Here is a 121,896-nt window from a genome sequence, read left to right on the forward strand (position 1 = left end):
TCGCCTCCATGCCAAGGGCTGTGATCCTAACCAGTAAGCATTTGTGGAAATAGTGGGCCCTCCAGCAGGGTTGTTTTGTTTTGTGTTTTTTGTTGTTGTTGTTGTTGTTTGTCTTGTTTTGTTTTTGTTTTTTAAGAGAGAGAGAGAGAGAGAGAGAGAGAGAGAATTTTTAGTTTTCAGCGGACACAACATCTTTGTTTGTATGTGGTGCTGAGGATCGAACCCGGGCCGAACGCATGCCAGGCGAGCGCGCTACCGCTTGAGCCGCATCCCCAGCCCTCCAGCAGGTTTTGATAGTGTTCAAGGCCCAGGAGAAGAGCTGGTTGGCAGAAGTAGCCCCTGCTTCCCCTCCCTACCCCCTTATCTGCAGGCTCCACCTCCACTCCAAAGCCAACAGCGCACTGGTAGCCAGGCCCTGCCCCCAAATCATGTGGGACTCCTCAGAAATAAATGATCTACTGCACGTCTTAGAACAATCTTACCTTGTTTACATGATAATTTGTCTTCCTCCACCCTGAGCCTGCACCTAGTAGGTGCCCTGTAAGTATTTGTTGGGTGGATGGATGGATGGTGAATGAATGAATCCAAGACACTCATTTCCCTTAGTCGGTCAGGGCACTGCGGGAGGAGCCACCCTCAGAGGGTTGGAGGAGAAAGCCCCCTCCCTCCACTCCGCCCCCGCGGACCCGCTCTGGGCGGGTGAGCCGGAGCCGTCGCCTGCGGGCCGGGGGTCCGGCGGGGCTCGGCCCTCAGGGGCGTGTCCTCCCGTCCCGGGCGCAGCCTCCCGGACTGACGGGCTGCGGTGCTCCCGGGCCGCGGCGGCCGAGGGACATGGAGCGCGAGCTGGAGGCGCTGGAGACGCGGCCCGCGAGCCCGGCCGAGCCGCCCTTCCAGGCGCTGGTGGAGGCGGCTGGGGGCCGCGGGCAGGTGCTGCTGGTGGGCGAGCTGTGGGAGCGCGAGCAGAGCCGCGCGCTGCTGCGGGACTTCGCCACGGCCGTGTTCCCCCCCGAGCCCGCCGCGGGCAAGCCGGGCGGCGCGGCGGCGGAGAGCGCCGGGCCCGGGGCGGCGTGCGGGGCGCAGCGGGCGCTGGGCACGGCGGCGCGCGCCATCCGCTCCCCGCTGGTCTTCGTGCTTTGCCGCGCGTCGTCTCTGGCCGCCAGGGAGCCGCGGCGCCGCCTGCGGGAGATGCTGCGGGACGTGCGCGGCCGGAGGCGGGCCGGCGCGGCGCTGGTCGGGGTGCTGGTGGCCGAGGCGGGGCCGGAGGACGCGGTGGCGCCCGGGCTCCGGCTGCTGGAGGCGCTGCTGCGCACAGTGTTCGGCCGCCAGGCGGGTGGCCCCGTGCAGGCAGCCGCCTACTGTCCCAGCCACCCGGAATCCAGCCTGGCTGTCCAAGCGGCCGCCTGCAGAGCCCTGCAAGCCGCGGGGCCCGGGCGACCAGGTGAGGCTTCGCCGCGGAGCAGGGCAAGGCGCGCGCGGGCGGGCGGGCAGCGGCTGGGAAGCTCCCCGGGTCGGACCCCTTTAGCACCCCCTGTTGTGCAGCTAAGTAAACTGAGGCCGAGTGCGCGGAGGTGTCTAGCAGCCGTCCCCTCTAGCAGCCGTCCCCTCAGCACTTTAGCTTTAGGGGGCGGGCTCTGGACAAGGGGTCAAGTCAGCCCTGGGAGATTTGGAGTGTTTGCCTGATGCAGGGCGCTAGGAAGGCCGAAGGGACGAGGTAGGAAGGTGGTAGGAAGAAGGGTTGGACTGGCCAGGGTTGGTGGGGGGAGGGGGAGGGGGAAAGAGGACGGAAAAGCCTTGGGACACCTGTGTGTGGAAACTGGGACTGTGGGGTGCCTGGAGCTTCCAGGACGCAGTGCAGCCAGGGATGCGTTGAGACCTCTAGGCCATCCTGGAGGCTCCGTGGGGAAGTCCGGCGGGGTAAGAGACCGAAGGTAAGAGGCTTGTGGGCCTGGAGGAACTGAAAATACTGAATTTTCTAGTGCTTCCTGGTTTCGGGCTCAGGTTGCACACCCGCTGCAGAGGGCACCTTTCCATCCTCCTGCTCTAAAGTGTGGAGAGGGGAGTGGGTTCCCCCGGCGCCCCCCCGCCCCCGCCAGCGGAAACAGCTGCTGTCCACAGAGGGAGCAGGCTTCAGCATCTCCCCCATCCTGGTTCACAAGGTTTTACAGGAACTCTCCAGTGTTTGGGGGTTAAAATGGGGACATTTAGTAATGCTGAGTCTGGCAAAACCGGGAGATCTTTGCACTCAGCTCCCCACTCAGCTTGGGCAGCCCTCCAAACCCTGCCGCCTCCACCTCCTGAAGGGTTAATGAAAACTAGAGTGGTTGTGTTGTGTTTCCTGGGGTATCTGGTTGGACAGCTACTGGGAGATGCTGGACATGGGGAGGGGTTGCTTTCTCTGCTGGGAGACCTGCTTCCTTGATGTTAAACAAGTCACAGACTCATCCCAAGTCTAGCTTGCCTGGCAAGGGCTATCCCTCTCAGCTGGGATGCACCCCAGCATCCCCACCCTCACCCACTTTCTGTTGAGGCCTCTAGGCCTCAAATTCAGCCACTAGCAAGGGAAATACCTCCTGTGGAGCCTTGTTCTAATCAATTTTTCAGCCCCTTCTTCCCTGACCTGGCCCTCTGGGGGAAAGAAGGAAATTCACACAAATTTTATGCACCCTAATGAGCTGATGCCTAGAAAATTCTCCCAGGCTTTAATCTCTTGGATTCTCCCATTCCCATGGGAGCTTGCTCTGGCCTCCTAAATTTTTGTACCCAAGGCTGCTGCCTGGGCCTGAAAAGCCTTTTCTCTTCTCCTCCTCTCTACTTGGCCAGTCTCACCTCTCCATTCAAACTGGACTTCCTCCTCCAGGAAGTCCTCCCAGAAAGCTCCGCACTCCAGTTGGCAAGTTCAATGATGAAAACCCAGAATCCTTTGCCTTCCTGCTGTCTAAGCTCTTACCATGTGATTTTGTGCCCGTTCCCTGTGGGTTTAATCATGCTTATAGTGCCCTTCCTAACACCTGCCTGGCATACAGAGTGAGATAAAGGACTCTTCACCTCCTTTTAAATAAATACTTTAAAAAGTTTAATGCTTTGCAAAGGCATCATTTTATGTTAAACTCTCTTCTACTTTTTTTTAAAAAAAAGCAAAACACACACACACACACACACACACACACACACACACACACACTGAACAAAATGAAAGCTTTCATTACTGAATAAAGGGACTGTAGTTATGATTCATTGCCTGCCCATTTCTTTGCAGCTTTTGCAGTGGACAGTGTTATTACCCTCAGGCCAAATGGACTCACGTTGCTAAGGTTTTCCTGTTGGATGCTCTGGTTTTTAAGTTTTCTGATTTCTTTCCTTACTGCCTGCAGATAATTCTTATTTTTTTTTTTAAGTTGCTTGCCTTGTGTCAATTCTGCTTTACACAGTTTCAGTGTCTAATCCGGCTGCCTTTGGGTTGAAAGCCTAAGGATCCCATCTTGTTAAAACTGGATATAAATTAAGAGTAAATAATCTGTGAGTAAAGACTGTAAACAGGTTTTTTTGTTTTGCCTATCTGCTGCCAGAAGTTTTTATTCTTTTTTTTTTTTTTTTTTGCAGTGCCTTAAAAATGATAAGTCAGGCATGGTGGTGCACGCCTGTAATCCCAGTGGCTCAGGAGGCTGAGGCAGGAGGTTCATGAGTTCAAAGCCAGCCTCAGCAACATTGAAGCACTAAGCAACTCAATGAGACCCTGTCTCTAATAAAATACAAAATAGGGCTGGGATGTGGCTCAGTGGTTAGGTACCCCTGAGTTCAATCCCCAGTAACTCTGATCCCCAAAAGAATGATAGTCAAGTGCTCTACCAATGAGCTCCAACTTCCCCCTGCCTTTATTGGGGATTAAACCCAGTGACATTCTACTTCTGAGCTACTTCCCCTGTCCTTTTTATTTTCTTAATTTATATTTTTGTTTATTTATTTGTTTTTCAGTACTGGAGATTGAACTTGGGGAGCTCACAACTGAGATATATCCCCAATCCTTTTTATCTTGAGACAGGTCCTCCCTAAATTGCTGAGGCTGGCTTTGAATTTGCAATCCTCCTGCCTCTGCTTCCTGAGTTGCTGGGATTACAATCTTGTGCCACCACATCTGGATCCAAATCGTTCTTAAAAAAAAAAAAAAAAAAAGAGGAAGAAGGAGGAAAAGAAAACATTCCCTGTTGACTTTACTCCAGATGCTTGGGGATCCCAGGTGATCTCCAAATAACTGGGATGGTACTTTAATTTTGCTAAGAACTAGAATTAATATTGTCTCAAATTATAATTGTTTCATATGTGATTACCAAAAAAATATTAAATCTATTTCTGTTAAGCAAGAGTTTGAACTAAAAATCAGGGAGGCATTTCTGCCCTTGAGTATTCTCTTTGGTGCTTTGTCATTGTAATTAATTTCACGTTTTGTTGCTAGGGTTTTCCCAGCATGGTACCAATGTCATAGAGTAATTTGCGAGGATGAAATGAAATGATCACAGTTGAAACTAGGACCGGTGACAGTTGAGACTCTTGGTTTGCTGGACAGAACGTTTTCCAGTCTTATGAAGCAGGAGTCATCTTTCTGACCTTGACCTGAGGGGCTTTGTGTTCTTCCTAGAAGAAGGAACTTGGGAGAGATCTGGCCTCCCAGGACTGCTGGCCTGTTTTACTTGGGGTCCTTGGAGCCAGAGGAAGGACCAAGATGCCACCTCCTTCAGAAGCCCAGCTCAGGGTGAGTGCTTCAGCTTCCTGGACCTTCCTGAGGGCTGGGTATGGAGACACAGGGGCCTCAAGGACAGAGCAAAAGAACATCCATGGAGCACCTGCTGCATACATGTGGGCATGGGGGGAGCCAGGTGAGCTGCCTCCCCTCCAGGCAGTGGGAAGGCAGGGCTTTTGCCCCAAGAGTGTCACCTAGTGAAGGAGGTGTGAGGAGGTCTGTAACGCAGGTGAGCGGCATGGGGGCCTCTGCAGTCAGGCACCCTGAGGATCCAGGGAGTGTCAGAGTGAGTAACGGGAGCCGGGAATGGAGGTCTTTCTGTAAGTAGAAATGAGAAGGGGGGCGGGGGGGACACAGCCCGAGCAGAAGCTTGACAGCAGATATCAGAAAAGCCCTCGGAAGTGTCCAGGGTTGAGGTACAGAAGGAGAGTAAAGGCCTGAGGTGAAGAGGAGAGTTAGGCCACACCGGGGGCCCTGAATGTCCTTCAGGGGTAGAGGGCCACTGGTGATTTCTGAGCAGAGCTGTCAAGATGAAGGGTGGCTTAGAAAGGGGGCTGGACTGTGGGGCAGGGAGAGCACAGAGGTGGAGCCCAGCTGTCGGGGACTGCAGCAGCCCAGGAGAGACTTCTTGTGGCCTGGACCCAAGGGTCAGCGAGGGACAGGAGAGAGGGAAGGGAAAGACAATGGGCAGTAGTTTAAAATAAACTGACATTGTGTCCTTTATTTTAAAAATAGTTGATATGTCAGCCTTCTGTTGCTGCAAAAGAAATTGTCACAAAAGTTAGTAGCTTCAAACTAGAAACATTAATAGGTCCCCGACTTGCTGTTAGTGGGGCGTTTGTTCTTGCTCCCACCAGGCCCCCCAACAACATCTACTCCCTTGTTTCTAATCTGAGGCCGTGTCACACAGTTGAAGGTAGTTACAGGAGTGACTAGCCATCCCCTCTGTCTTGTGAGGCTCCCTGTTCAACACCCGTCTCTGTATTTCCAGAGCCCACTTGCACCGAAGGAGGGGTTTATACAGGAACAGCTCACTTAAAGGGCCATGATCTTGGGGTTAGCTTCAAATTTTACCTATTGTAGTTGAAAGCTTAAAAAATATTTTAAGAAAAGAGAAATGAATACTAAAAGTTCACTTGTCCTATCATTCAGCAGTAACAACAATCATTATTTGGGGGTAGATCATTCCATTTGTCTGTTGGTCTTTCCTTCTCTCACTCTCTTTGTACTATTTAAATTTTAGTATTTACTTCTAGGTAATATCTAATCTGCAGAATGAAGTAGGTATTCAAAACAGTCAATCAGGGGCTGGGGTTGTGGCTCAGCGGTAGAGCACTCGCCTCGCTCGTGGGGGACCCTGGGTTTGATCCTCAGCACCACATAAAAAATAAATAAATAAGTGAAATAAAGGTATTGTGTCCAACTACAATTCAAAATAAATAAATATTAAGAAAAAAAACAGTCAATCACAAAAATGTTAACTTTTAACTTTGAGGTCATCATTTAGCATCTGTCATGAACCTAGCGGGGAAATAAAGCAAAGGAATCATTAATAGTTGACCATAAATTTTGGATAACTTCCTTCTCTGTAGCATATAACAAATCTCATGTAGAACTCAATTTATTAAAAGGCAAATTTCACTTATGGATTATGTACTTTTATCCCACGGTATCCAAGGGGATGGACTCCAGAACTCCACTTGAAAACCAAAATGTGTGTATGTTCAAGTCCTTTATGTAAAATGGTGTGCAATTTACATATAACCTATGTTCATCCTTTTGTATGCTTTATTCACTAATTTATTTTGTGGTGCTAAGGATGGAACTCAGGGCCTCATACATGCTAAGCATATTCTCTACCATTAATTTACACACCCAGACTGCCTGCTAGATACTTTAAATCATCTCTAGATTACTTATATCCCTATAGTATTGTGAAAGCTATGTAAAATAATTGTTATACTGTGTTATTTAGAAAAATAATGACAAGAAAAAAATCTGTATTTGTTCAATACAGATAAAACTTTTTTTAATTGGTTGAATCTGTGGATGAAAAATACAGGGATATAGAGAGTCAACTGTACATACATTTTTTTTTTAAAGAAAGAGAGAGAGAGAATTTTTTAATATTTATTTTTTTAGTTTTCGGCAGACACAACATCTTTGTTTGTATGTGGTGCTGAGGATCGAACCCGGGCACGCTACCGCTTGAGCCACATCCCCAGCCCCATGTACATACATTTATAATAAGTATGACAAATATAAGATCTTATACCTGGGCTGGGGTTGTGGCTCAGTGGTAGAGCACTTGCCTAGTGTGTGTGAGGTGCTGTGTGAGGCACTGGGTTCGATCCCCAGCACCACATAAACAAATTAAACAAATAAAATAAAGATACTGTGTCCATCTACGACTAAAGAAAAAAATTAAAAGACCTTATACTTATCATGGAATCTGTTTTTTTCATCTATAACATATTATGGCAATAATTATGTCAGTAACATCTTTTATCTTTTTTAAGGTATTTGTAGATTAACATGCAATTATAAGGAGTAAGAGAAAGAGCTCCTGTGTACATTTTACTTAGTGTCCCCCATGATAACATCTGAAGTTCTTCTTTTTTTTTTTTTTAAAGAGAGAGTGAGAAAGAGAGAGAGAGAGAGAGAGAGAGAGAGAGAGAGAGAGAGAGAGTTTGTTTTAATATTTATTTTTTAATTTTTGGCAGACACAACATCTTTGTTTTTTTAGTTTTTGGCAGACACAACATCTGAAGTTTTTGTAACACAATGGAGATACTGTGTTATCTCCACAGATCATATTCTGATTTCCCTAATTTACTGCACTCATTTGTGCTTTTAGTTCTATGGAACTTGGTATATCATTTCTAATGCTGAATCCCACCATATGTGTGAGCCATAGTTTTCTCTCTGAGTCCCTTTGCTGGACACTGAATCAGAATCAGGATGCTTTTAGATGCTAGGTAAGAAGCCTGGGGCTCAAAACAGCATACGATATATAAAGGAATTCATTATCACACCTAAAGGACAGTTCAGAGGTGGAGCTGGCTTCAGAGTTGGTTGATCCAGGAACTCAGTGAACTCCACAAAGACTCAGGATTTTTCCTCCTCTCTTCTGGGCCATCCTCAATGTATGTTTCCTCCTTAGACTGGAAGCAAGATGGCTGCAGCAGTTCCACTAATTATTCCTAATTATTTCCTCAGGATAAAATCCTAGAAGTGGAATTGCTGGGTCAAAGGGTATGTACATTTTTAAGGTTTTTGATCTGTATTTTGTTTGGCTTTTTAAAGTAGATTCGCACCGGGGCAACTTCCTCCCTTTCAGTCCTTGCTGACCGACTTGTAAACTTTTTCTTCTGATTGGTCATTCCTTCTGTGTTCCAGAGAACTTCCAAGACTCACAGGAGGAGCTGGCACTCACCACCATATTTCCCAACGGAGACTGTGAGGACCGTGGAAGTGGACCCAAAGCCTGTGATGGAGTCGTTCACACGCCCCCTGAGCCCCCTGGAGAAGCCAGATGAAGGCTGGACCCTCGGACTGTCCCTGGCTCTGACCCACACCCTGAGGCCTGGTCCTTCTCACTGAGCCCCCAAGTCGACCTTGTCTGGTGGTGACTGTAAAACCCCTCTTTTAGGGGGCTGTCACATTCCCTATGGCCAGTTCGGGAGCAGGACTTGCTAAGACAGGCAGGGCCTAGGAAAACTGTCCCTTGGGACCAGCTCTCCACTTGCCATTTGCTACTGTGATCATAGTAAGGTTATTTTAGCTCTCTGTACCTCAGTTTCTCTAAGCCAAGGAGACGGGTAGCTCTCTGCTTTGAGGCTCTGCAGAACTGTGGCACCCCAGGGTGTGTGCAGCTCTGGACACATGCCGGAGAGTGCAGCTGGAAGAACTCTGGGCCAGATATCATCAGATCTGGGCTGTGACTTGGGATGTGTCATTCCATCTCTGGGACTTCTGTTTTCAAATGCAGGAGGGGCTGCCAAACCACTGGCTTTTCAGCCAGGGGCCGGACTGCCCTTCCAGGCAGCATTGGAAACCTGTGTGTTGGGGTGGGTCACTGACTGTGGGGCACCCCTGGCAGTGAGTGGGAATCCTGCAGTGTACAGGGTAGTCTCCAACAGCACAGAATTGGTTCACTCAATATGGTGACACCTTTGAGACACTGGAAAAACCAGTCCCTTTTTCCTGTCAAATTCTGGGAAGAGTCCCCCAGAGAGTGTCAGGCTTCTTGGGACCTTGGCTCTGAGAACAAGCCAAAATAAAGACCACATTGTTGCCCCGGGGGCCTGTCAGGCCAGAGCCAAGATGGTCCTGTGTGTTGCAGGGCCAGGACAGAAATAGCTCTGCATGCCGGTGAGAAGAAAGGGCTGCTCTCTTTCTCATGTTGATATTGACTTTCTGTGCCAAGTCCTTGGAGGGCAAGAATGCTGGGAGCTGCCCACAGCACCACCCAGAGGAAGGCAGGGGGCAGGGGATGCTCCGGTCAGCTCTAGGTCTCAGTTTCTATCCCAAGGTCAAAGCACACAGCCCTGTACCTCAGTTTCTCTAAGCCAAGGAGACCGGTAGCTCTCTACTTGAGGCTCTGCAGAACTGTGGCACCCCAGGGTGTGTGCAGCCTTTCCTTTAAGTCAGACAGGGCGATGATGTTCCCTGCAGAGCCGCAAGGCCTGTGTTCACCCACAGGCTGCTCAGCATCCCTCTCTTGTCGACTTTGAGCGCTGGAGAAATGCAGTCTTCAGACTCCAGCGGGAGGGCAGCTCCTGGTTTCCCCGTGGGAACCCCCCACCCCTCAGGGAAGTGGCCACGCCCATTCATTCCTGCGATTCTATGCGGTCCCACTCTTTAGCTCCTGACCTTCCAAATGCTCTGGACCTTCCAGTTGTTATTTCAGCTTTCTCTGTGACGTTGCCAAATTGTAGAACGGAAGCCTCTAGCCGAGGGGCTCTGTGATGTTAAGGAAGGGCCCTCTCTACTCTGTGCCTCAATTTCTTTTCCATAACAGGGAGCCAGGTCCTACCCCTCCCTGGCCTCGCAGGGATGGTGTGAGGTCCCACGAGACAACATCTTCCTTGGGCCTGGGTGGCAGTGACATTTTTTAATAATGCAGGGTTGTCTCCCCAGTAGATAGATCCAGCTGGCATCTTTACATAGCAGGAATTCAAGAAATTTTTTTTATTCATTGATTTTACTTTTAACTGGGGAGACTGGTATATCTGAAGCTGCTATATTTTTCTATTTCCTCATTGATCTCTTTATAATAATTTTGGTTGGAATTTTATCTGGTGGTGGGGAGGGGGCTTGTTATACGTTAGGAATGTCTAAGGCAGAAGTTACAGGGTTTAAAAATCTTTTGTATTTGTTGCCAATATTTGAAACTTGGCACATTAAAAAAAAAAAATCTAGTTTTCTGGGTGGATGTGGGGCATGTTTTCATTTCCTTCTCCACTTGGATGCCCTCTCCTACCTTCCCACCCACCCCATCCCCCACTGCACTTCCTTCACAGGACACCTGCCTGGTGCTGGCTCAGGTGAGCATTTGAGTTTGCAGTCTATGGTTTCAGTGGTGTTTTATACATTATTTTTTCATTACTTTCAGGATTTCTTTTGAAGAGTTAAGAAAAAGGTCTTTGATTCCTGAGATTTGGGTGCTTACTCTCAACTGGTAAAACAGAGCTGAGATGGATCTCTGTTTCCTTGAGACATGACTGTGATGTGCACCATCCTTGAAGGGACAGTCTCAGCGCTGTTTCCTAGCAGACAGATTAGTTGGGTGCTACCAGGGACGATCTTGATGGTGGGTCTCTTCCCTGAAGGACTTTAGAAGGCATGAAGTTTAGTGGGCCAGTGGGAAGCCAGAGACCTTGAATTAGATCAGTGGTTCCCAGGAGCCATGGGGGAGGGTCTACTAGCCAGCCCAGCGTCTGGGTTTTCTGGTACTAATCTCTAATGTGGCGATAGTTTGCCGCTTCTGACTTGAATGGATAATTCCTTATATCTAATAAAACCAAACAAGTACCCCACTGGTGTCTAATCAAAACGGAGTGAATCTTCCCCTTTGTTCTCATAGCGTGTTCCTCACAGGCTCTTGGGAGTAGGGAATCTGAGCAAATGGCCAAAGCCTCTCGAATTGTTGGCAGCCTGAAAGTGACCCAGTCCTGGGTGACAGCCCCACAGCCCTAATGGCTGGAATTGGAAAATATGTAACAGGAAAGTAGAAGTAAATATTTAAAAAGAGATTTTTTTTTAAAAGAGATAACAGTTAGTAGACAGTGTTTTTGCAGAGCTAAACCAGCTTCAACTGAGTCTCAGAGGAATCTCTGTAATATTCATGTCACAGTTTCTCTTCTTTCAAAGTGTTTGTCTCCAAGAGGAATCTCTCAATTGTCAAAGCAAAAAAACGTCAAGGTCAAGGGCTGAAGCCCTCAACCTGAGATGTAAATGAGCCACTTACTCTAGGCCAGAACCAAGGACCTAACCTCTTTGGGAAGGTTAATGACAATGTAAACTTGAAAGCTTTAAGGGCAGCACAGTAACTCTGCATGCTTGTCGCCTGTGGTCAGGAGGTCTGGACTTTGTTCTGTTTGCATGGCAAACTCAGCCAGCATAATGAGCAAGTGGAGGAAGCTGGCTGGCTGTTTGTACCAAGGGCTGCATAAGCCCTCTGCCCTGCTTTTTTTGTGTTAGTGGATCAAGAATTGGGACTGAAGCGAAATCTGGCCAGGCAGCCCTGCCACTTGTGTGGCCTTGGAGTTTGGGGGGTGGGGCCCAGTGCAGGGTGCAGGGTGGTCAACCTGGATCCTACACACATGCCTTCAGCCTCCGAGCACTAGTCCTCTGTAAGATTATACTTAGGGCTGCCTAATTGGGAGCAGAGGCACACAGGGCCCACTGGGTCAAGCTGTGGTTCAGAGGGTACCAGGAATCCCACAGCAGTGGTAGGTAAGGAGAACAATGTGGGGTAATCTGGTCCCTAGTGGGGCTGAACCCAAGGGACGATATGGGATCATGACTTTGGAAAGGGTAAGAACCTTGTCTGGGCTTCCTTCCCCAGCTCCCCAACCCCAGCTGTGCCTCCTGCCTCATACTCAGACGTAGGACTTCTAGTGCCTTGACAGATGGAACTCAGGCTCTTAGGAAGGAGCTGGGTTCTGAGTCTTACATGGGGCTTGTGCACCTGCTCTCCAGAGCACAGTCCTTGTGACCAAACCCTCATTTTGAATACAGGTTGCAGAAACTGGCTGTTTTGTAGCCCTGAATTTTTTCCCTTCCAGACTGGTTCATGAGAATTTCTCAGAGCCAGATATTCCTTGATCATGACCCTAATCCCAGGCTAACCTGGCCCTGAAGGCCTACTGTCCTAGTGTGCTCCCTGGCTCCTGGCTCCCAAACTGGCTGTCAGGATGGTCACTTACAGTCTCTTGTTCTTGGAAGAGAATAGGTCTTCCCTTCAGCCTCTGCATGTGATCTGGCCTCCTCCAACACCAGCTGTTCCAGAGATCAGGCAAGACCATGGAACAGGCCAAGGGCCAGGCCTCAATGGGGGCCAGAGGAGTGGGGCTGAGAAAAAGGCTCATATGTAGTTGTCCATTTTCTAATAGCCACATTCAAAAAAAGGAAAAGAAACTAGTAAGAATCATTTAACGTATATTTTGTTTTACTCAAAATATTACTTCAACTGTAAACTATTAATGAGGCATTTTGCATTTTTTGCATGCTGTCTTTGAATCTTGTGAGAATTTGACATGTAGAGCCCAATTCAGATATTAAATTTTCATCAGCTGTACTTGATCAGTATTTAGATCTCATTAAATATGCAGTCGTAAATACATTCACATCCTCAAATTGTTCCAGATATACTTTAAAAAGTTTTTCAGTAACTCAATTGAATATCTGGTCAATTTCCATTAATTAAAATATCATTTAAAATTAAATTTAGAATTCAATTCCTCCATTGCACTAGCATATTTTAAGCGTTCACCAGCACGTGTGGCTTGTGCCATAAGTCCTGGAGAACACTGGCCAACAGAAAACGCTAGAAACCTAAATTGGGGTCACTGCCCCCACCCAGGCTCCCTACTTGCCCCGAGTTTGCTGGCCACCCCAGACCCTGGCAAGGTCACCAGTTGCTTCCAGCAGTCGGCTTGTGCAGGCAGTCTTCCAGGTGCCTGAGATGGGAGTCAGACAACCTAGCTCCTTGGTGGGTTCACAGATGCGTTTCTGTCTGGGTCTCTTTAGCCAGACTAGGGCATTTCCCCTGACCAAGCCCTCACACGTGGGAACCCGTGTCACCGGCTGCGTTTCACATAAATGCGTTTACTCTAAAAATACGAGGTAGGCGTTTTGCACGTGACAGCCTCGAGGCCCAGTCGCCTTGAGATCTGCGAGAGCTCCTGGGTGGCTCGGTCCGCCCGCCAGGCAGGTGGGTCCGCCGGCCTTAGGGGAGAGGCTTGAGTGCCCAGGGCTCGTTCACAGTGTCAGAGGGGCCCAACAGGGACAGGATTCGGGACGCCGGGGCTGCCACGCCCGCCAGTGCCACCCGACCATCACTGCAGCTCTACGGGGACTGAGTGACCCTCTAAGACCCGGGCAGTTGCATGCGTGCAGGCTGAAGCCCCCGCCCCCGAGTTCTCGGCCTTCTGGGAGCACTGTGACCATTGGTGGGCGCTGCAGGGACAAGCTCTGGCCCTTTCTTTCTTCCTGCCTTCTTCCAGACCAGGCCCCCAGCCCAGCTCACACATACCTGGGTGAGGCCACAGATGACCTCGATTAGGCCTCCAGACGTTTTGTGACTCTTCTGAATTTGAAGAGAGTTAGTGTTCAGGAGCAGAACGCACTCTGGAGGGAATTCTTTCTGTAAAGCCCAGTGCAGTGGCACACACCTGTAATCCCAACTACTCCGGAGGCTGAGGCAGGAGGATCCCAAGTTCAAGGACAGCCTGGGCAATTTAGGGACTCCTGTCTCAAAATAAAAAAATAAAAAGGGATGGGGATGAAGTTCAGTGGTAGAGTTCCCCTTGGGTTCAAAGCCCAGTACCAGGGGTGCAGGTGGGATGAGAAAATTTTGTATGTGATTTCACTATGTCCCTAAAAAAGATACGTAGATCTCATTTGAGACTGTTGGGGAGGACAGGGGTTTTACAGCCATAGGTCTGAGTCCAAGCCTTCTGCCAATAACTAACCATCATTCATTCAACAAACATTTACTGAGCACCTTCTATGTGCCTGACACTCTGCTAGCTACTATAGGAGATAGTGATTACAGTTGGGAAGGGGGCAAGATGTGATTACAGTTGTGTGAAGTAAAGTCTCAAAGGGAGCATGTGGAGGGGTAGGTCAAGGTAGGCTTCCTAGAGGAGGTACTGCTTGACTGGGCCTCAAAACTAGTGGCATTCATCAGGCTATAAGGGAGAGGGCCTTGAAGTCAGAGGGAAAAACAGGTACCAGGATCCAAGAGAAGGTATATAACTATATGGCTGTTCTGGGAACTTTAGGGGCTCCAGATGGCTACAGTGGGGCCAGACAGGACAAAAGGGACCTTAAAGATGGTGGAAGTCCTGTGGGTGAGGGTAGTCTTACTTGGTTTTGACTGGCTGTGAAGAATGAACTGGAAACAAGATAGTAATTAGGAAGTCAAATTTCTTGGAGGCTGTTGCAACCAGAAAAGAAGAGGGGGAGACAATTGTTGGGTAATCGAGTGAGGATGGGAAATGGCTGGTGCAGAGATATTAAGGGGACAAAATCTGGTGCTGAATGGCTGAGATGGAAGAGTCAAGGGCACTCCCAGATTTCTGCTTCAGAGGCTTGTTGGGTGCAGAGCAGGCTAAACTGTGTTGTCTGCAGGGCAGGCTGAACAGATGTTGGCTGCAAGATAGCTCACGCACTCAAACCCCGCTCTATCTGGTCCTTTATCACCTGTTTGCCTCAAGTCTGAACATTCAACCCCGCTCAAGGTTGAACACTTAACCCCCCTCCCTTGGGCCAACAAGGCAGCTTGCAGACCCAGAGACCCCATTAGATTTGGGCTATAAAAACTCCCTCCTGCCAGGCCCCCCCCCCCTCTCTCTCTCTTGCTCTTGCTCTCTCCCTCTTCATCTCTCCTCTTTTCTCTCTCTCTCTCTCTCTCTCTCTCTCTCTCTCTCTCTCTCTTTCCTTCTTTCTTTTCTCTTTGTTGCACTGCTGCAGTAAAGATCTTTTGGTTGCTCCGAGTGTTGTGGTCACTTTCCTTTAAAGGCTGATGAATACCCTTTACTCACACAGACCAAGGCAGGAGACACACATGTAGGGAAAGAGTGCATGCAGCTTTGAGGTTGCTGGGTTTCAGGAGTCTGTAAATTTACCAAGCAGAGATATCTAGTAAGTCTGTGTGTCTGGTGCTCAGGAGAGAGAGCACGGCTGTAGGAGTGTATTTTAGGACCTCCACCTTGATCAAAGCAATGGAAGGCATTGCATTCTAAGCAAGAATGGGGAACAAACAGAAGACTGTGGCCAGAAACATAGAAGAGAAGCATAAGAATAGGGTCCAAGATGGGGACTGAGGGTTTTAAGGAACAGAAGGAATTAGAGCTAGTTGTGAAAAAGATTACTCTGCCTAAAGAGTGCAGAATGGAGTGGAGAAAAAGAAACCTCAGGCCTGGAGACAGAGTAGAATCTCAAAGGGCGAGAAGCCTGGTGTTCTTAGCCATCTACTCGTTGCCCATGCATTTTCATGTGACACTCAGGTTAGGTGGTGGCCATGACGAGCACAACATCCACACTGGAGCTACACGATGCTCTTCCCATACAGAACGTTTTTTTCCTTGAGGAGCAGATACTTCAAATTGGCCACCTCTCTGTTGGCCCATCGCCCCCTGCCCGCCCCCCCCCCCCCCGCCCCATTACACACACACTTGGTGCTGAGGATAGAATCCAGGGCTTCGAGCATGTTCGGTGCTCTGCCACTGAGATACGTCCCCAGTCAATAGACTTCTGATTCTTCTTTTTTTTTTTTTTTTAAGAGAGAGAATTTTTAATATTTATTATTTTTTAGTTTTCGGCGGACACAACATCTTCGTTTGTATGTGGTGCTGAGGATCCAACCGGGCCGCATGCATGCCAGGCGAGCGCGCTACCGACACATCCCCAGCCCGACTTCTGATTCTTGAAATATGAAAATCGATGGTATTAACTATTCTAAAAGTAAACCCAAATCTTAGTTATTCAAAGGATAATAGAACAATTACTTGTGGATTCATTATGGTAATACAGCACTTCTCTGAGAATTTCTTTCTTAGACAGACTTTGCTTTATTAAAAATAAAAAACAACAAAACAAAAAAACCCCTCAAAACTCAGTCTCCGCTTGGTGGGGACTGCTGCAATGACACCTCCTAGACTGCAGGTAGCGCTGCACGCAAGCGCACGCCTTCCCTAGCATCCTTTCTCTCGGCAATGGCGGGTGTCGGTGGGGGTCCTATCTTTGCAGGGGTGGCCATTCTTAAGCCTGATGGTAGACGCATACCAATGTCCTCAACGCGCGGGAGTTCTGACCTCCAGGAGAGTTAGCAGAAACAGTGACACTTTCTTTTGTACTCTTTAGTGCAGGACGGAGGGCGGCAGCGGCCCGGAAAACACAGACCGGAAGAAAATTCGCGCAGATGGGAGGCGGGGCGGCGGGCAGCTCCGAGGTGGACAGGGTCCTAGGCAAGAAGCGAGCCGGCGGCCTGAGCAGGCGAGTGACTGAGCAGATCACCCAGGGAGGCAAGAGGCGCGGCGGAGCGAGCGGGCCCAGAGTTGACAGATACACTGAGCTGCAGGGTCGGCGAGCAAACGGAAGGGCGAGTGAGGGACGCAACCATGATCACCTCAGCCGGTGAGTGCGGTCTGGGGCTCACACGCAAAGGGAGGAGCCGCTGCCGTCGCGCCGGCTTTTAGCTGAGTCAGGGCGGGTGACGGGGCACCTCCCGGCGGAGCGCCAGCCTGCGCGGCCCCTCGATGGCCTCGCTGCCCAAGACGCTGCTCCAGTCGAGGGCTGGGGGTCTCGTCCCGCCGCTGCAGGCCCTTTGGGCTGGGAGGAATGGAACCTGGTGGAACGCCTCTGCCTCCCTCCCAGCCACACCCCCCGCCCGGACCGAGGGGCTTCCTGGTCGGTCCCGATCCCCAGTTTCCCTGCTGTCTTCCCGGTTCTGGCCGTTGGACCCCGGTCTTTCTCTGTGGGTGGCTGGGACTGGATGGGACCTCTGTGCAGACCAGCAGTAACTGCTGCCTGAGTGCTTTGGGACCCGCCGAGACACGTCCTCCGTAGAGTAAAATCCGAAATGAAGTCCGAGGTGGGTCATTTCTGGGTCCACTCCAGGGGTGTTTGATTCAGCACCGAGTCAGCTTTATACTGAGAATCAGCTGACCTTTTGAGCCTAGGTGTTCAGAAAGTACTATACATTCAAGAAAGAGCTCGGGAGTCTGGAGGAAGGTCCCCACATTTAAACTTTTATAAGTAAATCCATGTAGTGGCATTTGAAATGGGATAAGCTGTAGAGATCAAGTTTAAGTGGAGATTTGTAGGCTCCCCACTACAGACTGATTTGCATATAGCTGTCCACCGCACTCGACCCCCAACCCCCCACCTTCTCGCTTACATACCCTTTCTTTTTTTTTTTCTCTGTACCTGTTCCACACACATTTTGTTGTAAACAAACTGGTGGGCAGAAAGACAGTATTCCATAGAGTAGGGAACTCCAAATCACATTTAACGAAGGTTAGTTAAGAAAATTGGAGATGCTGGGAGACATAGTAGTATTTTCTAACACTTGAAGAGCTGTCACCTGTACCTGTAATTAGACTTTTGTCCCCAAGGGATCCAAATGATTGGGAGATGAAGTGTAGTTCATATGAAGAAGAGCTTTTCCAGTTACCATGCTCTGAAGACAAACACGAAATTTCTTGCCACTTGTAAATGTAGCCCTTGTTCTAGTTCAGATCCTTCCGTTTTCACTGTCTCTTTTAACTTGGCCCATCTCTTGCCTGCTGCTATTAAAGCCTTAAAACTTTGTGTTTTCATCAGTACCCATTTTAAGTCCATTCTTTGTTATCAGTTTTTTTAAAACTTTAATTATGTAATATATCTTTGCTTGAAATTAATCAATTTCCATTGTTTTTAAAATAAAATTCAGTTGCTCAACCAAATACACAAGTTGTCGCTGACTTCATCTTGTAATACTTTCTTACTCATTATTCACTAGTCACATTGGCTTTCTTTCTGTTCAGTTTGTCCTACCTGTGGACGCTTACACATTCTATTTCCTTTCTAGACTTCTCTTTTCAAGGTTTCTCTTAGCTTCTCAATCTTTAGTGTTAACTCAAATGCTTATCTTAACTTGCCACTCTAATAAAATTCATTTACTCTCTCCTCTCTAGCTGCCACCTTTCTCCATCCCAATTCAGTAATTACCTTGTTTGTTTACCTTTCCTGATTAGTGTCTTTCCCTGATACAGTTTTGGGTAGGAAATTTGTCTTCACATTTCTTTGAACACTGCTGAGCTTATGGCAGAAGTTCAGAAGTATGTCTTGAATGAAGAGATTAATCAATCAAATAATTAAATAGGTCCCTAGAGTTTTTAGAGTTGAGGCTGAAAAGAACACTTGGCAGGAATATAATGGAATTCAGACCTCCTTGTGGTGGGCAGAACTAATGATTTTTGAGATGAAATTCTGTGATGATAATTTAGTATATATTTGTTACTGTCATTTCTTAAATTTTTTGGATTACTTGTCATTTTCTGCTTCAGATCTTTTGTAACTTTGTTTCAGATCTGTTAAAGCTTGTTGCTTTAGGGTCTGTCCCAGGTGCTAAACAAGCCAGTGTCATGGTTCTGGTGTGTCAGTTTATTCATTCATTTACTCATTAGACATTTACTAGTCACTAAAAACAGTAGTGAATAAGAAGTTAGTGTGTACTGCTAATTTTTTTCAAGAGTTTTCATATAAAAGGGAATGGGGGAGAAAGAGCTATTTATTTACTAGAAGGAGATGTGAAATTAAGTGAGTTGGATTTAATATAGTATAGACATATAGGGGGAATAATGCTGGAAATCTTTAAAATGGTAGTCTTCCACCCTTCTTTTCCCTTCCCATCTCCAGACAGCCACTTTCAGCTATTATGCTGTGTCTTCTGGAACATACCCCCATATGAGAAATAATATCCACATAATACTATAAATTAATTAAACATTTTAGACATAATCTGCTGAGTTTGTATTATTGCATAACAGTTTTTGCCATCTTCAAGCCTTTTCTTTTTCTTTTTCTTTTTTTAGAGAGAGAGAGAATTTTAATATTAATTTTTAGTTTTTCGGTGGACACAGCATCTTTGTTTGTATGTGGTGCTGAGGATTGAACCCTGGGCCACACGCGTGCCAGGCGAGCGCGTTACTGCTTGAGCCACATCCCCAGCCCCTTCTTCAAGCCTTTTCCATTCCCATTCTTTTTCTCTAAGATAGGAGCTATTAGTGTGTGGAGTATAGAATATTTGATTTAGTTCTATTAAATGCCCAGAGGCTGATTTTGCAAGCCAGAGCAATCATGTAGCAAATTAGTTACCAGTGAAATGAAAAAGAGAGTGTAAAAATGTATCTCTGTTTAAAAAAACTTTTCATATACAACCTTGATTGATGGTAGCTAATTAATGGCATTTTTAGCATTACCTGTTGTGATTTGTTCTACACCCCACCTACAATCCGGGTTCTAGGGATCAATCTCGGGGCTTCACAAATGCTAGACAAGCTCTCTACCACCAAGCTATGTCCCCAGCTCTGTTATATATTTTTTATTTTGAGACAAGTTCTTACCAGTTGCCTAGGCTGTCCTGAAATTCGTGATCCTTCTGTCCCAGTCTCCCAAGTATCTGGGATTACAGGTGTGTGCTACTGTGCCTGGCCTGTTTTACATTTAGAGCATTCTAGTCTATTCCACATCACTAGATTGTCTTCCCTCCACCCCCACCTAATTGTATTTTTAATTTTCTCCATGCTGTCCATTCAGTCTGGTTTGGATATATCAACACCTAGAATACCAAGTTCTTTTTGCTTTTAAGCTTTTGGAATAGTAGTAGGCTCTAGTTTTGCTTGTTAAACTGTGTATCCTTTCCTTTATGGTGGTTCCCTAAAGACTGGGCCAGCTAAAAGGCAAACCTATACTTACCGTTTAGAAATGGCTACATCTCCTAACTAAAATTGTCTTGATTCTTTTTAATCAAATCACAGTTTGAACTCAGTGTTCCAGAATGATTTTAAGATCTACAAGAAAAAATATTTGAGAGGGTTTGGTTTCCTCTATGGTATAAGGACAAAATCTTCCATATCTTTTTTTTTTTCAATAATTTCTTTGACATGACTATATTTCAAAATCTGTTCTTTTGGAGAGGACAGTTACTCCTTTTGCTCTCCTATGTTAGTGCTAGTACCTCGAGACTAAGATAAGGCATGTGGGGGAACACTTGGGTAATGGGATCAGAATGAGTAAGATGGTTCATTATTTAGTGAAATCATGGTTACATGTGATAGGAAGGAGATGCCTTAATATAGGCACCTTGAAAAATCATCGAAATATATTATTCTTTTGAGTTGATGATCAAATGTGCCCTTTTTTTCCTAAATAATTTTTTAACTGTTGGTTTATTTTGTCTAAATAATTTATTCTGAATTTATGGGGAAAGTTTCTCATTTTGGTCAGTAAATTGGGTCAGTGATTCTCAAACTGTAGTGAACACAATAATGACAGGGAAGCCTTTTTGGACCCAAACCCAAATCAAAAGATTCAGAAGGTCTGAGGCAGAACAAGAAATTTGCATTTCTACCAAATTCTTAGATAAGGCTAATACTGCTGGGCCTGGGACCATATTTTGAAAACCATCAAATGGCAAATGATGTGATATATATGGTGTCATGAAAGTTTGATAACATAGTTATTCCTCAGCTTCAAAATATAAACCATACAGTTTTTTGTTTCATTTTTGGTACTGGGGATTGAATCCAAAGGTGCTTAACCACATTCCTAGCCCCTTTTATTTTTAATTTATGTTTTAATTTTTTGTGTGTGTTGCTGGAGATTAAATCTAGGGCCTTGTGCATACAAGGCATGCACTCTACCAACTGAGCTATATCCCCAGTTTATTTTTTATTTTTGAGACTGACTTACAACTCAAGATCCTCCTGCCTCAGTCTCCTGAGTTGCTGGGATTACAGGGGTATACCACTGCACCTGACTCAACCCTAGTGAAATCACCTCTCAAAAAATGCTTACATTTTCTGTAATATCAGTGACAGAAATGCTTGTTTTTTGACAAAGCATTAATTTTTATCTGAGTGAGCATGTTTCATAATCATAATATTCCTTTTGCCTTATAGCTGGAATAATTTCTCTTCTGGATGAAGAAGAACCACAGCTGAAGGTATGAATTGAATTCTGTGAAGCTTTTTAAATTTTTTAGTGTCTGCATATCTTCTATTATTTGAAGGAGCCATCCTACACAACCTGTAGCAGTCATTGAAATCTAGCCAGAGAAGATAGTATCTTGGCAGTAGCAATTGGTTTTCCTTGAGTTTAACAAAATTAAAGCAAATCTTAAATAACATTTGAGTAACCCTGCAGTTTCTTTTTTGGGGGGGTGGGTGGGTACCAGGGGCACTTGACCACTGAGCCACATCCCTAGCCCAATTTTGTATTTTACTTAGAGACAGGGTCTCACTGAGTTGCTTAGACCTTGCTTTTGCTGAGGCTGGCTTTGAACTCTCAATCCTCCTGCCTCAGCCTCCCAAGCCACTGGGATTACAGGTATGCACCACCAAGCCTGGCTGCCCTGCAGTTTCTTTTTCTTTAGTATTTATTTTTTATTTGTATACAATACATTTATTTTTTAAATTTATTTTTATGTGGTACTGAGGATCAAACCCAGGACCTCGCACATGCTAGGTGGAGCGCTCTACCACTGAGCCACAACCCCAACCCTTGCAGTTTCTAACAGGTCAGTCTTGTGTGACATGGAATGACATGATTAGTCTGATGTTTTAGGATTGAAACAGAAAGGAAATGTGTAAACTCAAGAAAACTTATGAGTAAATTTCTGTCTTTGAGAGATTAAGAGTTTTAGTCAGGCTGGGGTTGTAGCTCAGTGGTGGGAGTGCTCCCCTCACACGAGTGAAGCACTAGGTTCGATCCGCAGCACCACATACCAATGAAATAAAGGCATTATGTTCATCAACAACTAAATTATATTAAAAAAAAAGAGAGAGAGTTTTAGTGACTGTTATTGCAGATTCGCCATTGGTTTGTTTTTAGGAGGGGAGACTTTTAAAGGAAACAAAATGGTAAGTGTATTTTAAAATGGAATATTGGTTTTATCTTTCACAGGAATTTGCACTACACAAGTTGAATGCAGTTGTCAATGACTTCTGGGCAGAAATTTCTGAGTCTGTAGACAAAATGTAAGAAATTGCTCTATTTCTATTAATTTGAATAAGATATTTGAATAATTGTGGATGTGTCTTGTGGCTTATTAATTTATTTAGAAATTTATGTTTAAATTGTGGCTTGAATATTTAGATTTGGGATTTTTAAGGGAACAGGATCTATCCTTTCTAATTTCTTTCAGAGAAGTTTTGTATGAAGATGAAGGTTTCCGGAGTCGGCAGTTTGCAGCCTTAGTGGCATCTAAAGTATTTTATCACCTGGGGGCTTTTGAGGAGTCTCTGAATTATGCTCTTGGAGCAGGTGACCTCTTCAATGTCAATGATAACTCTGAATATGTGGAGACTATTATAGGTAATTATTTTATATCTGGTAAGGCTTTATCTTGTTGGCTTCCTTCTTTTTTTTCCAGAATTTGATATTGCTCAGTTTTTTGTTTTTTGTTTTTTAAGAGAGAGAGAGAATTTTTTTTTTTAGTATTTATTTTTTAGTTTTCGGCGGAACTACATCTTTGTTTGTATGTGGTGCTGAGGATCAAACCCGGGCCGCACACGTGCCAGGCAAGCGCGCTACCACTTGAGCCACATCTCCAGCACCGCTCAGTTTTATTTTAACTATAAATTAATAATCTTTCTATGATAATTTTATGCAGATTGAGTTTTTAGATCTACCTCTTACTGAGCCTGATTATCTCATCAGTTATGGTTATCTCTAGTCCAGTGAGCCTACAGTTTGGTGAGATGATAACTCAGGTTATTATGAGTAACAGATTGATGCAAATTTATGTAGTTGTTTCTAAGAAGACGTTATTGAATATTGTATTGTGGTAGGCCTGATACTAGTCACTCTACATATCATGATTGATTACACTTTTGCCCTGTTGTACAAATGAAAAAAAAACTTGGATTCTGATACGTAAAGACCCACGGCTATTAAATAGAAAGGTCAGAAGTTAAAACCTGGGTTTACTCGGTCCAAAATCCTAGTTTTTACTAGTAACCATTGTTTTCTCATTTGCTCCTTTTTTCCTTCCTTCTGTGATACTATCCAGGGAGCACTTTGCCACTAAGCTATATCCTTAGAACTTTTTATTAATTATTTTGAGACAGGGTCTCACTAATTTGCCCAGGCCAGCCTTGAATTTGTGAACCCTCCTGTCTCAATCTCCTTAGTCACTGGGATTACAGGAGTGTGCCACTATGCCCAGTTTGTTTATTTTTAAAATGAAGGGGTGGTTAGCTTTCTGAACTATAACAAATATATGAGACTATCAATTTGTAGAGAAGAAAGGTAACTAGTTTGGGAAGTTTCATTCCATGATCAATTGGCTCTGTTATTTTTGTGTCTGTGATAAGGCAATAAATCATGGCAGGGACTTGTGGAAGAGCAGAACCACCTATCTCAGGACAGAGAATTAAGAGAGGAAAAGGAAGGGACCAGGGCCCCACTATTCCCTTCAAGGACAGACTCCCAATCACCTGTAAGCATTCCACCATGCCCCACCTCTAATAGGTTCCTCCATCTCCCAATAGCACCACATTAGGAACAAGCCTTTAACACATGGGCCTTTGGGAAACATTTCCAGTGCCAGAAACTCATAGGCAAGGTTTTGGATTCTCTCTTGTGTTTCAACCAGAATTATAAGTTCAAATAACTATGTAAGGTTCAAAGATTTTATAGCTTTAAAAAATACTTGAGTATTTGAGAAATGTCTATCTTATAGTTGAAAAAAGGGGCTGCATGCCCTTTAGATGGGATCATAGTTTCAAAGAGCTCAAGATCATGTTCCCTGTCAGGAATGTACAGTGCAGGTATTTTTCATTGCTCATTAAAGAGGAAATCTGCATTATTTACATAGGCCCTTAGGGGGAAAAATTCATATTCTGCACAGCAGGGTTGAAAGAGGTACCTTCAGATGTCCCTGAAGTTCTAACTAGTTCTCTTCTGTTTTATGAGCCAGAGATCTCCCTGACCTTGAACTAGTTATCTTCCTGTTTCAACCTCCCATAGTTGAGATCACAGGTGTGCACTACTGGGGACAGCTTCTAGCTGGTTTTTTTGTTACTTTTTTTTTTAACTCTTTGAATCCTATAGGAAGAACCGATGGTTTTAAAGGATAGACAGCATGTTTTTGAAAGTAGAGCACTTTCTTCACATTGTTAGAAATGTGGTTAAATATACCTATTTATCTTTTCTATTATTGGATAACGAGTTATAAAGTGCTATGAGAAAAAATAAAATCAATTAAAAAATTTAAAAAATAAAGTACTATGAGATAGGAGATGCCGTCCCTGTTTCTAAATATAATATCATCTTAGTTTTGGAAGGTGGTTGTTAATCAAGAGACCAGTTCTCTTTACTTTGTGGGGAGTAGAGGATTCATGCTTCTAAGTTTTGTAGGATTTTTTTTTTTTTTTTTTTAAATGTCACTGAGATTTGTGAGTGGGCATACAAAGTAGAATTTGGGATTCTCTTCTTGGGATCTTAATGAGTAGCATAAATACTCATTAGTACCTCCAGAAAATTCAAGACTAGTAAGCTTTCTCCTAGTTATGAGACTTCAGCTGAGAATAAGGCTAGACCTTGGGTTTTCGTTATTACATATACCTGGGATGTAGTTATGACAAGTAAACCTGGCAAATGGGAGAACATGACTGTCCCTGAAACTTGGGCAGTAGGTGCATTTATACCAGGGATTGAACCCCAGGGGCGATTTACCCTGAACTACATCCCCAGTCCTTTTTATTTTGAGATAGGGTCTCATTGAGTTTCTTAGGGCCTCGATAAGTTGTTGAGTCTAGCTTTGAACTCTGGCCTCAACCTCCTGAGCTGCTTGGATTACAGGTGTGTGCCCCTACACCAGGCCTAGAAATGTTTTAAACAATGTCAACCTTATGGGAGTGGGTGCATGGTTCTTTATTGTAACTATTGCAAATACAACAGATTTATTTGAAAGCATAAGTTCTAACATTTTTAATTTCCTTATTACTTTATAATTATCTCACAGGTATATGTGATTATAAATGTGAATATTGCCCTTTTTGGTAGTTTAGCTCAATTTACAAGGTAATCAGAGTTATTTTATTTTCTCCATAGCAAAATGCATTGATCACTATACCAAACAATGCGTGGAAAATGCAGATTTGCCTGAAGGAGAAAAAAAACCAATTGACCAGAGGCTGGAAGGCATTGTGAATAAAATGTTCCAGCGATGTCTAGATGATCACAAGTACAAGCAGGCTATTGGCATTGCTCTGGAGACACGAAGACTAGATGTGTTTGAGAAGACCATACTGGAGTCGGTAGGTAGATGATGTCATTTTACAGATTGTTATTGATGGGAAATCAGCAAAACGAAGTATTCAAACTGAAAATCTTTTTTGCCAAGTTTTTTTTTAATATATGAACTTTGTGTTTTGTGTTCATAGAATATCTGCTTTTCTCTTGCCACAATTCTTTTTGAAGTTTCACTTGAGGAAGTTGTATTTATTACCTTGCCTTTTTTAAGAAGAATGTATTGATAAACTATTTGAATTAATTTATTGTGGTTAACACTATTAAGTAGATTCCAGATTTAAGAATGTTTTACAATAATTTAGACAGTTTAAGTCACCAATCAAAGTAGTCACAAAGGTGCAAGACTGAGTTAAGTGGACAATGATTTGCAGGCCCACTTTGCTTTAACACCTCCTTCTCTCCATGAGCTAACTCTCTGTACTCTAGCCATTTTGGTCTTTTCTCTTTTCCTGTTGTACGTTGTCCTGTCCCCAATGCCAAAAATATTCTTTATTAACCTGCATCATTCCTGTTCATGATCACAACTCAGCTGTCTTTTGTTTGCAGAGTTTTCCATCAATCTCCAATATCCTTTCTCTACTCAGCCTCTACTACAAAGATGAGGTTCAATTCTTCTGTTAATCTTAGGGAGCCCTGTATTTTTTTCAAAGTGTTAGTCAGTTTTTAGTTAATTATTTAATAATTGCTTTTCCTACCAGTTTAGTACTTTGTGCCTTTTCCATTACTGTATCATCAAGGTCTAAGCCACTGTTTAGCAGCAGAAGTAGGATAAATAAATGAATGACCATATGATAGGATGGTCTTTGTTTCACTCTCAGTTTAATTTTTGTGCAGGTATAGCCTCTCCTTGTCTTCTTGTGAACAAGATTAAAATATTTGCTGTTATTCATTCAGCAAATGCTTTTTGAATGCCTATTATTCTAGGCATTGGAGATATTGTGGCAACAAAGTTTCTGCCCAAATCAGTCAGTCTGTTGGGGGAATCCAGAGGGAAAATGGGCATTGAATAATAGGTAGGTAGGTAGAAAGAAAAGGGGTAATACATGTTTTTTAAAAATAAAGCAATGATGCATGCCTTCAGTGATGCATGCCTTCAGTCACAGCTGCTGAGGAGGCTGAGAGAGGAGGATTACAGGTTCAAGGCCAGCCTTGGCAACTTAGCAAGACTGTGTCTCAAATTAAAATTTAAAAAGGTCTGGGGATGTATCTCAGTGGTAGGGTGTCCTGAGTTCAATCTTCAGTACTGGTAAATGGATGGATGGGGAGAGTAAAAAATTCATCTTGTTTTGCATTCTAGTACATATTGCACTTAAGCCTGTACTTACAATCTTAAAATGTCAGAATTATATCATAAATAGTATTTAATTTTTTAAAATGCTAGTTATAGCTCATTAAGTTAATTTATTTTTACTTAGTAATAAGCTACAACTTGCTTTATGAAAAACTTCTGTAGTTCTACAGTATGTTTGTTTATGTTGAAGAACTTTTATAGGGCAGTATCTCAAATATTGGGGCTGCTTATAAGAACCCCAAGAGTAAAAAAAAACATTATGTAAGTTAAGGTTTCCTCATAGAACACCAGACAGATGTAATAGCATTAGTGCCTGAGTCACTCAGAGCTTGAGATAGTTCTGACTAATAAGTACAGGCAGTAAATCAGGAAGGAGTCTAGTAGCAAGGTAGGAGGCAGAAAGCCTTCAACAGACACAGTTGCAAAGCATAGTTGCAAAGCACTTAGTGTGTGGACAGTTGAAGCAATCTTTTTATAATAAACAGCATCAATCTGTTATAGTATTCTTTGTTAATATAGTGATGGTCCTGGATGACCACTAAATATTAAATTGCTTTCAGTCCATTTTCATGAAAATAAGGAAATATGTGATTATTTACTAAAAATTTCTCTCTAAAAAAGTTTACAGTATTTAGGTTTTTATTATCTAAGGGTTTTAAGTCATTGTCTTGAATGGCTAAAGAAGGTATGTTAAAATAATTCTGTTTCTAATAAACATAATGCTTCAGTAACCAGATAATGATGTAATTTAAAATTTATCTCTTTCAGAATGATGTCCCAGGAATGCTAGCTTATAGCCTCAAGCTCTGCATGTCTTTAATGCAGAATAAACAGTTTCGGAACAAAGTACTAAGAGTTCTAGTTAAAATCTACATGAACTTGGAGAAACCTGATTTCATCAATGTTTGTCAGGTAATTACCCTGCACTACATTACTCTACATTGTGCAAAGCCACTTTATACTACATGGTGTTATATTGTATTACATTATTATAATGGCTTCATACATGTATCTCAGCTCATCTTTTCAATAGCCTTGTGAAGATTAGCTATATGGTTTATATTTCTTTTTACTGATAAGAAATGGAATCTCATAGCCTTAAAGGCTGTTTTGTTATAATGCATTTTTAATATGCATTCTTTTTTAAATTCTGAAAATTATTAACATAAGGATTAATCTAAGCATTTAAGGAAATTCTGGAAATGAAGGTTAAAAAGGTAAAAGGTAGAAGATAAAAACATTACTGATGCTCTACTATGTCGTGCTAAAAAGAATTCACAGTATAGAAATTATCTGTGGGTTCATTACTGAAACACAACCAAGCATTTGGATATAGTTTCTTTATATCTTTTAATTTATGTATTTGCTTGTACATTAAAAAAAAATTCAACAGAAAATATATAAAATAAAAAGCTAGTATTTCCCTATCCCTTCTTCTGGGTCTTTTCCCAAAGGTAATGCTAGGTGTTTTCCCCAAGGTCCAAGCACATGTAGATCCTTAAAGTCTATTTTGCATTTTGTGGACTGGAAATGTGCATAAGTTCACCTGTCTCTCTCTCTCTCTCTCTCTCTCTCTCTCTCTCTCTCTCTCTCTCTCTCTTTGGTACTAGGAATTGAACCCAGAGGTGCTCTGTTGCTGAGCCACATCTTCATCCTTTTTGATTTTTTAAAATTAGAGATTTTGAGTTTTTTTTGCAGTGCTGGGGCTTGAATCCAGGACTATGCAAGCTCTCTGCCATGGAGTTACTTCCCTAGCCCTAGACTTTTGTATTCTGCATAAGAGCATAGCATTTTATTGCATATATGCTTTCATGTATTTCTATCCTCTATACTTTTTACAAATTTAAATTTAAAAGCTCCTTTTTTGAAAATGTATTTTAAACCAAATTTGAAACAGAAAATTCGGGAAGAAAAAATATTTACATTTAAACCACTCAAAGTCAATTTAACATTATATTTCTTGTTAGCTCTCTTTATAGAGATTTTTAAAAAATATTTTTAGTTGTAGATGGACACAATACCTGTATTTTTTTTTTTTTTTTTTTGGTGCTGAGGATTGAACCCAGTGTCTCACCCATGTGAGGCAAGCACTGTACCACTGGGCCACAACCCCAACCCCTCTTTATATAGATTTTTAAAGTTTTTGTTTGTTTCTAAATAATTTTTAATAGTTTTAAATAGGTTTTTAAAAACTCATATGAATAATAATATTTCACTGTCCTTTGCTTAGAGGCAACTTTATTTTTTTTTAGCTTTTTACTCCTTATCCTTTACAATTCGTATAAGAAAATGTATTGTACATTTAAAAATTTGTTTATACAAATTTACTCGTATAATAATATTCATAGATGACATATTCTAACAATAAATACATTTAATAATACAAGATTAAAACCAAGCATGCTAGGTGAGAATCTACTACTGAGCTCTTGAGTTACACCTCTGGCCCTTGAAGTGTATTTCTTAACAGATGATATAATGATTCACATTAAAGACGCAGCCAATCTTGGTGGCACCTGCCTGTAATCCCAGCTATTTTGGAGGCTGGGGCAGAAGGTTCACAGGTTCAAGGCCAGTCTTGGCACCTTAGACTCTGTTTCAAAAAAAGGTGGGGGTATATCTCAGTGGTAGAGAACACCTGGATTCAATGCCTATTTGTGGGAGAAAAAAAAAATTATAGAAACTAAGATTTATTCACCAACTAATATTGAATGCTGATAATTGCCAGGCACAGTATAATTCATGGAATTTTTTTTTTTTTTTTAATGAAGAACATTCCATTTTTAGGAAAACTTCATGAGTACTGGGTTCAGAAGTAAAAGGGTAGGCTAGATTGTATGCCCTCAATTTCCCTGTGCTTACATTTTAATGTTTTCTATATATTGTCAACTGTTTGCTATGTTTTAAGTACCTTGTATATGAAGTTTTCAGTTATTGTATACTTGTTCTTTATCTCCATTTCAGTGCTTAATTTTCTTAGATGACCCTCAGGCCGTGAGCGATATCTTAGAAAAACTGGTAAAGGAAGACAACCTCCTGATGGCTTATCAGATTTGTTTTGATTTGTATGAAAGTGCTAGCCAGCAGTTTTTATCATCTGTAATCCAGAATCTTCGAACTGTTGGCACCCCTATTGCTTCTGTGCCTGGATCCACCAATACTGGTACTGTTTCAGGATCAGAGAAAGACAGGTATAAGTATCTCTTTCTGCAGCAGAACTAATTGAACGATCTTTATTTCATTTTGGAGTAGGTATAATATTCATAGATGGCATATTCTAATAATAAATTTAACATTAGCTTTCATAGTCTATAAGGTCTTTTTAGGCTATTGCTCTGTTTTGCACTGTGCTAAAGTATAATAATGAAAACCAAATAAATGCATCCTTCTAGGAAGAAAGAGAAGGGATTATCTGGTAGGGAAAGATAGCATGTTTGTTCCTTAATCAAATAAGTTAAAAAATCTACCTATAGGCCTGGGATTGTGGCTCAGTGGTAGAGCATTCGCCTTGCACATGTGATACCTGGGTTCGATCCTCAGCACCACATAAAAAAAAAAAATAAATGAAATAAAGGTTAAAAAAAAAAAATCTACTTGGGAGGCTCAATCAGGAGAACGGCAAGTTCAAGGCAAGCCTTGGCAACTTGGCAAGACCCTGTCTAAAAAAGTAAAAAGAGTCAGGGATCTACTACTTCTCATGGATAGAGTGCTTGCCTAGCATGCCTGAGGCCCTGGTTCAATTCCCAGTACCAAAAAAGAAGTAAAGGGTGGGGGAGTCTTAGATGGGATTGGAGGGCGTGCTTTAAGGTATTTGTCTTGATAGATAGATAGGTAGATAGACAGATATTTGGAAAGAAACATCCTCAGCTTTTTGTGCTTTTTTAAAAACTGAATACATAAACAGGTTAATATAGTATTAGATCTTAGTTTCCTGTATTTCCTTATGCATTTAGAGCACTTATTAAAATGTTTATATATCACCTATACCTTCCCTTCTTAGATTTCTTCCAAAGTTTTCCATGCAGTTGAGTCATTCTTCTGAAACTAAATCAGGTGTCACTCTTCTTTCAATCTTACCATCCCAGTACATTTCAAATAAAATTCTAAGTCCTGAAATTAACCTGCAGTGCTATGCATTGTTCCTTTGTATCCACAAGCTCTGCATCCATGGATTCAACTAACCATGGATTGAAAATACTGAGGGGAAATATCTATACTAAATATATACAGACTTTTTGTTGTTCTTGTCATTCCCTAGACAATACAGTAAATCAACCACTAGCATTAACATTACGTAATTATAAGTAATCTGTAGATGATTTGAAGTATGCTGGAGGATGTGTTCAGGTTACATACAATTATTCAGCCATTATGTATAAGGGACTTGGGTCCACAGATCATATCTGATGGTTCCTGGAACAATTCTTCTGGATACCAAGACAACTGCACATGGTCTGGCCTCTGTACCCCTCACTTCATCTTCTCTTCCTTTACTCACTGCTTTCAAACCTCACTGACCTTCCTGATGGTCTTCAGATACACCAAAATTATTCCTGCCTCTGAAAGGTTTTCTTTTAGTTTTTATTATTTGTGTTTTTCCTTTCCTTTATTTTTTATTTTGGGAGCCTCCTTTTTTATAGGAATGTTGCTCTCATTTGCCTACGGATGTATTTGTCTCTTCCTTATTTTCTTCCATTCTTTTAATTAACAATTTAAATACCAATGAAATGCATACATCTTAAACATACAGTTTGTTGAGTTTTGCTAGTATAACACCTACATAACCAACACCTCTGATACCATCCCAGAAACTTCGTGCCCTTTGCAGTTAACCTCTTGCTCCAAAGGAAACCACTGTTTTGATCTGTATCACCATAGATAGTTCTGCTAGTTTTTTTTCAATTTTTCTTTTGTAGTTGTATATGAACAGAAAGCCTTTATTTTATTTGTTTATTTTTATGTGGTGCTGAGGATCGAATCCTCATGCATGCTAGGCAAGCGCTCTACCACTGAGCTCCAGCCCCAGCTCCAGCCAGTTTTGCTAGTTTTTGAAAGTCATAAAAATGGAATCATATAGCATGCATCTTTTTGTTTTGTTTTTGTTTCTGTTTCATTTTTGTTAATGAATCTTTTTGGCGAGTGAATTAATATCGTATTTCACCAGATAATTGTCAACACCACATTAATGTATATGTTGAATCTGTGCATACTAATCTTGCACCAAAGACAATGTAGTCATAAATGATTTTTAAGTAGTACGCACACGATTTTTTTTAAAGCTTCATATAATGGGTTTGACCCACTTTTTTCAAAAGATTCGTCATAAACTCTGTAATGATTACATAGTAAAATACAGTAATTGATTTCTTTTCATTGCTGAGTTTCATTTCATTGTGAGTATATCAAAGTATATGTATCCATTCATTACTGATAGACCTTTGGATTGTTTGATTCTTTTCTGCTAAGAACAAAAGTATTGGGCTGGAGATGTAGCGCAGTGATAGCATTTTGCCTAGGATGCATGAAGCCCTGGGTTTAATTCCTAATACTTCAAACAAACAAACAAACAAAAACAAGGCTGTGGCCACATATATAATCCCAACTACTTGGAGGCTGAGGGAGAAAGATTGAAAGTTCAAGGCCAGCCTGGACAAGTCAGTAAGACCCCCATCTCAAAATAAAATAAAGACTGGGGGATGCAGCTTGGTGGTAGAGCACTTGCCTAGTAAACACTGAGGCCTTAGAGTTTAATTCCCAGTACTGCAGAAAAGGGGAAAAGAATAATGGTTGTGAACAACCATTTTTGTAGATACTCTTGGCTATATACCTGGGAGCAGAATCATTAAGTAATACAGTAACTTAGTAAGAAACTGCTACTCTTTTCCAGTGTGGCTGTACCATTTCACTCTTTTATAAGCAGTGTAGTTGTTTTACATCTTGACCAACATTTGATGTCAGTCTTTTAAAAATGTTGCTCCTTTCATTGGTAAAGTGGTATTTTATTGTTATTTTAATAGAAGTCATTTGATAAAAATATATGTCATGAATATTCTCCCAGTCTTTGGCGTATGTTTTCATTTCTTAATGGCATCTTTTTATGAACAAATTTTTTTTTATATTTGATCAGTCATATTTTCAATTTTGGGGCTCTATTTAAGAAATTCTTCACTGGCCTCATGGGTTACAAATACAATGTGCTAATATGCTATGTTTTCTTCTAGAAATTATATAATGTTAGGTTTTTGTATTTAGATCTCTAGTAGATCTCAACTTTTTGTATATGGTATGAGTTAGGAGAACAGGTTTTATTTTCTTTTCCACATGAATGCTTATAATGCTTATTTGTTTCATCGCTGTTTGTGTAAAAGATTATCCTTTTTCTATTGCCTTGGAGTCTGACAAGAATCAAGTTAGTATATGTATGTGTTGGTAGATTTTTTTTCCTGTTGTTTTTCATTGATCTGTATTTCTTTTATCAGTAAACTTAATTGCTCAAGTTTATTGGAAGCTTGAAATCTGATAATGTAAGACCTCCTTTTGGGAGGGTGGAGGCTACTGGAGATCCTTGTACATACCAGGCAAGCACTATACCATGGGCTATATCCCCAGCCCCCAGACCTATAATTTTTTTTTTTAAGATTACTATGACTATTATAGATCTTTTGCATTTATGTAAATTTGGGGATTCTGATTGAGATTGTGTTGCTCAGTTTGTCCCACATTGAAATCTTGATAATGTTAAATCTATAATACATGAACATGTGCTTTTCTTCATTTATTTAGGTTTTCTTTAATTTTTCTCAGCAATGTTTTGTAGATATCAGTTCACAGGTTTTGCATATCTTTCCTTAAATTAATTTCCTTATATTCCTGTGTATATTATGTTTTTTTTGATTCTACTATAAGTAGTATTTTTAAATCTCTATTTTCAACTTGTTGCTACTATATGACACACATAGTTTTTTTGTGTGTATTAACATCGAATCCTGTAACCTTGCTTAAATCACTTTTTAGCTTTTGTAAATTAAATAAAAAAAATTTTATAGAATTTTCTACATTGGAATCATCTATAGCTAGAGACCAGTTTACTTCTTTCTTTCTAATCTTTATGCCTTTCCCCCTGTTTTTCTGCACTGGCGGGCTTCCTGATACATTAAAGAATTAAAGTGACAAGAGTAAATATCCTATCTTTGTTCCTGATCTTAGAAGTTCGTTTATTTCTTTTTAATTGAAATTTTTTCTTCTTTCCTGTCTTCTTTTTCTAAGGTATTATATGATTATTTGCTGTCATGTTCCTTCTGAGTTAATCTTTATTTCTATAATGGTTTTTTCTTTTATTTCCAATTTTCCCCCAGTTCTATTATTTTAATTTCTGAAAATTTCAAATTCTGATATTTTTTTTATCTTGTATCACTTTCTTAATGTCTTTTGTTTTGAAATAAATTTTCATTGCTCTCAATAAATTATTCTGTTGTGTTTGTATTTAAACAAAAGATGGCTGATGTTTCCTTTCTCTGCCCAGCATTTTCTCCTCATCATGGTGCTTTGACCTAGAAGAGAATGTTGGCTGTTTAGTTTTAATTATTGTCCTAATGCTTTACTTCATACTGATTGTAGCCTATGGTAGTTTATCTCCATCTGTCCGTTTTGGGAATGGGGAGGGATACATTGCACACAGTATTTGTTATCCATGGATTTTCCTGACCTAGTTTCTTGGTGTTTTCATGAATTTATTTGGGGAAAGTTCAATAACTGGGCTTCTTTCATCTTAGAGATGCCTAGAGTCTTATTTCTTATTGGTAATACTCATGAAGTAAACCTCACTTTCTTGCAAAATATTCCATTTGGACATGGTTTGGATCTGTGGTGTGAACAGATTGCCTGCATGCTCTATTTAGAAACAATATCAGATTATTGATTGTTGATTCCCTTCATTGTAGTGAGTCGATGGAAACAGAAGAAAAAACAGGCAGTGCACTTTCAGGAAAGACACCAGACGCCGTGAGTATGCTTTTTAAACTTGAGGTTTCCATTTAATATGTTGTATTGTAAATTCATTTAAATTTGATACAAAAGTCCCTTTATAAAAAAAAAACATTAATCCAAAAAAGCACTTAAAAGAAATCCTGAGACAGTTACCAAAGAATGATCTTTGTTCAGAAAACCTTCAAATTGACTGTCAGAAGGTAAGATAAACACGAGGCATTTAACAAACGCCATCCTATTTAGAGGGCAGGTTAGTTGTTTCTGCTGTTTTAATGTTCACAGTGTACGAAAGGGTGGGGCAAATAGTAGAGCAGTGATGTAAATGTTTCCTCCATCAGGGTTTTTGGTTTCTGAGGCTTGGTTTTGTAAATTTCACCTGTTCTCTTCCATGAAGAATTGTCTTAATGGCTTAGTAGTTCATGAGATTACATGTATTTGTCAATTAAACAGATTTTCAGTTTTTTTCCATCTTTAGCAGGGAGTTTCTCATCTAAAGTAAATTCTGCATAAAGTAATTTTTCCTTTGTGTCATTGGTAATTATTCTTTCCTAATATTCTTCCATTTTTGATATTAAACTATTTTACATTGGGAGCAATTCATTGGAATGAATTGTATTCTTCATCAAGCTGGTATATTTTATTGGCAACAACAAAGTAAACAAAATTTTCTTCCTTTCAAATAAGGATAAATGCATTTTCTAGATTTTACCATTAAAATGAATTTGTGTATATATGTGTACTAGAGCTGATGAGGTAAAGCTTGATTAATGAATTTTAGTAATATGCATTTTTGTTGTTTTTGAAGAGTCCAGAGCCCAAGGACCAGACTTTGAAAATGATTAAAATTTTAAGTGGTGAAATGGCTATTGAGTTACATCTACAGTTTCTAATACGAAATAACAACACAGACCTCATGATTCTAAAAAACACAAAGGTAGGAAATTTATCCACGGTGAGGGTTTTTTTCTTTTATTTGTTGTTGAATACTCTCTTGTATTTTATTCCTGATCAAGGAAATTACTGTCTTGAGCTTTCATAGAAGTAAGTATGAAGGGTCAGGGGTGTAGTTCAGTGGGAAAGTACATGCTTAGCATTCTTGAGTTAGGCCTTGGGTTCAATCCCAGAACAAAAACTAAACAAAACAAAAAAACAATGAGTGAAACTTTAACTTATTGGAAAAGGGAAGGGAATTAGCAATGATTGGGCAGCCATTTTTATGCTAGTCTCTTGGGAAGTTTAGTGAAAAAAAATTTTTTTCCCTTCTTAAAAACTTTTTATCTTGCTGAGTGTGGTACACATCTGTAATCCTGGCTACTCCAGAGGCTGAGGCAGGAGGATTGTGAGTTCAAGGCCAGCTTAGGCAATTTAGCAAGACCCTATCTCTAAAAAAAAGTGGGCTGGTTTGGGGTGGCTTATGACTAGGGATATAGCTCAGTGCTTGGTCTAGTATGTGTGACATCCTGGGTTCACTCCTTAGTACCAAAAAACCCAAATGCTTTTTATTATAATGTATACATGTAATAGTTAGACAAACACCACAATCAGGATATTAATGTACCTACATAAACTGTATTTCCTACTGAGTCATTTACTACTCCCTGAAAGTAGAGATTCTTAACCTTGTTACAACCTTTGCTCAGTTATTGTTGCTGATAATTATTATTCTTTGAAGATGTATTTTTCGTATTTGATTCAAAAATAGTTTCATATAAAAAAATATATAGCTTCAAAGTTCTTTCTCTTTGTTTCCCTTTTTACTTGATGTCCCTTCCCAAAGACATTTATTCTTTTTTTAATAGCTGTATTCATTCATGGACTGAATAGCTGTTTGATCAAAGCATATGTGAGAGTGCTTTTTGAAACTTTAAAACTAATTTTTCCAAATAGCAAAAAAAGAGTCAAATGATTTGTTTTTGTGATAGTCATTTGAAGCTAGTTTATGTAATATAATCTTACTAAAAATAAAATTATTTTGGTGGTTGCCAGAGGTATAGACTATATAGGTTATTCCTACATTTTGGAGACCTTAGCCAAAATGCTGAAGAGCAATAGAAAGTTAAAATATTAGAAATCAAAGTATAGAAATTCCACTACCTAAATTCCTACCTAAAATCTGGTATCGACCTTAACTTAAGACTGCAAATAAAAACTCTTTGACTTTTTATAAACTAGTTACTTAGTTTTTATAAAGAATGTCCAAAATTTATATTTTGAATCTCAGTTCAGTTTACTTTTGTTTTTGCCACAAAATAGGGCCTCTGAGTATGTGTGAAAGCATGCATGGGTACAAGGCTTTGCTAGTGATCAAAAAAAATCCACATTTGTTTTTGTAGGATGCAGTACGGAATTCTGTGTGTCACACGGCAACTGTTATAGCAAATTCTTTTATGCACTGTGGGACAACCAGCGACCAGTTTCTGAGGTGAATATGATTGGCAATTTCTACTTTAATATAGAGACAGTGTTGACATCATTACATGTATGTGGAGAGCTTTTTCTATTGACCAGTCCTGAATTTTAAATTACAATTTTGTTATATTTTAAAATTTAATTTGCCTTCTCATTTTAAGGTAAAATTAATTCCTTTTATTAGGTGGCTTGATGATATGTTTTGAAGGAAATATCTGAAAATAATAGATTTTGGTTTTGTTCATTATAGAATGAACAAAATTAGGATTATATGTTGTGCATTTTAAAAATCCTTAAAATATTAAAAACAACTTAGAATAGAATCAGTAGTAAGTTGAGATCCACAAAGTAAAATGATGAGATGGTTCAAGGTGAAAAAAAAAAAAAGAAAAATTTTGTGGGTTTTTTTTTTTTTTTTTTTTTTTTTGGTGATACTGGGGACTGAACCTAGAGCTTGGCACATCCTAGGGTGCTAGGCAAGCGCTCTGCCACTGAGTCACATCCCCAGCCCTTGGGGTAAAATTTTAATGCTTTTTACCTGTGTTAAAAAGTTCTGTGAAATTCATTTGTAAACAGGATTACTGAGTTTTCTTTTCTTACAGAGATAATTTGGAATGGTTGGCCAGAGCCACTAATTGGGCAAAATTTACTGCTACAGCCAGTTTGGGTGTGATTCATAAGGTAATATGTATTATTCATTGTGAATAGGCATCAGAAGAGAAGCAGTTTTTCTGAAGTTAAGAAAAAATAAAAGCTTCTTATAGTTAACTAACACACTCATTTTGCTAAGTCAAATCAGTCATCTTACAGAGAAGGGTGAACTAAATAAGATATTAAATTTTTATTTAAAAATTTTTTAAATAAGGTAGAATTAATTAAATAAAGTAGAAATTCTTTTCCTGTGGAAGCTGTCTAAACCATTTTGCAAAGTATGAATTAAAATGTTATTTGGGAAAACATTCTAAAACAAAGAAAAGTTTGAAGGATAGACAATGTCTTTTAACTAACTTTCCTCATTTGAGTGATGAATTTGTATGGGAAAGAGCTCCAGGTAGTGAAGATTCTGGAGGAAAAACAGGAATCAGAAAATATTGTGTCTGTTTTCCTGTCCCTTTATCTTACTGATATCTTTATGGCTCAAATTTACAGGGTCATGAGAAGGAAGCATTACAGTTGATGGCAACATACCTTCCCAAGGACACTTCTCCAGGATCCGCCTATCAGGAAGGTGGTGGTCTCTATGCATTGGGTCTCATTCATGCCAATCATGGTGGTGACATAATTGATTATTTGCTTAATCAGCTAAAGAATGCCAGCAATGATGTAAGTATTAAATAGAAAACTAAATTTCTATTACTTATGAGTTTATGAAAATGTTACATTTGCCAAATCATTTTAGTGAATAAAGATTTGATAGGTTTTGGGAATACCCCAAACAGTACTATTTTCAGAAGTTTTGTGTTTTGTTTTTTTTTTCCCCTTAAGGTAATTTCCTTTTTTAAATTTTCTGTAAGTTAAAATTGTGCTTTCCACTCCTTTGAATCCTGTATATGAAAGCAAAACAAAGTACCATACTAAAGTATGTTGTAAAAAATGTAATTTCTTGACGCTTGTAGACATTTTGGAATAAGTGATCTTAGAATCTTAACATTGTCATTTTTTTAACATTATCATTTTATAGAAACCTACCCCCCCACCAATTACATATGCTCTCAAAGAAATTAGAATTCTTGCTTGTTTTGATTTTAATAATTTTTTTTACTGTAATTCCTTTGGAAAAACTAAATAGCCCTATTGTTATAGAATCCTGAAATAGGATTTTAGATTTTAGACTTTAGCTTTTATGTTCAAGAAAGCTCTTTTTAGAAAGCTATCAGGAAAGTGGCTAAGTAAGCCAGAACACCTTATCCTCACACTTTAGTGAAAAGATGGAGCCAATAGGATGGTCTATCTCAGCTCCTAGGCCCCTTCTCTACAAATCTTGTGTGCATTGATGTGCCTTTACATCACTTCCTCTAGTATCAGATATGTTTATGGTTATCAAAATCCAATAGCAATAGAAAGTTATAGAACCTCTTCTGACTGACTTAAACAGGGGGTTTGTCAGAAGTTGCTTATATAACTAATGGAAAAGCTGATGAACCAGTTCCCACAAAGGTTAAGAGTCAGGCACCTTTGAAGGTCTTTGTAACGGGATCTAACACAGTCATCTCTTCAGGGCCCTACTGTTAGGATGAATGAACTTGAAACATTTTTTGCCTTTGAATTATAAAATTCCAGAAAAGAGACATTCTATTGGGCTAGCTTGGATCAGAGCTCATACTTTTGTTAAGTTTAGGTAGGAGCTTCCTAAATGACAGTCCCCACCAAGACTAAGTAGTCAAGGAATATATTCCCAAGACATGGTTGGCATGTTTTTGGCACCAATAAAAGAATATTGTACATTCAAAATTGACATGATTACTAAAGTCTCCTTTTTAAAATTTTTAAGACCAACTTTTGTCCTCTGGCCCCTTTTTCTCCCACTTTATTCACAACCATGGTTTTAGGTATCTTCTCTAGCTCCTCCTCCTGCCTCCTTCCCCTCAGATCACAAGCATACTTAGGTCTTACTTATTCCTCCAAAAACCTCTCCCTGACACTTACATCTCCTTCTTGGTTATTGTACAGTTTTCTTCTCCTTCTATAAATTTATTGAAAGAGAGTTGTGGTCTCTCTGTTCACTTTTTTTCCTCCCATTCATTTCCCAACTCTTCTATTGCTTCAGCAAGCATCATTCGTTCAAACTGAAATTGCTCAGGTTACCACTGGCCTTCTGATTATCACATTCTTTGATCATTCTCATTGAGCCAACTTCTACATATTTAATGTCCCCAAAATGATTCTGGAGTTAGAATAAAAGCTTGGATTTTAAGTATAAAAGCTTGGATTTTAAGTACAGTGTTAAAAATCAATGAAGCTAACATTTTTTCCCTAGATCGTTAGACATGGAGGCAGTCTGGGTCTTGGCTTGGCTGCCATGGGAACTGCACGCCAGGATGTGTATGATTTACTAAAAACAAACCTTTATCAGGATGATGCTGTGACAGGTAAGCATTTGTTTTCTAAAGACAACAAACTTTGGAATTAATGTAATTGTGGGTTTTTTCCTACCCATTTTGTCATAGCCTCTTAAAAAATCACATAGATACTCTACTTGGAGAGTAGATTTTGCCCCATTTGTCAGATTTATCTTATAAGCTATGTTTTGTGGTACATAGGCTTTCTAAAATGGTATAGCCTGTGTGTCCTTGTAGAACTTTTTCAAATAGGAAGTTATTAGATTGATATCCTTATATCATGAGGATATTCTGTTGTTTGGTGACAGTATAGGAAAAATGCCATAAATTGCCATATATGTCTTCTTTGGAGTTATTGTAGAATTTGATGGTGCATTCTGTCAAGGCTCAAAAGGAAAACGGCTATAAATATTTGAATATATTTTCACATATAGTATTTTTCTTTTTGTCAGATGTTTTGAAAAACAGTGCTTAATGGATGTTTTTGATCCATTGATGCAATTGGTGCAACTTTCTATTGGATGTATTTTATTGACTTTGTAAACATTACTCTTGCTTTTTAATATTTTACTCTTTATTCTCTAGGAGAAGCAGCTGGGCTGGCTCTAGGTTTGGTTATGTTGGGCTCTAAAAATGCCCAGGCTATTGAGGACATGGTTGGATATGCACAAGAAACTCAGCATGAGAAGATTCTACGTGGTCTTGCAGTTGGCATTGCATTAGTGATGTATGGGAGGATGGAAGAGGCTGATGCTCTCATTGAATCTCTGTGTCGTGATAAGGTGAGGTCCTGTTTATCCTCTTCTCACTTGCCCTCTCTCATTACGTCCAGTGGATTTATTTGCCCATAAAACTTGCAGGGTGTATTAGTTCTAATAAAATTTAAGTTGAATGGGAGTAATTTGAGGATCTTAAATTTAACCATGGCTTCAAAACAGTGATAACTCAGATAAGTTAATCTAGAAAAGTTCTTTAGGAATTTACAAATTGATTTCTTTTAGAAAAATATTTTTAGAATGATATCATATATTTTTAATAAGATACTTCAGTATTCTTTCATCAGAAAACAATGACACTCTCTATTTATTGTGGTAAGGTTTTTCCTGTTTTTACAATGTGCTGTATATGATAGGTAGTCACTGATAAATGGTAGCGTTCTCTAAAAATCTGATAAAAACAACCACTGTTTTATAAAATTATTGTTAATTTGTTCATCCACCAGACTCTGTGTTTCTTTGAGCGGGTGCCATATTTCTTTCTTTCTTTTTAATTTTTAATTTTTTTAAGTTGATGGACTTTTATTTATTTGTATGTGGTGCTGAGAATCGAACCCAGTGCCTCACACATGCAAGGGCAAGTGCTCTTTCACTGAGCAACAACCCCAGCCCTTAGTGCCATATTTCTTTGAGTGCTCAGTACCCAGGAATTACATAATGAGGTAAAAGTGAAAGTTAAAATAAGGAATTAGAAGTCAGCTTCTTTTTTGTTTGTTTGATAATTGGGAATTGACTATCCCAAGATTGTGGGTGTTAATATTGACTTAAGTTTATACTTCCTAGAAAGTGTGGGGTGGGATAGACGTGTTGAGCAGATCTTTTATTTCCTCATTCATTTGGAAAATTAATAACCACAATTCTCTTTGTGTTTATTTTTCTTATCTGAAACCAGTTTACTTGGTGGATGCCTCTATGCCTATTAACTGTAGCAATTCCTGTTTTGTTTTGTTCATTTGAGTTTGGTTTGGTTTTGGTTTGGGGGATTGGGTCCCACTATGTTGCCCAGGCTGGCCTTCAACTCTTGCTCAAGGGATCCTCCCACTTTAGCCTCTGAAGTAGCTGGGACTACACAGGTATGCCACCATGCCTAACAGTATTGTGCTAAGTTGATGATTAGTGTTGAATTATTCTTTCTTAGGACCCAATTCTTCGAAGGTCTGGAATGTATACTGTCGCCATGGCTTATTGTGGCTCTGGTAACAACAAAGCTATTCGACGCCTACTGCATGTTGCTGTAAGTATTTGTCCTTTCTTGGAAATGGGCCAGAAGGGAAAGTTTTCAGGTGGATAGTATGTATTTAGATGACAGCAGCACAAATACCACATGACTACCAGTAGTTAAGTTTTCAGTTGGAATTCTTTTTCATTACCCAGTAGACCATAACCCAACATTAGGTTCATGTAGGTTTTCAGAAGGAGATGAGAAAGAATAATACCAGTAGGAATGGAAGTCTTTAAAGCCAATTGAGTGCAATTTCTGAAATCTCACTTTAAGAGGCACCCTCGTTTATAAACAAGACCATGTAAAAATGCAGTCATCCTAAATAGGGAATCCAATGATCAACAAGGAACCATTTCTTTTTGTAGCCCATGAAGTTAGCTTCCAAGTACCCCTTAGGGACATGCTCAGTTACAAAAGATGCATTGTACAGGAAAGCCCATGCTCATTTTTTCCAATAGGCATCATCTGTAGTCTTCTCAATACAGGTGTAGTTTATCAAGAATAAATAGTATTGCCTGGTCACACAGTCTACATTCCATGTGTGTTAACTTACTTGGTTTCCGTCATCATCCTGGTGTAAGAAGGTAAACCCAAGGTCACCTTCCCATGCAGAAAGATGTAGAACTTTTAATTAATCCCTTCTTTCCAAAGAGATTCACATCCTACAATATTAAGGAGTAATTTAAACTTGGGACATACTTCTTTGGAAAAAATATTGAAGGAATGGTATGATGCAGCTGAAATAGTTTTAAGAAGTTGCCTTGAATCCCAAACTTCACCAGGCTTTAAAGGCTTGTAATTCTTGAAATAGAATTTCCAGATGATTTTTTTTTCTACATCAGGGAAAGACTTTTTACATACATGTGTCATCGTTTTAAAATTTTATTTACCATGTATATCTAAAGTATACAACATGATGTTTGATATATACAATAGAGAGAAAGCATTCTAATGAAGGAACATTATACTTAAACAATGTGACCCACTCATCAGTTTCATCTAAGGATAGAATGCATGGTATAATATAATCTTTCAACTCTTCCCCTAGGTAAGCGATGTTAATGACGATGTCAGGAGGGCAGCAGTAGAATCACTTGGGTTCATTCTATTCAGGTAATAATTTCTAATTTCTGATTCTGTATATTTCAATTGTTTTATTATTGTTCATTTAAAAAAGAACAAAGAATGTCATGGGTTTTGAGAAACTAATTGATAAGAAGTAAAGCAATTCATTCTGTTCATTTTTTAATAACATTTTGCTCAACTATTTAATTCCAAACAACAGCTCCAGTATACTTTTGTGTCTATTAGTAATTCAGCTAGGAATGCTACCTGTTACGCAAGTTTATAAAGTTCTTAAAGATATTTAAGGACAGTAGAATATAAAAGGCTTTGCTTAAATTCAAAAACGTGAAAACTTTGCAGTTCATAAATTATTTTGGGCTTGCAGATATGTAGATACCCTTGACAATATAGTATGGTTGTGTTTAAGAAGGCACATTCTAAATCATTCTGCTTGGGTTGAGTCTTGGGCAAGTTACTCAACTTCTTTGAGCCCCAGTTTCTTCATCTGTAAAAGGGGTATAATAATACATAATGGAGAGTAATTTTTTCTGACAGTTAAATTAATATGCTTAATGCTTTTAGAACTGTGTATGGCACTAGTTGGACTACCTAAACATGTTAGTAGTGGTAACTTTAGCAGTAACTGTGGTAGTATTGGTGGTGATACATGTGGTAATACTTCTTCCAGTAGATTTCATTACTTTTTACTTAGCTCCCATCTCAAATAACAATTCTTCTTTTAGTAAAATACGTTAAAATACAGTGAAAGAAGGTTAAAAAAGAAATTGCACAATAAAATTCGTTCCCAAGATACATGTCAGATGAATCAAGTGTCTCATATCCTTTTATTCTCTAGAAGACACTTTCTTCCCCAGGTTCCCTGGGTGTGAAGCTTTGTTGTACAGATGTAGTGTAATTCAACATTTATATACTTGAAAATCTACTGGGATTACAGGATAGTTACAGGATCTTCTCCATAATATCCCAGATAGGTAGTTATCCATTCACTGCAAGCTGTAAAATATTTTCTTTCTGTTGTGGATAAAGATGTCAAGTAAAACAGAGCAAAAACATGACTGGGAATATAGTCCAGTGGTAGAATGCATGTTCAGCATGCTTGAAGCCCAGAAAACTCCCAAAAAAGCAAAACAAAAACACAGAGCAAAATAAAGGTCCAGGGGCTGGGGATGTAGCTCAAGCAGTAGCGTGCCCGTCTGGCATGCATGCGGCCCGGGTTTGATCCTCAGCACCACATACAAACAAAGATGTTGTGTTCGCCAATAACTTAAAAAATTCTCTCTCTCTCTCTCTCTTTAAAAAAAAAAGAAATTAAAAAAAAAGGTTCCTGTAACATGCTAATAGGCTTTATTATTACACCAGTTTTTTTACAGTGAGATTGTTCAACTGACTGCTAGTCTTTTTGCTGTGCTATTTATTATTCTCGGAGACACTAGAGAACATTCACTGAACCCTATCAACGTTAACATTCACCTAGATCTACTAGTTCTGGTACTTCTACAATAGCATATGTGATTAGTTTGGTATGATTTTCATATGTGACACTTTTCATGGAAGTGTCAGATGTTCACTGATGCCTTTTGTAATATCTGACAAAACCTATATATATATATATATATATATATATATATATATATTAAGCTATTCTGCTTTTTTTTTTCTTTTAAAAGATCTACAACAGGGCTGGGGTTGTGGTTCAGAGGTAGAGTGCTCACCTAGCATGCATGAGGTAATGGGTTTGATCCTTAGCACCACATAAAAATAAAATAAAGATATTGTGTCCACCTATAACTAAAAATAATTTTTTAAAAAAAAAAGATCTATAACAGACTCTACACTTTTAATTTCTTGAATTCCTCATTTTCTGTTTTTGAACATTGGAATATTAGCCACTTACAGGTCTTTGGTACATTTGCTAGTAGAATTTCATATTTACATCTACAAATCTATTTTATTTCAGGGAAGTAATTTATTTAACTTTGGATTTAAAATCTAAGGCAGCCAGTCTCTTCATTTGTTTTGCATTTTGATCAGTCTTTTTTATCTTTTAAAATCATTTTCTTAAGAGAAAAGATGTAAGCAAAATAGAAGATAAATAGTTTTATTTCCTTCCTGCGATCTTTGTCACGCCAACCAGCCAGGCTTTGATCGCAACCTTTCCCTATTCTTGTTAGGTCTAGACACAGTTGAAAAATAAAAACAAAAACATGGTTTGTCATTGCCATCAAGAATGGCATTTTTTTTTTAATACCTTTATTTATTTTTATGAGGTGCTGAGGATCGAACCTAGGGCCGCACACGTGGTAGGTGAGCACTCTACCACTGAGCCATAATCCCAGCCCTTTTTTTTTTTTTTTTAAAGAGAGAGAATTTTTTAATATTTATTTATTTTTTTAGTTCTCGGCGGACACAACATCTTTTGTAAGTGGTGCTGAGGATCGAACCCGGGCCGCACGCATGCCTTTTATATTTCACATCAGTATAATTAGTGACCTACTATATGTATTTTGGTACTTGAGAAATTGATTGGCGTAATGAAACACTTTTTCCCTTTTAACTCAACAGTGCTTCTCTCAAATTATCAAAATTTATTTCTGCTCTTTTATTTCCTGTAGCTCACACATGTACTGAATTCCCAGTTTCGACAGCAGATGTCTCCTATGAGCTGTTCTTAGGCTTTGCCACACTTTCTACTAATTACTAGGATAGTGAGATCCAGCTGATGAATTGTTAATTAATGTGCTACTTTGAAAGGGACCTTTCTGAGTTATCTTTTCATAATATGGTTCTTTAAGAAATAGGGGCTAGGAGATGTGAGGACATTCTAGCTATGACATCTGTCACCCCATTGATCACCAGGGTAGATCTGGCTGATCTGGCTGATGACATGGGTGTTCCCTTCCTCCCGCACAGCTCCTTATGCATTCCTCCCAAAGCTGCATGCTGTCAAAGAGAACAGCTTTCCCCATGGAATGGGTCCTCATTCATGAGTCAAGGGTATATGAGTAGCTACATTCCCCTGCTAGATTCCCAAACTCACTCTCAAGAAGTAGGAACTGGAAATGATTTAAAGATGAAGAAAAGTAAATATATTCAACAATTTAAGAACTGGAGCTGAAATCAAGTTCTTTAAATTGTAGTTTAGTACCATTTTCCTAAGAGTAAAGACTTTTAAAGATGGAAGAAACTTAAAAATTAATAAATATTCTGCTTTCTTAAAAGGCATAAGGAAGTTGAATTCCAAAATAGTTTCCATTATCATGGACTAATGATAGAACTGAGATTCTGAATAGTTTCATGGTAGATCTGGGTTTTGTCCACTGTGCCTTTCAGGCAGAGTCCTATCTTCCTCTGATAGAACATTTTTATTCTCAAATTTCTTCATTAACTTCAACATTTGGGAATTGTCTGTCCTATCTTCTAAGGCTATTACATGTTTTTTGATGTGCCATCATTTACTTTCTTTGGTTTTTATATTTTATTTTTTGTCTTTTATTCTTTTATTCCCCGTTATCACTTTTGAAAATGACTTTTCAGACATTTGGCCTTGTACCATGTTTTAATGATTTTACCTTAATATTTTTTGGACTTCTTTCGGATATGTTTATTGGCTAGCAATACTGAAAACTTCTTAGTAAACATTTTATTCATGCTTCATTAAACTATGATGAAATTTTCTTTGTGTAAAATTCTCATGTCTCCTTTATTCATAAGACAGTCCATGGGGTTTGCAGTATTTTCTCTTTCTGTAGTTGTGTATTATTATTCATTCATGATGATTATGATAGAAGTAAAAAACAGACCTGTTCTTGTTAAGTTAAAATGAGTGTAATTTTTATCAAAATAAATGATCTTAAGTGAACACCTAATATGTAAGTGATTGGCCCCATTATTATTAGTCTGGTCAGCACTTTTTTTTATTATAGTAACTCTTTGTACAATATTGTGCTTAGCATTAACTGAACCTCATTTGGAAATGAATGAAGTCTAAATTATTTTAACTGAACATTGGAAAGGAAAATGAAGAAAGAAATCAAAAGTAACACTGGTCTTTATATACTTATTAAGTTGCTATATCGGTGAACAAGTTGATAATCTGAAATGGACATTTCTTAAAATTAATGTTGAAAGTCCCTTGTTATTATTTATTTCTCAATGTATATATTTATATGCTTTGAGATATAAATAGATCTTGCAAGATGAGTAAGAGATTCTTGGTGCAGAAATTTTTTTAGACCACACAGATTCCTTAAATATAAACATTTTGCATCATCTTGTCCCTTATAATTTGAAGCAACTTTAGCAATGAGCCACTTGCACTGAATGCAGGATTCATCTTTACAATATTCCCATTCTCAGTTTTTTTAATTTTCCATGTTAGTGATTGAACCCAAGGCCCCATAGATGCTAGGCATGGGGCCTTGGGTTTAATCATGCTAGGTTCAATCATGCTAGGTTCTACCACTGAGTAACATCCTCAGCCCTTTTATTCACAGTTTTATATAAATTTGATACATATTCACTATGTTCTTTCCTGCTTCAGTATCTTTGTATTTACATTCTGGATGCTTCAACTTTTCTTTCTTTCTTTTTATCTTTTTCCTATACCTTTGTTTTCCCCTCTCCTTTAACTGACAGTAGTTCGGAATAGAATGAGAGCTTTTTTTCAAAATTATTCTAGACAGCTGTAACCTGTTTCCCTTTGAAAGTAAGATTATGAGATATTTGTTACCTTAGGGATGTTTAATTGTTGGATTTGCTTTCAAATTATAGATTTCTTTATAAGGTATCCAGTAAGATGGAAAGACGAGATATGTATCAAAGTGGTAAAAATTTGAAATTATAATGTACTTTTTTCAGAAATAGTTGATATTGGAGTTGTATTTCATTTTGTGGAATATTCTGGCAAGACTAGAATGATTTCATTAACTTAGTTTTGTTTTGTTTTTTAGGAATAAAGTTTTTTGCTTCTTAGGTAACCTACCTTTAATATTGCTGAAAAATCTTAAACAAATAGGGAACAGTGCTGAAAGCTTTGATTTAAGAACTAAATTTGTAAGATGTACTTTTCTTAGCAGATGAAATAGGGCCCATAAGTAAAGGTAACAGATCAAGATCTGTGTATTAGATTCATGTTCTAGGAAAGGATTCTGTCACTGGGACAGTATATGCCTGGTTGACTAATGCTGAGGTTCTCCATGGTCAACACGTTTCTTGAAGTCATTATCCTAAACTGAGTAAGTGATGGAGCTGTGGGCTGAGACATAAGTATGGATCAGCTTTAAATGGAAAAGCTAAGGCAAGGACTGTTTTCACTGTTGATCTACTCAGCCTAAATTTGTTTACCATTTATAGGTAGCATAAAAAAAAGTAAATAGATTGAATTGGCTACCATTTACTGAGTGTCTACTATTTATTCATCTTATCCTCCTGAGTACTGCACAAAATGTAGATGAGAAAACTGAGACTCAAATAAATTAATATCATTTCTAAATTAAATCTGCTATTCAGTAAGTGGACTGGAAAGGATCAATGAAAAGATTTTGGGTCAGAAGTTCAACTGCATCATTGGGCAAACACAGGCAGAGTGATCTCAGTTTTATAAGCTCACTTACTGTTAAGTCTCCAGATTGAGATTCCATGCTTCCAGTTTGTGTGTGTTCATTAATACTTTCAAGAAGCATAACGTGATTCAGATACCCAAGTCCACTTTAATTTGCTTTCTCCTCCTCTTCCAGTTGACCCAGTTCTGATTAGATGCATACTACAGTGATTTAACAGATAGGATCATCATTTTATATACTTATCTTTAGCTCTTGTTCCTGTTGGCTTTTGCTTTAAGACCTTGAAGGCAAGGCTATGTTTGTTTGTTCTGTTTCATTCTTAGCACAACTTTGCTTACTCTTAGGAACCAAATAAAATGTTAAATTGACATTTTTTTTAAAGCCTGAACTTTATTGACTTATTTAATTTTATTTCCTTTGAAAACCACATTTAACCAGAGTGCTGGATTATTTTCATTTGTAGCTATACAAGATCATTTTTTAATGGAATAATTTTGCCCAAATAAGGAAAATTAGATAATCTTAATACTTAATTCTTAGTTCAAATAATTGATTTAATATATGACATAAAATTCTTCGTTATCTAATTCTTGGTGAACTTACATCTTATTCATCACCTTGCTTGTCATTATGTCAGGTGAAAACTCTGTCAGTTCTGCTATACATAACTGACTTGCTCTTCAGTTTTGTCACCTTCATTTTCAGTGAGGAGGAGTGTATCCAGTAGAATGATTGATGAAGACTGAATGGTGGAACTTCGGAGCCTCACTGGGCTCTGGTACATGGCAGGACTAATCCCATTTCGAATTCCATGTTTCATGAAAAATTTAGAGTTCTCTGCCATTGCATTCTGGAAGTAGAGTTTACCAGAGCATTTTCGCAGAGTTTTTACAGACTTTGTAGCCCTGTAATTACAGGTGATGTATCGGCCAAATGCATCCCGAAATGTCTTATTGAAGAGGGTGTAGACAAGAGGATTTACCCCTGAAGAAATGTAGCCAATCCATACAAATATCTCCAGGAGCATTTTAAGAGTAGTTTGGTTACAGGAATCACACAAAGCTAAAGTAATATTTGTAATAAAAAAGGGACACCACATGAGCAAAAAAAGGAAAAACACAATTCCAAGGACCTTCGAAGCTCTTTGTTCATTGGAAATTGTTTGTGCTGACTTTTTTCCAACTGTGGACATTCGTCGCATAAGTGTTTCTTCACTTGAGTTGGGCACAGTCTTGTCTTGACGAGAACCATACAACATTGCCACCTTTTCAGGTGATGAGCAAGGTGTTTCATCCCTTTGGAAAACTGTGGACACAGTCAGCCATGTTAGGCGTTGAGGTGGCTTGTTTTTGACCCAATAAGCTTTCCTCTGTAACGCTTGGATAGTAAGAAAGTAGGTGACAATCATGATCCCAAGAGGTGTGAAGAAGGCAGCCATTGAGCCAAAGAGCATGAAATTGCCAAAACGTTCCTTAGTCAGCTCACAGGTAATATTGTTTGGGTTATGCAAATCAGTGTCTATGCCTTTAATGGGTACTGGAATGGCAATGCCTATGGAAGAGGAAATGAGATAAATTGAGTCATTTTATAAATTGTAACACTTAGATTTAGGTCCCTTCAGGTTTTATCCTAGTAACTTTATGCTGGTTAGTGCATTGTAATTCCTGGACGCACAGTGTAGAATCTGTCAAGGCATTGTATCAGTGGAACTTTTGACAGAACCTAAATAAGCAAGTCTGCCATTTTTAAACAAAGAGGTTGGTTAGTGATATTAGGTTTATAGTGAGAGCTTCCCTAAAGCTATAATATGTCCATGATAAAGTAGGGAATGTCTTTATTTGTTCTGTGTTTTTATAAGCTGTTTTTTAGTTTTGATCTATCTCAGGTTAAGGAAAAGAAATTCAGAAGAGAAACTGCTTTTATTTTAATATTCAGTATAGATAATCTAAAGAGCCTTCAGACAGCTAGCTGTTTAGTGTCTTAATTCTCAGTAGGTATCTATTTTACTTATTATCTTTGAGGTTCATTTAATAGGAAGTTTAATCTTTGTCTTTTAATCCTTTCCTTTTAACTTCTTATGGAAAACTTAACTTTTCTTTTTAAAAAATGGTACTTAATTTGAGAGAATGTGAATTGTGAAATTTACTTCAAGATTTAGAGTTTTTCTAATAGACATGAATGAAAGGTACCTCATGTGAATTTCTTAATATTTTAAATACCAAGAAGTAAGTATTTAAATGTGCTGTTTCTTAGTGAAGTAGCTTATTGGAAAATTAATAGTGCAAGGGTTAGACTAAATACTTTCCCCTTGAAGTGGATATTTTTAAAAATGTCTGAATTAATTCATCTTTTGCCTTGTGTTGTGTGAATTCAAAAGCACTTCATTATCTGCATACCATTTTAATGATAGCTAATGAGCCCTTGACAGGAATATTTTCCTCAAACCCTTTCTAGTGGATACAGCTACAGTCTCTGCTTTTCCTCATGTTCACCACCAGAACAAGATTTCCTTAGAATAGGATAAGTGTACAGAATCTTGGGTCAACCTACTGTGGCTTTAAAAATTGGCTCACATTCTGTTTTTGTAAAAGTTTTATTGGAACACAGCCATACCCATTATTAGCGTATTGTTTATGGCTGCTTTTGTGGTACAACCAGAGAGTAACTGTGAAAGAAACCACATGGTACCTGCATGCCTGAAGGTACAGACTTCTTGACCTTTTAAGAAAAAGTCTGCTGACTCCTATTCTCCTCTGTTGCTTCAGGGTCGTTACTCTAGTATTCCTTCTCCCCTCCAAACTCTTCCCTTTTGAAGTCTATTAAATCAATTTATACCACTCTTTTTTCCATCCTGGTCATTGAGTAGCCTCTCCCGGACATTTGTCCATCTCTCTCAAAGGTTTTAGTGCCTTGCTGTAGTTTTCCTCTCTCTTGCTCACTTGCCATCATCTTGCATGACTTCATTCCATTGATCACTCTTCTAACACTTAATTTTATATCTTGAACTCGACTCTTATTATTTGTACTCCTGCAGGTATCCAGGAGTTCTCTTGAAATAATCCCATATCAAAAATCATGAGCTCCAATCTGTTCCTTCTTATTCTTCTATGCTTCTTGCTGGACAGCTTCTCTTTACATTATCTTAGTGAATAGTCTGCCTAAACTCTCTTTTCACATTCCAGTAGCACCCCCATCAAGGCTTACATTACCTTCCTGTCCAGCTTCTTGATCAATAACTTTTGAGTTTTCACTGGCACTTTGTATACCCTTACCCTCTTTTATACTTACTGTTTCTAGGTGTTACTTAGGTGTTTTAGTTCATTTTATGCTGTTATAACAGAATGCCACAGACTGGATAATTTATAATGAAAAGAAGTTTATTTGGCTCACAGTTCTGGAGATTAAGAAGTCCAAGATCCAGGGACTGCTTCTGATCAGGATCTTCTTGCTGCATCATAACATGGTGGAAGGTATCACATGGGGGAGAGAGAGAACAAGAGAGAGGCCCAAACTCATCCTTTATAAGGATGAACCCATTCCCTTAATGGCTTTAATGGTTCATAAAGGCAGAGCCGTCATGACCTCATCTCTTCAACATTGTTAAGATTAAACTTCCAACAAGTGAACTTTGGGAGACATGTTCAACCCATAGCACTAGGATAACTATAAATTCAAAAGAAGAAAGTGAGCTCTCTTCATCATTTTGTAGAATTTTAAAACTGAACTTACCCTGTCATCCCATTTTCTTTTTTTACAGTTACTAAATTGTGATTGGTTCTATAAGGAAGAGGGTGATGAAGCAAAAGGAGCATTGGTCTTGGCCTTGCTGCTATAAAAATCCTTAAGCCAACTATTTAAAATTTTAGGTTTCTCTTTTTGTATCTATAAAAGGAAGACAGGTTCTAACATCCTTTCCAAGTCCATAAACCTGGAGTCTTCCTTTTTCTTTACTTTATCACTTTGTATTTTGTTTATGTATATGCTTTTCTTGAATGTAGGGATTCCTATTTCTGTGTATTCTTATTACATAGCATATTATAGACACTCAGTTGAAATTTGATCAATTTATAAATTTCATATTATCCTGACTTTATTTAGATACTATTTCTAACCAACAGGTTGTTTATCACACCGGTTTGATCATATTTCAGTGTCAAATATTTTAATTCTTCACTAAGGACCCGCTTCCCTTTTTCCTTTGCTTCTGTTTACTCCCTCCTCCCCTTTATCCCAACACACAAACCTCACTCACATTCTTTCCTCCTCACTCATTGAAGTGAGCTTTTTTTTTTTTTTAAGATCATTTGAAATGAATGACTACACACTTCAAAGTTTGTTATTTAACACCCATTATCTCCCCTTCTCTTTCTCTAGCTTTTTTTTTGGGGGGGGTCTATAGAGTTGCTGTTCTGCTCTGTCCATCAGCCTCTGCCCCTTAAACTGGCCTTTTCTTGATGCTTGCAAATCTCTCTGTTCTGAATAGACTTTTCCTTAACCCTGCTTTCTTCCCATGCCACAGCAGTAGCATGCCTTGATTTTATCTGCAAATTTTTCAAGATGTTTGGCTTTAGTACCATTATTTCAGGAATATGTATGTCAATTTCAGTGTCTTACTTATTGGTTTTTTGCATATGTTCTTACTCTGATTACAGAGAAGTAATTTTTTTTTTTACCTTCCTTTTAGTATTGTGTCTCTTTAAATTTTTCCCTCTTCTAAGATATTTTTCTAGGAAGGGTGAGTCCGCTGGTCAGATCATTGTGTTTGTTGCAAATCTGCTTGTTTTTCTAATTAACTTAAAGAGCTTTGAGTGCTGTACTTCATGCCAAGATAGTCCATTATAGGAGCTATCTTTAAGCATTAAAGATAAGCACAGAATCATAATAGTTTAGAAGAGATGTGACTTCTCTCTACAAGTCATTTCTGAACATTAGGTAAACATTATTTTAATCTAAAAACATTGAAACATTTAAAACACTAATGCAGACATTTAGATGCCTCTAATCTATATATATATATTGAAATGTTGGCTTCTAAGATGAATTTATGCTCTGATACCTGCTTGTAAAATGTTTGAGTTGTTTTTTTTTTCTCTTTTCCTATTCATCTTCTTAGATGTGATGTAAGATAATCACATCAAGATAACAAAAAATGAAATTATGGGATGCCTTTACTAGCTAGGTCTTAATGACATGTTGACAAATATGAAGACTCAGCCTTCTTGCACATCATTAAGAGATGAACACTTTGCTACTTCCTCAGTTTCTGTACGGTTTAGACACTACATGATGAATGGAATGACAGAAGCACCTTGTGTTGGGACATCAGTAGTCTGCCTTGACTTCTCATGCTGAGTTTCTGGGCCTACCAAACCTGGCATTCTCCTAGCTGAAAGGAACCAAAGGCTGTAGATGCCACCCGTACCCTGGTATTCCCCACATACCTATTGAAATTAACCACACCACTGTAATCTTGATAAACGTGGTAGCTCTGGAGTTATATTGATTGGCCTGGATTGGCTTTTTGATGGCTATGTAACGATCCACTGAAATGGCACAGAGATGCATGATGGATGCAGTTGAAAAGAGAACATCAAGAAATAACCAGGCAGGACACAGAACTAGTGGGAGGGGCCACATAGCCTCTGAAAGAAAGAAAAACAGAATTTTTCTATAAGAATGGCAACTTCAATTTATAGTTTCTTTTTTTAAGTAATACATATTTTTTAGCTTTTTTTGTTTATTAACCTGAAATTTTGATGTAACCACTACAAGATAATGTTTAATTCAGATTGTGAAGATAATATTAAATACATTATTTCTATAGATGGACGCTTTTAAATACATTTGCTATCTTATGTAATAATTAAGACTCTCTAAGTCAGTAGCAGTTAGCATTTTATGATTTTGCTCTCTTGTCAGTTCCATTTGTGACCTTTTAAAAATTTACACATTGCAACTGGAACTTAGCCTTACTATACAAATAAAAATTTATTTTTCAGTTGGTATTGTATTAAAAAAAGAAAACAATTTACCATGGAGTAGGCAAAAAGCCTATCCAAATGGGAGTCTCCTTAAGGCCTGGCATTTTCACTCAATTCTGGCAATAACCTGAAGCATAGTCCTAAAACATTTATTGTATAGTTAATATAGTTTTAAGCACTTTAGAAATATTTTTTTATTATTAGTTGTTCAAAACATTACAAAGCTCTTGAACTCCCATTTTTACCCCAAATACATATTGCAGATTCACATTCGTTCCACATAGAAATATTTTTTAAAAAAATTGAAAGTGATATTAAATAGTCTTCATAGTTTTTCAGTAAATTTACTTCCACAAATATCTGTACATGTTCAGATTTAATGCATTATGTATTATACATACACCCACTGTGTACATGTTTACAGTTTCAAAATGACAAAAATTTATTTTAGGATGTCCCTACAATATTTCAGTTAGAATTCATTTTACAAATATACACTTAACATATATACATAGATTTTAGTGTAGAAAACAGATGTCTTGCATATGAGATTATCTATGCCTCTTTTATGGTTTGATTGTTGTATGGCCACTGGCAAAATGTAAACTACTTTTCTTGTCCTGGTTATTCCAAGTGTATCTAACTTTGACAGGAAGTGATAGGGATAATTAAACAAAGACCAAGATACTCATCTCAGGAGTTTCAGGATTACTGGGCACCAGGAGATTTTTCACTTGTGAATTGTCTTTTTGTTTTTTGGTGCAGGGGATTGAACAGGGCCTTGTGCATGCTAGGCAAGTGCTCTACCACTGAGCTACACTCTCCACCCCCCGAACTTTTTAAAATTAAAGAGCTTAGTAATAGAGAAAGATTAGACTCCCAAACCAAAACAACAACAACAAGACGCTGTACTTGAGGGAAAGAGTTTTTAGATAGACTTGAATATGGTATTTTCAAGAGTCAAGTAGAATTTCAGTGAAAAATATTTGGAGACTTGACAAAAAAAGCTCACTTTTGGTGTCTTCTGTTTCCAGAGTTGGTATAGGAATATTAAAATATTTCTTCTAAGGACCAAAATAACAAAATCAGTATGAATTTTATTTAAAAAGAATAAGTGATTGCTTGGTACTTGGTTCCATGTTCAGCAACAACTTAAAAAGAAATTGAAGCATCATTCATGCTATTAAGTAAATTATTAAGTATATTATTATAAATGAGCGTTTCCTACTTCACCTGTTGGATTGTGGGTGGAAAGGCATGGAAGTGGTAAATTGTAGATTCATTGAGCCTGGATGTATCACCGATTTTGCAGATGAGTACATTCAGGTGCAATTAAGCCTTTGAATATGGGTGTGGGGAAGGAAAGACAATTCTTTATCAAAACCCTAAATGTTAATTGAAAGTGCTCTTTATAACCTTACTACTCAGTGTGTGCTCTTCAGATCATCATCTGGGAATTTACTAAAAATGCAAGCTCTTGGGTCTCATCCCAAACATACTGTGTCAGACTCTTCAGTTAAATCAGATCCCCAGATGATTTGTATGCAAAAGTACAGTTTACAAATGACTTTCTAGGAGAGGTTGTGTCTGTCTTAGAAGATGCATCTGGCTTTGCTGGTGTAGGATAGGTACTCAGAAAGCCTCTTAGAAATCTATAGGAAGCCTCTCAAAATAAACAAAGAAATTAAGTATAGCAGAGAAAACTGTTCATAGAGAACCCAGGCACTTTTCTCCTTTCTCAGCCATAGCATTCAGATTTTCTGACAGCAGTGGGAGAAGACCTTGGACAAATGCAGCAGTGCATTCTTTGACCTAACCTTAAAAGCAAACTAACAGTCTAAGTAGAATGCAAAAAATCACCTACAATTGAGTTTTGTAATGAAAACTGAGGTGAGGATATAGATATAGATACATTCTAAGCTGAGCTGATCTGAAGTTCTCGATTTAGGGCTCCAAGGAGGAAATAACAAAAAATCCTCAAGTCCTTTTTTTTTTTTTAATGCAGTGCTGGGAAAGAATCCAGGGCTTCACATATCCCAGGCAGGCACTCTACCCCTGAGCTACACCCCCAGCCTATATACTCAAGAGCTATAATCAGAGATTTTGGTCATAGTTATAATTAAAAAGGCAGAAAATTATTGTGCTGTATCCTTGATCATATGTTCATTCTCTATCATCTCTTAAAATGGTTTCCTAATAATTCCAATTTGGTATTAGCTATTCTAATTATGGACTATATATATATATATTTTTTTTTCTTATACTGGGGATTAAACCCAGAGGCACTTTACCACTGAGCTGCATTCTCAGCCCTTTTTATTTTTTATTTTGATATAAGTTGTTGAGGCTGGCCTCAAACTTATAGTCCTTCTCCCTTAGCCTTCTGAGTCCCTGGAATTACAGGTATGTGCCACTGTGCCCAGCATGGACTATATTTTTGAAGATTAAGGTCTAGAAAATGAAAGAACTCATAAAATGTACATGTCTTTGGAATATAACTGTCTGACCCACATATTCCTAATTGTGGATAAGAAGGAAAGTTTTGGGTGCTGATTTAATTAAGCTTATGAAGCCTTGTTAGCCTCACTCTTGAATAGGATGGACTTATTTAAAAATTCCAAATTTGAAGCATAACTGAAGTATATGCAGATCATTGGAATTTTATTAGTGTTTTCTTATTGTAAGCAGTAAAAAATATTCACATGGGATATTGAATTTTCTTTAAGAAAGAATGAGACTCTGGGTTTTTAAGACTAGAGAGAGATCTTTAAAATTCCAAGTTTAATGAAATACTAATGAAACTAACATAAAACTAATAGTTAACTGCATTATTGATAGAAATTATAGAAATCTTTTATGAAAAGCACAAAAAGGGAACTTGATAAAGTGATAGAGTGCTTGCCTAGGATGAGAAAGGCCCTGGGTTTTATCTCTTTTTTTCTTTTTTTAATTGATTTTTTAAAAATAAATGATAGCAGGGTACATTATAATTCTTATTACACATATACAGCACAGTTTTTCACATCTCTGGTTGTATATAAAGTATGTTCACACCAATTTGTGTCTTCATACATGTACTTTGGATAATGATGTCCATCACATTCCACCATCCTTGCTAACCTCTGCCCCACCTCCATTCCCCTCCCACCCATGGCATTTGCAGGTAGATGTATGGCGTTGGAGAAGATAATGTTAAGTGAAGTTAGCCAATCCCCCCAAAAAACTGCTGAATGTTTTCTCTGATATAAGGAGGCTGATTCATAGTGGGATAGGGAGGGGGAGCATGGGAGGAATAGATGAACCCTAGGTTCTATCTGTAGCACTGCAATAAAAACCAAAAAAGGCTTTTGTAATTGTTTAATAGACTGAGGTAACTAAAAATGAAAAATGAAAGTGTTCTTTATAACCTTACTACTTACTACTCTTATTTTGTAAAGACTTTTACTGGGTCAGAAACTTTTATTCTAAAATTGTTTTTCAGTTAGTAATTAATTTGGAGGACTCAAGGTCAAAGAAAAACTGAATAAAGGGTAAATTGGTATAATGACATAGTTTATTATAAACTTATTTTTCTTAGAAATTTTAATTTGTCTTAAGGATTTATGGTTGTATTTATTTGTTTAATGTATTAAGTCCAACTCATTTCCAAAAAGACTTGAACATTGCTTAAAATTTGAGATAACCAAGTGAAACCATCACAGATTTAAATTAAAAGAAAACGAAAAATGTATCTAAGAGTGAGTCTAAGGGAAATAAGTTACCAGGTACATAGACTAAATATTGCTGTTCTGAGGCTCTAAATTTGACTCGCATAAAAACTAAAAAAGAAGAAAATATTTAAATTATATAGTATTTGGTGTCACATAAAAGGAAGCCTGTGATTTCTCTGAAAAACTCCATGTTCTGTGTCCTTCCCCCTGCCTCTGAATTAAATGAACTCAGAGAAATTAATTTCAGTAAGGTTTAAAAGATAACATTTCTGTGGATGCCTGAAGTAATTATAGGCTAACTATTATAGGAACAGCTATTAAAGAAGCGAAACAAGTCTTAGATGGGTCTTAGATTGTAGACAGCTAATTAATTAATTAATTAATATTAGCACACATATTTTGTCATTTAAATCGAAAACTATATGTTTTGAATACCACCATACGTAGTCACTTAGATACTTAAGTATCTGTTTGTCTCCCAGACAAGGTCCATCAACTTCATAGGCATGGGTCTAGGTCTAATTCTTTCTTCAGAAAAGAAGAGAGGTCTCAAGGATTTCTATAAGTTTTTGTTGAGACATGAATATTCTATACCTAATATGAAATATAACTACCTGAAAAAAAAATACTGAGTTCTGCCTTATCCCTTGACCAAAATTCTTTAGCACTCTTGTTAGATGGAGTTAAGATATAATTGCTAGCTTTGTTTGCTAAATAGTGACAGTTTTGACTAGTAGAATTTCTCATTTGTGTTTGAGAAAGTAGATTAATAGAGGCTGAGTGTGAATTCTAGACTCAGTCCTCCTAGGTTCATGTCATATCTATGCCACTTATTTTGTGATCTTGAACAAATTGATTATCCCTTTGTTCCTATGACCTCTGTAAAATGAGGAAAATAATACCTGCTTAATAGGATTGCTTCAAAGGATTTTTAGGGTTGAGATTCATTGCGATAATACATGTGAAGTATTTAGAACAATGTGGCATAAAGAAAACACTCAATGAATATTAACTGTTATAACTGCTATTTGACAGAAACTAGTGAAATAACCCAACTATGAAAACATCTCCACTCAGAAACAACAAGCTGCATCATTAGTATAAAATATTTGTCTTTCTGCTTGTTGTAGCAAGTACAGTGCATCTAATTGAACTTAAAACTGAGCTGGCTCGGAGTGGGGAACAGGATGAGGATGTGTGTTTTTGTTTTAACTTTAATTTTCTTTTCTTTCTTTTTTTTTTTTTTGAGAGAGAGGAGAGAGAGAGAGAGAGAGAGAGAATTTTTAATATTTATTTTTTAGTTCTCAGGGGACACAACATCTTTATTTGTATGTGGTGCTGAGGATCAAACCCGGGCCGCACGCATGCCAGGCAAGCGCGCTACCGCTTGAGCCACGTCCCCAGCCCTTAACTTTAATTTTCAATTAAATTTGTCATGAAGGTATGCCTTTTACTAAGGTTGAATTCTAACTGCTATTTGTGATCTCACAGAAACATAAATAATCTATATGTATCACAATTGGCCGGGTCTGGATTTTTTGTTTGTTTGAGGGGGGGTATATTCTTGTTGTTTTGCTTTCTTTTAAATCAGAATGAAAAGGGCTGGGACCTTAGCTAAGTGGTAGAGCACTTGCTTCCCACCTGTGAGGCACTGGGTTCAATTCTCAACACCACATAAAAATAAATACATAAAAAGATATTGTGTCCATATACAACTAAAAAAAAATTTTTTTAATTAGAATAGAACCGTGATTGGGGATGGGGTTGTGGCTCAGTGGTAGAGTGCTTGCCTAGCACACTTGAGGCACTGGGCTCAAACCTCAGCACCACATAAAAATGAAACAAAGACATTATGTCCATCTACAACTAAAAAAATAAATAAATAAATATTTTTTAAAAATGATATTTTTAAATCAAAAACTCTGTCATTATGAGATATACTCATTTTATCTGAATTCTGCATAACCTTTGGGCAGATTTTTAGATTGGAAAGCCAGGAAATAATTAAGAAATAATTAGTATCAATCTTTTAATCTGGGGCATAAAACATTTCTCTTTTGAGGATTTAAAAGACTATTTTAAAAGCCATTCCAAAACGTCTGTGTCTAAAGAGTTCACAGAGGTACATGGTTTACTTGAATTTATTAGAGCAGGCATTTCTAAATAACTTTTGTTTTAAAAGGACAGTTTTCAATATGCATGTTTTTTTAAATCTCAGAAAGTCTAATGTTTCTCTGTCTTCTAGAAAGGAGTGCTTATATTATTGTTACAAAGCTTCTGTTTTGTTCCATTGATGCTTTTCTGCTAAGGTATCTGAGTATATGTGACATCTAGGGGTTAGATGTCTAATATGATAATGTGTGAAGTAATTTAATACTTAATGAACATTTTTTCTTAGCTTTATAAAATTTCACTTACAAAAAGAAGTGATTTTAGTTGCTTTGTTCTCCTACTTCAGAATTGGGCAGAGTAGCATTTCATTGTTTAAATTAACAATTGACTCTTTTTTTTCATCATCTCTGGTTAGATTTTCATCTTAATCACATTTAATTGGCATGCTCTGCTAATACCCACCAATTATTAGTGATTGGTAGTAGGCTACATAACAGTCTCTATCTGCAGTGTAAAATTCTGCACACTCATTTTACAGACAAGTTGATGGAACTAATAAGATATTAAATGGTTTGTCTTGGTCAGCACAGGAAAGCTAGGGTATTGCTTTAGAAGCCCATCTTTCAACCATTTTATACACAGCCTTTCAGCTGTTCCATAGATACTGTTGCAACTGATCATGAGGCATGGATTAAAACTTAAGTTTTATTAAGTAACAAGTGGATAAGTGCTGTATTTTTCCCTTCATATTTTAAGTCATTTACTTGATAAGAGAAGGAAAAGTTTTGAGAAGTTCTTAAATGTGAGCATTCTTTTTTCATATCTGCACAGGTTATTCTGTTTGGGGGGTTTTGGGGAGTTTTTTTGTTTTTTTTTGCTGCCCAAGTATTTCTAACATAGGTATTTTTAGGCTTTATGTTATAAGCTACTAAGTTGTGACCACAGTTTTTAGGTATTATGGACAAACAATTAAAAACTAGAGTTATAAAGATAGAAACTAGTGTTCTTGGGAAGAAATTAAAGAAAAATTAATCTAGCATTACCTGTTTGAAAGACAGAGTTGTGCCAAAGTTGTCATAATCTTGGTAAAATAGAAACTCAAAAAGTATGTAACTAAATATTATACAAATTGGTGGTTAAGTAAAATATCCCTCAGTATAAGGACACAAAAACCACATTTTTTTAAAACTTTTTTTTTTTTTTTTAGGCATAATTTTATTAGAATACCATCTGGTTTAAAGTTTCTTCATTAAATTTCCCTCAGATAGCTAAAATTGCTCACAGTGGCAATTAATCTTTCATGCTTATAAAACTAGGGACACTTGTTGGTAGATTGGGAAAGTTCTGGAGAGAAAAATATACTATAAGATCTACTTCTGCCTTTTAAAGTTATCACACATTTTTGTAAATGCATTAGTTTAGAAAGTTTTAGTATTCATCAGTGTATGAAAGGCTATACTCATATCCTATTTGAAAAAAAAAAATTAAAAGATCTTATTTTTTGAAATCAGGTCCCTGTTGGTACGTATAATTTCTAATTTACGAATGCATCCTTGGAAGCTTTTAGAGGACTGCTTGCATTTCCTTATATTTTGTTGGCCGTGCTGGGGATGGAGCACAGAGCCTCACACATACTAGGCCAGCACTCTGCCACTGAGCTACACCAGTCCTCCTCATACGCTTTCTCTTGGTAATAGAGTTGGGTTGAATTAATACAATAATTTTAAAAATAGTTTTTAAGTTTCCTGGAGTTCACTTTTAAAAATATCTACTAGATCCACTCACTGTAAAACTAATTGCTGATAGTAAAAGTGTTTGGAACTTTTGTAGCTAAAAATTAGCAAACACTTTGAAAAAATGAAATACTATTAAAATATATATCTTAATTAGTTGAGACAAATAGAAAGATATTCAACATGTTTTTAAAATGTTTTGAGATATGTTAAAGTGTGTTTGGTTTTTCTGCTAACTTACTGCTAAAAATATGGTGAGCACCAAATTTTTAGATTTAAAACTTAAATTTTTACTATGTTATTATCATATAGAATATATGGATTATCTGTTAACTTTTCTTTGTTAGCTCACTTTCATATTGTGGAACTTTGTTATAAAGTCAAAAGTCACTTCTGCATATCTCATTTATTTAACATATCTATTAACTTTCATGGTAGCCTGAAATAAGCATTTTGACATTTTCTGAGTGTCCAGTAAAGCACCGTTAATATCTTGGTTAATATCTTGAAGCTACTATTATAATTATGGACATGTAAGCTTAAATCCTTTGCCTGTGCAGTCTTTACCAAATACACATATATATGTTTATATAATCCTAAGTACTTTATTTATTTTAAATTTTCCAGAATTAAGATTGCTTTAGGTTCTCCATTAGAGTAGGATTTCTTAATTATTTTTCATGGTTACATAAAGCAGTAGATTATTCCAAAGTTTACAAATTTATAGAAGAGGGGGATATATAGAAAATACTAATGAGGGACTGGGTCATGTAGAGTACTTGCTTGCCTCGCACGTGTGAGGCAACTGGGTTTGGTCCTCAGAACCACATATAAATAAATTTTTTAAAAAAAGGCATTGTGTCCATCCTCAGCTAAAAATATTTTTTTAAAAAAAGAAAGAAAATGCTAATGATATAAGAATCTGATTAAGGCAATAGAACCTTATTCATTGTTGCTTGTCCTGCAACAGAATTTTCTTGATTTACTTTAAAGCCTGGATAAGTGTTAATTTACAATACTAAGTTTAAACCCGTCATTACCTTATAATATTTGGGGCATCAAGTACTTAATTTTAGATATCTTTTTATTAATTCTCATAAAAATAGTTGAAATAGAAGTTTTTCTTTACCATCTAATTTAATAAATTAGTACATTCTAGCTTAAATTTTCCTTCTATAACTTGAAATGTTTTTCTGCACTACGTAAGTAAATATAATTCTTAGAAGCCATATCAGCTATATATAACATTTTTCTTAAGCAGTTTATGAATGGAATATCAGTTTTGCCAGTGTTGACTAAGTTAAATCCTTTTAATGCTGTCTCTGAGGTAGGAGCCTTCATAATTCATCAACAGAATTATTTGTGTTCACCCAGATTTTATGACTAAAGATGATAAGCATAAATCAAAAACTATTATGTCTATTATAATGTAATTATCTTTTTTATTATAGGAAAGATTTCAGTATCAAACTATGTTATTATCGCAATAACTCAGGCTTTGGTCCACTTACTTTATTAACTTAGAAATCTATCAAGAACACAAATGGTCAGATATCATAAAAAATGAAACAGATGGATCATTTCTTGGGACACCCTGAGCCATTTCCTTAAGTAGTCCAAGTCCATCTTTTATTTTAAGGAAAATAAGGATAAAATGACTGTCCATTTTTCTAACAGTATGTCAAAGTGGTTTGATGTGTGGAACAAAGTGAAATACTTACCAAACATTATTGTCAAGAGGGCAATTGGCATCACAAATAGTCCAACCAGCAAGTCAGCCACCGCCAAGGACATTAGAAAGTAATTGGTAGCATACTGTAGCTTCTTCTCCAGTGAAACAGCGAGAATAACAAGGATGTTTCCACCAATTGTGGGGATTATCACCACTAGTATCAGAAGAGCTGCCCAGCGCAGTTTATTTCCTTGTTCTTCAACAATCTGTTTCATTTCCTCTGGTATTGATTCTGTCTGTAATCCAGACTGGTTAGAAGAGATTAAGTGATCCAATAAACTCTGCAGAACATGCTCAGGAATTCTGCTTTGTTCAGACATTCTATAAGAGAGAGCCATTCACCATTTTTCTCTGATTCAATCCATTTGAACACTAGTCAGCATGGTCAGTAGCTAAGCTGGTCAACTACTTTAAGGTGTCGTACCTATGCCAAACGATCCATGCCAAAGTTGACTCCTTCCTTTTAAAAACAAGTTGAAGTTCTGTTAAGATGAAAGTATACACACATCTGTCCATGCTTGTAATTAAGATCTCAAATTTTTAGTGTTTCCTAGAGCTTAGATTTTAGAAGGCTCAGTGAAAGATACCAGTAGCCGAGAGAAAATACAGTATTGGTTTCTTTCATTTTTTGTATTTTTGCTGCAGTTGTAGAGTTATATTTGAACTTGATTTCCAGAGAGATGCCCCTAAATATAAGATATAGATATATAAGTTGAATTATTTATTTCCAAAAAGCAGTAGAAACGCTTGAACATAGCAACTAGGCCCTCCCTTCTCAATAGGCCCATTGTGCTATTGTGACAATGCAATTAGTTCCCATAAAAAATATTAAATTCCTGACTTGCCTCAAAGTTAATGATAGGGGAGAGATACATTATTTTTTCAGTGGCGTATAATAAAAAGCTAGGTGTTTCCTGACCTGTACTTTAAAAAGAATTTTTAAAAAGTCAAAGCACTAAATAGTTTTGAATAGAACTTTAGTCAAAGTTATGTTACACGCTAGCCACCCACCTAGGAAGATTAAGCCTACATAAAGTCAAAATAAATGATTTATCAGCTAGAATCCTTACATGCAATTGAGTTGTCTTATTGGGTTTATCTTAGTGCTGATTTAAATGCCATTTTTTATAAGCATTTTGGAATCCCTTTCGTTAGAAGAGAAAAATATTAATAGGATCCAAAAAATTTTATCTTTCACAGCATGCTGCTTCAGGAGGTATTTTTTAATTTAATCATTAGATTTGCCGAACTTCAACCAGTTCTTTTTGTTGTGTTTTAAGTACTAATTTTTTCCTTAACCTTCCTAGTTCCTTAAGAAGGGAGGCTAAGACCATGATTAAGATATTTGTTCATTATATTTACAAATCCCATATTAAAAATCTCCCCTTTAACATAAGTAAATTTTTCATTTTGGTCCTTAAACCACTGAATATAAATAAAAGATTATGGAAGTAGAGTTCTTAAAGATTAAGTAAAAAAACAACAAAATCCCTTAGATAAATCTATTTATCTGTAAATACGTACCTCTCATTTGCTTGTGACTTTCCCAAGTGTGTTGTCGTTGCATCTGTTCAGCGATTGTTGCTGTGACTGAAATCCTCCTCCCATTGACTTATTTTGAGCCTCTAGCCCTGGAGCTTGCAGGCAGTGAAACAAGCGTGTTGCATAGCTGTAAGCATGCCAGGGAGGTTATTTCCTCTCTGATACATTCATTTTTAGAGCATGGCAACATTCATTGTAATTCATAAAGCTGCCAGTTAAGCGTGTGACCCAGTTCATAACCCTTATTCAAGTAATATTCTGAAGAGCTCTGATAATTTGGGGGACTGTAATAAACTCTGTTATTTTAGCTTAAGATAGTTTTATTTAGGATTAAGCCTGGGCTGTTTCCTCATTGGAGAAAAAAATCTAAAGATTCTAGAGCTTTTATTTTATGCATATTCTATCCTGTTAGCCTTATAGTGTTTTCCACAGTTCTCATTTCTAGCAGTGAAACACGATTCTTATCCAGCTCTTATGCCTTTGCTTGGAACACATTTAATTTGCTCTGGCTGCAGCCTTATATAGAAGAGCACAGAAAGATCTGAATTCCACATGTATACATAGGTTTTAGCAGAAACTTTGTCACTGCTCTTTTTTAAATAGCCTCTGGTTTGGAGAGTTGGTTCATTGGCAGCTTTTCTCTCACAGATTTCACATTGGGGAAAGTATTATATGTAATGATACATTTTTGCTTTATTTCAGAAAATTGTTATGTAGATCTTAATAGTATGCTCTTAAGCTTTTCCAAACTGTATATTAGCATTTTTAAAATCATAGAACACTCAGATTTTTAAATTATTTATTTATTTCTAGATCAGCGATGACATTTGTGCCCTTTTGCTGCTTGAATTTTTTACTCTTGTATTGAAAGCCATTGGAATATATTTAGTTTATTTCAGTTCTGAGAACTTCAGTTTTATTCAGTATTTTTTAAATTCAGTATATTTTAAAATTCATTTTAGAAAAAAATATTTGTTCAGAATACTAGATGAAAACAAATGAAATAATACTCATGAGCAATCAGATGGATTTTAATGTGATAGAACTTCTATTCAGGAATACAAAATATTTTTAAACACTGCTTTACTCTGAATCATAATTTGGTATCTGCTTATGCAGGCAGGTAGTGGTCTGCAAAAGAAAATAACGTCAGATTGGAAATAGCAGCACCATTATATCCAATGAAAAGACCTGTATGAAAGCCTTTGTTGCTTTTTGCATTTTTTTTATACCTTTATTTTATTTATTTTTATGTGGTGCCAAGGATCGAACCCAGTGCCTCACACGTGCGAGGCGAGTGCTCTACCGCTGAGCCACAACCCCAGCCCAAGCCACAATCCCAGCCCAAGCCACAACCCCAGCCCACTTTTTGCATTTTTAAATTGGTTTAATGACTAAGGAACAAAACTAGTTAGAACAGCCACTTATTTGGTAGTCTCAAGTTTATCAGAAACATAGCTGAAAGTCAGAAAGCAAGTAAGTATATATATAGAAGAATAGATGAGTTGGCAAATAACTAAACCTGTGCTCTTTAACAACCCCATGCACTTTAAGTAGAAGATAACCTGTGAGTCCATATTCTTAAGTATTTTTACATACTGTCCATATACATACATTTGTTTCTCCCAAACCCTTTAAGGAATGTAACATTTTGGAAATAAATCTGAATGGTACAAAAGAATGTTCATTGATAAATTTATTGACAATTCTAACAAGTATGTTTCTCTGCATATTCCAGATTAGTGTAACAAATTGAAGGGTGGACATGTGCTTTGATAATAGGCTAGGGGTGTGGCTCAGTGGTAGAGTGCTTCATCACCAACCATTGTTGAAGAATTGCCTGTCTTCTTCTGTTTTTTACCACACACATAGTCTTTAACTCTTAAAATACAGTTTTATCCACAAAACAACTCTTGCAAAGTCACTTACATTAGTTGATGATATGCACTGTTCAGCATTTGTTGACTGATCAGTTTTTAAAACTTCAACTTCAGGGATAGGGATATATATATATATATATCTCATTTGGTAGAGTACTTGCCTCCTATGCACAAGGCCCTGGGTTCAGTCCCCAGCACCACAAAACAAAAAACAAACAAAAAAACTTGATCTTCTTTTTTTCTTCTTCTTTTTCTTTAAGAGAGAGAGAATTTTTTAATATTTATTTTTTAGTTTTCGGTGGACACAACATCTTTATTTTATTTTTATGTGGTGCTGAGGATCGAACCCAGGGCCCCGTGCATTCCAGGAGAGCGCACTACCGGTTGAGCCACATCCCCAGCCCTTTCTTTTTTATATCTTTGTTTTTATGTGGTGCTGAGGATTGAACCCAGTGCCTCACAAATGTGAGACAAGTGCTCTTCTACTGAGCTACAAACCCAACCTAATCTTTATCTTCTTTTGGCTTCAAAGACACACTCTCCTGGTTCTTTTATCTTTCGAATTTTTTTCTGACTCTTTTGTTACATTCCCTTAATATGTAGATTACCTACCACCCCAGGTTCCTGTCCTCAGTTGATTTTCATCTTCCTATTTTCAGTCACTTTTATAGTTTCCATAAACTCGTTGAAGAACACTCCTAGAGCTATTTTCATACCAGTGACTTAAATCTGTAGTCATGAAATGGGACAAGCAGCCTGTCTAAGAGTTAGGAGATTTAGACAAACTTTCTTAATTTCTCTGAGCTTTAATTTTTGCATGTGTAGAAAGATGACATAACCTGCTCTGTGTTTATCATATCCCAGTTGGGCATTTCCTCTTCTGACCTCATGGGCAGTTTCTTCATAGTTGTCTTTGCTCGTTTTGTTTATCTCCTCAACCTCTTAGTGTTGGAGTTCCTTTGGTACTTACTTTTGGATCACTTTTTCTTTCTGTCTGCACTTAGTGATATCTACTTTTACAGCTTCAGGTACCATCTACTGAAACTCCCAAATTTGTAACTGTAGCCCAGACCTACCTTTCACTTAATGTTTAACCCATTTTCTACCATGGTCCCAGATGTGGAACACCTTAAAAACTCAAATACAGTGTATAATATATAATGTAATTACATAATAGTATAACAACAACATAATATCAATTAATATAACATGTAAGCTCTAGATTATGATTTCTAATCTGTTTTAATGCACCTGTGTCAATTTTACTAAACTATTTGCAAAATTGAAAGCCTGGGGCTTAATGGAATACTCAGTATTTCCCTTAGATGTCTAAATAACATCACAGACTCAAAATATCCAAAACTGAACTTCAGCTCTTCCCTTCCAGGTTTGCTCTTCTCACAATATCTTTATGTCGGTTAATGGCAGTTGCATCCTTTGAGTCTCTTTCTCTTACATCCTGTGTTTTATTCATCAGGAAATTCTGTTGATTCTACCTTAAAAATGTATACCAAATTCAAACTCTTTCCCTCACCTCTACTACCACCTTATCCACGTCACCATTGTGTCTTGACTGAGTTTCTAAAGTATCCTCTCAAGTGGTCTTCCTTCTACCTTTACCACCCTCTATTTTTAATATGGAAGCCAAAATGGCCCTTTTTAAACAAGTCAGGTAACAGCATTCTGTTTCTCAGAATCCCCTAATTGACTCTTCTTTTTACTCAAAAAATAAAAGCCAAAAATTCCTGACCTATAAAATCCTACATGCTATAACCCTTCTTTACCAATTGCTCTTTCCCTTCTGCACTACCCTCAAACCTTTGGCCTCCTTGCTGCTCCCTAAACATGCCAAGCATCCACTCTGGGGCTTTTCGTGAGCTATTTCATTCACTCAGCACACTTCTACGGAAAAACCATATAAATTTGTTGACACTTCTAACAAGTTTGTTTCTCTGCATATTCCAGATTAGTGTAACAAATTGAAGGGTGGACATGTACTTTGATAATAGGCTGGGGGTGTGGCTCAGTGGTAGACTCGCTTCCTCGCTGCCTTCTTTTCTTTGTTTATATATCTCCTTCTCAGGCTGGGGTTGTGTCTCAGTGGCAGAGCACTCATGTCACACCTGGGAGGCACTGGGTTCGATCCTCAGTAGCACATAAATAAACAAAATAAAGATATTGTGTCCATGAAAACTGAAAAAATATTTTTTTAAAAAAAATCTCCTTCTCATTGGTGCTCTAACCACTCTAATTATGCTGCGCAACGATTATCTCTTCTCCCTCTGAGACTCTTTATGCTTATTTCTGGTGTACTTGATGGTATCCCTTGAGTCTGTTAGGCTCTGTTCTTTTTTTTTTTTTTTTTCCTTTCTGTTTCTCAGACTGAATAATTTCAACCTATCTGCAAATTTACTGCCTTTTTCTTCTGTTAGTTTTGCTGTTGAACCCACTCTAGTGAATTTGTCAAGTTTATTGGACTTTAAGATTCAGAATTAGTTTCATCTTTTTGGTACTGGGGCTTGAACCCAGGGACACTTAACCACTGAGCCACATTCCCAGCCCTTTTTAATATTTTATTTAGAGACAGGGTCTCACTGAGTTGGTTAGGGGCTCACTAAGTTGCTGAGGCTGGCTTTGAACTTGTGATCCTCTTGCCTCAGCCTCCCCAGACACTGGTATTACAAGTGTGGTCCACAGCACCCGGCTTGATCTTTTTTTTTTTGTAATTTCTCTCTCTTTATTGGAAATTTTGTATTTGGTGTTACATTGTTCTCTCATTTTCTTTAGTTATTTACCCCTGCTTTCTTTCAGCTCTTTGAATATTTTTAGATAGTTGACTTAGATCCAATGCTTGGGCTTCTTCAGGAACAATTTCTGTTGATTCCTTTTTCTGCTATGAATGGGCAGTATTTTCTTATTTCTTCACACACCTCAGAATTTTGTGTTGAAAATTGGACATCGTGAACATTAAAATGTGACAATTCAGGAAAGATTCTCTCTTTTGTTATCGGTACTTATGCACTGCTGTTTAATGACTTTCCTAAAGTATTTTTATAAAACCTGTATTCTTTGTCATGTATGGCCACTGTAGTCCATGTTCTGTTAGCTTAGTGGTGGGCTGGTGTTTTGACAGATTCCTTAGACATCTTGATAACAAGAATCACTCACCCAGTCTTTACATATCAACCCAGAATTGGAGCAAGTCATTTGCCAGTCTGCCTTAGCCTTCCCCTGCTGCTTATGCAGAGCCTAAGGTGAAAGTTAAGCCTTTCCTGAGCATATATCTTGGCCACATATGTGGCATTCTCAATATTGCTGGTATGCCCTTGGCACCCCACACACCTCCTTTCTCAATCTCGTTTCCCAGGCTGCTGTAGCCAGTACCTTTGCCTTTAAATGTTATGGCAAATGCAGCCTCCAAGGCCAGTGTGGTCTTGGGAAAGCTGAGTAAGGTGAAGCAAAGTCAAGCCATTGTGCTGAAGGCCAAACTAACCACATTCTAGAGAATAAGGTTTGTGCTAGTCTCTCTGGCAGTAGTAACCTATCCCTGTAGTGCAGGTTGTCGTCTCCAATGCACTACCAGCCTGCTGTTGTGCAATGGTGATTTCCTTTCATCAAAGGAATTTTTATAGCTGGAATTATAGTTGATGATCATGAAGTACCCAAATGTCTTTAGGTGTAGATTTGCTCAAAACCCTGCACTTCTTTAACAATCAACTTTTGGAAGTGGACTTCTGTCATCAGAACACTTAAATATCAGGAATGAATTGAACTTTTCTGAGTAGCAAAGTATATTTGGGACCATTATTATAAAATCAAGGAAAAAGCAATAAAGTTTTTAGTATAACTGAAAGAAATTGATGACTTCTTGGTTTGATTATTAGAAATGGGGAAAATAGGGGCTGGGAAAGTGGCTCAGGCGGTAGCGCGCTTGGCTGGCATACGTGCGGCCCGGGTTCGATCCTCAGCACCACATACCAACAAAGATGTTGTGTCCGCCAAGAACTAAAAAATAAATATTAAAAAAAAAAAAAGAAATGGGGAAAATATATTAATGATGCAATAATTTTTTTAATATCATAGATTTCTCTATGTCTAGGAATGCATTGTAAGATTTATTAGAACTGGGCTGGGGATATAGCTCAGTTGGTAGAGTGCTTGCCTCGAATGCATAAAGCCCTAGGTTTAATCCCCAGCACTACACAAAAGATTTTTAAGAACCATATTTTTTTATCATGGTGGAAGTAGCAAATCTGCTTTCTTCTCATTTTGAGACCTCTCCTCCCCATTTTCACAGCACCTGAAAATAATTAATCTTTTTGGAAATGTACTGAAAGTTTGCCTAATACTATCCTAATTTTTGGTTTGCTGAAGTCCAGGAAGATGGAAGAATATTAAAAGATAATATGCTACATTTGTAAGATTTATGGCACAGTGTGGTTTGCTTTTCTCTCTCCTTGTGGTATGTTACGTTTGATGTGTAGTCAGTAAATATTACATTCATAAGTAAAACCTTATAAGTAATAATAGCTTAGGATACGAATTCATGTGGGACAAAACATATTTGGTAAAGAAAATTGTTTTATTTTTCAGTTGTTCTTTTGAAAATGATTTTATGCATGTCTTGTAATAAACACACACAAAAAAATGTCACCACCCTTTTACTTGTAATTACATTATTTATCATTATAAACTTTATAAACTAGTCAAAGAATAAAATAGAACAAGAAAAGTTCCTGAAATTCTCAACATGTAGCTCCATTGTTGAAAATACATACATCTAATAAATTTATAATTGGGTAAATATGCTTTTAAATTCAGTGTATCAAATGTATGTGAAATGATTTCTCAAGGACTGATTTCCTTCTTCTCCATCTATCCCTCCTTAAAATAAAATCCACTGTTTTTTCTGTCTTGACCATTTCTAGACATTTATTTTAGTTTTATTTATTTATTTTCAGTGTTGGGGATTGAACTCAGGACCTCATGAATAATAGGCAAGCACTCTTCCACTCTTCTAGGGCTACATCCCTAGCCCTAGACAGTTTTTTTAAAAAATATTTTTAGTTATAGATGGACATGATACCTTTATTTTATTTATTTACTTATTTAATTTGGGTGGTGGATACCAGGGATTGAACTCAAGGGGGCACTCAACCACTGAGCCACGTTCTTAACCCTATTTTGTATTTTATTTAGAACAGGGTCTCACTGAATTGCTTAGCACCTCACTTTTGCTGAGGCTAGCTTTGAACTCTTGATCCTCCTGCCTCAGCCTCCAAAGCTCTGGGATTACAGGCACACATCAGCCTGGCAACTTATTTATTTCATGTGGTGCTGAGACCAAACTCCAGTGCCTCACATGTGCTAAGCAAGTGCTCTACCACTGAGTCACAACCCCAGCCCCTAGGCATTTGTTTTTGTAAATATGTTCATGGAAACATAGAAATGAGCTCTTATTGTTGATCAGAGATTAGTCATTTAAATACTTTGTTAATAAACGCTTATCCAAGGGTATTATAATAAACCAGAGGAATATTTTGTGACATCATGAGAGTCCGGTGTTTATGTAGAAAAGCTGAGATTTAGGGAGTGTCAGAATTATCTAAAATAACTAAAAGAATGCCTAATGGACTATTTCTAAGATTTAGTGTCCTTAATCTCTGATTTTCCTTCTCTTGCTTTACCCTCTTTTCCTTTTCTCTTCCTTTCCTTGTTTCTTCTTTTTCTTTTTTTTTTTTCTCCTTGCATTTTATTTCTTGAAGAAACCAGGCCATTATTCCTGCTTAATTTCCCACAATATAGATTTCAGTGATTGCATTTCTATGTGTAGTTTAACGTATTCTCTTTCCTGTAAACTAATAATTGGATCAGGAAGCTTGATCATATTCAGTTTCCATTTTTCTCTCACCATTTTTTTGTTAGTTTATGTATTAAGGGGCAAGGCTGGCAGTACACATAGGTCTGCTTCTTTTTATTAACTGTTAATTGAAAAGCTTTATACATATATCATATGTCTGTGTGTGTATATAAGCATAAAGATGAATGTGCACAAGTTTTGCTTTCAGTGAATGTTTGCATTCCAGTCATTGCTTAGAAAGATTTCTTTGTCCTTTTAGAGCTGCCTGGTGAAACACTAAAATAAACATATAAGAATATTATGATTTTATTGTATTCTTGAAGAAAGTGAATGTCTAACCTAATCTATTAAATAATATGTCATTTCTTATCTTAAAACTTGTTTTTTCTAAGGAATGTGTCAAAAATTGGAACTGTTATTAGACTGAGAAGCTGACAGTTTCTTTAATATACACCTTTGAGTTTATTGCCTTCAAAACCTGTTTTAATCTTTATTGCATCCAGCTAGGTAAAGCTCTACATTAAGCTCTAGTATTTATGTTTCCAGGCAAAACTTTTCTAAATTTTCATGAAATTGTTGGTGTCTTTTGGAAAATAAAGTCCAAATCCAAGTTCTATTGTCTTTTGGGTAATTTTTCTTCTAAAGAAAAGAACTTGAATTTTTTGGTTGGTTTAAGAATAGTATTAGAATTGATGTGAAACAGCAATCTGTATACGGGGTAAAGTTGGGAGTTCATAACCCACTTGAGTCAAACTGTGAAAGATGATGTATTAAGAACTGTGTAATGTTTTGAACGACCAACAATAAAAAAAAAAAAAAGAATAGTATTAGGATATTTTATATAGTCTCAGTGTAAGTGTGTACGTGTGTGTTACTCCCAGCGCTTTTCTTTAATTTTTATTTTGAGACAGGGTCTCACAGTTGCCCAAGTTAGCTTCAAACTTGGCCTCCAAAATTATGTGCCACCATACCCAGTTTCAATATAATACTTTTCTTAGCAAGTGAAAATTATAAAGGAAATGAAATTCTAAGTAAACTTTTAAGTAAATTCTTTCCTGTGAGTAAATTTGCCCTGGAATAGCTTGTTCCTGCTGCAGCCAAGGGCCAAGTTGGTTTTTGTGTGCCATTACCTCCCTAAAAAGTTGAAATGTGAAAGTTGGATTTTTAAATTTAGCCATCTTTCGATTTTATATTGTTTTGAAAGACTCTTTGGCCATGAATTGCTCTATCTTTTTTGTTTTGTTTTGTTTTAAGGAGCTATAACAAAATTCCTTGTTCTGATCCAAAGCCAAATTCTGGCTGTATATTTGCATTTCATTGATTACAGCATAATGTTTTAGTCTATCACCACCAGCTCTCCTCAGCCTGCATAAAATGGAGCAGATATTCTGATGATTAAACCAGTTACCTCCCTAAAAAGTTGAAATGTGAAAGTTGGATTTCTAAATTTAACCATCTTTCTGTTTAAGGATTAGAGGTTTAGTGCTTGTTACCCTACTAATAAATGATGGTACTAGAATTGGAATATAGATCAATCTATCTTTCTCCCTCCCTCCCTCCCTCCCTCCCTCCCTCCCTCCCTCCCTCCTTCTTTCCTTCCTTCCTTCATTTTTTGTGGTTCTGGGGATTGAACCCAGGGCCTTGGGCCTGCTAGGCAAGTGCTCTCCCACTGAGCTACATCTCCAGCCACTGGAATCTAGATCTTTCTGATTTTAAGCCTGTGTTCTTTCTAAAACAAGAAACTGAAGAAAAACAAAAGGAGACAGATTATTTCAGGAATCGCTGTTTTAATTCCAATGAGAAATGATCAAGGCCTGAAACAAGACAGTGGAAACAGAACTAAGACTTAAAGGTTTCACTTGACTTGCTGGCTGATTAGGTGTGGAGAGGGAAAGAATGGAATGGTCACGGTGTGAAGAGAGGAGGTATAGGGGAAAGATGCCTTTCTTGATTCCTCTTTCTGTGTGGGATTCTGTATGTTGACTGAGGTATCTGGCATGTTTGGTTAAAGACATTCAACAAGCACTTAGAAATTCAGGATTCTGGTTAGATTATTTGGAATCTGTTGTACAAGGGCTTTAACCAGGGGTGGTTCTTAATTCCTTGTATTGTGTTAATCTTCTGACACTGGCATTTACCTAATGAGGATTATAAATTCATAATTCTACCTGAGGTTTATAGCCTCAGAAGTTACCTTTTTGATTCCTGCAAAAAACAATGTTTCTGCTGCTTTTCCTCCACTAGTGAAAACAAATTGGGGTTGCTGGGATGTCTCCTTGGAAATATCTTGATTTATCAGTATGATTTAATGTAGAAATTGCACAAAACATTCAATAAAGAAACAACAGTAAAAAGCAGTAAAAAGTGAAAGAAAGGAACTCATATGTGCAGTTTATGGTCGAATGATATGTCAGTGATTTGTGCATATTGCCTTGCACAATCCCTGCCCTGTGGAAGGTTTAGACAAATAATAACATTGGAAAGATGGCTGTTAGCTGCAAGCCAAGACATTTTTTTTTTTAAAACCAAAAGTTACAACTTTTTTTCATTGAAGCTTAATTATAGGGCTTAGGGTACACTTTAGTGGCAGAGCGCTTGTCTAGTATGTGTGAGGCACTGGGTTTGATCCCCAGTACCATAAGACAAAACAAAACAAAAAACCCACACATACACACGTAAACCCACACATACACACGTACACGCCTGAATTGTATACCAGGGATTGGGTAATGTTTTTACTTATTGAACCTGCAATTTTGTACCTAATGGTGGTAACAATGCTTAAGAGTAATAAGGTTGATTGTGTTTTCATTTTCTTTACAAGATGCTATTTGAACTAGATTTTAAAACCTCAGAGGATACATTACCTCATTTTACAGTTAGAAATTAGGCTTCCAGGGGCTGGGGTTATGGCTCAGTGGTAGAGTGCTTGCCTAGAATGTGTGAGGCACTGGGTTCAATTTTCAGCGCCACATGAAAATAAAGGACCAACAACAACTAAAAAAATATTTTTTAAAAAATTAGACTTCCAAAATTATGTTTATCCATACATTTGGGGAGGGGGCATGACTCTGATCCAAAAAGTAATTTAGAACCACTGTATCAGCTGATTGGCAGATAATCACACCTTTAAATCCTGGGGGAGTTTAAACCAGGACCCAGTACTATATTTTCAGTTATTTGCTCACCCATTTTTGTATTATTACTGCAAAATAGTCAAAAAAATCTGTCTCTAATTACAAAGAAAACCTAAATGACTTGGGTAATGTAACATAAAAATTAGCAAAGCCAAGACTAGAACTAAGTTCCTCTATTTCCTATAACTTTACTTTTTATTTCACCATACTGTTTTTCGATATTGTTGCTGTTAATTCCAGAATCACTCACATAAGGCAGCACGGTCAGACAGAGAACACTTAGAAAAGCGTGATGGACTCAACTGTGGGTGGAAGTATTCCAGCCTTCCCTTATATCATAGCGTTCATTTACTAGACCTAGCTTTTGTAAACTTGGCACTGTTGCATTTGAAATTAGAATTTGCCACACATTTTGAATTTGGGGTTAGAGGACAATGCCAGCTTAGAATTTTAGATGGGAATTGGTTTGTAGAAATAAACTGTTTTTATTCATAGCAGGATCGTCTTTAAGAAAAAGAAAACAACAACTTTTTGTTGACACTTAATACCACAACAACAAAAAATAGCTAAAGGCAAAAAAAAGTCAGAATTTCCTCATCATGAAAGCATACTTACCAATTTGATCTGTAACTAGAATAATACTGTGCTATTTAAATATTTCATGAAGCTGTGGAAACATCTACAAGTCTCTATAAATGACATTTTTGTCTGCTGGAACAAAATGTGGAGTGACCAGGAAACAGGAAAGTGGCTGTAGAGCTGGATGCTGTTTTCCGCATGGCTGTTCCCCCCCCACACCATGAAGGGCACCCAGGAACAACCAGAATGCAGAACTGTGATGGAGGATCCCTGATATGGTCTTTTTTTTTCACACATTCTCTGAACATAGAAAATAAATTTCTACTATTATTAATTAGAAGTCTATGGGAGATTTTTAATTCTGCAATTTATTTGTTAAACATTCGATTGTTTCCTGACTTAAGAAAAAAATGGTTAAAATTCTCTTGTTTGATTTATAATAATCTGTAACACGACTTCATTTTCTCCGTCTCTCTTCAGGACCCCTGAACAGTGCCCGAGTGTTGTTTCTTTGTTGTCAGAGAGTTACAACCCTCACGTACGCTATGGAGCTGCAATGGCCCTGGGGATCTGCTGTGCTGGTACAGGAAACAAGGTAAAGCTCAGAGCCAGTGAGTTCTTTCCTGGCGCCAGACTGTTTTCCCTTGCAGAAGAGTTTATGCAACAGCTGTAAAAACACAAGTATAATGTGATCTCTACGACTGAACTTGCCTCACAAAGCTCTCCGGTACTTCCTCACCTTGCTATACGGGGTTGCCCAAAGCCACTTAAGAACAAACTGTCACACAATGTGGATATATGAAACGATGACACTGAATTTCTATTTTAAATCATTTATTTCCTTTTTTTAAAAAAAAAAAAAAGGAAAGAAAAGAACTGCTTGCGTTGTTTTACATGGTTATTTTCTGTGTTTGTATAATTAGTATTATGAAAATCCACTTTCTCATCTGAAGCCAAGAAAATCAGTTTATTTGATAATGTTTCTATTTTAAGCAAACCGCTTATTTACTATTTTTATTTCTCATCTATAACCCCTACCTCTCACCTCACACCCTTGGTGCTAGAAATTGAAGCCAGGACTTTGCATTTGTTAGGCAGGCATTCTACCACTGAGCTATATCCCCAGCCCTTCTCAACACTAACCTTAGTAGGTAACCTGGTATTTGTTAATCCCTCAAGAGTAACAGAATAAAGAGTTGGGTTAGGCAAGATGTTGAATCATAAAGAAATGCACTGCTTAAATAATAGGGTTATGTTTGTTTCTTTGTTTTGCCTATATAGAATAGATTCCTAGAAGTCAGATTCTTGTTTCATGTCATCAAATTACTTTCTAGAACATTTGAATGGATGTGGATTTTACTAAGTATTTCCCCCTCAGGTCTTTAGTTGACATTTATGTCAGGCCTCATAAGTTAAATGTAAATTAGATTTTTTTCTTTCCAGATTATTCTAAACTTAATATTATATCTAGGAGCAAATGTTCTTTGAAACATGGCATCTGACATGTTAATTCAATAGAAAAATATTATTACTCATCTTAACCAAGTCTGCTTTATTTCTAGATAATGGGTGTGATCTAGGTACCAGTACATATCTGAGATATCTTGATGTTCAATTATATTTATTGATTACAAACCTGAAACATCAATTTGTTGCAAATATGCCTTTGAATTTGTATTACTCACCTCAGAGGCCTAATTATGACTTGACTTGTACATCAGAAATTTAATTATATTTTATCATGAAGAATATCAGCAACAAATGGCTGAAATCATATTCCTCTGCACAATGTAATATTTTTCAGTGAAGTGGAAAGAAAGAATACACATCTCTGGTATATGTATTATATGTTAAGAGTTCTGTTTTTTAAAATATGTAAGTCCACATGTAGAGGAGTCTAAAGTCATTTTCCAAAAAAGGATTAAATTTAGTCTTTTTTTTTTTTTTATCTTAGAATGAAGGATACTTGAAAAGTAACATCCTGAATTAAGAAATAAGTTTAATAATTTTGTAGACCCATTTGTCTGGTCCTTCCAGATTTATTCCTATTTTAGAACCTTATAGGGAACTTTGCATCACAAAGTGGTAGTTCCCACATGGAAGGGTCTTAATAGAAGTTGTATGGGGCAAACAAGTTCATGGTCAAGAACAGTGGACAAATGCTGAGACAAAGTGTGTAGTTTCTTGTGTTAAAGCCTTGTGGTATGCACATGCTTAGAGCCTTTGATACCATGTTACATTTTGAGTCTGCAAGAGGAGGTTATATATGTCATCCCACTTATTTAGCCAAAGAATCCTTTTTTCGTAAAATCAGTATACTGAAGAATATATTATTTGGGAAATACTGGTAACAGTTTGGAAAATCCCGTTACCTTTGATCTTAAGAAGTAGTATCATGAGGGCTGGGATTGTGGCTCAGAGGTAGAGCGCTCACCTTGCATGGGCAGGACCCGGGTTTGATTCTCAGCACCACATAAAAATAAAGGCAATATGTTGTGTCCATCTACACCTAAAAAAATAAATTTTTTTTTTTTTTTTTAAAAAGTAGTGTCATGAAATCCTTTCTGGTCTATTTAATTTGTTTTGCCATTCTAAGTAAAATCTTTCTTGTTTGTGTTGTTTCTTGTGTGGTTTTGTTTGTTTTGATTTAATTTTTAAAATTAGGTCATGTAAAATTATCTGTTACATAAGATTTTAGTATTTGAAGGAGGTTGAATTTATATATATATATATAAAATAAAATAAAATATGCATTTTTGGAGCCACACTGGCCTGGGTTTGATAACCGTGCGACGACTCTGGGCAAGTTTCTTAACATTTTAAACTCTTGGTTTCTTTGTTCTTAAATATTGTTTTGTGTTGGTTGTTGGTTTTTTGTTTTGAGTATTAATTGGATTATATGGTTTGGAATATATAAAATATCTAGTACTATGCCTAAAAAATAATGGGTTCTTAACAAATGTTAATGCCCTCTAAATAATTTTTCTCGTAATTTCTTTACAATTTGTTTACTTAAGACACGAACACCCAGGTTCTAAAGCTTTCTTTTCACTTATGATCAATTATGTTGAAACTTATAGACACTCAGTTCTGACTTATTTTGTTCAGGTAGTCTTAAATTATTACTACCCTGTTAGATGAAAATACTGACTTAGAGTGATTGTAATTAATCTGAAAATCTGGCTATATCAGTTTAAAGTTGTTATTTTTAATGCTTTCAGGAAGCAATTAATTTGCTAGAACCAATGACAAATGACCCTGTGAATTATGTGAGACAAGGGGCTCTCATAGCTTCCGCCCTCATCATGATCCAGCAGACTGAAATCACTTGTCCCAAGGTGAGCAAACAAAGAAATTCTCTGCAAAAGGAAAAGAGCTGATTTGGGCTTTTCTTTAGTGACTTTCCTTCCTCTAAGAACATTTTAACTTCAAATATGGTGAATACTGAAGTCACAGGAAGTAAAGAGGAAAACTTTAAATATATATTATTTTCTCTCTTTTTGGGGAGGAGGGTACCTCTCACTGTTCTTTAATTTTTTTTTTTCATTGGGATGACTCATTACTCTGACACAGAATGCAAATTTAAGTCCATGACTTTTCTGACCCATCCTTCTAGGGTAATAAAAAAATCCTAGCATCACTTTATTTGTTACATATAATCTCAGTTTAAAAATAAGTATGCCCAGGGCTGGGGATATAGCTCAGTTGGTAGAGTGCTTGCCTCGAATGGGTTCAATCCCCAGCACTACAAAACAATAATAACAATAATAAAAAGTATGCCCAACCAAATGTGGTGGTGCACACTTGTAATTCCAGGAGGATTACAAATTTGAGGCCAGCCTCAGCAACTTTACAAGAACCTGTCTCAAAATAAAAAAATAGGAAAGGCTGAGGGTGTCGGTAAGTGGTAAAAGCAACCCTGGGGTCCAATCCTCAGTTCCAAAAAAAATAAATAAAAGTATGTTCATATTCTGTGTGGACTGTCATTGCCCTTCAAGGTGATCTTGGGCAAGGTTTTCAGATGGCTACAAGATGGCTTTCTTTCCCACTTGATGCCTTCTGCTTTATAGAAACACTTGTGTATTTTGCCCTTCTTGGGGGTGGGAATGCATTAAGCTGACAGTACTAGTGCCTCTCACTCTCAGACATCAGTGCATAATGACCCCTGAAGTATTGAGTGCTCTAAGAGATCCCTCTGAAGCCCCTTTTTCTAGACTTGGTGTGGGAGAAAGATTCACCATCCAACTTCCCTAAGAAACTATCTTCAGGTGACTTCCATAACAAATTTTAAGACATCTGTTTAAAAGTTTCCATATGACAGTCTTATAAACTTAATTTTAGTGTTTGATATTTAATGTATCCTATTGCTTCAGCCGAAACTTCCCATCCTGTTTAGAAATACAAAATGCATGTAACTTATTTGCATGTACCAAAATTACCATATTTGATGCTAGCTAGAACTATGTTAACTCAAAAGAGCTTTTAACAACCTTATGTTCTGCTTGTATATGAGGTTAAAAAATTGGTAACAGAAGTAAACAGTTGCCTTTCTGTTTTCTGCCTTTCTGTTTTCAAGCAGATATAGAACAACCTCATTTTCGGCAAATTAAGTTTGGAGAGATGGAAAAGAATATCCAGAATAGATTGGTTATTCATTCTAACTTTATAGAACTTTTTAAAATAAATTTCAGATTCTAAACACTTACTGTGATTTTCACATCATATTAAGCATAGATAGGATCTGACCTCTCATCCTATTTTATAATGTACTGCTTAATATACTGTTATCTTCTAGAGCCATAAACATCTTTCCAAACACAGACCACATTTCTTTTTCTTTTTAAATATAGAGGCTATGAGTAGCTTTTATTTCTGCTTTTGATCTGCTGTTGAAATTTTGGAGGTTGTCCAACTGAGGAATGTCATTAAAGAAGCAAGTTTAAGCCATGGACCGCACCTCCTCAATCACAGAGAGATATCTTTTCACTTTGACTTCATGTGTTGCTTTCAAGTTACTTGTATTGTCAACAAATGTTTTACTATCTTCCCATCCTTGTTGTAGGATTTCCTTGATTTTTTTTGTATGTATAACCCAGATACCAACAATATCAGAATCCTTTGCAGGTAGATTGTTTAGTTTGGAAAAGCATTTCAGTCTTAAATTTCACATTTAGAAAAGTGAAAAGAGGTTTAGGTGTATCTCTCAATGGAAGAGCACTTGCCTAGCATAGATAAAGCCCAAGGTTCCATCCCCAATGCCCACACCTACACCCCAAAAAAAGAATGAAAGAAAAAAGGGAAAAGGTACAGCAATTTAAATAATTAATATTTTTAATCATTCCAAGTTATATTGCTCTCTTTAAGTAGATTGACCTTAGCTGGTGTGAATACATGGGGCACACTCCTATCTTCAGGTTGTATCAAAATCTGGGGTACTGATTAGGAGTGTAGAAATGAACTGATGTAACCATGGCCATTAATATAAACTGGGTAGGCAAATGTAAATGTGTTACACTACTGACTACAAAGACAAAACTATGTATGATAGTGTAAAACTCAACGTTGTTTCAGGAAACACTACCCCCTAGAGTAAAGTTGTCATTCAGCTAAAGTTTAAGCTCTGTTTCATTGTTTTCTGTTATTAAACAAGTGATAAAAAACTTCTTGTACTACCATTATTACCATCTTTGCTTTATCTGATAATTGCCAACAAGACAAAATTGATATTCTTGAGGGTGGTTTGGCATATTTTGTCCAGAAGGAAAAGCTGTTAACCTCTGAAGAGGGCTTAATTCTCAAGTCTCTGGAGTCCTACTTGGAGATTTGCAAAGCAGTTCATGAAATGAAGTAGAAACTGCTGAGAAGCAAAGATCAGGTGTTAACTTCACCAAAAATGATAACATCCCCTGTCTCCTGTGAAAGGAAAACAGAAGAGAAATTTCTTAGATATGTTGTGAGATTCACAATGGGAAAAAATTCCAAAGGAAATGTTTTGTAAAATCATTAGTATATGTCACATACCTAACACTTAGCTCTAACATTGTGGCCTTAGTTTCAGTAACTCCAGTAAATCTTTGCTTTACTTATATAAGTTTTCCATGACTCATACAAATGTAGACCCGGGAACATGTACACAGTCCTGGATTGTTAAAAACTCTATTTAGAAAGCTCTTAGAGGTTCACATTTAACTAGAATAGTATTTTTTTGTAGGTTCTTGGAATTAGATTCTCTCAGGAATCCAACTTTCCTCTTTATGAAGCATCTATCTTGTTTTTCTTGTTAAATGAAACCCATCTTTAGCAATTATTTGAACAGGTACATATTAAATATCATGTATAAAATCAGACTTAAAAATTAATTTAAGCTGGGTGCAGTGTCGCACGTTTGTAATCCCAGCAATTTGGGACACTGAGGCAGGAGGATCATGAGTTCAAAGCCAGCCTCAGCAATGGGGAGGCACTAAGCAACTCAGTGAGACCCTGTCTTTAAATAAAATACAAAATAAGGGCTGGGGATGTGACTCAGTAGTCAAGTGTCCCTGAGTTCAATCCCAAGTACCAAAAAAAAAAAAAAAGACAAGTAAGGCCCCAAAATGTAAATGTACATCATACTACTTCACACTACTGAAATACACACTTTAAAATGGTTAAAATCCCCAGTACCAAAAAAAAAAAAAAAATTAATGTAAGAGAGGGATCTTGTCTGAGATCACCTGGCCTATTTTTGACCTAGGGAAGCTTCTCCTGCCATTGACAAGTACCATTTTTCGAAGTAAGATTATGATTAGCCAAGCTTGGTAAGCTTCTGCAGTTGTAAAATTAATTGTGGTTTGGATAGATTTATACTTTTTAGGGACATCATGATTCATCAGAAATGACCCTGAAGAACTTATTCCTTTCTCCCTGACATCTAAGAGTAGAATTTTTTCCCAGCAGTATTTATCATATAGAGTTTAGAATATGATAAATATTTAAAATGCATGATTTTAGAGAAGGTGGATTCATATACAATCACACACCTAGATCACAGAGTAGCCTAAGATTTTAATTGCCTTTTTGGGTTTATCATATTATAAAATGGAAACTTAATATTATTTTCTCCTACAAATTATCTTTCTTTTGGAGGAGGGCATATACTGTTCTTGATGAAATTTGAGTTAGAAAACCATGATCCTCACCCTGATTGCCACTACTTAATTGTGATGGGCAGCAAGCAAGTTGTTTACCTTACCTAAAACAGAGAGAATAGACAAGGTGTTTTAAATTGTCTTTCAAATTTAAGACACTTACTCAAATAATGATTCTTTACCAAGAACTATAATAATAAAAATAAGGAAATAAAGTGAATTTTTTTTTCTTTTGTACCAGGGATTAAACCCAGAAACACTTAACCCCTGAGCCACATCCTCACTGCCCACCGTTTAAATTTTTATCTTTTAGTTTTAGATGGACACTATATTTTATTTTTTTATGTGGTGCTGAATATTGAACCCAGGGCCTCACCTATGCTAGGCGAGCACTCTACCACTGAGCCACAACCCCAGCCTCCAAACGTAGCTTTTTTAAAGAATTAATATTAACTGAATAAGTCTAGTATATGTTTACATTAACTTAAAAATACATTTTTAAATTATACTGAATGATTTCCTGTTGTGGATACAATTTTATATTCAGATTCTCTTCTGTAATGTACATACAGTGCTTTGTCCAGTGTTTCTTTTTGTAAGTTCATGAAATATTTCATAAACCTTTAGCACATAAAATTTCCATCCTATATAAGGTAATGTAAGTGTTCATCTAAAATAAGTTCAGAATCGAAGGAATTTGACCTGTTGAACCAGAGTAAAAGCATCAAACTTCAGGATTTTTAAAACAAGAAGGGAATTTTGTGATGATTTAATCATGCTGAGTTTTATAAAGTTAAGGCTTAGAGAATTGACTTTAAAATGGTCATATGCTAGGATATTTTTTTCACTATTATTATTTTTTGTAGGCTATGAATAAAAAATGAGGACTGTGTTTAAGAAACATTATTTTTTAGCAGTATTTAGATTGTAGAGACAACAGTGGAGAAGGATTAGTGGCTAGGTATGGTGGCTCATGCTTGTAATTCCAGCAACTTAGGAAGCTAAGGCAACAGGATCCCAAGCTTGGCAACTTAGTGAGATACTATCTCAAAATAAAATTTAAAAAGCTGTGGAAGTAGCTCAGTTGTAGAGCACTTGCCTAGCATACAAGAGGCTCTAGGTTCAATTCTAGAACTGGGAAGAAAAAAAAAAAATTAAAGAAGTAGGAGGACCAGTAGGATTCTGACCCCATTTGGAAGACAGACATGCTTATTGAAATTTGAAATACCTTCTACATATCACATGACATATATGTTATGTAGTCTTTACAAGAGTTCGGAAAGATAAATGCTACAATCCCCTATAGATGAAGAAACTAATACTCATAAAAGCTAGTAATTTATCTAAGAAACTTAAAAGAACAGAAATATTCATAAGCCAAGGTTGTCTGGTTCTGTTACTCTCTCACTGTATCACAGTGTGGCATCTCAAACCAAGACAGATGAAGAGGGGAAGAGATTCTGAAAGAATGTGTAATGCAGGTGAAATCATTATATTAGGAAACTCAAATTTGATATTTTATGCTTTGGGCAGATATGGGGAGCTCCATGAGTTTTTGAACGAGCTGACTTTTTCCTGGGGACCTACCATTTGAAAATCACTGTTGGGAAAACAGAGAAGTGTTAGACTTGGAGGAAGTATAAAATAGTTTTTTTTATCGCCACCCAGCCAATCGCTTACTTTATTCATAAAGATATTTTATAAATTTTATTTTAATTATAAAAGTAAAACATATTAATTTTAGACAATGCAGAAAAACATAAAGAAGCAAACCAAAATACCAGTAATCTCTGCATAAATGAGTCAGCACATTTTCTGTTTTGGTATGTTCCTTTTGATAAGAATGCTGATTCTGACAAGTCCTCAGAAAATGTGTACATAATGAAAGTTTTTTTGGGTTTTTTTTTTTTTTTTTTTTTTTAAGTTGTAGATGGACAATACTTTTATTTATTTATCTTTTTGTGGTGCTGAGGCTCGAACCCAGTGCCTCACACATGATAGGCAAACATTCTACTGCTGAACCAAATCCTAGCCCCAGCATAATGAAATCTTTACTGACTATGTGAATATATTTATTTACCTCACACAGCCTTGGTGAAGGATAGTTTACTTTAAGCTGGAACTGAAGTACTATGCCTGTTAGGAAATCTTCAGGGTTGATGGTAAGCAGCATAGCTGTAATTCAAAGTGCAATGAAAGCTTTAGTATTAGCTTGGATTGTTTAGGCCTGTTGACTAAAAGTGTTACAGAATGAAATTGCATTCAGCAATCCTTTCAGCCTGATTCATCCACTGTGGAATGAGGATTGAAAACAGAACCAGTGCTCCCATACCATAGCAAAGAAGTCATAGAACCCGTGGTTTCTAGCAGGAAACTGTTCACAGCCTTCACTTCTGGTCCATTTCTCTTTCTTTTCTAATGTTGTGAAACTCAAAGCTCATTATTGTTTCAGCAATTGATTGACTTGTCTAACATGGAACAGCAAATACTAGAATTAGATGATAATTCTTTGTCTTGCTTATTTAGGTGAATCAGTTCAGACAGCTGTATTCCAAAGTCATCAATGATAAGCATGATGATGTCATGGCCAAGTTTGGCGCTATTCTGGCCCAGGGAATACTGGATGCAGGTAAATGTTTTTAAGTCTTCCAGATTGGTTGGTTGATTAATTTATACCAAATCTAGCTATGTGACAGTAGAAATTCAGTTTGAGGCAAATTATTTCTGGAGAAAATTGGAGTCTGACATTCATAGATAATTTTAATAGAGTTGTTAAAAGTTGAATCCTATCCTTTACATAATAGCTATGTAAGTTTGTAGAGTTGTTTCCCTGTTTCTGCTTGCTTATCTTGTAAAATCTTTCTCATAATGTTAGAAAGATTAAAAATACAGAGAAAGCAATTAGAACAGTGCTTGTCATGTATAAAGTACCCAGGGAGTGTTGGCTGATGTTTTTAATACATGTTTTAAACAAGTTGACATTGAAAAAATATTTGAGGAAAAGATTATGTTTTAGACAAATTTTAAAAGCCAGAATCACTCCTAAAATAAAATACGGGGAACATTTGCCTAATAAATACTCAGCACTCTGTGCAAATCTGTCTCCAGAATTCACATTCTTCACCATTATATTGTGGCTTATTTCAAAAGATAGTGTCCATCAGTACCTTAGACTTGGTTCATTTGCTATATTCCTTAATTTTATTATTGGTGCCATCTCAGTAAGGTAAAAAGAAAAGAGCATATACCTACTTTATTGTTCACATGTAAGTATTTTTCTTATACTCTTAAATAATTTTTTTGTTAATTTGAAAGGTAAGTTACAGCATCTCAGGGTCTTTATAGCAATGCTATTATTAGGGGATCATTTTTTTCATATATATATTACCCATCTGTTTCTTCTAATAAAAACACTCAGCCATATTTGTGGGGTTTGTTTGGGGGTGTTTTTGGTACTGCATTTTGAATCCAGGGTCTCATGCATGCTGAGCCAGACTTCAACACTGAGGTATACCCCCAGCCCTTAGCCATATTTGTTAAAGCCATTCTTTTCTCACTCAACTAGGAATGTGTATATATTTGTAGTGAAGAAGATCAAAAAAGAAACTGATTTTTTGATAAAATTGTCTAATTTTATGTTACTAATTTCTTGGGAGTTCTGCTTGCTGAGAATGTTTTTATCATATAGTTTTCAGAGTTCTTTTATCATTTTTGATATATGGTCTTTTTTAAAAATAATTTCTTTTCTAATTTGGTTTATTTTATTTTTGCTAATTAGTCAGTTTTTTTTAATTTTTGCATTTATTCAACCATTTTTCCCCTTAATTCTTTATTTTTGCTCTTTATTATTTGCTTTCATCTTAGGACTTTGGTGCTTTTTTCCTAAACTTTTGAAATAAATGTTCTCTTTTAATCCCTCTGTCCAATTGTGGTTTTTTTGTTTCTTTTTTTCACTAAGAAGAGTTTTCTGCTTAAGCTTTTAATGTAGAAGTAAACTTCTTTTTCTCTCTTTAATTTACACACATTTCCTTGCAGCTAGATTTATCATAGTATTGATTCTCATGTATAAACAGTGAAGACATTAATAGCTCATAGTTTTTCCTCCTCATTCTTTACTGCCTACCAATATTTTTTATTTTATATTGCATTCAGAAATCATAATTTCTTATAGTTGTACATGGTCTTAGTTCCATATTTTAATGGATTTGTTGTTTACCACCATTTCTTTTATTGTTTTCATGTCTGAGTTTTACCAACTATCAACACTTAATTTTCTTGGTTTTATCAGCAATTAATTTTTAATTATTTATCTTTTTAAATTTGTCGATTATAGAAATATTTGAACAGAAAGTACAGTTTCCCATGTGTCCCCATGTCCCTGTCCAGCTTCCCTGTTCATTAGTGGGTGCTAATTGCAGAATCAGTATTGATACATTATTATTGACTAAAGTCCCTAGTTTATGTTAGAGTTCACTCTTTGTATTATACACACTTTGTGAATTTCAACAATGTTTAATGACTTGTATATATGATAATAATGCCATAAAGAGTAGTTTCATTTCCTGAAAAATCCCCTGTGCTCCACCTGTTATCTCTCCTCGCAAGCCCCTGGTAACCACTGACCTTTTTACTGTCCCTATAGTTTTGTTGTGATTTGTTTGGGTTCAGTATTTATTCATTTATTCAGTGCTGGGGATAGAAGCCAGGGCCTTGCTCTTAAACTGAGCTAGGCCTCCCACCTTTTTTTGGTTCTGGGGATTGAACTCGGGTGCATTCGACCACTGAGCCACATCTCCAGCCCTATTTTGTATTTTATTTAAAGACAGGGTCTCACTGGGTTGCTTAGCACCTCACTTTTGCTGAGGCTGCCTTTGAACTTGTGATCCTCCTGTCTCAGCCTCCCGAGCTGTTGGGATTACAGGATGTGCCACCACGCCAGGCCCCACCCTTTAGTTTTAAATGCAGCTTAGAATTTATGGAGAGAAAACTTTTCATAATATTCTTTTGTTTTTTTCAATATCTGTGGAATCAAAATTGATGTCACCTTTTCATGCTGTATCTTTTTTAAAATTCTGTTTTTATTTAGGTATAGTTGGCAGCTAGAAATTGTATGTATTTATAAGGTATTCACATGATGTTTTGATATGTGTATGTTATACAACAATTAAATCAAGCTGATATTCATTTCACCATGCTGTATATCTCCTGAATATATTTATACTGTCTAACTGAGCTATATCCATAGGAAGATTTTTGGGTTTTTGTTTTGTGGTTGTTATTGTACTGAGAATGGAGCCTAGTACCTTGTGCATGCTAGGCAAGTGCTATATCACCTAGCTGTATCCCCAGCCCTGAATCCATAATTCTGCCTTTTTTAGACTATCATGTAGTTGGAATCATACAACATATAGCCTTTTCAAATTAGCTTTTTGGTAATGAATTTTTAAATCAGGATTTAGAAGTAACATTTTACTACTCTAATCTTTTTTCTTTTAGCTGCCACTTTATGAAGTTTATATTTTTTTAGACTGCAACCCTTGACTTGTTCATTAAGCACTACAGATTTTTCCTGGCTTTTTCTGTAATAATTATTTGTTAAGAATTTGAGGGGGGCACAGGTTCAGTTGCATATGCCTGTAACAGTGACTCAAGAGGTGGAGGCAGAAGGATCACAAATTTGAGGCCAGCCTTAGCAACTTGTTTCTCAAAAATAAAATGAGGGCTGGGGTTGTAGCTTAGAATGGTAGAGCACTTGCCACACACAACATGAGGCCCTGGGTTCGATTCTCAGCACCACATACATACATACACACACACATAAATAAATAAATAAAGTCTGTCTACAACTAAAAAAATTTTTTAAATAACTTAAATGGGCTGGGGATGTAGCCCAGAGCACCCTGGGTTCAATCCCTAGTTTTAAAAATAAGGAGGAGGAGAATTCTGTGTTCAGCTATATTTTTCTATCACCATTATTGAAAGATATTTCTCTGGTTTTCCCACCTTCCTTTCTCTTTCAGCCCTGTTCTATTTGCTGTGTCATGGACCAGTCAAATTTTGATGCTTCTTTTGATTTCTTTTTAATTATAATGTTTTTTGCTTGGGGTACTTAGTGTTATAAAGTACCTGAAATTATTTTTGTATCTATTTTTTAACATCTTATTCTTAAGTAAAACAATGTTATATAACTGCATTAGAAAAAACTTGCCTCGTGCCTGATCTCAGTAAAAATTAGTAGTGGTAGAGAAGAGCTGGAGAGGACACCTTCCAGGGAACGACATTTATGAGAACAAACTTTTTTGGTGTCTTTAGGGAGAAAAGCTGAAAATTAAGAAGTTTTATTATTGAAGTATGTTAAACTGTTATTACAATCAATAAGATAAACTCTGATTTATTGAGTCTCAGAATGTTAGAACAAAAAGCTAGTTTAGTCTCTAAGTCTGAAGACGGTAGATTTCACTGTGATGAGGAAAGTCGGCTTCAAACCTTCAAATGGCTCAGGCTCCCTGCAGCCTCTCCCTCTCCTCTGTCCTGTCCCTCACCCGCGAGTTATCGGCTTAGCTTCTTCTCAGCAGCGCCCAGTTCACAGCATCACAGTGCATGTGTCTTATTTTATATTACCTGTTTACCTGTCTTTTGCACTAGACCAAAGGCTCTTCGAGATCTTTTTCAGTATTTTGTGCACATTTCTCAGTAGAGAGTAAGCATTCAGTGAATGTGGGATAAGTAAGGAGAAAATAACCAGATAATAAATGTATATAACTATAGAAAACGAAAATAATTTTTTCTTGTACAAGGGATTAAACTCAGAGACACTCAACCACTTAGCCATATCCCTAGCCCCTTTTATTTTTCTTTTGAGACAGGGTTTTGCTAAATTGCTTAGGGCCTTGCTAAGTTGCTGAGGCTAGCTTTGAGTTTGTGATCCTTCTGCCTCAGCCTTTCAAGCTGCTGGGATTATGGGTATGCCCAACGCAAATTTTAAGTATGTCTTTAAAAAAAAAAATCTTAAATAAGCTGAGGGTGAATGCACATGCCTGTATTTCCAATGACTGGGGAAGCTGAAGCAGGAGGATCACAAGTTCAAGGCCAGCCTCAGCAACTTAGGCCATGTTTTAAAATGAATGGCTTATAGTAGAATATTAAGAAGATCCCAGTTATTTGGGTGAACTGTAGACTCTTGATTCTTATGAAAATTAAATGTAATTAAATGCTATTTAATTTAGTGCTACAATTAAAAGACATAACTTGAAAACAACACAAATTCAGCCCTGGAAATCAAATTAGGATCCTGAGTAGGCACAGACAAGTCCCATTTTTATAGCATGTGTTATGTATAATTGAAAAGTTTACATCTCAGTTCTGTGTTGTTTTATTTTTGTTTTTAGCAAGAAGTAGATGTTTTTGTTTTTGAGATAGAGTCTTAAAATGCTGAGTCTGGCCTCGAATTTGCCATCCTCCAGCCTCAGCCTCCTGAGTTGCTGGAATTATAAGTGTGTGCCACCACACTCAGCTCAGGCTTATTTTTTTTTTAATATTTTTAATTGTAGATGGACACAATATCTTTATTTTATTTTATTTTTTAATGTGGTGCTGAGAATAGAATCCAGTGCCTCACAGGTGCTAGGCGAGCAGCCTACCACTGATTTTTACAACTCCTACTGACACTCTCCCACTTGTGTGTCTTCCACCCAGCCCCTCAGGTTTACTTTTTAAAACTATGTGCCTGTAGGGCTGGGGTTGTGATTCAATGATAGAGCACCTGGCTAACATACAGGGCCCTGGGTTCGATCCTAGCCCCACATAAAAATAATAAATAAAATAAAGGTATTGTGTCCAACTACAACTAAAAAATAAATAAAAAATAATATATGTGCCTGTAGAGAAGGAAGTTCTAGATTTGCCCTGTGTCCTCTTAAAGTATAATAATCAGATGTTTCCCTAGTGCAATAGTTAGAAGTAATTTGTTGAAGTTTTTGTTATTGCCCTGCTGGATTGCTATTCATGATTTCTCTCTTTTTTTCTGCAGGTGGTCATAATGTCACAATCTCTCTACAGTCCAGGACTGGGCACACTCATATGCCTTCTGTGGTTGGTGTCCTTGTCTTTACCCAGTTCTGGTTCTGGTTTCCTCTTTCACACTTCCTGTCATTGGCTTATACTCCTACCTGTGTCATTGGCCTTAACAAGGACTTAAAGGTATGTTTTTGAAACCTCAGCTTTATGGTGTATCCTGTTCATATCCACCACCCACTCATAAGGGTTCCCATGAAATTTTATTTTTTTTAATTTTTTAATTTTTTTTTATTATTATTAGTTGTTCAAAACATTACAAAGCTCTTGACATATCATATTTCATACATTTGATTCAAGCAGATTATGAACTCCCATTTTTACCCCATATACAGATTGCAGAATCACATCAGTTACACATCCACTTTTTTACATGCTGCCATACTAGTGTCTATTGTATTCTGCTGCCCTTCCTATCCTCTACTATCCCCCCTCCCCTCCCATCTTCTCTCTCTACCCCATCTACTGTAATTCATTTCTCTCTCGTTTTTTTTTTCCCTTTCCCCTCACTTCCTCTTATACTTAATTTTTTATAACAATGAGGGTCTCCTTCCTTTACCATGCAATTTCCCTTCTCTCTCTCTTTCCCTCCCCATGAAATTTTAAAGATGAGTTAGCATTTCATCTGTAGCATGTCTTCCCTTCAAGTTGAGTCATCACTGCATCAAGTGGAGTGTGTCAGTAGGAGGTATAAAAATCAAATGTTGGGGCTGGGGCTTTGGCTCAGTGGTAGAGCACTCGTCTCGCATGTGTGAGACCCTGGGTTCGAGTCTCAGCACCACATAAAGTTAAATTTAAAAAAGGTATCATGTCCATCTGCAACATACATACATACATAAAATAATAAAATAATCAAATGTTAAGAGGGGGCATAATACAAAGTTAGGAAGAGACTTTATAGATCACTGAGTGATTGGTTTAATAAAGGCTACAGACGCTGTTGAAGGATTTTATATAGATAAATGAAATGAGGTTTGTATTTTAGAGAACTCTTTCTGAGGGCTAGGGACATAGCTCAGTGATAGAGTGCTTTCCTTAAGTGTAAAACTCTTTGAGTTCAATCTATACTACTGCAAGAGAAAGGGGAAGGAAGGAAGGTCATTCTGGAATCAGTGGAAACCTCTTGCATAATAACCTGTGTAAGGAAGAATAAGGACCTAAACTAAATCTTTTAAAAATTTATTTTATTTTTTCTTTTTTTAAATTCTTTTTTAAATTTTGTTTGTTTGTTTGTGGTTCCAGGGATAGAACTCAGGAAAACTCAACCACTGAGCCACATTCCCAGCCCTATTTTGTATTTTATTTAGAGACTGGGAGTCACTGAGTTGCTTAGCGCTTTGCTCTTACTGAGGCTGGCTTTGAATTCTTGGTCCTCCTGCCTCAGCTCCCTGAACCACTGGGATTACAGGCGTGCGCCACCACACCCAGCTCTAAACTAAGTTTTTAATATCAATAAGCAATGAAGGATGGAAACAAGTACACATTGCAGAGTTATATGATACTAGACTGACAGATGGAAGAAAGAATTATGCTACAAGGAAAAGCAAAATAGGAGGCTGTCCCTTTGGTAGTGGCAGAAAATAAAACCAATAGCGAGGAATCCAGAAATCTGACAAAATGAATCAGGTCAAAGACTTAAGGTCCTTCATGCTTTGTCATCACATTTTTAATCATATTCCTAATGGTGTTTAGGTCTTTTCTCAGTCCTGTGACCTAATGATTCATCTTGTTCTTCTTTAAAGGTCAAGGGCTTTTAACCTTTAAACAATGACATCTGGTCATTACTATTGTTAAAATGTTCCATTAAATTTTCAGAGTGGAAAGTTTTTTAGGCTAAAAATTGGCTGATTGAGTATTTCATTTTATTGATTTTTTTCAGCATAGCTGTATAGCCAGTTATCCTTCATCGAGTGTTTTGGTACTAAAAGTGCTTATGTTTGTAAACATTTTAAATTTTTATTTCTCAAAACAAGAATTATTTGGTTTCCCCAATCCCTAACTTTTAACACTGTAATTTAATATTCTATGTAGTCTTTTTTTTTTTTTTTTTTTTTGTAGTGGGTATTGAACCTAGGGGCACTTTACCACTGAGCTATGGTTCCCAGTCCTTTTTATTTTTTATTTTGAAATAGGGTCTTGCTAAATTGATGAGGTTAACCCACTGCGATTCTCCTGTCTCAGCCTCTAGAGTTATTGGGATTACAGGCCTCTGCCACCACACCTGGCTCTGTTTTAATTCTTTTTTTTTTTTTTTTTTAATATTTTATTTTTTAGTTATCGGCAGACACAACATCTTTGTTGGTATGTGGTGCTGAGGATCAAACCTGGGCTGCACGCATGCCAGGCGAGCGCACTACCGCTTGAGCCACATCCCCAGCCCTCTGTTTTAATTCTTTACAGTGAAAGCAGAATGGAAAAGATAAGGTTCCTTGTCCTAGTAAACAAGGTGCTCATTACCATTTTCCATTGATACAAATTAAGTAATAGAGAAAAGTGTAGGCTAGAGAACTTTCAATCTGCTCAGTAGGTAATAGATAGCTAACTTGCCATTAGGCACATGTAGATTTATAAGCCATAATTATATGGTGTGGAAACTGTCTGTAGACTTGGGTTAGTTGTCAGTGCAGTGCAAGAAGGGAACATGAATGTTTGGTGGCATGAAGTTTGGTGGTAGACACACTTTACAAAGGAAGTAACATCTGATCTGTTAATTAACCCACTGAAGCAGGGCAGAATGTCAGGAAAGAAGGCACAGAGCTTCAGGAATGTAAAGGAAAATGCAGATAATTCTGTAAAAGCACCTTAAAACTAATTTAGGACTGGAGACCATAGCTCAGTGGTAAAGTGCCCCTAGGTTCAATTCCCAGTACAAAAAAAAAAAAAAAGATTACATAGGATGTTAAATTACAGAAAGAAAACACACCTTTCAGAGAGAGGTGACCACATTGATTAGATCCGTAATTGAAATTTATATGGAAACTCCTGGTGTCCCTTGCACCTGAATGCTTGTTAAAAACATAGAATACTTAAATCTTAATAGTGATTATTTTAACGGAGGGAGCAAAAAGTTCTTTTTTTTTCCTTCAGATGCCAAAAGTTCAATATAAATCCAACTGTAAACCATCCACGTTTGCATATCCTGCCCCTCTGGAAGTACCAAAAGAAAAAGAAAAAGAAAAGGTGAGTTCCTTGTTCCTTTGAGTAGCATTTGTTCCTATAGAGGACATGAATATTTCAGTTGGGTTTGTTTTAAATGACTTATGTTTTTAAAATAACATGTTAAAGTCTAAATTACACAAGAATATAAAGTAAAAACTCTTTCCTTCTCTTGATCATCAAGCCCCACATCAAGAGCCAAGTCCTAGATAGTCACAACTTGTGAATCTCTATGAAAATTTATGTGCACATTCAGAACTTTTTTTACACAACAAATGGAATCATTCTCTGAATGCAGTTTTACATATTATTTTTTTCACTTCAACAATATATCTTTAATGCTTTCAATGTATAAAGATTTAATTTTTTTCCCCAAAGCTTTAGAGCAGTGCTTTTATGTATGTGCCACCTGTTTTATAGTTCTTTATTTGATGCCCTTTTAAGGTTATTCATAATTTGTCACTACACAGATAAGGCTAGGATAAAAGACTACACATATAATACTTGTGCAAGTAAATCTATTGGTTTGAATCTTAGATGCAAAATGGTTTGATCAAAATAACACATGTTATTTATTTATATAGATATTAGCTAATTTGCCTTTCAAAATAGATACCACCAAATTGTATTCTTACCGATGGTGTTTGCACTCATTGATAAATCTCTAAATACGTTACATTTGCCTGTCAAGTTTTATTGAGCAAAATTATCTTTTTATGACATCTTATGTATAGGAAAGTCATTCTTTGTTTCAGATTAATGTTTCCATATTAGCCAGTTGTTGATTATTTGCCATAAATTCTGTGAGTAAGTAGGGTAATTATATAATTCGCACATTTGTGGGTGACAGGTAACGAATATCCTTTAGCAATAACATTTTGTTACATCAGCTCCTTCAGACCTCCTCCCACCCCCTCTTTTTGGGTCTGAAACAAAACTGGAAGAGAGGAAATTTTATGTTTTCCTTTTAAAGCAAGAAAGATATAGATCGCTTTCAGAAATAAATAACAACGGATTCATATCCAGGATATGAATCAGAAAAAAATAAAGTTATGTTGGACGTCACCTCCAAGAGCTAAAGAGTCACCTGGTGATGAACGTAGTAAATTATGCTAATAGTGTCCCGCTTGCTTTTCACATTTATTCTCTGATATTTTGTTCTTTATAATACATACTGCCAGGAAACAGGAAAGTATTATAGGACTGAGTTCTCTTTGGGCTTACATGATTGTATATTGGTAAGATTACAACAATTTACCCTGTTCACTTTCTCTAGGTTTCCACTGCTGTATTATCTATCACTGCCAAGGCTAAAAAGAAGGAAAAAGAAAAGGAAAAAAAGGAGGAGGAGAAAATGGAAGTGGTAAGTGGTCATCTGTGGTCCAGATTCTTCCTTAGTTGAACATTATTATCTTATTCTTAACTTCTTTCAAATAACCATCCTGTTTCCAGCATATAGAATTATATATACTTATAAGCCTCTAGAAACTATCTATTTTTAGGAAACTTAGAAGCATACAAATCAGGAAAGAAGGAGTTCCTAGAGAAAATGACAATTAAAAAAGGTTTTAAAGGACAGAGTAGGATTATTCAGCAGAAAATGAGATATTGGTAGGAGTCAAAAAGGCCCTTTCAGGGAAACAATTATAATATTTAAATAGACCCTCATATTACAGCATGGTGGTGCATGCTTATAATCCCAGTGGCTTGGGAGGCTGAGCAGGAGGATCATAAGTTGAAAGCTAGCTTCAGCAGAAACAAGGCACTAAGCAACTCAGTGAGACCCTGCCTCTAAATAAAATACAAAAAATGACTGGGGATTTGGCTCAATGGTTGAGTGCCCCTGAGATCAATCCCAGGTACCTAATAAATAAATAAATAAATGCACTCTCTCTTTATGATTTCTGTTTGTTTTAAAAAAAAAAACTTCTCATCCTTTAAACCCAAGTTAAATAAACATTCTCATCCCCAAACAGAGTTTTCTCCCTCCCTCATGTGAGTTTGGTATCATTTTAGTTGTACTTTCATTATGTCTACCACTACCTTTTGCTCCTAATAGTTACTCAGTAAACATTATTCAGCGATGTGGAACAGAAGTAAGCCTTTATTGAACTGCTTTCCACCCTTTCCCTCTTAGGATGAGGCAGAGAAAAAAGAAGAAAAAGAGAAAAAAAAAGAACCTGAGCCAAACTTCCAGTTATTGGATAACCCCGCGAGAGTGATGCCTGCCCAGCTGAAAGTCCTAACCATGCCAGAGACCTGCAGATACCAGCCTTTCAAACCAGTAAGTTACCACTGGCTCTTAGCTGGAGGAGTCAGTGGAATATTATCTCTAAAACAATGAAAAATTGATAGAGAAAAAGAAATCTCCAAAACCTTGCAGCAAGGTCAATAGTACTCAAAACTTCCTTTTAGCAAAAGAGAACATTCATATACATTTGGGGGGTAATTTTTTTCCTCTCTCTGTAAGTCTACAAATTCCTCCTCTCTTCTACTACAGACTTAGGCCATAGAAGTTCCTAATACAGCACAATAATTAGGAACATAGATCACAGAGCCACACATCTGTCTTAGAGAGTTGCTATGTTATTTTTTTTAAATATATATATATATATATATATATATATATATTTTTTTTTAGTTAGGGATGGACACAATTATTTGTTTATTTATGTGCAGTGCTGAGAATCAAACCTAGTGCCTCACACATTCTAGGCAAGTGCTCTACCAAAGAAAATGTAAGAATGATGTTTTACAAATAATATCATTGAAGAGATAGAAATTATAAATTATTAAAATTATAAATTATAAAAATATAATATAAAATTATAAATTATAAAAATAACCAAATAGAAATTCTGGAATTAAGAAGTTCAATAACTATAATGAGAAATTTTCTAGAGAGGCTCAACAGAATTGAGTATGCAACATAAAGAATGACAGACTCAGACTGGGGTTGTGGCTCAGTGATAGACCACTTGCCTAGCATGTGTGAGGTACTGGGTTCAATCCTCGGCATCACATTAAAAAAAATAATATTGTGTCCATCTACAACTAAAAAAATTTAAAAAAAAAAAGAATGACAAACTCAAAGATAGGTCAATTGAGATTATCTCCTGAAGACCATAAAAAAAAAGATAAAGCAAAATTAACAGAGCCTCAGAGACCTATGAAACACTATAAACCATACTAACACATAATTGGAAGTAAGGAAAGAGAAGATGGAGAAAAGGGTAGAGGAATATTTGAAGAAATAAACTCAAGAAATCCACACCTACACACATACTAACCAAACTGTTGAAAACCATAGACTCTTGAAAGCGGCAAGAGAGAAGCAACTCATCATGTACAAAGAATCCTTAATAAGATCAGAAGATGATTTATCATTAGAAACCATATCAACCAGAAGACCCTGGCATGACATATTCAAATACTGAAAGAAAAAGACTCAGCCAAAAATTCTGTGTACTAAAATACTATCCTTCAGAAATTAAGGAGAAATTAAGATCTCCTCAGATGAACAAAAAATTTGTTGTAGGCAATCCTTATAGGAATAAAGGGAACCTTTGGGCTGGTATTAAAGGAATTAGATAATAACTTATATCCATGTGAAAAAACAGAACACTAGTAAATGTAACTAAATAGGCACTGCATGTAGATAAATAAAGGTCCATCAACAAGTAAACTTTTTTTTTTTTAAAGAGAGATAGTATATATGCATTTTTTGTTTTTCTCTTTTTTCTCCTATTTGATTTAAAAGACTTCTACATAAAACAATAATTATAACTAAATTGGTGGTGATGTGTACCCAATATGTAAAAATGTAATTATACATTATAATAGCACAAAGGAATGAGGGAACGTTAAATTAGCATTAGTTATACTAGAGATGGTAATTATAATCCTGAGACTTTAAGAAAATTACTCAAAAATATAAAGTAAAATAACAAGGGAACAGACATGATGTAATCCCAGCAGCTTGGGAGACTGAGGACAGAGGATGACAAGTTCAAGGGAGACCAAAATAGTAATAATAATATATAGTGAATAAAAGATTTTTCCCAGCTACTCAAGAGATTGAGGCAGGAAAATCACTTAAACCCAGGAGTTAAAGGCTAGCCTGAGCAACACAGTGAGACCCTGTCACAAAAGGAAAAAAAAAAATGTTTTTATAATTTAAAGAAATGTGAAGCCAGGTGTGGTGGTGCGTTCCTATAATCCCAGACACTGGGGAGGCTGAAGCAAGAGGACAGCAAGTTCCAGGCCAGCCTCAGCAAGTTATCAAGGCCCTGCCTGTCTCAAAACATTTAAAAAAGGTCTGGGGATATGGCTCAGTGCCCTTGGGTTTAATCCCTACTACCAAAAAAGAAAAAGGAAAAAGATCTCAAATAACCTTCCCTCTGGGTTGGTTGATTTGTTTTGACAAGGGTAATAAGATCATTCAATAAGGAAAGGGTTTTTTCCCCCAAGAAGTGATGCTGGAATAATTTTCTACTCACTTGTGAAAGAAAGAAGTCAAACCCCTACCTCACATCATATATAAAAATTAACTAAATGGAACAAAGAGCTAAAAGTATAAAACTTTCAGGGGAAAAAAAAAGACTAATGATTTTCATGACTTTAGGCATTGTTTTCTTAAAGGATACAAGTTGAATATCTCTTATCCAAAATCCTGGGACCAGAGGGTTTTGGATTTTGGAATATTTGTATATACATGATGAAATATCTTGGAGATGAGACTCAAATCTAAACAAAATTTTTTTTTTTTCATGTGCACCTTATACTTATAGCGCAAAGGTAATTTTTGACAATATTTTTAGCACTCCCGCCTTTTTACTGCAACCTATCACATGTGATTAAGTATGAAGTTTCCCACTTGTGGTATTACTCAGTCAGTTTTGAGAGTAGTTCGGATTTTTATATCAGCAATGATTGACTGTACATATCTAAGGCAACAAACCAAAGAAAAAGGAAAAAAGGATGGATTTGACTTTATCAAATTAAAAATGTGTGTATTGGGGCTGAGGTTGTAGCTCAGTGGTAGAGCGCTTGCCTCGCATGCGTAAGGCCCTGGGTTTAATCCTCAGCACCACATGAAAAAAATAAACAAGATAAAAATAAAGATATTGTGTCCATCTACAACTAAAAAATATATATTAAAAAAAACAAAACTGTGTGTGTTTGGTCCTGTGGATAAATCTAGAGCCTTGCACACGTTAAGCAAACTACCACTGATCTACATCCTCAACCCTTCAATTCAAAACTTTTGTGCTACAGAGTTCCCAGCAAGAAAGTAAAAAGACAGTGAGACAGGAGGAAGTATTTTCAGGTCATAAACGGGGAAATTTTTGGTTTTTGTTGGGAATTTGTGCACCCCAGCTTCAAATGAGCAAATTATTTAAATAGGCATTCACCAAAGAAGATTCAAGTGACCAATAAGCATGTGAAAAGATGCTTAATATCACTAGTTGTTAGGGAAATGCAAAACAAAACCATAATGACATGCACAAGGCCCTAGGTTCAACCACAATGACATCATACCCATTTGTCTATTAGGAGATTCAAGTAAAGTTTTAGACCATTGAGACTAGAACACTTTAAAAATGAATTTATATTGTTTGCAGAGATATAGGAATTTTAACTATTATATCCACTGTGGAAAACAGCTGGGCAGTTTCTCAAAAAGTAAAAGTAATCTTACCATATGATCTAACAGTTCTATTCCTAGGTGAAATGAAAACTCTATTAGTGCACCAATAAAAAAAATATGCAAGGAGGGGCTGGGGTTGTGGCTCATTGGTAAAGTGCTCACCTAGCACGTGCAGGGCACTGAGTTCGATCCTCGGCACCACATAAAAATTCAAAAAAATAAAGGTATTTTGTCCAACTACAACTAAAACAAAATATTTAAATATTATATATTAAATAAATATATATGTATATTATATATATATATACACACACACACACATATGCAAGGAAATAAAGAACTATGCTTATACAAAAACCTATACAATAATGTTTGTATCAGCACTTTCATAGTAGTAAAAAAATTCATCAGCTTATGAATGAATAATGTGATATATGACTAGAATATTATTCAGCCATTAAAAAAGAAAAACATACTGGGTGCTGGGGATGTAGCTCTATAAGAAATATTCAGAATAGGCAGATCTGTAGAGAGAAATATGTTGTTGTCAGGGTCTAGAAAAGAATGGAGGGTGGCTGCTAATGAGTACAGGGTTGCTTGTACATTGTTGTAGGTGTTCTTGAATTAGATCATGGATGTGGTTGTGCAGATTTGTGAATGAACACTTTAAAAATGAATTTTATGTTGTGTGAATCATATCTCAGTTTGAAAATGAAAAAGACTACCTCTGTGAATGTACAGTGAAGAAAGGGGTACCCAGTGACTCACCCCCACCCTCAGTGACAGGTTCAGAACCTTCTCAGGAGGTTCATTGGAAAGTTGGGTAACATTCCTGCTCTGCTCCCTTTGCATCTTAAAGCAAAGGTGAAGAACTTGGCAACAGGAAGTGTTCCATGGCCTGTGTCTTCAGTTGTCATCAGTGTTCCCAGAGAACAGAGTATCTTATTTTCTGTTTAAAGATGGTGAACTTTCTTAGCAACATACAGAGTGTTTATAAATCTAAACAGTGTAGAGCTATAAATAGTTTTTCTATATGTTGATTTTATTGCAGGATTTGAGGATATTTCATTCCTGTTAAGACTGAAGTAGTTGTAATAACCTAGAGGCTACATTATTTCCCCAAAATATGAAGTCATCTTATGAACATGGATATTTTTTCCTGTTTAATAGATATCTCCATTTGGTCCATTAGGAGATTCAAGTAAAGTTTTAGACCATTGAGCATTAGAACAGTAGTTATATACTTTGATTGTTCCTGGGAAATAAAGGCAGAGTCTTCATAAAATGCATCCTTTTCAAGAAAAAAAAAAAAAAAAAAGACTTTTATCTTTTTTTGGTAGTACTAGCAGGCCAGGCAAGTGCTGTACCCCTGAGCTACATCCCAGACAGACACACACACACACACAGACAGACACACACACACACACAGACAGACAGACACACACACACACACACACACACACACACCCGCACCTTGTTTTTGGTGTCAGGGATTGAATCCAGGGCCACTTAACCACTGAGCCACACCCAAACCTTTTTTTATATTTTATTTAGAGCTGAGTTGCTTAGGGCCTCACTAAATTGCTGAGGCTGAGCTTCAACTTATGATCCGCCTGCCTCAGCCTCCTGAGCTGCTGGGATTGCAGGTTTGTCACCACAGCCTAGCCCTTTTTCAAATCTTATTTTGAGAAGGGTTCTCAGTAAGTTGCCTGTGCTGGCCTTGAACTTGTAAGCTGCCTGAGTAGCTGGCATTACAGGCATGTGCCACTGGGCCTGGCAAGAAAATAATACTTTTTTTAAGGGAGAAAGTTGTAGATTAATGTTTTGGGAGAAGGGAAATAGTTTAGGGATTCATGAAGGCATACAGTTTTATAGCATGACAGGGCAGAGTCCTGATGAATGAAAATCAGATTAGGTCCAACTGCAGAGATGCTCATACATATGTGAATCATCAGACTAATGTGCTCATGCTGCTTTTCCTTCCCAGTAATGTCCTTTGGTAGAATATGCTCTTTCCAGATGTGCCCTGCCACTGTTGACTAATTTAATTACAGAGAGCAGCTTTCCATTTCCTTTTGACACAGGCAAGCAAATAGAATATGATTAGCACACAAGAGATGGGTGAATAGTTTGGTGTTTGGATTTACCTTCTGCTAATACACTGAGAGAGGCTTAATAGAATTGCTGCTGCTGACTCCTTTCTTTTTATTTCCCATCTGGTTTTTCATTGGCTTGCATTATAGGGCTTTATAGATTCACATGAAAACTCTCAGATGTCTGTGGTATTTGTATTGTTTTCTCCATCATTCTGGAATTGCTAGAGAAAAATTCAGCTTTTCTTTTATAGATTCTTTGTCTAAAATGTGTCCATCTCACCAACAGTGTAGATTAAACTAGGATCTTTCTCAAACTTCAATGTATTCAGTATCAACTGGGGATCTTGTTAAAATACTGATTCTGATCATCCAGAGTGGGGCCACTTTTTCTGCATATTTAGCAAGCTACCAGGTAATAATGATGCTACTGGTCCAAGAACACTTATCTTTTCTTTTTTTTTCTTTTGTTTCTTTGTTTTTGTTTTGTTTCTTTGTTTTTGTTTTCCTTGTCATTGAAAGTGATTTTTTTTAAAATATATTTTCTAACCTCAAAAGAAAACTTGCCCCTTTTTCAGCCCCTTTCTACATACAAAACCACAAACTCAAAAATTAAGCGAAATTTCCAACATAAAGTTCAGTATTCATTACATATATTTACAAGTACTTACTGCTCCATAAGCAAACAAACTAAATCTCTTCTCAGTGCTGTTTTAAAAATAATTGTGCATTTTTATGAAGATTTCTAATAGCACTAAAAAGTAATTCCACAGAATTTTTCAAAACCCTATCTCTGACTGGTGAAGTTTTAAGTATTTTAAGATTGCTGTTTCACTTGCTATTTCTCTGGATATTCTAATGTTTGTAAAATGAACATATTTTGGGGTAATGAATATAATACATACAAAGGGACTATAAAAGAAATGAAATAATAGGGATGCTATTACAAAACTGATAATATTTTATGATATGATAAATATTTTTTATTTAGAAATTGATGTTTTTCAGACTGTTTCTACTACATAGGAGATGGCAAGACAGATGATAACCATCTTCCAGCCCATGTCCCAGAGTGACCAAGTAGCTTGCCACAGTTGTACTTCCTTGGTTCCCAAAGTAGATTCCAGATGCTCCAATTCCTAGAAGAACACTGTCTTGATTAGGAAGGCATTAGAATGACATATTGGGACATTAAGCGTTCTACTGGTAGCCATACTTCCCTGTGGCTGGGAAGTTCTGCTGTTGAATTGGGATACAGCATCCATATAGAGCAGCAGCAGGGGTTATATCATCCAGAGACACTGCGCTAAACTTACCAGTACTCCTTAGAGGTCACAGTGATCTTTATCCTAGTATAGTTCCAAGTAGTTTAAGGTACACTTACCAAGTTAGAGCTCCATGGAGCATCTTGAAATATTAGTGGAGCTTATGCTGCTTCACTCCTCTGTGCTTATAGCTCTCTATTGGAGGCATCATCATTCTGAAGGACACCAGTGAAGACATTGAAGAGCTAGTAGAACCTGTGGCAGCACATGGCCCGAAAATTGAAGAAGAGGAGCAAGAGCCAGAACCCCCAGAGCCATTTGAATATATTGATGATTAAGAACCAGAGGTGAGCATTTAACAAAATTATATTTATGAGGGGAAACCTCTTTGTTAAGACTTTAAAAATGTTTTGTATAAGGACGTTGTTTTACTTCTTCCTCTTCTTTTGTGCTTGGTCCTTGTTGACCTAAACAATATTAAACTTACCCCTTTTTCAGCCCCTTTCTGCATACAAAACCACAAACTCCCTTTTTCTTTGACTCTACTCTGTAGTAATCTACCACTGTTATTCAAAGTGGCTGCTCTGCACACTATTTTTAGAAGTTCATAGGGAGATATAGTGGTTGTTCCCGAATGTGCAACTACTCAGTACTTCTTTTATCCAGAAAAACTATTGAAAATAGTCAGCTGAACTGTGTAGTTTGCTTAGTGATGGCATTGGTGTACATGCTGTATAAGCTGCTTGTGGACCAGTCATAATTTGTGGGCCAACATTGGTCCATAGATCACACTTTTGAGTAGCACAGGTGTAGACTTCTCCCTGATTCTTTTCTGACTCTTTTGGCAGTACTTTTGGCACTAAAACTTTAATATTTGTTTATTCAGTGGAGCTATTAAACATTTAGTGTACATAAGAATTGCTACTTTTAGGGACTTTGGTATCAATTAGACAATACCACAGAGCTTTATCCAGCTGAAAAATGTGACCAGTGTTCTGACAGTGTCGAAGCGGGTCTTTTGATTTGGAAGATTGGAATAACCTGCATGAAATTGTCACTCTGAATTCCTCCATTTCTTTTTAATAGTCAACATACATTTGAAGACACCTATATGAATGACATGTAATCAGGTTTCTCTAATTCCACTAAGCTATTTTTATTCCACTCTAAGGAAACAGGGTGTCATTTATTACAGTATGACAAAATTTAAAAGTACATTTGAAGGTCTGGTTGCAAATTTAGCATGGTCAGTGTTACACATTGACTAGCAATTAATGAAAACTTTATAGAAATCTCTAATATTAAACAAATACTCTGCCACAGATGGAAAAATATTCATGCCTCAGGAGAATACGCATTACAGAGAGATTTATACTAACTTCTCTGCCACCTAAGCTTGCTTTTGAAAATTATCTTTCAGCTAAGCTTTACCCATCTACCATGTGACAGTGTGGATGTTATGATCCTTCACAGAATTGAGTTGACTTATGGTAGCCCCTTTCAGCTTTTCGTAATACCTACTGATGATGTGTTTTGGTACTTACAAAATGGCTTTGAGGTGTACAGCTGGAAATTGAATTTTTCTTACTTTTTCAAAGGATAAGAATATTCCATCTGTTAGGAATTTTAAAACTTGGTATCTTGGCACAAACTGTCATACTAGGATCGCAGAAGCAGGTTTGGGGGCTTTTTAAATAAAAAATAATGCCAGCTTCTACGACCATCTCTTTCCCTTTCCAGGATCTCATTTGCTCATCCAAGGATGACTCTCCAGGCTCATATTGGAAATGCCTATGCAGAAGTTCTTCTGAGATCTGTTACTCACTGCATGTATCATTGCCTCTGTGCTGACCTGAAGAACCTTGACTCCAAGTCTTTGGTTGAAAAGAAGATGTATGACTATTTAGTGTGCTCTTTCACAGAACTTGGTTTTCAAATAAATATATTAAAATCTCCAGATGGACAAGACTTTCGATGGTTTGTTTTCAGCCTAAGTTTTAAAATAAATCTAATTACCCACCATGGAATGCGAATTCTACAACCAAAGGCTAATACTTAATGTGGTAGGATGAGTATCCATGATTTTTATATTGATGAAAAACAAGCTGTTCGTGAGTTATAAACCATTTAAGAAAGTTCAGGCTTGTGTGTAACTCCGATACTATGTTTTTTCCCTGTACTCACTCATCTTTTCTCCTTAAGAAATAAATACATTTTAAACCATTTGGAAATCATGGAAAACTTAAACCATATTCAACATCCCCAGAATTCTCTGCAATTTTTAATGGGATGGAGGGGAGTGCTTTCACTTATTGAAGACCTTTTAATGACCCAAGAGAAGTAACTTATGAAAAACAGCCTTTGCTTATATTTTGTTGATCTTGTTAAGGGCAATAGGTAGAGATGATTTTGTTTCATTTAGCCACAGGATCTGATAATGTAACTTTTTTCCTTATCCCTTAGCCACTTTTTTCATGTTTTTTTATTGAATTTAATTTTAAAACAATACAGAGATTTAAAGCATATGCAGTTTAATGAATTTTTGTAAGTACAATAATTTTAATTTCTACATTATCAGGACTTTCATGAGTGTTAGGGTTTTAGAATAAGCAAGCAGGGTCATCATGGCTGACAGTTACTCATCTCATTTTCTAGCACATGAAATGGATTTCTCACATCTATTTAGGACATAGTTGAATAAGAGCTGAACTTGAGAGGTTTTGTATTTTTGTGTTGTTATTTTGTGTTTTGGTCTTCAATTACATATTTTTAAAAGTAGGTAACTTTGAAAATTTTACATGAATGACACGTGGTTCTTACCTTGGTTCTTTGACTTCCTAATTGAAGTCATAGCCTACAACTATTTAATGTATAAATTAAAATTATTGTTCTTACAAAAATTCATAACAATGAACAACTGTTCTTAAGAGAAATAAACCCCTGGATAGATAGCCCTAATGCATTCATCTGCCACAGCCTTCTTGATAGGTCTAGGTCTAAAGGTTATTGATCCCCAAGGATAGCACCACTTGGTTAATTTCATTGTGTCCCCTCCTTCGTAAATTCCTTGTTTCCTCAATATCAGATGATTCTATAAAAGAGATTATCTCATTTCCTAGCCTCTCATTAGATGAGTCCTTCCTGTTCAAGCTCCTTAATATTGCTTGCATTTTAGACAGTTATCTCATACATTTCCCTTAATACACAAAATATTCAAAAAAACAGAAACCTCACAAAGATGTCACTGTCCAAACTTGAGTAGACTAGGAGGGGTGATACCTTCACTGGCCTCCTGCCAAAGTTAAAACATTTTTTGTTATTTCGATCTCTTATTCTTTTTAGAAAGAATAATAGATTGAACTTCAGGGAGTAGTCAGCACTAGTTCCTCAGAATTTAAGTCTTCAGGTTACAGCTTTAAAGAGTGCAAGCTAGGGGCTGGGGTTGTGGCTCAGTGGTGCAGCGCTTGCCTAATATGTGTGAGGCACTGGATTCAATCCTCAGCACCACATTAAAAAATGAGAAAGAAAATAAAGATTGTGTCCATCTACAACTAAAAAAAATTTTTTTAAAAAGAGTGTAAGCTATAAAGTAAAAGGGCCATTTGGGTCAGATTGTGATGAAACTGTATCTGCTTTTCTATTGGATTTTTTTTCTACTAGAAGATTTCCTTAGAAATGCACAGCACTGCAAGCTAACCAAAGATCGAGGAAATCTAGAGTGATATAGAGCCAGGTGGAATAAAGTCATATATGAAGACAGGATAGGACCTAGAACAGACACATTTAATAAAAGAAATGGAAGGGAGAATGAAGGCAACTCTGCCTGGGTAGTATCTTTGTGGCGCTCAGTTCCAGAGTGGAAGGTAAGTGGGGTGCACAACATTGAAACCAGTGGGAGTAAACTGGTGTCTTAAATTGGATCTAATCCTGGAGTCTGGTCTTTCTCATAGTGGTCTGCAGGAAAAGGACTCCTGCCTTCCCCACCCACTCCTGGTACTGGGGAGTGAACCCTTGCACATGCTAGACGAGGGGCTCTGTTGCTGAACTACCTCCCCAACCCCTATTTATTTGAAATGGTCTTGCAGAGTCATTCATCTGGCCTTGGACTTGTGACCTTCCTGCCTCAGCCTCTGGAGTTGCTGTGATTTCAGGTGTGCAACACCATGCCTGACTTACCTTTTTAAAATATTCTCCTTGGGGCTGGGCACCATGGCACAGGCCTATAGCTTCTTGAAAGACTGAGACAGGAGGATTGCAAGTTTGAGGCCAGCCTGGGGCAACTTGGTAAGACCCTATCAAAATAAAAGGGCTGAGTGTAGATCAGTGGTAGAGCATCCCTTAATTCAGTCCCCAGTGACATTCAAAAACAAAACTTGGCTTCTCTGACTTGCTCTAATTTTCTTCCTATCCTAATTGGATAAATGTGTTTATTTTATCATCTCATTATACAGAGATTTTTTGATTCTTTGGCAGTCCCACTTCCTTTGACTGCTCTTTAACTACTAGCCTTCTTCAGAAATTGGTCTTTGTCCTCTTCTCAGTCTGCTTCCTTCAAGTGACCTCATCCATCCTACATCCAGGCACCATCTTTGCGCTGATGACTCGTAATATTCACATTCCTCCCATTTTCTTCCTCTGAGTTTTTGATGGCTACATTCAGCACTTTGCACACTCCACATCCAGCCTCTTCTATTGATTTGAGCTAATGTCAAGTCATCCATCTAATTGCCCACACCAAAACCTAGTTTCACTCTGGACTCTGTGCCTGACCCCTCCCATGTCTCTCCAGTTCATCTGCCACTTCCTCTCTGCTGCCAGACTCTGTCTACTGCACTCTCCAAATCGATCTTTCTGAAATGCAAATCATGTTGGTCTCCTGCTTAAAAGCATGCAATCCTTCAGTGTTGAATAAAGCCCAAAATCTTCAGTGTGTGTTCATGGCTGCCCAAGGCTTTAGCTACTGTTTGCTTTTCTGGCCTCCAGTCTTTTCACACTTCTCTCCCCTGGGCACTGCTTTCACTTCCTCCAAAGACCTAGGCTCTCTTTCTCTCAATCTTTGCACATTCCATTGCCTGAAATACCTTCCTCTTTTCACTCCCAACATTTTTCCATCTAGATCTGGCAAATCTAAGGTGCTCCTTACTCAGTGGGAATTATATCCTGGTAAACCTATCACAAGTTCAAAATGTACTTAATACTCCAAACATATCAAACATTGTAGCTTAGCAACAGTACACAGCAGAGGATCCGTTATTTCCCTTCATGGCTGACTGGGAGTTGTGACTCGCTGCTACTGTTCAGCATTGTCCAAGAGTATCAGACAGCATATAGCTAACCCAGGAAAAGATTCAAATTCTAAATTTAAAGTATAGGGTCTGGGGATGTATCTCAGTGGTAGAGTACGCTTGCCTAGCATGTGCAAGGCCCAGGATTGAATCCCCAGTACTGGAAAGAAAAAAAAAAAGTACAGTTTCACTACTGTGTATCTGTGGAGAGTAATGACTTGAACCAGAGTCTCTGGTTGCCTCGAGGCTACCTTTGTGCTGGGAACTTCCTGTGCAAAGGTGGAGGTCAAGATGGCCTGGTTGCTATGGTGATGCCTGGCCTGCAGAGGCTCTGTGCAAAGGCGCAGAGCTCAGGCACCCACTCCCATGGATAGAGAATTCTGGGCATAAAGAGAGAACCTCGATGTCTCGCAAGTTTCATTGCAACCTTCAAGTCTGTCTGCTTTACTGAAACTTTCCCACAAAAAACCTTTGTTAACCTGTATAATAAACATGCTGAACTAGCTCTGGGTCATTATTTCTCCATCAGAGGATAGTGTCCCACCGTGTCCCAGCTTTCTCTCTAGGTGTGTCTGTCTTCATCCCCTATCACCCCTCACCCAGGCTGGAGGCAGCATGTATCACTTTCACACCAACAGAAAAGTGAAAAGTTCTAGGTCTAACCATTGTAGGTAGCGGACCGCCTGTAGAGATTTTGTTTTTAGAAACTTAACCTTTAAGACACCCTCCCTGGTTTCTCCCACCAGGACCATACTGTGTTCTTTACTCTGGGCCCCCATTGTCCTCGTACCCCAGGGCCTTACTGTGTTCTTTACTCTGCTTCCTAAGAAACCAATATTGGCCCCCATTGTCCTCAGACCCTATCATTCATTGCCTTGTTCACCTACCTAACTGCCCCCCACATCTTCATGCTGACTGTGTTCTTGAGAATGGTAATTGGGAACCACAACTGAGCACTAACAAAACAACTTGAAGAGTCCATGAGCACAGAAGGTGATTAATTCACCTGTCTCAGAGCTGCCTTCCCCAGGGGCCTAAATGTCTCTCCTCACTCTTTCTGCAGTATCTAAAAGCATCTGCCAAGGACTAATTTTCAGTTGGTTTTGTTCTTGAAGAACCCTGGCTTTTCTCTGCATGCACAGAGGGTGTCTCTGGGTCTATACCAGCCTGAGATGATGAAAGAAAAGAGTTTAGGCAAATAAGCTTTTGTGGCTTTGTCCCAAATACTTCCTGCCAGCCTTACATCCATCATAAATGAGATACTTCCACTTTCACAGCCCTTAGCTGTGGAAAGGAACTCTGAGGGCTCAAGTTCCTTTACTGTCAAGGCTGTGGGCCCTTCCAAGCTAAACCATGCATTGGGAACAACATGGACTTTGGCTTCAGACTGAGGTTCAGATATCAACCCTGCCCCTCACTGGCTTCCTCATCTGTACAGAGGAAGCAGGGTTCATCTCAAGGTCATTACAATATTAAATAACAGCTAATGTAACAGGTTTTCTGTGTGCCAGCCAACTGTGCTAAGCGTCATATGTGCTGCCACTCATCCCTCACAACCGTTCCAAGAGGTAGACCCACCCTCCAGTAGCCATGTTAGAGAACCCGGCGCTCAGGCAGGCATTCATTGCATCTCATTCAAGACATGTCTAATGCTCATTCAGACACTGAGTGGATGGACAGGGTCCAACATGGAGAGCCATTTTTACAGTTGTGCTTCCAGTTCACCTTCCCACTAATCTAGATTCTGGCCTTTGAATTCTCTGGGACTTTGATTCAGTGGGTCAGCAGACCCACCAATAGCCATTTCTCTGCACATTCTATGTTCATGCTCTCTTTTAATTGGTGTCTTCTCTGCACTCCTGAGTCTATATCCTTTTCAGAAAGGGAGTGTTAACGAAAGCCTTATTTCTAGCTCCTGGGGGCCTCTACTGCATAGCCTATTGGTAATGGGCATTTCCCATCTGTTTGCACAGATCTGGGCAGTTCCTTTGGTGCATGCACTCAGTGTTCTAATCTGTGAATTAGTGATTTGTAATAAAATTGCATCCGGAAGATAATTACCATTAAAGTTCTTGGGCATTACTCAGAGCTGGGGCTTGGCAAAGAGTAGGTCAGAGATAAAGTGTTTCCCATCAAGTCTCGTTCCCACGACCAGGTGTGAACAGCCTCCGACCCTTGTGCCATCATTTCAGAAACCCTGATTCGTGTCCCAAAGATTGAAGTTTTATAAGTGTCCTAGGCTTTTTGCTTATACTGGGTTTGAACTAGCATCCTCAAAATAAGGACAGGTAATGGGTCTCTAGGTAAATCCCTTCCCCAGTTCCTGGATTAGGGGCCTGGTAGGGAGACTCACACCTCACTGTCCACCCCCAGAAGTCTCTTCCAAGGACACATCACACATCATTTGCAAGGCAACTCGGTGTTCTCCAGCGCTGTCCTGTGTGTCTAGGATTTTGGTTTCCCAATCAGTCCATTAATCAGCTCTTTAAAGGCAAGCCCAAAGTACCCCCTTAAAGTCCCTGTGCCTGAGCAGTAACGCCTGTTGGTTTCAGATGAAATGATTGGTTCTGCTTAGAGGAGTCTGGCGATGCCGCTGACCCTGGCGGATTTTTCTCCACAGAACTCACAACCACCTGGCATATGACGTTTATCTGTTTATTGTCTTTGTCCTGATTAGCACATGAACTTAATAAGGATGAGGAGGTTGATCTTGATGGTTGTCCTATTCCTAGTGCCCAGAGCAGTTCCTGGCTCACTGTGGACATCCAGTAAACATTCATTGGATGCGCAGATGGCAAAATGTACTTAGCCCCTGTGTGCCAGGCACGGGTTCAGCACCTTCCTCACATCACCATCTTTAGTCCTTGAGATTCTAGTGTGAGGGAAGTATGACTATCCTCAAGTTACAGTTAGTGACATCGAAGCAAAGTTACAGGACTGGAATTCAAATCCAGGTCTAACTATAAAACCTATTTCTTTTGCTTTTGGTTTTGCTTCTTTCTTAAACCAGCAATACAGCAGAGGTGGAGTTCAACTCGGGATCTAGTAAGTGTAGCAGGCGCTCAGTTGATTCTGCTACAGTCAAAGCTGCACAAAGCTGCTTCTAGAAGACCCACATCTTCTTGCCAGGATAAGAAAGAGGTCCCCTGGGCCCTCCCACAGCATGGAGGAGAACAGACACCAGCAAAAGCCCTCCTTGCAAGACAGATGTGTCCAAGGGCGATGTAAGTGGCACCAGGTGGATACACTGTCTTGTGGACCCTTGGACAGGTCCTAGTACACAGAAGCCTGGTGGCTTCCAGCATGCTTTGCTGTGGCGCTTGCTGTTCATTGTCAGGAAGGACTCTGGGTTTGTACGACTCCAGCAACAGCCCATTTTTTGAGATGCTTCTTGCTCCTCTAGCAAACAGTTCCCAGGAATGGATGCCATGTGTCAGTCCTGGTCCTTCATTCTCCAGGCTTCAGGCTTGCCCCATGGTGGCCTGGCCATAGGTGCGTCACCATGGAGGCCTGGGCATAAGTGCTTCAGCCATTCCTCTCACCAGTGCTCCATGGGGAACTGTGTCTAGTCCCCAGTAACACCTCAGCCAGCAGCAGGGGGAAGAGAGAGGGTCACCCTCCAGGGTCAAGAGAGGACAGAGGGCCAGAAGAATATAACAGGCAAAGCTTATAGGCTGCAGCCAGCACAGCAGAGACCAGGAAAAATAATTCCATTTTTTCTTAAAATAATTTGATCAAAAATAATTTGATCAATATATATGTAATTAAATATTCTTTTTTGGAAAAAATGAACACGTTCTAATTTCTTACATTTGTTTTGTGGCATAGAGGTTTATTTATTTCATTCTTTTTAGTGGGAACAATAAGGAAGGTAGGGGCTAGGGTCGTGGCTCAGGGGTAGAGTGCTTGCCTAGCATGGGTGAGGCACAGGGTTTGGTTCTCAGCACCACATATAAATAAATAAAAAGATCCATTGACAACTAAAAAAAAATGAAAATAAAAAAAGGAAAGAAGATAAGTAGGAGATGGCCTAAACCTAATCTTCTTAGGGCTTCGAGTCTTTAAATATCTTCCTGCAGCCTGAACAGGAACACACAGTCTGTCTGTCTATCAATGTTCTAAAGTCACTGGTTCAAGACAGAGTCGTGCTCCACAGTGGAGCCAATACTGACTAATAATTCTAACTGACGGACATGGGAAGGCGTTGGCTTGGAGCAGAAGGTCAACTGGCCAAACCACACTGTGGGAAATTCAGTCCACAGGCGACTGAGTCCGGCTCCCACTTCTGTACCACGTTAGGGGATCAGAGCCCCATGCAGCCACGTGTTCTCTAGTAAACCGTGGGGAACACACTCGCCTGCCCAGGCCCCACGAGGGGATGAAGAGACACAGGTAGAGCAAAAAGCCAGCCTTGACTTTAATGGCAATCTTGCAAGATTGAGTGCCTGGCAGTCAGGGGCACACAGATGGGGTACAACCAGCATTTTATCCCCTAGAGTTCAAGATCCCTCCCTGAGATCCTCACGGCTGAGTACTGTGGGGTACACAATCCTCCCAAACTTCACTGTTGGGGCACACCCAAAATGGCTCCCTCACCAAGACTTCAGTGGGCCATGTGATGTGTTCAGTGTGTAGCTAGGGCGGGGAGCCAGCTATGTTCTGTTAGTCCAGGCCAGAAACACTCTGATTCAGCAGAGAGACCCAAGGTTACAAACATTAACTGAAGCAGCCTGTTGGCAGTGTGCCTTCTTTGTTTGATCTGCATTTAAAAAGGGCCTATGGAAAAGACTTGGGGGCTAATGGGGACAAAATGGGCAAAATGGAACTGCCCGGGGCTGAAGGTAAAGCTGGAGGCTGTGGCCACCTCAGAATGGAGCACGTCTCCTTCCTAACTGCATTTTGCATCTTCTTCCACCTGCAGAGCCCTGAATCTGTTTCCTGGGAAAGAGCCCCTGCACCAGGTTCGCCCAAGTTTTACTGATTTACAGGTTATTTAAAGAAATATGCCTTTAGTTGTCCCCATCTCCCTTTGTTCTCTTATGGCAGGGAAAGTCCCCCTGAATTGAGTGCCTTTTGGCACCTACACAGTTTATCTCTGTTGGTCAGGTGGCCCCTTCCTTCTCCCCTTCTGTTTGCAGAGGGGCTGTAAATTTTACACTTCAGTGTTGCCTGCTTGTAACTTGCCATCTTGCTCTTCCCTCCAGCTGCCTCTCTTATATCCCAAGTCATTTTACATTTAAGGCTACATACTATATTCTGAAAAATGGACCGCTGGACTTTCCTTCTTTTTTTTTGGTGGGGAGGTATTGGGAATTGAACTCAGGGGCACTCCACCACCAGTGAGTCACATCCCCAGCCCTATTTTGTATTTTATTTAGAGACAGGGTCTCATTGCCTAGTACCTTGCTGTTGCGGAGGCTGGCTTTGAACTTGTGATTCTCCTGTCTCAGCCTCCCAAGCCACTGGGATTTCGGGTGCGCGCCACTGCGCCCTGCTGGACTTGCGTTCTACCAACTAAGGTAGACCCAGCCGCTCAGCTGGATTTTCTATTTCTCACAAACTGTGACTGCAGTCCATCAGACATTTGCATCCCTTCTGAAACGACCTCTGTACTTTCATTTCTCCTTAAGGGAGTGGGCCACCTCCTAGCTTAGCCCAGATGCCAGTCACCAGGCTGCAGTGATTGGTTCAGGGAAGACCACACAACCAGGTCAGGCCAGATCAGTCACAGCTAACAAGACCAAGTCTGGGAACCTCTTTCTTTCTTTTTCTTTCCCACTGCTGATGTGGCCTAAACCTGCTCCTTCCACCACGTGGAACCTACATGGGGTGCAAAGCCAGAGGAAGATGAGCTAAGATCCCTAGTGGATCACCAAGCCCTGATCCAGCTGTGCCTTTCTCTCCAGACTGTGAAGTTCCTTGAGAAATAGCTTCTCTTCTTTGCTGCAGCAAAACATGAGGTACTCAGAGTTGAATTTCTGGCACTTGATGCCAAAGGAGCACTTCAAGAGGGAGCTATTGTCGGTGACATGGACTGAATTGCCCTTCCCTTAAATTCATCTGTTAAAGTCTTACCCTCAGTACCTTCAGAATGTGACTATTTTTGGAAATAGGCTTAATATAAAATGAGGCCATTTGCGTGGGCCCTAATCCAATCTGACTAGTGTCCTTATAAGAAGAGATTAGAACAGTCAGCGCACAGGCTGAGACAGCCACGTGAGGACACAGTGAGAAGGCGGCCACCTGCAGCCCAAGGAGAGAGGCCTCAGGAGAAACCAGACCTGCTGGCACCTCGAGCCTGTGCTTCCAGCCTCCGGAACCGGGAGACAGCAAGTCTGTAGATGGGGCCCCACAGGCTCATCTGGGTGGAACCATGGAACAGGGACATGGGGCATGAAAGGAGCAAGTTAGTCCTTCAGAAGGATGAAGCTGGAGCTCAGGAGGAGGTCCAAGGAATCAGTGGAAGAATATGGATTGAGCCTGGCTACTGCTGATGACGCTGGGCATAGAAAGGAGACAGCTTCTGGAGCCTTCTGCACTGGAGGAGACGGGACCTCTGCCTTATTTGTCTCTACCACACCCTGGGCCTCTCCTCACACAGCTCATTAGCTCCTGGGCTGGACTTGGGTCAATTCCTTTTCAATTCCCACAGCCTATAGCACAGGTTCCCAGAATGCAACCCGATGCCCCTGGGAGGACATGTGTACACCAGTGGGGTATTCGGGTTTCGGGAGGGAGCCCTCCATGCTGGGCTTCCTGTGGTGTGTGGGTGAGGCAAGGCCCATCTGGTGTTGGGTTTTTCTTTTTCTTCTTGATTGAGCCTAGAGTTGTTCCACCACTGAGCTACCTCCCGGCCCCTTGTATTATTTATTTTGAGAACGGGGCCTGGCTAAATCGCCTAGGCTGGCCTCGCCCTTCCTCCTCAGCCTCCTGGGTAGCAGGGATGACAGCCAGCCATGTGCCACTGCGTCCAACTCCTAGGTTGGTTTTGAACTTTACCACGAGCTTTTATTCTTCTGATAACTCACATCAAAGGTGACCACACCGATTGTACTCCTGTGTCACCACAACCACTGCCCACCTGTGCCAGTCTGCATGACGGACTGCCTAAGACCACACATAGAGACTTCCTTTTAGGTCTTCTGGTGTAGTCAATCTAAGTGTTTATACATGGGAAGGGAGAATATGTGTGTGTGTGTGTGTGTGTGTGTGTGCGCACACACACACATATATGCACATTTATTTATTTATAAATTGTTTCCTTTTACTTCTTTCTACTTCAGTTTTTGTAAGAGATAGGATCTGTATTTCTTCCTTGAATTCCTTGGTTCAAGGGATCCTCCTGCCTCGGCCTCCCAAATAGTTGGGACTACAGGAGCATGCAATCATTGTTAACTCATGCAGACAAATAGGTTATATTATGCAGGGACTTCATTTTAGGAGAGGGAAGAGGATATTACATAACATGTTATTAAAGGGGGAGACTGGGAGGGTGGAGACTCACTGCCCAGGTCAGCCAGGCATTCTTCTTGGGGAGCCTTAGACTCCCCACCTGTGCTTCCCAGCAGGCTTGGGCTCCTGCACATCCTCAATCTCTACCCTATAAGGCCATGAAAGGGCTGAGCAGACAGACAAAATGAATGGGATCCCCTGGCTGGTGGCATTCACAGCCTCCTGTAGCAGAGTGTGTGGAGAGCTGCAGAGAGATGGGGCTGAGCACCCTCCCAGGACCTGGGCTCCGTGGCACTCTGCCCCGGGAAGCCCGCAGTCAGACACAGGCTCCAGGTCTGATCCTGGATGAGCTAGACTCTCAAGTGAAGGTAAGAAAAAGTTGTTCATGATGACTCCCGTGACTTCCCTCCAGAAAGGCGCACATACATTCTCAAGGGACAAATGGCTCTAGAAGATGTTAGTCGGGGCTGATCAAGGCCCTGAGGGCTCTTTGGGCCAGGATTGGGGCAGGATCGGGGCTGGACGTGGGTCTTGGCTCTTTCCCCAGACCTGCATCGTGGTGTTGCCAGTACAGATGGCCAAAGGCTACCTGGACAGCTGTGAGGCCCCAGGGGCCTGATCTGGGACCTGGCCATTCTAAGCCTGGACAGCTTAGATGTGAGGGGCTTTGGGGCCCAGTCCAAGGTCTTGGTGCTGCAGGGGCTGGCTACCATAATGCACCACTGTCCTCGGAACCTCAGAATACAGCGGTGGGTTGGCCAGAGCCCACACTGCCCCCATGGGCCAGGGCCACTCCCCAGCCTCAGCTCCGCTTTGGCACTTCCAGGTTGGCTCCATGGAAAAAAACTGGGAAGAAGCCGATCCTGCCCTTCCTTCCACAGTTGTTCTTGGAAACCAAAATGTTTATTTCCCAGCCTTTTGGTAGTCCCTCCAGGGAGGAACTGTCACAGACAGGCAGTGGAGACATAGGGCAGGATGGTGACTCACCAGGGCCATCCTGTGCCTCCCTGCCCAGCCCTGCTGTGTGTGGAAGCTCAGGTCCCAATCATGTCAAAGCAAGCCTGGGTCCCGGTTTCCTGCTGGGTCCCTCACAGGGAACTCCCTTGAGCCTGGCCCTGCGGCCACCAGAGAAACAGGGATCTGTGGGGATTTGCTGGACTGCCTCTGGGACCACCTGCCTTGACCTGGCATCTGAACCACACACGGCCTTCAACCTGTCAGGACACACAGGACGGGCAAGGGCAGGCTGCCAGCACCATCCCCCCGGCTCACAAGTGGTGGAGTGCAATGGGCAGGTTGAGCAGGCCTGCCCGTGACTGTGGAAGCTGGTCTGTGTGGGCAGGCAGGGGCAGGGTCCACCCTGAGGGCCTGGACCAGGACAGGGGCCTCCGATCCACATTTCCTCCAGGCTGTGCCTGGAGAAGGTCAGAGAACTTGTGGGGCCCTTGTGTGCTGGACCGTGCAGCAGAGACAGAGCTAAGGGACCCCAGCTGCCACCACTAGAGGGGCCTTTCCCCAGGTCATTTCATGCCAAGGCAGCACCTGTACTTCAACAGTACACCCGCATTCCAGCCCCTGGAGGGCAAGGGCTAGGAAGGCCATGCACGAGCCTTCCCTGGACGGTCTCTTCCCGGCCCGACACCTCAGTTCTGCCTTCGTCCCCTGGGCCAGGGTTGAGGCACCTAGAAAATGTGCCTCGCTGAAGATGGTAGCATTTTACTATGGAAGAAGGGAGAAGGTGTTGTGGGGGTCAGATCCATCAAGAGCAGCAAACAGGCATCGCAGAGGGGAGAACTCCAACTTGATTTCACGCTGGCAGGCCCAGAGGAGTCTCTGACCTCCCTCTGAGCCCCGGTTCCAGTTTCTCACAACATTTATAGGCCATCTGGTGCCATAAAATTTCTGGTCTACAGAAAGAAGGCGGTGCAGCGGGAGGGCGGGGCAGTTCTAGCTGGAAGCCTGTTTACAGAGGGAGTATGATAAGGGGAAGCACTGGCTCCTCTCACAGGGCCTCCATAAATCTCAAGCCTTGGACCCAAACTGCAAAGGGGGCGTGGACACCTCAGAGGGGAGTAGTTAGATTCCTAGAGTTATTTACAGTCCAAAAGGTGAGGGTCTAAGGTGTTAACTGGGTTTCCCAAAGGAGGGCTGACTACAACAGGAGGGGAACTCTCCTTTCCAGGACAGTGTTCTTATAGTTTATTTTACATTCAGGCCTGGCTTTGCCGCCCACCACGAAGGGAAATGGGGAAATACTGCACACTCCACAAGAAACAACCCACCTCTCTGGACGTTTCTGGTCCCCGAGACCCTGATGGAGACAGCACCTTCATCCTTCCCCAAGCAGCACCCGACCTTGCTGGCTCCCTTCCTCCCCACTGCAAATCCCCTCTAACTCAGGACCCTTCCGGGCAGTCCCAGAGCTTCCAGAGCCATCCAGCCTCCCCTCCCTCCCAGGACAGGGGGTGTGAGCACCCAGCCTCCTTGGAAGGCAGAGTTCTGAGGCCTGGGGGTCTCACCCTGCTCCTCTTACCACTCCACCCCAAAGGTCTTATCCAAGTATTGTTTCCAGATGAATCCAACGTTCTTCCTAAGAGGAAATCTGGAAGGATCTTTCCTTCATCTTAATACCAGTGAAACCCCATCCGCTTCCCAGCCTCACGGGGTTGACACAGGGCCTCACCACCCACTGCCCACCCGGGAAACCTTCAACCAGGGGCATTTTCTCCCTCTGAGCCCTCTAGATGGCCCAGAGCTGAGGTGCCACTGCACTAAGAGGCTCAGCCTCTCAGTCTGGGAGTTCCAGAAGGGTAGATTGGGGGCTCCCTTGGCAGCTGGGGTCCAGGGTCCCTGCAGGCCTGTCCCATAGAATTCTCTCTTTCTCCTTGTGTTTTCTGTTCGGGTGCCAGCCATTCCAGTGCCTCCCGCTGCAGCATTCCCAGAGATTTCCCAGTTAGGAGTGCCTCCTTGGAGCTGGGACCTGCTACATCCCTAGCAGGTAGAAGTGGAGGCCACGGCTTCACTGTCAAGTGGGGGCACTATCTTGATGGGTTCTGATGGGTTCGTCTTGACCACTGGCATTTCGGGGACCAGAGATGCTGTCAAGCCTCAGAACTGTGCTATACTTGATGATGCTGCCCCTTCTGTTCACACCATGCCTTCAATCAGCCAGACCCCCTGCCTGCTGACCCCTGTCAGAACTGCTCCAGGCCTCAGGCCATATTTGTTTGGTTTGGTTTGGTACCAGGGATTGAACTCAGGGGCATTCCACCACCACTGAGCCACATCCCCAGCCCTATTTTGAATTTTATTTAGAGACAGGGTCTCACTGAGTTGCTTAGGGCCTTGCCATTGCTGTGGCTGGCTTTGAACTCATGATCTTCCTGACTCAGCCTCCCAAGCCACTGGGATTACAGGCATGCGCCATCACGCCCTGCCATATTTATGTGAATGTAAGGGGTGGCCTGGGTTTGTATCATTTTTTTTCTGGTTAGTTTCTCAGCCCCTCTTCAAAGATGGAACTGCAAATCCTCAGGGGAGGGAATGATTAATTCTATGTCTTAGAAATCCCTGAACCTGGACAAGCAGCTGCAGCATGTCTGCCAGCTTCAGCACCTCCCCAGGACCCTGGGACTCCTCCCCAGATGGACTCTAGGCTGCAGAGGAGGACAGGGCTGCTCCCCTGACCTGCAGCAGGAGGGAGGAGGTGGCAGGGCTAGAGGTCAGGCTCTTTCTTCCTGCCTCCTTGCTGGGAAGCTTGTCCTCAGGGACAGGCAGGGAGGACCTTGAAGCAAAACTAGCACTGTGAAAACGAGAGAGAGAGAGAGAGAGAGAGAGAGAGAGAGAGAGAGAGAGAGAGAGAGAGAGAGAGAGAGAGAGAGAGAGAGAGAGAGAGAGAGCGCCTTGTGCAATACACATAGAAACATTTAGACGGGCTGGGGATGTGGCTCAAGCGGTAGCGCACTCGCCTGGCATGCGTGCGGCCCGGGTTCGATCCTCAGCACCACATACCAACAAAGATGTTGTGTCCGCCGAGAACTAAAAAATAAATATTAAAAATTCTCTCTCTCTCCCCTCTCTCCTCTCTCACTCTCTCTTTAAAAAAAAATCGATTATAATATTTGGTACATAGTAAATGTTCTCTAAAAAGTAGCTCTGCTGAAATTGAACTCATCCGAATCCTTTTTTTTTTTTTTTTTTTTTTTTGAGATGGAGTCTTTCACTGAGTTGCTGACTAGGATGATTCAAATTCACAATTCCATGCCTTAAATTCCTGAGTTCCTGGGATTACAAGCATGCACCACGGGGCTCGGCTTCTTCCATTTTTCCTTTTCTTCGAATTGACATGCATTTAATGATTAATTGAGAGAACTTTTAGGAACTATTAAATTTGCATAAATATTAAAAAAAAAAAGATTAATCAACTGCCCAGACATGGTGGCACATGCCTGTAATCCTAACTACTGGGGAAGCTAAGATAGGAGATCACAAGTTCAAGGTCAGCCTGGGCAATTTAACAAGACCTTTTCAAAATAAAAAGGACTGGAGATGTAGCTTAGAATAAAGCATGCCTAGCATGTGTGAGGCCCTTGGTTCAACATCCAGTAATGAAAAAAAAAAAAATTCAACTATTTATTCATGGCTCTTGGA

At 38.5% G+C, this 121,896-nt stretch overlaps 3 protein-coding genes across 6 annotated transcripts; 2 read left to right on the forward strand and 1 right to left on the reverse strand.

Annotated features, from left to right (window-relative positions):
- The first annotated feature begins 687 nt into the window (after positions 1-687).
- C7H2orf72 (chromosome 7 C2orf72 homolog) lies at positions 688-10,793 on the forward strand. Of its 4 annotated transcripts, none has more exons than XM_078018198.1 (4): positions 688-1,438; positions 4,634-4,747; positions 7,955-7,990; positions 8,135-8,237. In XM_078018198.1, exons 1-3 carry the CDS (start codon positions 832-834, stop codon positions 7,957-7,959), a joined length of 726 nt encoding a protein of 241 aa, XP_077874324.1. In that variant the 5' UTR covers positions 688-831; the 3' UTR covers positions 7,960-7,990; positions 8,135-8,237. The 4 variants fall into 4 exon arrangements, with proteins under 4 accessions (XP_077874324.1, XP_077874325.1, XP_005326553.3 ...); XM_078018199.1 differs by having other exon boundaries at positions 4,637-4,747; XM_005326496.4 differs by lacking the exon at positions 7,955-7,990 and having other exon boundaries at positions 8,135-10,793.
- A 5,461-nt stretch (positions 10,794-16,254) lies between these two features.
- Positions 16,255-106,466, forward strand: Psmd1 (proteasome 26S subunit, non-ATPase 1). The gene is made up of 25 exons (XM_005326442.5): positions 16,255-16,603; positions 21,133-21,176; positions 22,136-22,209; positions 22,377-22,546; positions 25,289-25,494; positions 27,549-27,692; positions 29,745-29,971; positions 34,721-34,781; positions 35,572-35,700; positions 37,100-37,188; positions 37,778-37,856; positions 38,325-38,498; positions 40,153-40,264; positions 40,820-41,016; positions 42,149-42,244; positions 43,281-43,345; positions 77,626-77,740; positions 80,367-80,483; positions 86,799-86,901; positions 92,302-92,471; positions 95,433-95,525; positions 96,778-96,864; positions 97,639-97,785; positions 104,701-104,856; positions 106,250-106,466. The coding sequence occupies exons 1-24, from the start codon at positions 16,588-16,590 to the stop codon at positions 104,845-104,847; spliced, it is 2,862 nt and encodes a 953-aa protein (XP_005326499.1). The 5' UTR covers positions 16,255-16,587; the 3' UTR covers positions 104,848-104,856; positions 106,250-106,466.
- Htr2b (5-hydroxytryptamine receptor 2B) lies at positions 49,244-65,957 on the reverse strand. Its single transcript, XM_005326441.4, has 4 exons — positions 65,672-65,957; positions 64,137-64,833; positions 54,321-54,521; positions 49,244-50,430 (listed from the first exon to the last, which is right to left on the reverse strand). Exons 2-4 carry the CDS (start codon positions 64,483-64,485, stop codon positions 49,538-49,540), a joined length of 1,443 nt encoding a protein of 480 aa, XP_005326498.2. The 5' UTR covers positions 64,486-64,833; positions 65,672-65,957; the 3' UTR covers positions 49,244-49,537.
- Positions 106,467-121,896: the final 15,430 nt, after the last annotated feature.

Source organism: Ictidomys tridecemlineatus, chromosome 7 (assembly GCF_052094955.1).
Source record: "Ictidomys tridecemlineatus isolate mIctTri1 chromosome 7, mIctTri1.hap1, whole genome shotgun sequence".
Taxonomy (NCBI): Eukaryota; Metazoa; Chordata; class Mammalia; order Rodentia; family Sciuridae; genus Ictidomys; species Ictidomys tridecemlineatus.

Coding starts and splice junctions, on each gene's coding strand:
- C7H2orf72 (XM_005326496.4), top strand. CDS start 832: ATGGAGCGCGAGCTGGAGGCGCTGGAGACGCGGCCCGCGAGCCCGGCC. Junction 1,439..4,633: donor CGCGGGGCCCGGGCGACCAG/GTGAGGCTTCGC, acceptor TGTTCTTCCTAG/AAGAAGGAACTTGGGAGAGA. Junction 4,748..8,134: donor CTTCAGAAGCCCAGCTCAGG/GTGAGTGCTTCA, acceptor TCTGTGTTCCAG/AGAACTTCCAAGACTCACAG.
- Psmd1 (XM_005326442.5), top strand. Junction 34,782..35,571: donor CAGGAAAGACACCAGACGCC/GTGAGTATGCTT, acceptor TTGTTTTTGAAG/AGTCCAGAGCCCAAGGACCA. Junction 95,526..96,777: donor AAGAAAAAGAAAAAGAAAAG/GTGAGTTCCTTG, acceptor CACTTTCTCTAG/GTTTCCACTGCTGTATTATC.
- Htr2b (XM_005326441.4), bottom strand. CDS start 64,485: ATGGCTCTCTCTTATAGAATGTCTGAACAAAGCAGAATTCCTGAGCAT. Junction 54,522..64,136: donor CCTCTTGACAATAATGTTTG/GTAAGTATTTCA, acceptor TCTTTCTTTCAG/AGGCTATGTGGCCCCTCCCA. Junction 50,431..54,320: donor GGTGTGGTTAATTTCAATAG/GTATGTGGGGAA, acceptor CCTCTTCCATAG/GCATTGCCATTCCAGTACCC.